Below are 144,179 nucleotides of genomic sequence, written 5' to 3' on the forward strand. Positions count from 1 at the left end.
TGTGAGGTAGCTGGTCATGTTGCTTAGGGCGTTTGGCCAGCTTGGCCCATCACTGGTGTAATTGGTTGCTATGGGTTACGGCACTGGATCAGGTTTGCCTTGTGGTTAGCTTGAACAATTCTATAGGATTTGGGCCTAATGCTCCCTTCCCAAGTTATTATCAAAGCATGTTCATTCCATAAACTCATGTGAATATTGGTGAGTGTAATTAAAAAAAAAAAAAAGTAATTCTCCGCCAGCATCAATGCTGAATAGCTGATCTGAAGGGCTAGGGCATCATGGTAGGGTTAGTCAGACAGTGATGCTGTGGAAATAAGACATATTAACCTTTTGCCATTAGATTTAATGGTGTAAATCCAATTGGACCAATCCTGGGTATAGATATGTCACTCATATTAGCTATTAGACTGTAACAGGAAGTAGTGTGGGAGTTTAAGGCAGAAATTTGTCCATTGATTGGCTGACGGGGCCTAGCATGTATGTGTGCACTGTGAATCCAATGATCCCAGCCCTTAAAGGAACAGTAACACCAAAAAAATGTATATATTTTAAAGAAATTAAACTATACTGTACTGCTGCCCTGCACTGGTAAAAGTTTTGTGTTTGCTTCAGAAACATTATTAGAGTTTATATAAACCCTGGTGTGTAGCCATGGGGGCAGCCATTCTAAAGAAGAAAAGGCACAGGTTATACAGCAGCTAACAGATAAACCCTGTAGAATACACTGGTGTCTTATCTGTTATCTGCTATGTAACCTGTGCCTTTTCTTCTTTTTTCCAGCTTCAATGGCTGCCCCCGTGGCTACACAGCAGCGTATTTATATAAACTATAGTAGTGTTCCTGAAGCAAACACCCCAGTTTTACCAGTGCAGGGCCACAGTACGTTATATTTCAATTACTTTAAAACACTTTCATTTTTTGGTGTTACTGTTCCTTTAAAGGAGAAGGAAAGTCATTTTGGCATTTTACTGCCGATAGATTTGGCACATTAGTGCCACCTAGAACCTATAATTATTCTCCAGAAAGCCTTACCATACCTGAGTAAAGAGCCCTAGAAGCTCCCTTGTTTAAGATAGCAGCTGCCATTTTAGCCTGGTCTTCATAGCTTCCTGCTGCAGCTCTAGCACTAGTAGCTCAGATCACACATTCTGGTGGGAGAGGGGAGCAGGAGAGAGGAGAGAGCTTTGCAGACTCTGGCCCCAGGAATTAAGGATGTTTCTGAGAGAAGTCAGACACCCAAAAAACATGTTTACAAAAAAAAGGAGACAAGAAATCCTGTGTTTCTTCTGACAGAGGACTCAGTGCAGCGTTTCTGTGAGTGCTTATGGCTGTATTTACATAGACCTTTCTGATAAAGCTTACTTAGTTTTTACCTTTCTTTCTCCCTTACTTATTAAAATGGCAGTTTTCTATTTAGGATTACCCAATGGCACATACTACTAAAAAAGTATATTTTTATGAAAATGGTTTATTTAGAAGAAGCAAGATATTTTTATAGAGCCCTACATTGTTTGGGGGGGTTTTCCTTTAAACAAATACCCTGGTATAAAAAGGATAGGTAAAGTCAGTGTACAACATGGGGCCCTTCGTGGCACTTTCTAGCTGAAGTTTTGGTCCTTATGGGGGGGAGCGCCTTTCTCAAGATTCCAAAATAAAACTTTGCAACAGTTGGGATCGATCACGGTATATTCATGTCTGTAGCATGGACTTCATTCACATCCGATGCCAGTGTAGACAATGCAAGCTTAATGCTCCAGCTTAATAGTTCCACTTCTGTCTGTCACATTTGAAATCATGATGGTGGGACCAGTGCCGCTTTCCTGATGAAAAATGACATCCGTATCCATTCAGAAGACCAATACCTGCGCACTCCAACCCTGTACATTTGTAAACAGATGGAGACTGGTCCTAATAACAAGAATCAAATAGATATAAAACGTTTCAACTCCAAACCAGAAGCTGCAAAACTTTTACTAACTTTATATCACGGCTAAAGCGATTAATCCCACCCTGCTCTCCCCATTGGTTTAGTAAAGACTATATTAATTATACACGTGCCATGGAACTGCTTGGCTGTTATCTTAGCAGCAGCTAGAACAGATGCAGTTATTGCTAACCATTTTGTTTGGAATTCCGCCTGCTAGCCATTCCCAGTCCTTGCCTATTGGAATACTTTTACTAACATTTCCTAATTCTCACAGACATCAGTATGTTCAGTTCTTCACTCCAGAAATATTTAGGCCACATTCCAAGCTGTGTAAGCTGCTATAATTCTGCGTTAAGTATGCTTTTAGAAGGCTGGTTTGCCATCCAGCACCCTGGCATTCTCCTGCAAACATCTGGCTGCAGCTCAGGGAACAAGTCTGTGTTGCTAAATAATGAGCTTTAAGCAATGATTCTAGACGAGTCTCACCACTACATGCTAGACTCACAACTGCCTAGTCTGGCCATCTAGACCGGTACTCGCTTACTTTTTCTAGTATTGGATCAGTCTCCCTCTATATTAAATATTTGGAAGCCATAAATAGAGGTCATTTGTGCCCTGACTTCTCACAGTAAGAATAGTGCCAACCAAGAAGAAGCTGCACCTACTGTAAGTCAACTGAGAGTCCGTGGAGAATGTTACTCTGGACTTTAAGTTCCTGATCTGTCTTGAGCCCTAGGAACTTTTATATTTTGGGCAAACCCTAAGTTTCCAGGTATGAATGTAAAGGTTTTCATTCATTCATTCAGGTCATGGTATCATCCAACTGGTTTTCTAAAAATTCAGAATGAACTTTCTGAAATGAGAAAGCCAGACGGATGACTGGCGAAATGTCTTCAAGAAAAACACAGCAAGTCCAGTTGATTTAACTTATTACTACAGACAGTGTTGGGCTGGGGTGCCAAGGGCCCATCAGAAAACCTTAGACCTTAGGCCCACTCTCCCCTTCTCTGTTCACTCACTTTCTTTAGTCTCTTAATTACTTCTTTTTATGTATCATCTATCCTTTCCTCCATTCCTTCTGTTTCTTTACATATAGAATTGAGTAATGACCATGGTATAGGCATACAAGGCAAATGGTGAGCAGGAGGGCCCGCTGACACCTGGATCCTCCGGGAGTTTTCCTGGTATCCTGGTGGGCCAGTCCGACACTGACTACAGATAATTCCAGGTATGAGTTCAATATTATACTACTATACTATATACACTAGGATTATTTTACACAGCACTCGTGTAACACACAACTTGCAATAAGCAGTCATACAATAATGTAGAAAGTTTAGCTTATGCAGAGTTGCCAAAGCCACTGGCATTGAAATTGTATGAAAACCAAACACCACAACTGCATTAAAATAGTATAGTAGAAAAAAAGAGCTATTTAGAGGATGATGGTGTTCTCTTAAAAGGGAGAAAGAATCCACAAAAGAGAATCATTATTTAAAGTTAGATGCCTACCTGCCAACAGAGTGAGATAAAGGCATCCATACATGAGCAGACATTGGCCACGCTTGATACAGTTGGCAGCCTACTGGCCCTGTGTCAGTCACAATTGTACATGAGCAGACATTGGCCACGCTTGATACAGTTGGCAGCCTACTGGCCCTGTGTCAGTCAGCAGTGGTCTTAGGATTGTCATTGGGGCTCTGCCTTCATTAGTCCTCCAAACATTCAGGCCCTGAGCTGCAACTGAAGCCGTTGTCAATTCTAAGATGACACTATGTCACTGACCTACACAAGCTCAGCACAGAAAACCTGAGACTGAGGGCACACTTTAACAACTAATTAGATGGACAACTAAGATATAGTGGTAAATAAATAGGCATATGATGGAAATAAGAAACTGTCTTTGGCTGGGACCCACCATGGGCCAATAGAAGACATACAGGGCAGTGTCACTCTTTGCGTTGCTCGCCAGTAGAGAAAAAACCAAGTTACACTACCCTTAAAGTGATACTGACACTGTCCTATAGTTCATAAGTATCACTTTAATAATAAGTGGTAAGTATAACTTTAATAAAGTTACATAACAGAAATTGTCATCCTTAAAGAAAAGATAAAAGGCAATATTCTCATTACTAACCTAACTAAAGGCACTTAACCTTTAATGCATCCAAGACACAAATCATTGTAAAGGTCTCCTGCATTCATCCCAGCTCAGAGAAACCCAGCAACTCAATAAAGCCATTTCCCTCTGTAGAATCCCTTATTTACAACTGTGTCAAATAAATCAATATATACCCATAATCCCCTGCTCTGCTGATGCACTGCCTGATGTTGAGGGGCACAATATCATAACAAGAGGTTGCAGCGGCCACCATTTCCTCCGATGCTCAGCAATCACGGGGGAGCAAAGGTTTACTGCTGATGGTTATTAAACTGCCTGTTCATAGAGAAATGTCATCGCTCTTTAAACTGATGTTCTTCATAAACCACTTCGGCAAAGACTGGAGCGTAAACTGCCTTGTAATAAAGTCATTCTTGCAGCACTATACAAGCCTCGGTCCCTTGGATCGATTCGGCAGCTTATCGGCCCGTGTAGGGGCAGAAACGACGGTCATATCCTACCGATATCTGGCCTGAAATTGCCCAGATATCGATCGAGCAAGTTAAAAGTTTCAGTCAGGCGGATCTTCACCCGATATCCCCACCTATGGGTGGGCGATATCGGGGAACACGTAGGCTAATTCGATCATTTGGTCCTGGGGCAATGGGGCAGTTGGTTCGGGGACCGCATCAACGAGCCAATGCGGCCCCCGATCCGACTGAATCTTTTAACTTGGCCGATTGATATCTGCCCAATTTCAGGCCAGATATCGGTCGGGTGTGACCGTCGTTTCTGCCCCTACACGGGCCGATAAGCTGCCAAATCGGTCCCGTGTATGGGGACTTTTAGCCTACATGTTCCCCGATATCGCCCACCCGTAGGTGGGGATATCGGGTGAAGATCCGCTCGCTTGGCGACTTTGAGCGAATCTTCACGTGTATGGGCACCTTAACTATGTATATACTTGTCTTCCATTGTTCTGCTTTGTGCTGCTGCTTGATAATCAGGGGTGGGCAAAATAGAAGAAACACCTAACAATTTATTAATGTCAATTGTGCTATAAGGCAGTGATCCCAAACCAGTGGCCCATGATTATCACGTTACTCCCCATCCCAACTGATGTCCCTCACAATGGCCTCAAGCAAGTTTAGGCATAAAGGTTTGCTCCAAAAAGAGCTTCCTGCAGGCTAGCAGTCCACATGGGGCTACCAGTTAACCAATCACAGTACTTATTTTGCATCCCCACGCAATTATTTTTCATGTTTTTGCATCTCCTCAACACTTTTTTTTATCTGAGTGCATCTCATGGGTAGAAATGGTTAAGGACCCCTCTGTAAGGTTTGTGTATAGTAGGAAACTGGGTCATGTTTCAAAAGAAATGTCTGGTTTGGGGAGGCTACCTATTGTCATAACCTGTGTAGCAGGAACCCGGGGACTGCTTGAAAAATCACATTCTGCAGTTTGATCCAAAATGCAGGTTAAACAGAATTGTATGCCAGGCAGGCAAGGGAGTCAGGGCAGGCACACATCTCAGCAGAAAGACCTGGAGACTGTAGCACTGAGAGGTTGTAGGGCCCACCGGTTTCCCCAGGAACCTTACACCTTTCTTTTGGAAAACTTATAAATATATGTATTTATGAATATATAATAACTGATCACTTTTTGGGGAGGCTAAGCTTTTCTCAATCTTCACTATTCTCTGTTTGTGGGAGTATTTGTGCCTAACAGAGAAATTCTTATTTATCTTTAGTTTCCCTTTTTTTAATTCACATATTATTAGATTTGGCATTCACTTACTCTGGTCTTACAGAATCAATTACTGGCCGTGTCAGTTCTTCAGTGGTTTCTGGGTCACCCACACATGTTGACTCACAGCTTTTCACACTCTTTTCTTTATAAATTGCCTTTCACACATCATTAATAGCTTAAAAAGGTGCTAGACCAGGACGGAAACACTAAACAATTGATTGAAAGTATCATGGTATGACTGTGAAGTCCCCTGTGTGTGCTGTTCCATTGAGCAGAATATTTAGAGGTCAGTGCGGGGTTCCTTGTGTCAAGATAAATCAGTTAACCACAGAAAGTCACTTGCACTCTCAGATCTTGTGTGAATGGCCTACAGTCTTATAGGAAATGTTAGGGGTTTTGTAAAGGGCATGTAGACCCTCTCCAGGGATCTATAGATTTGCAGTTTCTGTGCAGCTTGATTTCCTCTCTCCTGCAATAGGACTTTGCCTTATTCTTGAAAAGGGACAACATGTTTGACCACACCCACTTTTGTGACCACGCCCCCAATTACCACACCCCATTAAAAAAATACTCTTTTAAATAGTTAAAATGGCGAGATCAGATGCAAATGTGCTATACCCTCATACTGTACTACCTAAGGAAAACAATATTGCAACTCCTACATATAAAATACAAATATAGAGAGAAGGCAGTCAGTTATAAGAGAGTTATAACTATGTATCAGTTTTGCCCCCCCATACACAGTGCCCCCAATGGCCCAATAGACAGTACCCCCCATACACAGTGCCCCCATACACAGTGCCCCCATACACAGTATCCCCCATAGAAAGTGCCCCCATAGAGAGTACCCCCCATAGACAGTGCCCCCAATTGACCCCATAAACAGTACCCCCCATACACAATGCCCCCATAGTAAATGCCCCCATAGTAAGTGCCTCCATACACAGTAGCCCCCATAGGCGCTCCGGTTTCTTCTGCTGCTCTTTATGCGGCTCCTTGTGCAGCGGTGAGAAGCCCTTTTATAAGGTTGCACCCTGTGCGTATTGACATCACACGTACGCATGGGGCGCAACCTTATAAAAGGGCCTGTTGCCGCCGTACAAGGAGCCGCATAAGAAGCATAGCCGCAGAAGAAGCCGGAGCGCCCGGCTACAGCCAGCGCATCCCGCTGTGCTGGATAGTTCAATGAATGTCCCACATTTCTGTAATCAATCTTGTCACGCAGAAAGCGGGACAGTTGGGGGGTATGTGTAAGGGCAGTAGAAGAGGAATATGCCCAGTCCAGCTTGGCATGTATTTGTCGGGCTGCTATCCCATTTCGCTGGTGCAAGATACTGTATGTCACATGACCCTGCATCTTCCCTCACCCTGGCTGGAGGTTTCAGTTGACCACTTTGCCTTCTTATTGCATCAATAGCCGTACAGGCTGTGCTCCTTGTTTGAAACTTCCTGTTGGACTTATTTACAGTACCAGCTATATGTAACCTTTGGTGTGTTCCAGCACAGATCCTGCCAGTAGGAAGTGGAGGCAGTTTTGCCATCAGGGAGGTATAGTGGGTACTGTAGTCAGGTCCCCATGGCAGAGGGGATGAGTAGGCAGGGTTTATGTTGGATTGTGGGTAGTATAATGGGATGTGGCCATGCATCTGTTGGTCATTCCATTTGGGCCACATTCTACCTGTTGGCAGGGCCCTCCACCCAGGAGTCCTGCTGACCAATGGTTTAAAAATTGGGTCCCTGTAATTCCTGATGGTGGCCCCAAGTCAGGGCTTTTCTTGTCTCTTTATATAAAATTGTTTATAGTAAGGTTACAATATAGGGATGCACTGAATCCACTATTTTGGGAGTCAGCTGAACCCCGAATCCTTCGTGAAAGATTTGGCTGAATCCTGCTGAAAAAGGCCGAATCTCGGCCGAATCCAAAACCAAATCGGTGCATCCCTATTATAAAATCATTAGGACACATCTAAAACAATTCAGCTAGAAGGGAAGGCATTCACGTAAATGCTCTCAGAGCAGACTAGAACCTTCCAACTATTAGACGTGTCTGTGGTTTTTCAAATGATTTGGTAACAATCGATTATGGCCCTGTCTAGTTGCTATTTATTACTCTGCTTAGAAAATGACATTCGTGAATGGAGAAGAGTCATCTGACATTTCTCTGGTCAGTCCTATGCAGAGAAACATCACCAGACTTTCCTTTCCTCAGAAAATGTATTTTCAGCCGACAGCAGCCAAAATGACCAAAATGCTAATATTTATATTAGCAGTGTAAAAATGCTTTTATCTTGAAAACAAGAAAAACAATATTATGTAACTTACAAAAGTGCTTAGATCTGAGCTCTGAGAAATTTTACACAAATTTGTTTTGAGGGTTTATATATTTCCTTTAATAGTTGTGATTAATATGCCAAGCTTTGTGCTGTAAATCTACCATAATCCAGATTGTGTTAGTGCTTGTGATTTATAATGATCTACAAAGCTAGATACGACGGATGAAACTGTGATTATGTTATCACAAGATCTATCCCAAGTCTCACAGAGTTTCGGCCAGAGAATACACTAAATCACAGCTATTCAGCTTAGAAACAAATAATGTTCTTGTCTAAAATGTCTACATGCTACAAACTGTGACAAAATGCAAAATAATTTGTCAAAAAATCCTAATTGTTTAAGGCTGAAGGAAAAGTGTTTGTCTTGCTGCGCTACGGATGAAGAGAAGTATTCGACATACGAGCCAAACTGGCAGCTGGAAGGCAGAGGGTGGGCCTTCATTTTGCCAGGGGCCTGCAGATCCGCTCTTCTAATGTACAGAGCATAGCAGCACCTCGTGCCAGAGATCTTCCCTTCCCTGCCTGGGTCCATGAAAGGTTGTAGGTAAGGGGGTGAGGCAGGATCAAACTGGCATTTCAAGTACATAGAGACCCAAACAGCCCCCACCAGCCCAATAAATAGTGACTGTCTGTGGCAGGGATCCCCAACCAGTGACTCCGGGGCAACATGTTGCTCCCCAACCCCTTGGATGTTGCTCTCAGCGCCCCCAAACCAGGGAGTTATTTTTGAATTCCTGACTTGGGGGCAAGTTTTGGTTGAATAAAAACAAGGTTTCCTACCAAATAAAGCCCCTGTAAGCTGATACTGTGCATAGAGGCCCCTAATAGCCAATCTTAGCCCTTATTTGGCTCCTCCATCAACTTTTATGGTGCTTGTGTTGCTCTACAAGTCTTTTTATATTTGACTGTGGCTCACAAGTAAGAAAGGTTGGGGACCCCTGGTCTATGGCACCTTACAGCAGCCCCTCTCGCATTTGCCAGAACCCACAGATTGCCAGTCCGGGCCTGGGGTGGGGTAGTGGGATGTCCCTGGCACCTGTGTGTTGCAAACTACAAAACATTAGTTAGATACTTAACACTGCACTATGGAACACATATATAAAATACAGGACTAGGGTTATACAGGTTTGGAGTAAATAAAATGTACTGTTTTATTATTACAGAGAAAAGAAAATCACTTTTAAAGATGTAAATTATTTCCTTATAATGGAGTCTATGGGAGACGGCCTTGCCGTAATTTGGAACTTTCTGCATAACGAATTCTTAAACAATTTGCAGAAATGTTTTTTCTGCTCCAGAAATATAAGCCCTTTTTGAAATGGGAAACACTACAAATAACCTTGCTCAGTATGTCTTTCTTTATGACAAATAAGATGCACTTCTCAGCTCTTTTGAAATTTACATTGATTTTTTTTCTAGTGATCAAGATATTTTTACTAGTAATATAATAGATTTAAAAGCACAGTGCCTCCTGCTGGTTATATAACTAAATGAGTTTCAATGGACTGTAGCCAGTCAGCCAAAATGACCAGCAGGTGGTTCTGTTATTTTCAATTAATTGAATTAACAATGTAAATTGCAAACATGCTCCAATGTGTGATCTGACCTATTTAGCATTTGTTTGGAGTTTACATTTCCGTTTTTATAAATTGTGAGTTGCAATGTCGCTCAGAGATCTGGTAACGCTGTCGTCTCAAGGACTCACTGAGCATATTGTTTTCTTTTATTTGGTTTATATCACTGTATGTAAGTACACTGGCAGCCAGACAGACTGCTGATAATGAAGTCTAGTTTACAGGCTGGTTAAAAGGACATTTATGACAGATCCGATCTATATGATATTGTGGGCATCTTGTATTTTACCCGCACTGTAAAGTCAGACTTGAAACCTTTTCTTATTACATTTTATCCCCCATATGTAATAAAAGGCACCAATAAGGCTGATGCCACACCAGGCGTAGGGCTGATTTTTTCGGCAAGCGGAAAAACGCTTGCCGAAAATTCAGCCCTACGCCTGCTACTTGTGCCTGCACCCGAATGAATGGGATACGCTCGGGTGCAGGCACATGTAGCCGATATACGCATGAAAACGCGAGACTTTGCATTCTCTCGCGTTTTCATGCGTATATCGGCTACATGTGCCTGCACCCGAGCGTATCTCATTCATTCGGGTGCAGGCACAAGTAGCAGGCGTAGGGCTGAATTTTCGGCAAGCGTTTTTCCGCTTGCCGAAAAAATCAGCCCTACGCCTGGTGTGGCATCAGCCTAAAATGTTTGCTTATAAACAGGTTATCTGTAAATGCTGCCTGTGGATTGGTTGCTATGGGTTATTGCTCCTGGGCAAATTTATTGCCTACTTGCCGGTAAATTTGTAATGGCCTATAAATTCCTCCATTCCCTGACCCTCTCCGCTGCCACTCACCCTTTATACTATGGGCCCACCTCTGCTCCGCCTATAATCCCGCCCAGTCCTCCTATTTACCTCCAAGTGCTTGGAGATGTCACACCCCAGTGGAGATAGATTGTAAGCCATAGTATACTTCGTATTCTGTATGGACAGCAGCTGAAGAGCACCCCTAGTGTTTATATAGAGCATGTACTGTGGTAAATTTCACATTCACATCAGTCAAGGCAAACATGGCCGCCCCCACCTGTAAGAAAATAAATATGCTGATAATGACGTTCTATATATACAGTAAGCTGTGTGCTCCTACCATTCTGCTTAGTTAACACCGATGCAAACCATCCCCACCCTAAAATAAAATGTTGCCTAAGAAAGAATATGTAGTTCTAAGCAATTTTCTAATATACAGTCATTAAAATGTTCAGTGGTCGATATAATTCCTATTAAAAGTAATGTCTGTCCCTTTCTCCACTGCTGCTTCCGTCTTTTGAAACAATGCATCAGGCAGGCAATGAAAGTATATGGGCAAGTTGCTTAGAATGATGTTCTCTTTATTTTCAGGTTGATATGGGCTGTGACACAATAAGGATCCTGATTGCCAGGTAGTGTTTATTTTATTCCCTAATAAATATGCTCCTGTTTCTCCACGAACTGGAACTCCCAGCGCTGGCGGATTATGATGAATTGTTGTTTTGTGTTTATTTTGATTGCTCAGAAAAAACAAACACATTCCATTGGCAGGGACATATTGTTTGAGCGGCTAATCCTGCTTAGGAAGAGCTTATGGCCAAGGTTAATTGGCAGTGGGCGATTACAGGAGGATGCTGCCGTGGGTAAATGTGATGGCAGCCCGAGGCTTTGGCTCGTTATTCTCTGTGCAACGCAAAGGTGTCATTTAAAGAAAAGATTTTGCTCATCTTTCTAAAACTGCTGGGTTTTATTCAATGGGAATCTGTATATATATAGCAGCTACTGTGCTAATCGGGTTGTTCACCCAGGACATATTGTGTGAAAAACAATATTGTGCCATTGTGCCAATGGATTGTACTCATTCAGGGTCGGACTGGGCCACCGGGACACCAGGAAAAATCCTGGTGGGCGCCGGCGGCCCAGACCCAACCCTTGCTGTCGCTCCCCCGCGTGCTTAGGGGAGGACATCTGGTGGGGGCCCCTGCAGGGGAGGGGTGGGGGGGAGCCCCAGTTGGCCCTGAACCCCCCAGTCCGACCCTGTACTCATCTAACAAAAGTAGTGTTTTGGCCTGATTTAATAAAATTTTTTCCAAAAACCCTACTAGTCCCGCCCATCTGTTCCACTTCCTGCTGCTTCCTTTCCCAGGCTGTGCAGGGGTGCCGGCGGCACTCAGTACACTGCACTGTAGAATAAGAACCAATCAGCAGCTAGGCTGACCTGATAGGGAACTGAAGCCTGCCTTTGCTTGTGTGACTGCAGGGCTGTGATTGGCTATCCCTTCCTACTGTGCTTCTAGCAGGGACCGTTAGGACACGCCCACCCCACATTTGAAACTCAGATGTTTTTTCATGTATGCTATATGTCTCCTTTAATGTTACGTATGTTATAGAATGGTCAATTCTAATACATTTTTAACTGGTCTTCTGAATTATTTTACTTCTTCTGCCTCTTTGCAGCTTTCAAATGGGGGTCACTGACCCCGGCAGCCAAAAACTATCACTCTATGAGGCTACAGTACACTGTTACTTTTTAGTACTTATTTTTCTATTCGGGCCCTCCTCTATTCATATTCCAGCCTTTCATTTAAAGAAATATTAACACTAAAAAAGATGAAAGTGTGTCAAAGTAATGAATATATAATGTACAGTTGAAGTTCAAAACGTAGAAGCTGCTTCATAAAAAGCTAATTTCAAAATGGCAATAGGCCATTCTGTCTTAAGGATGGACACAGTATTGCCTCTAGTAACAACCCTTGTTCAGCTTTCATGTCTCCTCCTCTCTCCTACTGATGAAGAGAACCTGGTGTGCCTCCTACCCACCCCCCAAAAAGGCACAGGTTACACAACAGATAAGCTCTGTAGAATACAATGGTGTTTTATCAGTTATATGCTATGTAACCTGTGCCTTTTTTCCTTTGAATGGCTGCCCCCATGGCTACGCAGCAGCTTATTTATATAAACTATTGTAAGGGTTATGAGGCAAACAGACAACTTTCAACAGTGCCGGGGAAACAGCACATTATATTGTAATTACTTTTAAACACTTTCATTTTTTGGTGTTACTGTTCCTTTAAATTCAGCAGAGTGGTTACAGGTATATCTCAACTAAACACTACAGGATATTGTATATCATGACCAGAATGAATAAAAACCTTAAAAGACATAAAACCGTATGCACATTTCCCTCAGCGGGCCCAGAGCCCATGGGAAGAGAGAAGAAACGAAGTCTTTATTTTCAGCCTAATTTTTCCAAATACTGGAACATTTACTGTGTATGTACATATTACCCTGCGCTTTCAGTTCCATTAACTTCTATCAAGTTACAGAAATGTTTTACATCTGCCGGCAAATGATCTAGAATAATATTTCTCCCCACCAATTACACCATTAGCGATTCTTTAATGCGGTTCAAGGCTGGAGTCGTGGGATCTCCGAGAAGCCAAATTGTTATGTTCTGCAGATAAAGTGGCACTACATGGCCATTAGTACTGGCAGTTAGGGAAATGCATGCTGTCACATAAATTGTATTCTGTTTGGAGTTAACAAACCACCGTGCCGAGACGCACACAGCCCTCGCACTTACTGGGACTCGGAGTAACACATTGGGGAACAACATTGTATGAGCTGTATAACCAATCCCCATGCTCCTCACTAGTCAACAAACTAATCCTTCTTTTGTATTCTGTGTGACAATGGAGAGAATATTAAAAAAAAGAAAATATAGTGGCATTCATTTTTTGCTGAGTTTTTTTTTCTTTATTACAATTTAAAAAAAAAAAATATATATATAACATTTTGCTACCTAAAACCAGATGCGGGTTTTGGAAATTGGGGAGGACCTGCATTCACTTAATCAGCCCCTAGATGTCACTGTTACAGAATAGTTTGTGTAAGTGGTGAGGTGAAACTTGTTGGTGAAGACGGCTTTGCAGCCATCTTGGGTTGTACCAGGGGATCAGTACAGTTGGAGGGAATGTAGTTGGCATGTAGTCCTTGTGCAGAGATAGTAAAAGGTTCCCCTATTTTGAGCGATCAATAAAAGTTGCCATCTGCAGTCATGGGAGTGAGGGGGTGGGGGCGTGGTATGTGCAAGAGCTGGCATATCACAATGCCAGGAGTCAGGACCAGAGTGGGTATAAAATAGGCCCTGGCATTCCAAGTACACAGTGGCCCAAACAGCCCCCACCAACCCAATAAATAGTAACTGTCTATGGCATCTTACAGCAGCCCCTCTGGCATTTGCCAGAACCCACAGATTGCCAGTCTGGGTCTGCCAGAAGTCTGTGCTGAAATGAATGAGCTACAGTTGCCCATACACATACTGATAAAACAGTGCAAACTCAAATTTAATATGCCATCTGTACGTGTATGTAGGGTGGACATTAATATCTAGGATCCATTGATACCCACCAGCCTGGTGATCGCGTTGAAGGCTTAAACATTTCGGTTGGGTTGGCTGAACGGAAATAAATAATATCGGTACATGCATTTTGAATGTACCAATACCAACAATTTAGATGCTCTTTCTGTTAATGTTACCCGCGCTGACTACCAAACAATCTTTCCCACGACTGTTCACTGTGGGAAAGATGAGCGTTTATACGTGCCTGGCCAGCTGAATGGCTGTATGCAGAGGCAAAAGCTTGCAGAAAGGAAATGTATGTCGCCGAATTGGAAGACAAAGCGCTTTGTGCAGCAGATCAAGAGACCACAAAGAGTTCATGGTTCAGTAGCTGCAGTGTGACCTGACTTGTGTTCTGCAGTAGCACAAAATCATACGCAGTCAGCTTGACTCGTTATGTAACAAGTGGGGTAACATTATCACTGCCCAATACCCAATGCCAAACCTAGGGCATTCCAGCTGTTACTCACCACAGAAGTGATCTGCTACTATACTGTGCTTCTACAGTGGGCTCCATGCCGAGCCGTGGTACTGCACTGAATATGTGTCATTGCTTTATGTGAATGGTACTGTATTCAGCATGTTGAAAAAATAAAAATTGTCGGTGAACTTTGTATTAAATACTTCAGCTCCTAGTTGTTGCTCTGTGCTGCAACCAAATACAATCGTAGAAATCCAAAAATAGGGAAAAAGCTTCTGCAGGTTTGCTGCAAAACATTTATTGTAGGTAGTGGTAACACAACTTGTTTCAGGTCAATACCCTTTGGGTCAAGGATTACACTGAGGGTACTGACCCGAAACATGTCGTGTTACCACTACCCACAATAAATGTTTTGCAGAAGCAGCTTTTTCCCTATTTTTGGATTTCTACAATTGTATTCAGCATGTGTAACTCTACAGTACCCAGTTCTACCCCCCTAGACCTAGTTAGGGTTGCCACCTTTCTAAATTGTACTTGCAGCTGGGGGGAAGGAGGGGTGGGCACAAAAGGGGCGTGATGATGACATCAAATGGGAGGGGAGATGGTGCAAAATGGGCAGGGTTGTGACATGGTGACAGCTGGAAGGACAGTTATGAGGCACATCAAGGATGAAATAAGGTAAGTTCTTGGCAGATTGGGGTGGATCAGGGCCAGTCTTAAGGGTATTACATATTTACTGGCAACCACCCTTGGCAATTGTTTCATCTATTAGGCTGGTAAATACCTGCCAGATGGCAACCTTTAACTTAGGCCTGGGCCATACACGCACAATGGTATACATAGCTATTAGAAAAAAAATTCAAAGGCTGAGGTTAGGCGTTCCTCATATCTAGATTTATTTTCCCCCTTTATTGATTCTATCTCGTACCATACAAAAAGGATGATGTATAATGGATAAAGTGCTCACCTAACGGGTCCATAGTTCCACTTACAGGATCCGAGAGCAATTAGAATTCACCGTATCTAATTGGTTATAGTTAACAAACCTTGACCTAATTTTATCAACCTCAAAGCTGGATAAATGGCTTGCATTGATCTGAGATTTAATGAAGAAAGATGGAATACACATGAGTTTGTAAAACAGACATTTATTTTGTAATTGTACATTGCCCTTGATAACAACCCGGAAAAAACCCCAAACAACATATTCAGAGTGTGTGAATACATGAGAGGAAGACGATGTGCAAACGCTGATACAAGTCACTTTGGTGGCTCGGCCCAGAATTTACCCATCCGACGCGGTCTGTGATATTTGGTTGCATTTATTGTCACAAAGGCTACGATCAATGTGAACCTTGGTAATAAATATTTTATATAAACACAAAATCCAACTCATGGGCAAATGGAAAATATTTCATGCAAGGGTTGACGTCCTTATCAACAGGAGGAGACACAATGAGGATGCGGGGTTTTCGCCATTCTCTGACAGAATGGATCCCAAGAACTGAATCATTGTAGGAAGACAGTGTTGCAAGCAGGGAATTAGAGAACAAGTGCCCGTTTGGCTGTTGGTGGAATTCTGAGAGTTGTACTACAACAACAGCTGGAGGGCCAAAGGTTGGGCGTTCCTCATAGGAAACCAACTGTTACACAATAAGTCTTTTTTTTTTACTGTTTTACTACCATGGGAGCATGTCCCTAACAAAAATCAGTAATTTTGAAATGGATCAGGTTACACACAGCAGGTAACGGATATAGAGATTGTTTAAAATTTTGAATTAATTTGGCCGCTGAATCCCATAAAAATGAAGTGAGAAGTTCAGACAATGGTGTTCATCACTGCTGTCCAGTTACTTTCTTTGTAGTGGGTTGAGCGTCCATGATACCACTTACACGGGGGCCGGATTATAATAAAATTAGGATGGAGTGATGATATCACACAAAGACAGAGGAGACCTGGTACAATTTCTTGAAAGGCTGAACCTAATTGGACAGCCTATGTGAAAAAAAACCTTCCTTCCTGGAAGGGCAAGGATCAAATGGCTCATGTGGCTTACATATCAAAGCATTATGTGCTAAAATAAAAAAAAAAAAAAGTGTGATCATCTATTTTAACGGAATCACATAATGGGCCATCTGAGCCAAATGTCTCGATATAGTGTGCTCCATCTGTAATACACAGGTAATATATTATATTAGCCCAGAAATGGGCACCCTGCACTTCCACAAGTTCTAGTTCAACACAAGTGCATGTTATGTTTTGTAGCCTGCGCTTAATCTCCTCCAGCATGGTGGCAAAATGGCCAAAAATATTTTCCTATTGGCCACCAGTAAAACAATGGAACAGCGTATCCACTGGGAAAAGCAGCAGAAGGCAATTTCCAGCGGTTATGTGATTGTTTTATGGTTGTGATTCACACTGACACAGATGGAAAGGGATCTTCAGACATTTTTTAAAAAACAGTTTATGGTGCCATATTTGTTCTTTATCGATGGGAGGCCAAATAATCCAGATGTTGATCATCAGATTGGATTTTCCCATCAGATTAAGGACTGCATTGGCTTGGTAATGTGGTCCTTGCCCTAAAGGCTTGTATCCCCCATTGGTTGTGGTGGGCAAGTTCTGCTCGTATGGGGGCCTTGCCAAAAGAGCAGATCTTTTAATGTACGGCCAGCTTTATTATAACAGCAAACAACATGAATCTGGGCATCTACAAGATCTGGGGGGGGCCTGGAATCACTCGTCCTTGATTTCAATGCCAATTTCAATTCACTTGAAAATCAGAGGATCAGTTTTGAGCAACACCTGCCTGAAAGGCAAGTACACTCATGGGCCCAAAGATTGCACTAAAATCAATAGGGAGTGATTCCAGGCAATAGGTAGTTATTAAGTGCTTGGGCGACAATGTGCCCAGAATCATGGAATGTGCCATTGCTCATATGGCTGCCGATATCACTAACCCCGATGATCACATGACATTTTCAACTTGGAAAAAGCCAGAGCAGGAAGGCTTATTAAACAAAATATAAATCCAATGTCAGCAGGTCCATCTATAACATATTAAATATTAATTTAAAGGTAAACTTCAATTTGATGAGGTCTCCCCTCCACATATTCAAAATCTCTAGTTCCATTGGCCTGAATTCTGTGCATGACAAACTGCATGGACCCACGTCACTCACTTTCAGGGACTGTTACCGCACTTCTACAATATTTGGGGGATTCTGCTGGAATATTTTAAAGCAAAACTAAAATAGAAAACCTCCCAAAAGATGCAAAGAGCATCCAAAGGTTTAAATATGGAGAGGCGGGGCCCCTGGCAATGCAGGAAGCCTAGGGCCCTTCTCTAAGGGGGGGATGCAGAGAGTTGCAGTGCAACAATAGCTGGAGAGTTGCAGGTTGGACATCACTGTTGTATATAAGTAAATATATAGTGAAAATAGCAGAATGCTCGTTACACAATATGATATGCTATCGCAGCTTTAAGCTATGTTTTCCCTTGAGGGGCCCCTTCAATGCTGGGGGGCCAGGGAAAATTAAAAACTCAGTAGATTTAATTTACCTGATGGTTTATTACAAAAACGTATGAAGGAAAAATGATTGTGGGTATTTGTAAAAGCTTGCACACACAAAATAGTTCTTCCATGCATTTACACGAAGGAATGAGAGCTGCCATATTGATTACTTTACTAGAGGTTTTCTCCATAGACTGTTACCAAACAGCACCCCCAGTGGTCATGTACAGAATGTTTGTTATAGTTGTCTTTCAATCCTGCTTTCATCCTGGCAGGGAAAACACAAGCACCCAGCAATAGAAGGTATACAAAGTATATACAAGGGCAAATATGACTCAAAGTAATTCACTATACAAGTTATGTCTCAATTTTTTTCGTTTTGTGTCTGAAGGAAAATGAAAGCCACCCCCAGGCATAACATGGCGTCTTATCCATTTACACAGGATCTATAAAATAGACGTGGGCCCATTGTTATCTATGGAAAGCTGAAGAACTCAGGCAAAATGAGGTGGAAACGTCAGAAATATTCTACCCAGGTAGTTAGAATGCTAACAAGTGTATTTGTGTTACATTTCCACAACAATATAAAGAAATGATAACTTCATTATAGCCTAAATGTGCCAACCAAGAAAAGAGAGAGGCCTTTCAATATTTTTTGTTACATTCAATTCTTGGGTTCCTAACTAAAACCTTTAATGGGCCTATTTATCAAAATTTAAATTTGTAAGTTTTTGAATGTCGATTAAATCCAAATATAAAAAAAACCTGATTGAATAAAATCATTGAAGAAAAACTTGAATACTCTGAATTTTGAAGTTTATAGCTCAACCCCCCCAAAAATATAGAAAATCTTAAATTGAAAAATGGCTTGGATTTTGCTTTAGGACAACTCCAATGGACTTCTACATGAACTTGCGAGTATAATAATGTGCATAATAAAAACCAAACATTGGAGTTTTTTTAAAAACAGAATTTGAATTTGTGAGTGTTTGTGCAAAAAAAATTTGAAAAGAATGTTCATATATCAACCCCTAAGTTCTTGGATCTATAGTGGAACTAAGATGATTTGTTAAAGAAAAACTAAAGCTCAACACAGAGCAAGGTTAGAAATGCTACACATTATGTTTTGGGCTTCTACACCGGTCCAAGGCCACCACAGCTCTCTGTGCCCCCAAAGATGCCCCAGTAGCCCCCCATCTTCTTTTCTGCTGATTCCCTGCACATTCTCTGTGCTGCTGGCACTTACCTGAGCTTAGGGACCCACTCACTATACAGCGTATCCAAAATAATACTTTTACAAAACTTGTGCACTGAGCATGTGCAGTGCCACTGACACAACAGATGGTCTAACAAGATCCAAGGTTAGGAGCAGCTGTGGAAAACTTTAAAGGCCTGGTTCATTACTGTTATAGGGCTCCTGAGCTTCTGAACTGGTACATTAGGCTCAGTACAGATATGGGATGTCTTATCTAAAAACCTGTAACCCAGAAAGCTATGAATTACGGGAACGCCATCGCCCACAGAATCCATTTTATGCAAATAGTTCTTATTTTTAAAAAAAAATCCTTTTGCTCTGCCCCCATCAGTCCTTTGTACTTGAAGTCAACTAAGCAGTATAAATCCATATTGGTGGCAAAAGAGTTGTATTGGGTTTATTTAATATTTGAATGATTTTTAGCAGACTTGGTGATCTAAATTATGAAAAGATCCCTTAGCTTAAAAACCACAGGTTCCAAAATCCCTAGATCCTATACCTGTATGTATATAAATACAGCATGTCTAGCCATATTCATTTTTAGGTTTTCATTTTCAGTGCTGATGGATAGGGAAGGAAAAACACACAACAGAAAGAACCTAGAGGCTGAATTTGTTTAGTGAAATAAATGCAGTATTAAATGGGTTGTATTCATATTACCTGACCTGGGGGGAGGTTACTCCAAGAAATGTAGAAGAATTAAAAGCTCTGTATTACCTTATAACTAATGTTGCTATGTAGCACCCTATCTTGCAGCAGTACTATAGTACAGTCATTATGTCAGTATTTCTGAATTGCCCCCATGGACCCTGAGCTACTGCAGGAGAGCCAAGGAAATAGGCTGTACAACTGCTGCAGGAACACCTTGGCCAGACTCTGCAGTACTACAAGGTACTACAGGTTAGTGTAACACTGGAGCACAACAAGAATAACACTAAATATCTGGGGGAAATGAGGTTGTTATTGTACAGCCAGTGCCCTGCACAAGATTAACAGAATTCACCATTCTTAGTAATCCAGAAAAAAACAAACAAACTGATATCACAAAAGGAAGGTACTTTTGGCCACAAAAGTGGCTACACAACAACAAATGTAATTTTGGCAAAATAAAATAAAATGAGCGAACGCTAATTATAATGCAAACAGTCTCAGAACTGTCCAGCACTGCTCGGATCGCACTGAAGGAGGCGCACGATGGACGGGTCACTTTTTGCCCCTCTGATGAATTCTTCCAAGGAGAGTTTGCCTGTAAGAGAGCAGAGACATGGAGGTTATTACTACAGAGGCCGATATCTGTTCTGCCCTCAGAAAGTTCTACGGTATGTCACATTCCACTTTGGGGGTCATTCATCTCTTATTTTCTACCTCTTGTAGCATTTTATTGTAAACTCTTTACCTCCCATATGAGAATGTATATGCAGTCCATGTATGTATGTATGTATATATGTATGTATGCATGTAGCGTGTATTTACTTTTCTGTTGTACTGCAGTGAGCACCTTAATATTAGTTAAGAGGTAGTGGGAGATAGTTTAACAAGAGCTACAGGTATATCATTTCTATATATGCTTAATGAAATTGCCCACAAGCCACCCAACTTCCACTACTCTCTTCCAATGTCTATTTTCCAGCCATAGGAAAGTGTGCTAGACTATGTGCCTTAATAGAGACACTGATCAGGATCTAAAGGGATTTGGGTACCCCTGGTTCCACATTTGGTCCCTCCCAACCATGCCCCCAGTGCACCCAGTTCATGCCCTACAATTAAACTCCTTGCTCCGGCAGCTTTGGATGATTTTGGGTGCAAAATCCATGATTTTCAATAGTACGCAAAGGATCGGGGCACATGTTACTGGTAGAGATATGGGACCTGTTATCCAAAATGCTTGGGAACAGGGGTTTTCTGGATAAGGGGTCTTTCTGTAATTTGGTACACTTAAAAATTATTTAAATGTTAAATAAACCCTATAGGACTGTTCTGCCTCCAATAAGGATTAATTATATCTTAGTTGGAATCAAGTACAGGTACTGTTTTATTATTACAGAGAAAAGGGAATCATTTAACCATTAAATAAACCCAATAGGGCTGTTCTGCCTCCAATAAGGGGTAATTATATCTTAGTTGGGATCAAGTACAGGTACTGTTTTATTATTACAGAGAAAAGGGAATCATTTAACCATTAAATAAACCCAATAGGGCTGTTCTGCCCCAATAAGGGGTAATTATATCTTAGTTGGGATCAAATACAGGTACTGTTTTATTATTACAGAGAAAAGGGAATCATTTAACCATTAAATAAACCCAATAGGGCTGTTCTGCCCCCAATAAGGGGTAATTATATCTTAGTTGGAATTAAGTACAGGTACTGTTTTATTATTACAGAGAAAAGGGAATCATTAAACCATTAAATAAACCCAATAGGGCTGTTCTGCCCCCAATAAGGGGTAATTATATCTCAGATGGAATCAAGTACTAGCTACTGATTTATTACATAAAAATGAAAAGGTTTAAAAAAATGTGAATTATTCGATTAAAATGGAGTCTGTGAGAGATGCCCTTTCCATAATTTAGACTAGAGCTTTCTGGATAATGGGTTTCCAGATAATGGATCCTATTCCTGTACCCAGTGACTGGGGTATTATTACAGGTGTGCGGAAGAGAGTGGATAAATCAAGGTGACTAATGAAAATACAGTTGAAATGCCTGAGCGGCAAATGCGCAATTAGAGGGGGGCATTTGGTTGCTTATATGGTAAATAGGGCCCTGTGTGTATTTTCTATTTTTTGTCTATTGTTTTAATTTAAAGAAAGCCCATATTTTCTTATTTTATAAAGCACTCGTTTGAAAGTTGGGCCATTCTCACTGAACGTATACCCCCTTCCTTTATAAACAGTGACATTTGTACAGAGCTCCCTATATACCTTTTAACAAACAAACCCCTCCCATCTCTAAGCAGCAGCCTTTGAGCAGCTCATTATCAGGGGGCCCTCAGTAGCCTGGTCATTATTTTTATCAGCGCCTTTAAATTTCTGTGGGATCAAACATTACAGGAAGTGCGAAAAGGAAAATGGTCTCACATATTTGTTTAGTGCCAGAAGTAACAGAAAGCACTGACAATTGTTAATTAAAGCAGCACTAAGTATGTTCAGCACTAGCCCTATTCACTGAGCTCATGTTGAAAGGGGTGTACAGATCTGCACTAGAATGAATTATGGCTGAGCCAAAGCTGAACACTGTGTACTAACATTGTAGAGGAGAACAAATAAAAAGCAGCAGGACAGATATTCAGCCGGTTCTTCCTACTGAAGGAAGTTCTTATATCAAAGTGAATGGGTATCACACATGTTGGCGTGGGCCTAAAGAGCTTTATTTCGGGAATATGAATAACTGACTGTGAGTCTATTTGTATGGTGGCGTTTCCAGACTTCCAGCAAACAACTGCATTTCAGCAGCACTTTCCATCCGAGGTGGAAATCATTAGCGGAAGTACTGGGCGATGACAATGTGGAGAAGTCACCTGTGGTCAGTTTAGAATCTCCATTAAAGGGGGTAGTTCACCTATAAAGTAATGTTATAAAATACCCTATTCTTAGCAAATTTTTAGTTGGTCTTCATTTTCTAATAGTTTTTGAGATCTTCTTCTATCTCTTTCTAGCTGTCGGATGGGGTCACTGACTCCAGCAGCCAAACTGCAGCTACAATTTTGCTTTTATTGTTATTCTTTATTTATCTTTCTAGTTAGACCCTCTCCTATTCATATTCTAGCCTCTCATTTAAATCACTGGTTACAAGGGTAAACTGGACCCTAGCAACCAGCTAGCTGCTGAGATTCAGTACTGGAGAACTGCTAACTGAAAGCTACATCATTCGAAAACTACAACAAATCAAACATGAGAACCAGTTGCTAATGGTCTCAGAATATGAATGTCTACATCATGTTAAATGGAAAAAAAAAAAAAAACCCTAATATCCCTCTTTTGTTTGGTTCCTAATATTGAATTCCTGGAATAAGTATAACTATATAACGCTCTCTCTCTCTCTCTCTCTCACATACATACATATATACATACATATATATAAAACAAATACAAAGAGATGTATTTCACACACATTCTGTTGGGGGTCCCATTGTGTTTGTCAGTTGACTCCATGACCCTTTGAGAAGAGATGAACTGATTGGCAACTATCAAATACTTTGTATTTCAGAAACAGCTCACTTAACAGTAAAACCTATATAAAAATCTTTAGAATCCTTTGATATTGCCAGTCTGTGCATTTATCTAACATACTTGCATTAAAGGCACCAGGCCTCTACAATTTATGGCTAGAGGCACCACATGGGACTCCTCTAATTTAGGCATAGCCCTATGGCATAGTCATTAGGACTCTATGGATTGCAGAGAATCTCTTCCAAATCGGAAGCATAGTAAGTAACCCTAGATCCACAGCTGTCACCCTGTGTATTTCAGGGCACAGTATATGTTTCCCAGGTTTTTACTGGAAGTGAATATGGATGTGAGCGAATGCTTTTCATGTATGCTTGTGGGCCTAGAGCCATTGTTTTCCATCTGAACGTGCCAAGGGATAAAACCATTGGCAGCAGAATATAAGCCAATAGTGGAGTTGCTTCGATAAAAAGGCTCCTTTGATGTGTAGGTGTGTGTTTGCATTTATTGTGGTTATGAACCGGTGTTGATTTTGTGGGTGCTGTGTATTTTAAATGAGCGCCTGAAAGCAGCACGCATGTTTATTTATTGGAGGGTGGCAGCCAACCTGCACTCACATATACAGCTTGGGAATATTCCTCTCGCCCCTATTCCATACTGAACACTGCTGTCAGATACATCCAGCCCCCAAGCTGTTACTCCCAGACACATACCATCTCGGTTGGTATCCATTTGCCGAAATATTTTCTCTGTCCTTTTCTCTGGTGTTGACTCATCCTCTGGCATTTTCATTACCGAAGAAACCATTTTATAGATTGCCTGAGCAGAAAGAAGACAATAAAAGTAAAAATCTGAGAGCAAACCATTGAAGGACGTTCACAGAAATGTCAGCACATAGTAAGGAATGTCTCCCAACATGTCCTACAACTCCCAATGCTGGGGTGCTGGAGTTAGACTGTATACCTGCTGAAGGGAGGGCATGAGTTTTAACACCCATAAAGAGTGGACCTTGGTGCATAAATGCAGTTAATTGATCTATTCAGTGATGCCTACCTAGGAACCTCTAGGAATAATTTTCCTATTAACTCTAATTTAATTGCTGTGCCCTACACATTTAGCTAACCAGTGTAGAGATGAGCATACCCAACCCAACTTAACAAATTTATTGCATTGTCTTATGGTCCAGCACAGACCAAAAACTGTACACGTTTGGTGCATTGCTCACTAACTCTCCCAAATGTCTAAGCCTGGTGGTTGATGTTAAGTAGACCCCCTGCAACAAGCCTTCTTACACTGGACATTATCCAGAAGATGCTCAACCTCAAGCAGCCCATATAATGCCCACCACAAACCCCCACCAGATGCCATGAGCAACTGGTGTCAAAGGTTCCACATCAAATTTGCTACAAATTAACCTACCATAGCATAGGGTGCATACGTTTTACATTCTATGATATAAAGCACACAGCATGCTGGGAAAAACATGGTTGTGCAATGCAAACATTAGCTCCAGTTTTACAACACTGCTGCATAAATAGAGAAACACAAACAACAAACAGGACTTATTGACCCAAGTGACAAACTATTAAACTTAAATGTACTAATTTTGATAATTTTTCAGGTTATAACAGGAAAGGAAAAGTTAACCCGCTTGGTATTTAGGATGCCTGATATAAAGATCCCAGCAGAAACAAAAGGGCCCCTGACAGCAAAGCCTTTTTTTTTTTACCATATTTATACACATATTTTCCCTGCTATGCGGAGGGATACAAGGCCACCACATAAGAGGCCAACCATAATTCACAAGTGACAGCTGATGTACCCTAGAATAGCTGCTCAGCTCACAGGGGAAATAAAAGCATCAATACAAAAAAAAAGGGGGGAAAAAAGAGAAATAACATATAAACAGCAATTAGGCATTGTGTGTGTCCTTTGTTTACTGGTTTCACTAAAAATACTATTTAGGCATAAAAAGCATTATCCTATAGATTTCTTCAACGTCATTTTTTAAAGCTTTTCCATTTCTTTAATTCCGTCCCAGCTGAAACAAAACAAGCCATAAGCCCTAGGCTGCCTTATGCAGCTGATCTATGGGTCGGAGACTAACTTATCTTTCTACGCCCAAACATGGAGATACACCGTAGCAGGCCTCCATGCCACTGAATGCTATCATGTCACAACTTTTGCAAAGGGTTAACCCTTTGCACTGCTCAAAACAACCTCAGAAATCTGAACTGTCAAAATCATGGCCTTTGGCTCCTAGACTGTGAGTCTGGGCCCATTATAATGACTCATAAGAGTGGCTGGGGGTCCAGCCCAATGGTCAGGTAAGATCTGGAGACAATGCTTGGTTCTATAAGGAAGCCCAACCTGAAGGTCAATAAGGATCCTCTGAGGTGACCTAAGGTGCTCTAAATATTCTTGAAACTACTGCTGATACAGAAATGTTTTATTATATATGTAATATATTTATGGGGTCTCAAAACAAATTCTGGACCTCAAAAAGAGGCTTGAAAAAAAAGGGACTGAAATCCATAGCTCTTGATGATGACTTTGTTGAGTTTGACACTACAGCTTCAACTGCAGCAAACCTTGACTACTGACAATAATGTTTTCAATCTAGCTTTATTGCATTACACTTTACTGTTCGTGGTTACAAGCAAGTAAACATACAGTAGATGCCATGATAAAGTAAAGAGACACAAAAAGTGTCTTCAAAGCCAGTAGAACAGCTTTAGAATGGCCTTGGAATTAAGTCTAAACCAATGGCTGAATACTGTGACACTATTATTATGAGGCACCCTATGGTTAAGGGGTGGGCTTTTGTTGGCCAAGGCATTATCTCTGACTTCCTACCAGTGTTCCTGTCTCTTCCACTAGTCACTGTACACAAATATTCTAGAAACTGGGTCTGCTCAGCATTTTTAATTTACAGTATAATGTTCTACTTTACCTTTATACTGTCAAGCATCTATGACGGCATTCATTTGCAATTATTATTTTAGCCCTGCTTAAAATGTGATTGTCTGAAATGTGCTGGCCGCTGTCTTCTTTAGCATCTATCTTCTATAGCCTGTTAGATAATAATCACCCTTCCAGAGATCAGGAAAGGCATGAGGTAGTATTAAAGGGGAATAGTATGAAGTCATTGGGTCCACAGCCCACTGGGAAAAAGCAAAGATGGGTTTTGTCCTGTTTAGTATAAGTACCATCTTCTTACATACGTTCATACATTGTGCTGAGAAATACCATGACAAACTACAAGCAATAATCTCCCACTAATTAAGAAGATCAATGAAGGTGTACTGTGACCCTATAACTAAGTGACACCCCCCCCCCCCCCCCAAAAGAGTGGCAGGACCAACTTTTACTTTATTCCTGAACCTTTTTTTCAAACAAATGTTTGACATTGTTGATACTTCTATTTTGATATATACGCAGATATTTATTATTTTTGTGGATAAAAAAATTGATGTTACAACAACATACTGCCCTAAAATACTGTGCTTCCCCAACAGGCTACTGGGCTTGTGGCCTTAATGATCAATCTTGAAGATGGCCACAATGAGTTTTTTGTAATTAAAAGGATGGTGTTATATTGCGGTCACTTTCTCAAGGAAGCTTTGTGCTGCTAATTAGTATCTGTCTTCCAATGTACTACACATCAAAAACCTGGTCTCTACAGAGACAGCCAACCCAATCACCATTCGGCAGCGAGATAAAAGGCACTTGTGAAGTCATCCCCTTTATAAGGATTTCCTTAGAAGAGCAGTTGAACAGGGACACAGCTATGTATGAATGCCAAGCACTATGTAAACAATACCAAGGTATTCTTTTAGCAGAGATCAAAGAAACAGAGACTTGGTTATACAAGACTAATGTTGAGATGGAAGTTTTATGGTGGCCTAACCCTGGCATCCCTGTTTGAAAGCTTCCGTTCTTTCATGTGCAATGATAATTATGGTGAGATGTGAGAGTAGTTTGCATGGTATATACAGCTATATAATACAGAAGGGGTGGGCGACCTGTGCCTTCTAGATGTTGTAGTTGTAACACGTAGAGAAGCTGCCGTTGTTGCTTGGTATATACACTCAAGCAGGACTCAGATAGCACATTGTTAGCACAGTTAGTAACTGTTTATCAGTGACATGTAATATGGGCATGAGAAGACACCGAAGCCTTTCAAGCACTGGAAAGGACTCCAATAAAATACAGGGATTGGCCAACAAATACACACAAGCTCATTTGGCTTTCTGTTTTGAGCTGGACACCAACTAAATTGTATCAACTTCTTATTAAAGGAAATACAGATTGCTACAGTAAAGGCTTATTTAAACAGTATTCTCCAACACATGGTCATCACTACTTAGCAGAAAGTATTCCAATGAATGTGAGACACTCATTAAGTGTATTGAAGGGATGAATATAAATTAGTAATATCCCTAAATTTAACTCCTGGCCCACCCACCTAAGCCCTTGACCCACCCCAACCGTACCTTTTTCCATCCCCAATCCACTCTCTAGCTTCCTGATGCGCCCTCGCTCCACCCCTGTGATCTCACCACACCCATATTTATATCAAAGTCTGCCCTTTTTTAACTGCCCCCAGCCAGACAGAAACCCTAGGAGAAACAGGTATAGGGGATGGAATGTTTGGAGACACAAACACACTGACAACTGATTTGGAAAAAATCAGACCTGGGTGGGGTGCAGCGGTTGCATATTTGTTCGTGGGAGAAGGTCTTAGGGCGGTGAAGACGAAACAATAAGATTTAAATGAAGAGTCATTTAATGTGGCTTAGAAGTATAATAAGCGTGAGAATAGTACTTTCCGCTATTACAGAGCAGGAAATGGAAAGCTAGTGGTTATAGAGATCCTTAATGGACCCAGAGTTGTGGTTGAGTTCCACAGTACATTCTACACAACTCATTATGGCCACCAAGCTTCCAACTGTCATAAGCAGGGTCTGTTTCTGTTTAAAGTCAATTGCCAGGAAAGAAGTTGTTCTTGTGGTCAACTAAATGTGAGCAATTATGACTTCACACACTCTGAGTTTGCTTGGTGAGCTAGTCATTGTGTGTTTATATCCTTCAGCTCTATCTTATCCCATGATAATGAGTCTTTACTGGGCTGCTAGAAAGGCGCTAGAGTTGGGCTATCTATCTTCTGGTCTCGCTGTGGGTCAAAACAATGTCTTAAAAGGGCTTACAGGACTCCGGCAGGACATACGGAGCAGATTGGAGAGAAAGACTGGCCATGGGTAACAACATACATAGCACTTCTACGCCACATATTTTATCTGGTAGAGAAATACTTGAAACTGCTCTAGGGCACCTGTCTAAGACGTGAATGAAAAGAGGTGGGGACAGGCAGAAGGTTTTTAGGCCAAATAACCAGTCACATGAATGACAAATGGCAAGAGGAAGTACTGGGTGTTTCTCCTAAAGGTTTTTAGGCCAAATGACAAGTCACATGAATGACAAGTGGCAAGAAGAGGTATAGGGCGTTTATCTTGAAGCATTTTAGGCTAAATGACAAGTCAGATGAATGACAAGTGGCATGGAGAGCTATAGGGCCTTTCTTTTGAACACGTCAGCAGAGGAACTTTTCATGTGCCATAGATATATACGCCAACAGTTGTTCCTGAATATAATACAGCCATAGCAGTGTTATATCTCCAAGGACACATTTGGCCTGCTCAGTTAAACTCAAAGCCCTCCAATGGGTTGGTAAGCTTCTACACTGAATCCACTGCAAACACAATCAGTCGCTTGGTTAAATCTCACTGATACATTTCGGTCTTGGAATCATGTGCATTAAGCTCTCTGTTGTATAGCCAAAAGCAATGAAATGCCAAGTGTTTAGCAATAGACAATGTGCAAATACACGGAAAAACATTTTATTTTTAGGAAGCAAACGTTAATGGAAAATAGGAGCGTTAGCAACCACTTCTATATTTGGCCTCTGACGCTTTGAAAATTTTATGTCTGTAAAATTATTGGAAAAGATAATTTGAGCTTCATGCGAATGTGAAATATCGCCGAAAAAAAGCTGTGAGATTTGTGCTTTGTAATTTTCTGCATCCTTAAATATCACTGCTGATGCTGGAATGTGAAAGTATTAACCTTGCCTAAGCTCTGATCCTCCACATCAGCTGCACCATAGCAGGGCTTAAAGGGCTCAGCAAGGTAAATACACTGGGTAGGGGCAAGCTGTTAGGCACCCCCTAGTGGGTCTCACCACTTCTACCCTCTCTCTCATACTCACACCTCTTTAGTGCTTCAGAGCATAGCACCATTGTGCTGACCCCAGGATCAGGGAATTTTTGGAAGAAGAGGAGCCCTGTCCCAAGGTTTGAAGCACCAGGCAGTAATTCTACCTTTACTTGTACTTTAATGCAGGCTAGTATATTACCTATTAATATGATGCTTAATGTAGTCCCATATTATTATCTACACACTGTTATTTGTAAGAAAAAAAGGAAAGAAAAAAAAAACGCAGCACTTTGAAGCTGCAAGAGAGCAATAAGAGAATATATTGTGTAGTATTTCTGTATAAAGAAATCCACTGAAAAAGATAGCTGGCATTTATCATCTTCCTTCTGAGTCCTGAACCGTGGGGAGACTGGTGTTTAAACTGTGTGCCTGTTTTACATGGAAAATCTTGGGAAGCTGAGAGAAGTTAGTGAATACATTCCCATTTTAGAAGTGGTTTGTGAAATGCTGTATTGGAATGGGAGGTCTGTAAGTACCAATCTGCACTAGTGAGTGGTTTAACACTATACCTATGCTATCGCTGACTATTTGGAGATAAAAAAAAGCTTTATATAGTGCATATCTTAAAGAAGAACGCTATATTTATTCTGTATAAAACTTTACCATACCTGAGCAAACAGCCCTAGAAGCTCCCTCCGTTTGTGTAAGATAGCAGCTGCCATTTTAGCTTAGTCTCATTAGAGAGGAGAGGGAGAGACCTGAGATAGGAGGAGGAGAAGGGAGAGGGGGGGAGGAGCAGAGTGAGCAGACTTGTGCTGTTCCCTGAAGGATTTTTCTGAGACCAGGAAGTCTGATACTGAAGAACATATGTACACAAAAGAAGAAAATTAATCACGCTGAAACTGCTCTCTTGCAGTTTCAAAGCGCTAGGTTTTTTTTCTTTTCTTTTATATTTGTTTACAAATGGAGGATTTTCTGGAGAGATCCTACATCCAAACATTTTAAGCTTATATTTTGAGCTTTTATATACACAAAGTTATTTGTACCAATAGCACTCTTACACAGGCCATTGTAGATCATAATATAGGGAGTTAGCATGGCCCATGAAAACTAACAAGGTCCCCAAGATACGGCTGTCCTACCCAATAACCAGCACAGCTATGCAGGGATTGCTATAGGAAAAGAAAACTGCCTTGAGACAGTTATGCTATATCTAAATTAGTTGAAAAGAACACATGTAAAGAGTTGGCACACCTAAGGTGTGCCAACTCTATACATGTGTTCTTTTCAACTAATTTATATTTCCATTACACATTGAGCACCCTATATTTAAGTTGTAGTGCAAGGTTTTTTCTACTGTATATAAGTTATGCTATATCTAGCTATTGCACCTAGGTTATTTGCAGATGTCAGTTTATTTTCATTTGGCCTGATAGAGTGGTTTGTGTGCCTTCAACTTGAAAAAAAAATTAAATTTGTAGAGAGTTTTGGGAAGACTGAACCTGATGTGGATATTTTCAATACAACTTACTATGTAAATTAGTCAGTGATGATACCCAATAGCAGCAGGCCATGATTGGCAATCTGTGGGTTCAGGCAAATGCCAGAGGGGCTGCTGTAAGATGCCACAGACAGTCACTATTTATTGGGCTGATGGGGCCTCTGTGCTTAAATTGCCAGGGCCTATTTTGAAGCCCAGTCCAGACCTGAATAGAAGTATGTTTATAAGAACACCAAATGCCACCATACCCATAAAAACTAGAATGAATGAACATATGTTCTCCAGTATGCCCTTGTTATGCCCAGTTATCTCTAGCTGCAGGCAACAGATCAAAATTTTCATTAATACCAACCGATAATGATCCAGTATGGAACAACAGTGAATCCTAAGGCTGATATCGGCACAATGCACTGCGCATAAAACAAAAATATATAGAGCATATGAAATTGATAGAAATGCATTCACTGATGTGATGCAGTTGAATGAGCTCGGCCTATAGCAAAAAGAGGAAAACCTACCTGTACGATTTCCAGCATTTCTGCTTTGCTGATGTACCCATTTCCATCCAAGTCATACATACTAAATGCCCACTTCAACTTCTGCTCCAGTTTCCCCCTTGAAGTCACGCTCAGAGCAATAATAAATTCTCTAAAATCAATTGTCCCATCGCCGTTCGCATCAAATGTGCGGAATACATGTTCTGCAAACTTAGAAGCGTCCCCGTATGGAAAAAAATTCCCATATATTTTCTTAAACTCCTCCATGGTTAGGTGCCCGCTTGGACAGTCTCTCAAGAAACCCTTGTACCACTCCTGGATCTCGTGCTCGGTAAAGTCTGTGCTTTCTAGTAAGTCCTGCATGACTTCAGGGCGCAACTTGCTGTTCTGCTTCCCCATGCTGATGCAATATATTCACCTGAAAGGGAAAAAAAAAGCTTATCATTCAAGGATTCTCATCAGCTTATGTGGATTTACAAAGTATGGCATGCTAGTGGTGAAATTTTATAAATTTCTGAGCACTGTTGTCATTTAGTTTTCATGATATTATCAGTTTTACACTGCTCATATACATTATGAACAAAAGCACCCCCTGCTTTTTTGTCTGGCCAGCTAAAATTGAGGGTGGTCAGGTCCCAAACAAGCGGATCTTTCCCCCCAAAATGCCCACCTAAGGTGGGTGATATAGTTCTAATTAGAGAGACCATGTAGATGAATCTTTGATGCATGAATAGATCAGAGAGAGTGAGGTTAGGAGTGAGCTAGCATGCACTTTTGGTTTCATATACTGTCATACCATGACCTATTTTACCCAGGCTAGAAAAAAAAGCAGAAAACACAAATACCACAAAGATGAAACAAGGCAAATGTAGAAGGTAGCAGGGTAACAGGACCTTGTTTATAAAAAGGTTGTGACAACATTGTATAGCAACTGACAGCAACAATTACACAGAAATAGTATTTTATCTTTACGCAGTATCATGGTGCAACTCTGACCCACCAGGAAAGCCACGGTAACCAATCAGCAGTGAGTTCAGGTTGGTTTAATGCAATCACGTGGTTGCTAAAGGACACTGTGCTGGGTCATATTTGTTACCACTATACAAAATATCACAAGGTAAGACATCCAAAACTCTATACACTACCATTCATTCAGGACTAAATTAACTGTGGGGCACGGACTCTTACTACAAGCTCTTGGCTAGGCACCAGGCCTCTACCCTTGGGAGGATTAGTTTATTGCATGGCACCCCCACCCCACGAGCATCTCAAATTCCCAGCACACAATTGCTGTGAGGTTGCTTTTTTAAAGGTTACCAAGTCACAGTAAGAGAAGATGTTGGCGTTGAATGATCCCAGAAATTTGGGGCACTCGTTTGAAGTAAAACATTGTGACACTGCCTATATAATAAATACTGTTTATATACAACCTGCACATATCAGCATAAGCTTTCCCATAATTCCCCGAAGGCCTGGGGTAAGAGTTGTAATTCAACAACTGCTGAGAAGCCAGATGTTGCACATCCCTGATGTAGATCCCCAACTCGAACACTGTTTCACCCACTTGGACCTGCTACCTAACCAGACTTGCAACTGCCTTATCCACAACCAGATCCCCCTACTTGCTGGCAGCCATGAAACTGGAAGAGATGCCCACAAACCAGAAGTAAAATCATCACAAACGGAAGTGCCATCATGAGAAGGCAGGGGAAGTGAAAAGTATTAAAATGCAGAAATGTTGGTGGGTATGTTGAATGCTTTGGAAAGGCTGAACGCAGACGTGAGTTCATTCGTAACTACTGTATAACTAACAGATGCGTAAAATGCGATGTGATGGGTATGTATCTGAAAGGCTCCCAGTATACAACTCTCACTACTGGAGAACCCTTCTGGTTCCTAAATAATACATGTGTCTGGCTCCTATTCTATTTATACATAGGCCCCAGCACTAGGTCTGTAAGCTACAAGGGAGCTGCACTGTTTATGACCCAGGGCCATGCTTGCCGCCTGTAAGAAATACAACTTGCTCTTATGTTAAAGAGCCTGTTATAGCAAATGCACTCCCACTGCCATATATCATACACTCAAACTGTCACTGGAACCGCAGCCAGCAAAGAAAAAGATAGTTTCCCACAGACAGCTGCACAGTATTAAAGACAATAGCATAAATCATCTGTTCTATCAGCTTATGGAAACTTTTACATACATCTCCGGATGCCACAACAGATGGGAGATCGATGTAGTTTTAAGTCCTGCATTTTCAATATAAAAGGGTTCTGCATGTGTCTTATGCTCGACATGTGTTCCAGCAATGTCTGAACTGGCGCCTTTAACCTATATATCCCTCATCTATATATCTCACTATCTTCATATATATTATATACATACTAATCTATGAGCTCTGTACATCTCTACGGCCTATCTATGATCTAGCTGTCTATCAAAGATATATGTGGTTTGGAAAAGGAAAAAGAAAAAAAAAAAAGGCTGTTCAGCAAATAGAATATGAAGGTTAATAAAAAAAAACAATTTCCATGGACCAATCAAAACAAGCAATCTTATATTTTATTTCTGCAAGGCCATCTTTAGCTGTGGAGGGCCCTGACCAAATTCCAATTACAGGTATAGGACCCATTATCCAGAATGCTTGGGACCAAGGGTATTCCAGATAAGGGGTCTTTCCATAATTTGGATCTCAATACCATAAGTGTACTAAAAAATCAATAAAACATTAATTAAACCCAATAGGATTGTTTTGCATCCAATAAGGATTATTTATATCTTAGTTGGGATCAATTACAAGGTACTGTTTTATTACTAAAGAGAAAAAGGAAATCAGTTTTAAAATTCTGTACCATTTGATTAAAGTGGAGTCTAATTCGGAGCTTCCTGGATAATGGGTTTCCGGATAAGGGATCCCATACCTGTATTTATATTAAGTAGGACTGTCTAATCCACGGCACGTCAGGTGTGGCAGTTTTTGGAAATAGATTGATGCTAGGAGTTGTACTAGGAAAAGACCCACTGCACAGGTAGGGGTTAACCTTCAAGTTACTGACACTCTCCATATAATTAATACTGTTTATATACAACATGTACATATGAGGATTAGCTGTCTCAGCGTGCCCTGTATGTTATCAAACAACATGATTTATTTTGTAAATGTATGCCTTCCACCTTAGCATGTCTTCCTGCAGTCACATCCTGATAGCGCTACCATTATTCTTTAGGCAGGCTGCAGGCTACACACACAATACATACACTATACACAATTACTGTTACACTAACATATTCCCCAGCATGTACAGTAGAAGGCTGTATATCTGAAACATACAGATTACCTACAAACATTAAAACAAAAACACGAGCAACCTAAAATATACCCTACATTGTAAAATATGGGCACCTAATAGCAAACAGGTAACAAAAAACATTTTTTTGCCTAATGGAAGAAAATATAATTCTATGCAGCTTTTATATATCCACTTATTATGGTTTCTCAGTCATTTGAAGTTCATAAATGGCAATTATTTTTGAAGTAGGATTTCTTTATCCCATTTTGTTCTATGGATCTGGGATCTGACTCATGAAACAATGTAACAGAAGTCAGATTTCATCCAGGTCTGTTAATTAGGCGGATTCTGTCACATATAGATACGGATTTCAGTGGCAATTACTTTTACATATGACTTTAAAATCACTACAAATCTTTAGCTAATGAATAATGGAAAGTTGCTTAGATTTACATTTGCTTTAAATTAGGCGAAATTTCAGTGATATAACCTCACTGTGGAGCGTTTTGTGTTGCACACCCGATGTGTCAATAAATGGATTAACAATGCATTACCCAGAGCCTCTGGACCTTTCTCCATTATTGGAAGCAGAGTAAAACAAATGGGATCCCTTGCAGGGGAAATCAGCAGGATCTCCTGGTAACAAGGCTTTATTGCTCTCTGCTCCTCATCATGATATTTAATTGCCCTCCCGTAACTGCAACACAATAGTCACAGCATTATGCCCTCTGAAATCACATATATAGTTTCTATGCTGCACTCTTTAGGTGCCATTGCTACTTATGTGAAAACACTGGCAGACAAATTTTTAAGCAATCACCTTACCCTAAAGTTAGCCAAAAAGCTATTGGTCTGTGAAGCTATTATTATTAAGATTTATTTATAAAGCACCAACATATCCCGCAGCGCTGTACAATAAGTGGGTTTCATACATTGGACATACAGAGTAACATATAAAGCAATCAATAACTGATACAAGAGGTGAAGAGGGCCCTGCCCAAAAGAGCTTACAATCTACAAGGAGAAAGGGTTGAGACACAAGGTGTGGGAAGCTACAATTCTATTGTTTCTGTTTATTCCTTTTTATGCAAGTCTTCTTCTATTCATCTTCCATTTCCATCTCTCATTCAAACCACTGGCGGGTTGCTAGGTAAATTACACCCAGTGACCAAAAAGCTGCTAAAATTCCAAACTACAAAACCGCTGAACAAAAATGCGAAATCATTCGAAAATCTTGAAAAATAAAAAAAGAAGATCAGTTGCAAATTGTCTCATAACATCACTCTCATTATATATATATATATATATATATATATATATATATATATATATATATATATATATATATATATATATATGTAAGTTAATTTAAAGGTGAACTATTATTTGTTTCTATGGTTGACAGCTCGGGACTAAAATGTCACCAGGTCAGATGTGGCATTGACGTCATCAGTAGAACCTGACCCAAAAAACAGTCATCCCGCAGCATGAAAAATAGTGGGGGTTGTGGTCAGTATTGAAGAACCAAGCTGTAACCCTCAGGGGAGGAGACCCCTTTAACCCTTATATAACATCATCATCAATCACTTTGCCTTTTATATCATTAGAAAACATTTCCAATTCATGGTATTATCAATCACTGACTTTTCTATGCTCATTATATATATATATATATATATATATATATATTCCATTTTTATGGAATACTGTATAAGCTAGTGTGTAAGGATGCACCGAATCCAAGTGCTTGACTGAACCGAATCCTTAAAATGTGACTTTTGGTCACGTGAACACAGAAGTAAAAAAAATTTATACACACGCTTATATTGAAACTGGACTCAGTTTGTTATTCTGCTTGGAGCTGCAGAGTGCCATTGAGCCCTATGGGAGACTTTCCTTGGGCCGGGTTGGAGCTGCAGAGTGCCATTGAGCCCTATGGGAGACTTTCCTTGGGCCAGGTTGGAGCTGCAGAGTGCCATTGAGCCCTATGGGAGACTTTCCTTGGGCCAGGTTGGAGCTGCAGAGTGCCATTGAGCCCTATGGGAGACTTTGCTTGGGCCAGGTTGGAGCTGCAGAGTGCCATTGAGCCCTATGGGAGACTTTCCTTGGGCCGGGTTGGAGCTGCAGAGTGCCATTGAGCCCTATGGGAGACTTTCCTTGGGCCGGGTTGGAGCTGCAGAGTGCCATTGAGCCCTATGGGAGACTTTCCTTGGGCCAGGTTGGAGCTGCAGGGTGCCATTGAGCCCTATGGGAGACTTTCCTTGGGCCAGGTTGGAGCTGCAGAGTGCCATTGAGCCCTATGGGAGACTTTCCTTGGGCCAGGTTGGAGCTACAGAGTGCCATTGAGCCCTATGGGAGACTTTCCTTGGGCCGGGTTGGAGCTGCAGAGTGCCATTGAGCCCTATGGGAGACTTTCCTTGGGCCGGGTTGGAGCTGCAGAGTGCCATTGAGCCCTATGGGAGACTTTCCTTGAGCCAGGTTGGAGCTGCAGAGTGCCATTGAGCCCTATGGGAGATTTCCAAAATCACGCACAGAAGGTTCAAAGTCAGAAAGGTTTACGACAGTTCGGATAGAAAAATTACGTAACATTTGGATCGTACCACAATATTTCCGTATAAGCATGAGGCGACTTTTCTCAAAATGAACGCATCATCAAATTTTCATATTTAATGCGAATTTTCACAAATTGTACTCGTAGTTTGGACTTTAATGAAACGGCCTCTAAAAGTAAATATAAAGGTGAACAACCCCTTTAATAAAATAAAGAGATGGGGATGTTTTTATTATTATAAACGAGCTGGAAATGAGCACGCTTGAAGGACCACTGGATTGACTGCAATCGTTGTGTAGATCATTGCACATTACTGAGGAACCAACAAGATTTCCTTGGGGATTAATCTACCCTCCACTTCTCATAGTGACTAATAATAATCATTAAGCAATAAATGTTTGCAAGCACACGGCAGTGACATTACATGGGGACGGGGCGCATTCCCAGGCTGTACATAAATACATGGTATTAGCCGACTCACAGCACACTGGTGTTAGGCTGACAGCAGGAATGTTGGCACCGAGTCCTAACCTCTTTTATTATTCACTTTGCAGAGACAAGCGGACAATGCAAAGACAAGGGGGGTAGTACTTTTAGACAGAGTATTGTATTTCTTTTGGAGGGGGGATTGGCTTCTACATAAAACAAAAAAATCCATTCGATTTTGTACAAATATGTTTGGTGCACGGCTGGGTACTCATCCAGCTTCAAGGCTGTAGGCATAATGATACTGCAGTGTGATGGGTGCTAGGACACCTTGAATGAAGATGTTACTTGGGTCAAGAAAGAATTCCCTCAACTGGCCTGATTGAAGGGATGGCTTGCTTTGCTCTGTTAACTAACTTCATTGATATCTGTTCTGGAGTGTTGACTTCCTATGCAAGAAGTATGTTAGCCAAATATGTCCTTAACCAGACTACAGGCTTTTTTTCTTTTAATGGTGTGGTAGAACCCTAAGGGCCAAGGCAATGATCCCCATCCAAAGGCTCATGAGCAAAATGTTGTCACATGCTGATGTTGCTCCCAGTGGCCTCAAAATAGGTGCCCAATTCTACATTCCTGGCTTGGAGGCAAGTTTTGGAAGCCCAGAGACACAGCAGCTTTACTCCAAGCAGAGCCTCCTGCAGACTCACAGTGCACACTGGGCTACCAAATAGCCAATCACAGCCCTTATTTGGCACCCCCAAAGAACTTTTTTGATGATGTGATGATGTGCGGCTCACAAGTGTATATATGGTTTTTTCCCTGAGGAAGAGCACAGTTAGTGCTCGAAACGTTGGATCTCTTTGCTTAAATAAACTTACTATATTTTTGCCAAGTCCTGGTGAGTGCAGCTACCATTTTCTAGAAACATTGTCTAAGCAGCTTTTTGTAAGAAACATGGCTGACATGCATGTATGTGGCGCAAAGTAGACCATGGCATTTCAATCTTTCACAGGCCTGCAAAAGCCCAATATTAAAGCAGTGGTCTGTGGTAGCCTACAGCAGCCCTCCTGGACCTTCTCCCAAGAGCCAGACCTAAAATGTCCCAAATTTGAATTACTGTATATACTCGAGAATAAGCCTAGTTTTTCAGCACCCAAAATGTGCTCAAAAAGTCACCCTCGGCTTATACTCGAGTCGGGTGCCATGGGTCCCTCTAGACTAGCACCCTCTCTCCTTTGTGTGCAAATTAGGCCCCCGCAACCAGACCCTCCAGTGCCTGTTGTTTTTGTTGACCCTCTTCTCCACTTACACTTACTTTGAAATAAATATTTAAAAACATATACCCCCCCTCAATTAATGTAATTTTATTGGTATTTATTTGATTACTGAAACTTAGCAGTAGCGGCTGCATTTCCCACCCTAGGCTTATACTCGAGTCAATACGTTTTTCCAGTTTTCTTAGGTAAAATTAGGTACCTCGGCTTAAATTCGGATCGGCTTATACTCGAGTATATACGGTATTTTATGTTGGCAAGTATGCAGATAATACATGATCTCATAACAGGCAGACCGAGTCAGCATTTGACAAAGTGGAAGTTTATCCTATAAGAACACTAAACAAGCGGTACTCTGGTTTCTGTCATGCTCCAAAAACATACAATTACATTAACTGGCTTCTGACAAAATTGTCCACAGTGTCACAGGGAAACTCAATGGTAGGGCAGGGACTGATGTATAACCTCTGCAAAGAGCTGTGGAATATGGTGGCGCCATATAAACACAGGATAATAACAAAGTCTCATCTTGGTATTCACTAAGGCACCCTCTTATAAATGTCATCCTACAGATAGGAAAGTTCCATTCAGACACAAAGCCCCTATATATTTTTTGGAAACTACAAATAAACCCTGCTTAGAGGAGAGTGCAGTTTTAGTGCATCCTAGCAAGCAAATCTGTATAGCTGTTCATTGTATTTGAATGATTTTCCCCTTTGCCTTACAATCCTGTGGAAGCACGGCTGCAAGGCATCATTTAACAGCTAATTATTCCTAAATTAGAAAAACAGCGCTTTTACATCAGTCGTTCCCCCCTCCCCCCCACATCCTGCACTTTCTTTGTCCTCTCGCTCTTTTGGCTCAAATGTGTGCCTGTGCCTATCATTATGGAAAAATAAAAGAGTACTGCAAGCTTTCACATTAACAGCCTCCAAGTCAACTTCCCAGGGCAAAGAATTTCAGCGGAGCACTGCTTATGTGCACGCCAGCACTGACATAATCTCGGTACAACAGCAGAACTGTATGTCGGCCGCACACCCAGAGACTTAGGGTGAAAACACACAGAGCTACTTAGTAGCAGCTACTTGTCACGGCTACTAAATGCCAGAAAATACCATAGACAATACTGAGAATTGCCTCTGGTAAAACACACGTAGAGACAATTATCAGTAAATGATCAACATTATCTTTTTCTGTGGCCATGACAAGTAGCTGCTACTAGTAGCTCCGTCAGTCTTCACCTTAGAGCAATGGCACATTGGATTACTGCCAGCTCACCAGCAGGTGGCAAAACACAGGAAATTGCCCTCCATTCCAGTGGTGTAACTATATGTGGCCCAACCCCTAAGTTTAGCCAAGAGCACACTGAGCATGTGTAGTGTCACAGACACTCAAATCATGGCCTAACAAGATCCAAGATGGGGGCCACAGAGTGCACTCTACGTCTTGAAAAAACAATTCTCTATACTCCTGAAATGTAACAGAGCTGAAACAGAATTGACATTACATTGAGTCAAAGAGCCAGAGAAGAGAAATAGATGAACGAATACTGATTTCCATTGCAATTACACCTACAAATAACTTCAAAACAACCTAAAATGTTTAATGTGTATTGGACAGTTGAACGGAATTACATTTTCTTTCATTATACAAAAACCGCATTGGATGGCCATTCCCTATAAAGCGATTTTAAGGGAAAATACAGCAAAGAGATTACTTTCATTTTTTTTTTAACTCAGCAAAAATTCAAATATGGCTTTTTTATATAATAACGTGAGCAGGAGCTGTCATACTGTTTCTGCATGAGGGAACATTTACCGTAGACTCAGACACAACAGTTCCCTTAATAGGTGTCTGTCACTTATTTTTTTTTTCCCCATCTGTATAATCTTGGAGGGTATTTGAAGCATCTCCTTTATAATGAATAGAGATAAATCGGAATGGTGCTGGATAAACTCTCAGCTGTATAAATATTCAAGTAGGATGAGTCACTGAGTGAGAGCACGGAACGATGTTCCAGCTGAAATGTATAATGAATACTTGCACTTGGGGGCAAAGCATACGATTTAGCACACTGCACCCCCCTTTCAGTAGCTGGAAGCAGGACTTGCACAGATAAGCCTCTTCCTTTGCTTGCCTCTCTCCCCAAAACACAAGAACAGCCTTAATTAGCGACATATGACAGATTTAGGATAAAAATGTGAATACAAAAGATTAACATCCCTCCTGGTTAGTTCTGACTCCTGCTCACCATGTTTTAAATGCCTACTGTGTGGAGGTGCAGCAGTTGCCAATAATAGTGGCTGGTTCCATGAAGCCTGTCATGGGTCTAAGGGAAGCCTGTAAAACCGAGCTGATTCATAAGGAGAAACGCCAGCAGCTTCACATGCAGATCAGGGAGCCATAGCCATGGTGTGCAAGGGATTTTAAAGGAGCTCAGATAAGGGTTTATGGGGTAGCCTCTCCAATGGCATAGGGAGCACAGCAGCACCGGCAGTATATTGAGCCTTAGGCAGTGATCCCCAACCAGTGGCTCGGGGACAACATGTTGCTCACCAACCCATTGGATGTTGCTCTCACTGCCCCCAAACCAGGGAGTTATTTTTGAATTCCTGACTTGGGGGCAAGTTTTGGTTGAATAAAAACAAGATTTCCTACCAAATAAAGCCCCTGTAAGCTGATAGTGTGCATAGAGGCTGCCTAATAGCCAATCTTAGTCCTTATTTGGCACCTCCATGATCATTTATGATGCTTGTGTTGCTCTCCAAGTCTTTGACTGTGGCTCACTAGTAAGAAAGGTTGGGAACCCCTGCTCTTAGTATAACAACACTCAGGATAATAACTGTGTGCTCAAGTATAACTGATAAGATGGTGAGGTCCAAGCACTTGGCCTTCCAGTTGGCCAAGAAGAAGCTTCTGCCATTTGCTGCATGTTGAACTCTGACTCAGACTTTCATTCTAGAGATGCTGATTGTACAATGGTCATTCCAGGCCCCACAGGGGCTCTATGCAAGACCATCTCTTTCCTGGGGTTCTCTTGTACAGCACCTTAGCAGATGTTGGAGCTATATAAATGAAATATAACTATATATTATTACACATATAACATTAAATTGACCTACTGTATGAATTGCTAGCCTGTGGCACTCCAGCTGTTGCAGAACTAGAACACCCAGATTTCTCCAACATCCAGTACCATTGCAATACTTTGTACTAAACAGAGTTGCGCTACAAAGGAACAGAGAGTATACAGGTATAGGTTCAGTTATCCGGAAACCCATTATCCGGAAAGTTTTGAATTTTGGGAGGGCGATCTTCCATAGACTCCATTATAAGTATCTATGGTAATTCTAATATTTAAAAATGATTTCCTTTTTCTCTGCAGTAATAAAACAGTACCTTGTACTTAATGCCAATATACAATTACAGTAATACTTATTGGAGGCAGAACAGTCCTACTGGGTTTTTTTTAATGTTTAAATGATTTCTTAGTAAATTTGAGGTATGGATCTCCAAATTACAGAAAGATCCCTTATCCAAAAAAACCCAGGTCTTGAGCATTCTAGATAACAGGCCCTACACCTGTATATGAAGGATAATCACAAGGATATTAATGAGCACCATCCTCTGATAAACGGCTTGCATTTTGGCTTGATTAGCTGACACTGAGCGCTAGATTCTATTTATCCCAACACATTACAGTGAGGCTGCATAAGAATAATCCTGCATCTGCACAGCAATTAACCCTTGATTATTTAAGTGGATGATTCTGGGAATGTCTTGTTTCTGTTCAAATAAACTGATGAATAAATTAGTTAGAGAATGTGTATATTTTAGAATTTGACAGATCGCCTGTTTGAGAAAACATACAGAGTTGTCCCTACTATGGAGGCAGCCATTTATTTACTGCCTTGCTTGGCGGACACGCCCATGATGACTAACACCTTCACAGAAGCTTGAAAGCATAAAACAAGGGAAATTTTATCCGACATTGCAGGTCTCTATATAAATATACCACATAAATGACCCATATTTAAAACACTGTATGGGTACATACACAGGTGATGTGTATTAGTGATGTGCGGGTCGATAAAACCTTCACCCACATCCGACCCTATTCCGCCCACTCCCCACCCTAACCCTACCCGACCCGGCTTCTCCCCTCTATTGATAGACCTGTGCCTGCCCTGCCATGATATCATAAAAGCGGTGGTGCACCTATAAATACAGAAGTCAGAAGAGGTAGCAGGCAGTATAAGGTTGTGGACGGGGAGGGCGAGTGGAAGAGCTCAAATCTAACCCGTCTGCAACCTGCAAGTGATGCGCCAAGGTCGGCCCGAACCTGCCCAACCCGCAGGTCCCACAGGTATTGGGCCCGCACATCACTAATATGTATGTAAATGGTACTTGTGCAGTTACCCACAGTATCCAATCAGCGATTAGGTTTGAACAAATACTACAAGCTGGAATATAAAGGCAAGAACTTCTGTTCATAAATCAACCCATTGTGTCATACAAATTGTAATCGTAATTTTCGTGTCATAAATTCTGGTAATATGAATGATTGGATAATCCCATATGCCATTTCAAGCACTATAGTCTCTTCCTCTGGCTCTGTGAGGCACTGTGCCCACACACAAACATGCATGATGTCCTTCATTCCCACACAACTTCCTGTTTCAGTTAGAACCTCCATATTTTCCTGTCAGGTGATCAGTGAACAACACAGAACATGACAAATTGGTGGCTCAAAGGAAAAAATGTAAATGGCCAAAATCAATTTATATGTATATGCCAATTTGATCAAGCGGATATAAATGATCTGTTGGTCACTGTAGCCCCATGAAGTCTACATTTTTAGGTTTGTTTTTTTCCTAAGGGCCTGAACCACCTGCCACAGTCTCTCTGCAGTCAGGCATTCTCTCTCCCCATCCCTATGTTCTCAATAAATTCGATCTGCCCAGTTCCGGGACATCATCTGTTTGGATGAGTAACATGGTGCACAGCTGTCCTACAATGTCCATCTAAGGGGGCTATTACCTGGTATTGGCAAACGCTGACAGACTGAATTCTGCTGAAAGAGTTGAATGTCGGAAGGCAATTGGCGCCAACTATGAGGAGCAAGTTGCAAATGTGGTAATGAGGGAACCATCTGAGCTCCGGTCACAGAATCTAGAATTCGACACTACTGAAAAAGCATGACGATAAAATTTGAAATATGATATGAATAATTCTATTTTGGATGACATGGTCAATGGTATCTATGAAACATATATGGGCACAACAGACGCTCCCTGTTGAGGGATTCTGGGAGTTCTAGTACAGCAGATGAAGGGCCAGCATCATCCCTTCTGCAAAAATAATATATGCTTCTTGCCTGCAACAAACTGCAGGACTACAGACACCCCAGTCAGTCACCAGGTGACAGGCTGATAGTTGCTAGGATACCTGTACCATCCCCGGGTATGGCAGCCACTTCAGAAATAGCAGACCATCAGCCACTGTCACAATGCACCGTGCACAAAAGGGAGAACACAAGTAAAGGGAATATCTCTGTTCTGCAAGTCATTTTTTTTTTTTTAATGATTAAATTATAAAACCATGGCAACCCAAGCTCCATGTCTTCTATTTCTTTCTGACATTTACGGTGGGTAATGATCTGCCATAACCACTACACAGATTCTTGTAACATATGTAAGAATTTCAGATGCTCAATTGCAAAAAAAAAAAAAAAATCAGAATAACACCATTTTTCCTCGATAATACAACTGCTACAGATTTCCTCCATGTAAAGATAGAAAAAATGTGGCCAGGAGCATTACTGAGGTCAAAAATATCAAATAAACAGGGTCCCCACCTATAATTACCAGCGACCACTGTCCCATTCACAACAGATTGTAGATTGGGATGGTGCTTTGTTGGCAGCTGATTATAATGCTCAAAAACAACAGAAAGGTCCCTTCACTCTGGTCAATTCACAAAAAATAATAATAATCACAAGGTTTTTGGTACAGTTAAAGGTCAAATCACCACATTAAAAAGTATCAAGCATTTATTAATCCAATTTTTAAAAATCCCTGAATCCTTCATGAATTACATACAAACATATAACTATATTAAAATTGATTTGTGAACGGTCGCCACCAACACCCCCTGCATGAATAAAGGTGAAAGGATCTATATAACTGTTAGAGTCCTGTTCTATAGATGGTTAACATGGTCATGGCAAGTTGGTGCCACTTATGATTCATTCCACTTGTAAAGCAGAGTATATGTTAAAAGTACCATAAGGGAAGGAGCTGCAACCTGTGAAATGTTATTGCTTTATCTGGAGCCTGTGTTCTTAAGCTTAGGAGTCACAATGTCCATCTACGCCACTCACCAATCTTTCTGCAATTAGAGTTCCATGCAGGTGGTGTAACGCGGCCACCACACAGACCAATGCACTCCATTCTCGAAGCCACATGGATCAATTCATGCGCTTCCACATCGATTCAAACCTCCTTTAAAACCATCCTACATCACTTTCCCATTAATGTCGCATACATATGGGAGACAGGCTTTCCGCAATTCGGAGCTTTCTGGATAACGGGTTTCCGGATAAGGGGTCCGATACCTGTACCTATAATATCCAAAGCCTCATATTGACCTCAAATGGGTGAAAAGTGTAAATAATGATTCACTTACAAAAAGTGTATCACATTGTAATAAATTATTTTAGTAACAAGTTAAGTCATTTCAAACATCAGAAACAACATACACATTAATAATGCACACCAGTATTCCCACATGTTAAACTCTACACCATTATGGCATACTTTCAACGTCCAATAAGAGGCTTGAATGACAATTCCTCATTTATTCCCCCGGGGGACAGAGTACCTATAAACTGTAAATCCATCATGTTTCAACCTTTAACAACAGTTTATCGAAATCTCCCCCACCACATTTTGGGCGAAAACACTTTCTGTAATCCCCAACATCTGAGATTTTTAATATTTCCCTGGTCACAGGAATCAAAATGTCTATCCACATTACATTTCTCAGTAAAATATCGCCATGGTGCTACAGAGGTCAATATATCTCTAGGCTTTATGAGGCGTTTTTCTTTAATTAAATATAGCTGGTACAGTCACAAGCATACACTAACTCTGTGCAGCAGATCCCTACTGATGGGACCATTATTTTTTAGGCTCCAGCAGAATTACCGGCTGGTAGATGAAGCATTTTGGACTTAATATAGGAAAGCAGGATGACTCAGTACAATTTAGCCTGACAGTGGTTATGACCCACTTGACCATTATTTAATGCCCCTAGCATCCACACACTGACAGCCGCTGCCTAATATGCTCAGTATTACTCAAATAATCCAATTGAACTATTCCAGAGAGCAGCACAACACGTTAATGTAATATCCAAGGCTGATATTAGATAAGGCTGACACAAGCCCCACTGATTACAAAGTACATTAAGCTTTTAGGTTACTCGAACTAATTTCATTCTTTTTCTCAGTAAAACGTTACATTCAGGGTGACGCTGGGTGGGAAATGCAATCACCAGATTTAAGCTGCGAGGCTTCTAAGGGATTGATTTCATTACTCGTGCAGCTAATGGCTTTGTTTTACGCCATTCCTCTTTTAATCCCACCTTCATAATGGTTTACAGTATATCAGAGGCCAGGAACAAAAAAAAAATAAAATAATTATAGACGAAGGAACATGATAAATGAGCCGAATCATCAAAGTTGTTGTGGTTTTTGAAAGTTTGTTGAGATTTCCGTGCTGGCGCTGAGAATCTGTTATATGGGAAGGCGCATTAGAAAGACAGCTGCTTACGCTGAGCTGCAATTAGCCGCGCAATAACAGTTTGTCATTAATTTAGATGCATAAAAGCAATTCTAATTGCTTGTTTGTTGTGCCGTGGCAAACAGCACAATATTGCACTCATTTTTATAAACACAATTCACTGTAATCAAATTCATAGCAATCTGGGTGCTGTGAGCCCCATTTCCCAGCATTCCCTCAGCTGCAGTTCACAGTAGCACAAAGGCCACAAGCTTCCTGATGAGGCAACGCGGTGCAGCCAGACTCCTTGGGCAGCTGCAGGGGTCTGTGAAAGTGTGACACACACACTAAAAACATGGGTCTTTTGTAAGACTGTTCTCCAATCTCATCCTAACAGTTTTCTATGGGTATAAAACAGCAATATCAGTCCTATTCCTGTCATGGCTATGCCACATAAAAAGCCTCACATGTAAATCCAGAGGGAACAAGTCCTGGGGAACCGAGAGGGTGCACAACTGCATCTCTTAGGACCCATCCACAGTGGGCTTGCTCTCATGTGATTTGTCAAAGGTGTTAAAGGGGACCTATCACCCTAAGACATCAATTCAAATTCTTATTGTGTTTGTCAAGTAGAATAAACTTCACTTACACTATATAAGTAACATAAATCTTGTTTCCTTCAGTCTTGGAATTTACAGTCACAGCAAGCAGGCCGGCGCCATTTTGTGGACATTGTTATTAAGGCAAGCTTTGTATCACCCCAAAATCTTGGTTTATTAACTGAATATTTTTTATTTATTTACTCAAGACCCATGAGTGCAGAACTTTTTTTGCTTATTTTTTATTTTTCTTGCACCCGGGCAGCTGTTTTCTACATTGTTTGGTGTGCGCCTCGGAGTTGTGGAGATATATATATATAATAATGTACCCACTACAGAGACTACAAAGGCTGTTATGAGTCACTTAGGAGTTTGATGGAGAGCCTTAATGGCCAACTCTAAGAGCAAATTTAAGTGGCGTTCTCTTCATGGCAGCCTGTAAGCATTTACATGCACATTAGACTGCGCCCGACTCAGTCCCCATATAAAGGATGAGACTCTTATTTGGCTCTTACTGTATATACATTCACCTGAACCCAACCTCACTCATGCAAAAGCCTTTAGTTTCTAAATTTCATAAACTATTTGAAATAACTAAGCACTGGATACGTTCAAGAGTAGAAAAAAACGACACAGTCTCAAACTCAGTAATGCGTTTTTACTGGACTCACAAGGAAAGGATCATTATATTTTTATAATCCTATTTATGCCTTAGTCCAGCGTCAGCCAGTGCCGTGCGTGTCTCCAAGTGCTGCCAGCTTGTATAAACTCATAAGCCTCTGACTGCTCTATTTTCGCTTGATGTGCTAATCTATCCCATTCTAATTAAACAGCTCCTACTGTGTCCTGGACAAACGAATAGCAAGGGCCAAGGCCAGTACAGGCTGGGGCCCCAAACACGAGTAACAAATACCTTGTATTAGTTATTATGCAATGTAATTGTAACTTTGAATCTGCTATTCCAGGTTACAGGTTAAACTCAGGTTATGCCAGTTGCAGAGGTACATACCCGTAGTGGCATACAGAGAGGCAAGGATTACTGCCGGCCGCTGCTATTATGTCAGTAATTGATGAAAAAGCCCCATGTGCCAGACTGGGACACATAAAATGTGCAATATAGTAGAACAGCCTACTAACAACACAAACACTTGCTGCCAGGGTTAGTTCCCTTGCAATAATGAATCACATTTATACTGAAGTACAGTGATTGGCAATTTTACAGCAGGCACAAAACATGATAAAAACAAGTGCTGACTCAAGCCTCGGCAGTATGGCTTCTTCCATGGACTTGTGGTACAGCAGCATGGCCTCTTCCATGGAGTCATGGTACAGCAGCATGGCCTCTTCCATGGTGTCATGGTACAGCAGAATGATCTCTTTCACAGACTCATGGTACAGCAGTATAATCTCTTCCATGGACCTGTGGTACAGCAGCATGAACCTTTCGACACTTTACTAGAAGGCTGCCCAGGGCAAAATTATCAGACTAGATTTAGTCTAGCACTATTCCCAGAGAGAGACGGGCTGAGTCGGAGATGGATTTTCAGGTTTCACTGAAGGTCAGACATGCTCAGAAATGATGCATGGTACCTTGTGGGTGGGTTGGTGGGGGTCTGATCTAACTGACCGCAAAATGAGTCAGACTGCACCCTCCTTTCCTTGTGGTGACTTCCCCGCCATAGGGTAGTGTATAAGGCACTGTGACTTATCAAACACGTTTTTTGCTGGGCAGATTGGTCGCTGCAACTCTTTAATAAGTCGTTGCAACTAATCACTGCATGTGTCTTCGCCCTTAGTGCACTGCAAGTTGGAGTGATATCCAACCCCCTCAGCAGTCGATCAGCAGAACAATGGGAAGGGAGCAAGATAGCAGCTCCCAGTAGGTATCAAAATAGCACTCAATAGTAAGAAATCCAAGTCCGGCTTGGGACTCCTCCAGTTACATGGGAGTAGGTGAAACAATAGGTTGGCTGAAAGCAGTTCTAATGTGTAGCGATGGCTCCTTCTGAAAGCTCAGACTCAGGCACAACGCACTGAGATGGCGCCTACACACCAATATTACAGCTAAAAATATACATTTGTATATTGAATAAAATTTTGAATGGCAGAGTTTATTATTTTAAATGCTTTATTAGAAAATACCTTGTAAAAACGCTGTATTTGAAATGACTCAACGTTTTTTACAGAATAGATTTTTTACTTAAAAAATGTTAGTCTTATTTTATCAAGGGTCTGAACTGATAAGAATGTGACCAAATTATGTGTAAACTGCAAAAGCTATGACCAAGTCAGCTACATGCAAAGCTGCTAAAGATGGAGGTTTCACACCACGAGCCCAGGACCCTCCCACAGAACCAAAATGAAGGATACCCTGTAAAACAAAAAAATTGGGAAATTGCACCTGTAAGTATACAGGGTGAGGAACTCAAAGGTGACTTCTAATAACATTATTAATGTATGTACGAGGCATGCTATTCATTCTAAAAAATAAGTAGAAGCTTACTCTCGTCCTGCAAAACTCTGATTCTCACCACTGTATGGCCTTTATTATTACTCCTGCTTTGACAGTTCATATGTTTAAAAGTGGCCATACACAAAGCAATTATGATCGGTCACCTCGTCGATCCGCCATACATGCACTGAATATCGTATGAAACGAGGTTTCATAAGATTATAGCGGCGCGTGTATGGCCAGCTTAAAGCTCATGTCGGTGCTCCTCTCACTGCCTTATGCACTTGCTTTTTGTTGGCGCTTATATGTGAGTGCCTAAGTGAGTGTTCCTGTCAGCACTCACTCTCACTCCAGTCTCAGTGCTGCCATAAGTGGTCCTGTCACCACTGCGTTTAGCACACTCAGGACAGAGCAGTGGCAGGAGAAAGTTGCAGTCTTAGGGATGTAAACTGCACACTACAGCAGATGATAAATCTGGCGCATGATGCTGAGGGAAGTTTATATGGGTGCAATGGTGTCCTGATTACCGCTGCCACAGCAATGAGTAAGATTAGAGATGCACTGCCTCTTTCTTTTAACCAGCTCTCACTAGCTTGCATGCTCTGAAGGCCACTCAAGTTATTCCAGGGGATGTCCACTCCTTCTACATGTGCCAAACACATTTACTGCTACACAGTGTGAGAAGCAAATCTAAGAGCACCAAGAGCTAGAGCTCAGGGCACAACTTGCAAACTGGATCAGAGCAAAGTGCAAAAACAGGGAGCTTTGCACTTTCATTTTGCACTTTGTACCTATTCCTATTTTTTTTTTTGTAGTATGTGCTTAATAAAAAGGCTTACTATCTTTTTGGTGCATTATTAGAGAATGGAGAATGTTACAAATAACCTGGCATTACTGGCGGGTAAGCCAGACAAACATGAAGCTGGCATTGTTTTTATTAGGGCTAAATAGAAGCACAGCCAATCTGCCAATGCAACTGTCCCAAGAGTATTGTTTATCCTACTAAAATAGCTATTAGAGTTAAAAGAGAAGGAGAGGTACATTTATTGGGGGTGCATAAATGTTAGGCTCCCCTCAGTGATTGCAATCGCTTACCTTATGGCTGGGGTAGCTGCAATGGCCCGGGGTAGCTGCCAAAGAGCGATCCTCTTCCTTTTCTCGTCTATCTTCGGAATCCCAGGTGAAAAAGACGGCTTTTTTGTTAAAAGTTCAGCTTTTCACTCTACTGCACGTGCACAAGTGGCACGAAAACAGAAGAAGGAAGAGGATCGCTCTCTCACAGTTACCCCGGGCTGGTGTGGTTTTCTCCTAACAGGAGCCTCAGCCCGGGGTAAGCGATTACACTCACTGGGGGGAGCCTAACATCTTGGCACCCCAGTAAATGTACCTTTCCTTCTCCTTTACCTAATATCCAATGTCTTAAAGGCATTTAACATACAGTACCTGTGTTTGCTCACAGCTTGCCAATGATATGTCAATACAAAATGACATAATGGATAGTTTTAAGGTTAAAGGGGATCCCCACACAAAAAAACAGCTGTGGCACCACATTGTTGTCAAAATCGGAGAAAAGACAGGAATAAGCAAACACTGCTTGTGACAGCAAATACATTTACAAATAACAGTAAAACAAAAATACTGTACATAAGGTAAAGTGTAAAAATGTTATAGAATTACATTTTCCTTCTTTTAAAAAAAAAAAAAAAAAATTGGCAATAAACAGGCACAAAAAGACTGCCTTAAAGTTTAAGGAGGATTGAGCCTAAGGAAGACTTATATTTAGTAAGGGCATGTGCCATTCACGGCAGCGATTCCAAAAATACATAGGGCGGGAGAGAAATTCTATTAAAAAGGGATGTGATAGAACGAATGCTAGGGAGACATCAGGAAGGCAACGTGCTGATAAAAAACCCCAGGGGAGGATCACAGATGGACAGATCTGGAGTAGATTATAAAAGCAACTGTGATTGTGTGACCTCCTAAGGGAAGAATGCAGAATGACGAACAAATTCATAAAAATAGAGCAACAGGCAGATTGTGGGATATTAACTGTGATACATCAAAAGTACAAAATAATACTATCATGGAATGAGGGCTGCAAACTTAAACTGCCCCTTAGGGTGAAGGACACATGGAGCTCCTAGTAGCAGCTACTTGTTGTGGCTAGTAAAACAGACTGCTGATCCTTTACTGATAATTGTCTCTACATGCATTTTATCAGAGGCAATTCTCAGTATTGTCTATGGCAGGGGATTTTCTGGAGTTTAGTAGCCATGAAAAATTAGCTGCTACTAGTTGCTCCGTGTGTCTTCACCCTTACAGAACACAACTACAACTGCTTTGGGCTGAATAGTGTACTTACGCACACAGACATACCTGATTTCACAGTCTGAAAGAAGTGATACTCTGAAGAACCATTCCCGAACATGCCTTGGACAATGTAACGCAGTCCTGTGCTCACCTTGTTCCATTGTGAAGTGATGGATTCTGGAACTTGAAGTCACTCTTGCTTTTCATAGTGGGTGGTGCACAGATTCTCTGGAAAGCAGAGGGACTTCAACCTTCCGAATTCATCAAGGGATTGCATTACACTGTGAGCCTAAGGGAAGGGAAGATCCCAGACAGAATATCATAGCTTCCTTTCAGATTGTAGGCACCAGCCTGGGGTACAAGGTAAGCGATTAAAGTCACGTGGGGGTGCCTAACATTTTGGCACCCCCAAGTGACTTAGACTTTCCTTTTCCTTTAAGTTCCTGGCAGATCGCCATGGTCTGCAGATAAAGTAACTGCAAGAAACATTTGAACTGCTCACGACTGATCTGCAATTGACAAATCAGAACAAGGATTGAAAAGATATAAAATATTTAACTCAACAGTAGAACTGTCGATTAAAAGCAAATATGAACAAATACCCCATTCTGGGCATATGTCGCGTGCATAAGTGAGCAAGCAAGGACATATGGCTTTACTCACCACGGATTACACTGCCAGATTGCTCTAACCACGTCACTACATTATTCTTTGATAATTCTTGCATCTTGCCATCAATCAGTATATTTTTCTCTCCCCAGTTCAATTTTCTGGTATTATTGTTCCATAAATTCTGAAGGATTTAGCACTTAAGAACACTCGCTGCCACTCTCTGGCCGCACACTTGCATTATAGGCAATCACTTCAAATTCAATAAACCTCAATCACGTCCCTGCCATGATTCTCCAGACCCTTCAAGCTGAGCTGGAAATGGAAAGGAAATTGCCTCTAGGAGCCTCAGACACATGATTGGAGAGGCAAGGGTCTTTTTATCCGAAGGCTTTTTATATACCTTAAAGGGCCAGGAGCACAAAAATATGTTCAATATTCATATCTTCATATGGCTATCTAGCATATATGTACATTGTGCTATGGTTTGACTAAATATCTTAATCTGAAAATATATTTTCTTTGTAAGGCTCAGATCATCTATAAGTAGGGTGAGAAAACCCTATATATTATTAAAGCCATAGCTGCATGAGTGAGTGTTGCCATATTCGTTTATGGGGATCCCTGCACTAAACTCTAGTGCAGAGATCCCCAACTTTTTATATCTGTGAGCCACATTCAAATGGAAAAAGTTTTGGAGGTGCCAATGAGAACTACAATTACAATTTGATAGCCCTTATGTTGACTTGAAGACTACAGAAGGCTCTTTTTGGTAATTACACTGGGTTTTTATGCAATCATAAAATGCTCCTAATCAGAAATTTAAAAATGAGCACCCGCTTTGAGGGCACTGGGAGCAACATCCAAAAAGTTGGTCGAACAACATGTTGCCCCCGAGCCGCTGGTTGGGGATCATTGTGCTGAAGTATAATCACAAGTATAATCACAATGCACCATGTAAATTTTGACCCCATATAAAGAAACAATCTATTGAAGAAGCCAACATGAAAGACAAAAGCCTCCACTCAACTATGGAAGTTAACATGTCTTTAGTTCTTTAGAAGCATGAAGAAAGTCAAACCATCATTTATGAATCTTGCAAAATCTTCCCACATTAGCAAATCACTCCAGCGAAAGAGTGAAATGACAAGAACAACCACGGTTAATAATCCAAATACCAGAGAGCTTCCCGGTGTGGGTGTTGCACAAGTGGGTGCATAGTGCCAGTTCATAAGGGGCACTCAATTTCAAGTCATTTCGCACTATGCTGATACTGGCAGCAATGTGTTACTGATACAGCAATAGAGGCTGCCATGTAACTTGACCTGACATGAAGCCTCTCTTATTTCATCATCAAGAACAACTTGGCACTACTTGTTGGTCCTACTATTTGACTCCCTTCCATCATGCTCTGACAGGCTATGGAGGAGCCTTTCCACATGTTACTGTGGTTTTTGAGTGTTCCTGAACATGCAAATAGATGTGCCTCCGATATTCTACACATCCGTAGCCTTTACTGTAATGAAGTTGGTGCAAATGCCTCGTCTCTGGAAATTTTTTCTACCATAGAGACAACATCACTTTAACATCATTTAAATACCAGTTCTAAGCATGTGTTAATGAGAGTGCTTAACAGACTGGATGATTTATTGGCTAGGGCCTATGAGAAAATAACAACTGGAGTAGCTGGGAGAATTAAAACGTCTATTTGTGACAATGTAATCCTCAACTAGTGAAATATGGCACTTATCAAAAGTACAGATCAAGAACATGGATAATTGTGGAAGTTATCTAAGTACTTTAGTAGACATCCATTTTATCTACAGATTAGAAGCACAACTTTTGAAATGGGGCCTAGAGTTCAAGGCATTCCAGAAAGATGTCAGCGCTTAACCAGTGAGTACAAAGTAAATGGTCTAAAGATAAATTATATATTTACTATGTTGGTTCCCTTTCACTTAAGGTCCTCATACAAGGGCCGATTCTAGCTGCAGATATTGGTCCCATAGAGCGATTTGGCAGCTAATCAGCCCGTGTATGGGCACTACTGACGGGCCTGCCTGACCGATATCTGGCCTGAAATCGGCCAGATCTCGATCGGGCAGGTTAAAAAATCTAGTCAGATTGGGGACAGCATAGGCTCATTGGCGACATCGCCAAGCGAGCGGATCCAAAGGTGTATGGGCACCTTTAGACATTGCCATATTGACCTCAACAATCAAACCAAGTCACTCGCTATCCAGTATAACTGGGCCTGACTCAGAGCATTTAGTAAAGGTCCACAATCAGGAACTCAAAAACCATCCCCAAGGGAATTAGGAAGCTAATAGAAAAGCTCTTGAGTCTTAAGAGACAAGTGTGGGTGCCCAAGCTAGACTTTATCCACCGCAAATGCCATAGGTGTTATTTGCATTCTAATGGTCCCAGGCCCAAAGTTGGCTTGGTTACTCAAAGATGACCAAACGTTTACAACAGGTGCTCGCACACCAAAATAGAACTTGTTACCAGAGGTGTCGATGCTGAGCTAAAGGCTCAGCACTGCCAACAGTCAGTCAGGTGGGGCATCTTGGAAAAATAAACAGAAGAAAAGACCAAAATGTTCAAAGTGGACTCTTTACTGTTGATCTTCCTCCTGATGAATTTGTAGAGTGTTTCTTTAAAGACTGCACTTGATGAACTTCTATCTCTTTTCAAACTAATTTATTATGTTACTACATATAAATAAATATACATATATTAAACCCCCCCCTTCCCTGTTCTCATTTCCATCTGTTAGATGTATCAGTCTGTATGGTACTATGATGAACATTGCAAGTAAATGATACAGCGCGGCTTTCTAAAAAGTAAAGCAGGTGGCATCATGTAACTCCACTCTCCAAAAGAAAATGTTCCTTTCCTTGTTTACGTAAAAAAACAGAGATATAAAAGGGGAACTTTTGCTATCACAATAAAAAACAAACTGCCCTGCAACAAATGCTTAGCAATTATTTATGACAAATTGATTGTATTATTTCTTTCATTTAGTTTTTGATATATAAGTCATTTCCATTACAAATTAAATGCAAAGTTCGTTCCTTGGCCTGACTTTGGTATTTCTGTTTTTCAGCCTCCCATGCTGAGCCTAAGGCCAGTGGCTGTGGCTCATTTACAAACACTGGGCACATTTGCACCTGGGCAGTAACCCATAGCAACCAATTAGTAATTAATTTTTTTTCAGCCAGCTGCACAGTTTGCCCAGTGTTTATAAATAACAGTAGTATGTTTTTTCCTCTGGTACAGAGATGCCAGAGGAGGAAAGTCTGATCTGTTTCCTTCTGCTCTATGTTGTGTGTGTGTACACCGACGGGTATGGCATCGGCCAGTCAGCATAACCATGGCTACCATCAAACAACTGGGGGTGGACAGACGCAGATGGATTTTTTACAGCCGTTGTTTCTATGCCAGTGCAGAAAATGCTATGTCTGCCATTGGCCTTAAGCTGCTCATTTATTGCCTTAGACATAAGATGGGTAATTTACAAAGATCCTTCCCTGTCCTTACCCCTATGCTATAGGGAGATGGGAGGGGGTTCCTAGGTGCTTCCCCCCACCCTCCTCCTTACGTAGTGCTGTATTCATAAAGGCAGCCACAGTCCATTTGGGAGCACAGAGACTTGCAGCAACTTAATTAGCGTGGAAGACAGGGTGCAAGGTACAAAGAAATGGACTGTGTCTGATTTTTTCACTTGCACCCTGTCGGGATATGTGTGTCCAAGGAACAACTGACAGCTACTTAAAATGGATAATAGTCGACAGATTTGATAATGATATCTGCTATTATACAGGTAAAAGACCTGTTAGCCAGAATGCTCAGGACCCAGGGCTTTCCGGATAAGGGATCTTTCCGTAATTTGGATCTCTTGATTAAGTCTAATAAAAAATAATTTAAACATCATTTAAACCCAATAGGATTGTTTAGCCTCTAGTAAGGATTAATTATATCTTAGTTGGGATCAAGTACAGGTACTGTTTTATTATTACAGAGAAAAGGGAAATCATTTAACCATGAAATAAACCCAATAGGGCTGTTCTGCCCCCAATAAGGGGTAATTATATCTTAGTTGGGATCAAGTACAGGTACTGTTTTATTATTACAGAGAAAAGGGAATCATTTAACCATGAAATAAACCCAATAGGGCTGTTCTGCCCCCAATAAGGGGTAATTATATCTTAGTTGGGATCAAGTACAGGTACTGTTTTATTATTACAGAGAAAAAAAGAATATTTTTTAAAAATTCGAATTATTTTCTTATAATGGAGTCTATGGGTGATGGCCTTTCCATAATTTGGAACTTTCTGGATAATGGGTTTCTGGATAACGTATCCCATACCTGTATAGTCAAAATAACCATAGTGTGAAAAAATTACATTCCTGACTGGTTCCCTATAAGCATATGTACATGCATAGTGAGTCTGCCAACCAATCTCTCCTACAAATGATCATATTTCTGAAATATCACGTTCATGTAAACGCCTAATTGTTTTATTTATTCCGAACAATCAGCCTTACAACAGTTTAATGGTTACAACATAACATTACAGCATGTACGGCCATCAATAGATAATACATGCTTATTCAAGACCACAGGAGCAGAACCAATGATGCCATTTGTCTCGCTGTTTTGTCTCCTAGGAATGTTCATGATCTTTTTTGTTTATATGGAGCTCGTTATAGTAATAGGAGACCTCTCAGTAAACAATGAGCACGGATGGGGGGGGGAATGTAGGCCAAAGCAAGCCAATAAAATCAATGATACAATAAGTGCAAAATGTGTCTTATTTTGGTGTTAATGGAATACAAATAACATTTCTATCACTTGAAGTTAAGAACTGTATATGTGTTTATTTGTAACTATAAACCTATAATGATATGAAACACGTGTGTGGGAAAAGCCACGACTCTCCTTCCAACACAAGCCCTGGTGGAGTGAAGCCCTTTTCTAGATAACAGCACGGAACATTGAGGCCCAGGCTGAAGCAGTCGCTCTGATAAGAGGAAGCGGCTAAATGTTCAGCAGGGAAAGTGACAAGGCTGGGAAAAAGGAACATTTCTCAACTTCCACATTCAGCAAAATGAGGTCAGTGAATTCGCTGGAACAGTAGCCGGATCCAACGGGGCATTAACTATGCATCAGATGGGCCTTCATGTGAACTCATTCTGTCACTGTAGTGAATTTGTGCAACACTGACTGCCCGCACACAGGCATGTTCCCAGGCAGCGTGAAAACGATATATATATATATATATACCTTGCTCGTGTTATTGTGTTAGCGTAAAACTAGCTACGCGTATTCCAGAAGCTCATCAACAGGACACACAAGATGCAGGCAGGTATTCCTCCTGTTAACTGCCACTCGCATATCTATATATTAGGCTTATACTGGCTCCCTGAAGCTGCTCAGAGTAGGTGAGGAATTAAGGATACGCTTAGGCACAGGTGAAATACGCTAATTAGCTGGCAATCTGGAGCTCAGCCATAAAGACGTACTCCACCGGGTTTAATTAGGGATATAAATGTAAATACTCTACTAGTGTAAAAGCTTTCAGAGTTTACATTAAAGTGCACTCTGCTAAATAATCAACTCTGCAGGTTAATATAAGGTTTCGTGGCCACATAAAGGTAGGAGGTCAGAGGCCAAGTGCTTTTATACAAGTCTAAAAACCATGAAACTAAAAGAAGGAATCAGATAGAAGGGTTGCATTATTCCATTCTATAACCAGTAGAGCGACAATACAGAGAGCTGAACCAAGAGATTCGGGGGGGCAGCATACACAGTATATATACTTCTCTTACCTTAGAGGGGGTGAAGGACCCTAAGTCAAACCATTTGTCATGACACAAAACACTGAATGATGTACAGGTATAGGATCCATTATCCGGAAACCCGTTATCCAAAAAGTTCCGAATTACGGAAAGGCCGTCTCCCATAGACTCCATGTTAAACAAATGATTCTAATTTTTAGAAATTATTTCCTTTTTCTCTGTAATAATAAAACAGTACCTGTACTTGATCCCAACTAAGATATAATTGGGGGCAGAACAGCCCTATTGGGTTTATTTAATGGTTAAATGATTCCCTTTTCTCTGTAATAATAAAACAGTACCTGTACTTGATCCCAACTAAGATATAATTACCCCTTATTGGGGGCAGAACAGCCCTATTGGGTTTATTTAATGGTTAAATCATTCCCTTTTCTCTGTAATAATAAAACAGTACCTGTACTTGATCCCAACTAAGATATAATTACCCCTTATTGGGGGCAGAACAGTCCTATTGGGTTTATTTAATGGTTAAATGATTCCCTTTTCTCTGTAATAATAAAACAGTACCTGTACTTGATCCCAACTAAGATATAATTACCCCTTATTGGGGGCAGAACAGCCCTATTGGGTTTATTTAATGGTTAAATGATTCCCTTTTCTCTGTAATAATAAAACAGTACCTGTACTTGATCCCAACTAAGATATAATTACCCCTTATTGGGGCAGAACAGCCCTATTGGGTTTATTTAATGGTTAAATGATTCCCTTTTCTCTGTAATAATAAAACAGTACCTGTATTTGATCCCAACTAAGATATAATTAATCATTATTGGAAGGAAAACAATCCCATTGGGTTTATTCAATGTTTAAATGATTTTTTAGTAAACGTAAAACACGGAGATCCAAACTACAGAAAGATCCCTTATCCAGAAGACCCAAGATCCCGATTCTGGATAACAGATCCCATACCTGTAATATAACAGCATCTCTATTTACAGATTATTAACGAACAGTATCATTAAAGGACATGTCAACCCCAAAAATAATTTTTTGCCTAATAAAAGAAAACATAATTCTAAGCAACTTTTCAATATGGATATATACTGTATACATATATATATATTTACACAAGGGCCATGATTATCCTGTATATTATATCCTTATAAACGGAGCTTAGTGATGTAATTGACTTGATGCCAATCAAAAGTAAACAGAGTAAAATAAGAAGGCAGGACAAAAAAATAGGCTGAGAAATTTTTACAATTTTACATTTTGAGACAACTTGTAATTGGCCTTCATTATTTATTATTTGTGTATTATTAATTATTTAGCTTTTTGTTCAGCAGCTCCCCAATATAGAATTTCACCAGCTGGTTGCTACGGTCCAAATTAGCCTAGAAACCAGGCAGTGGTGTGACTGAGTGACTGACAGATGAATAGCAGAGCCCTGAATAGAAAGATAATGAACAAAAAGTAACAATAACAATAAGACTGTAACAACTGTTTCTTGGCTGCTGGGGTCAGTGACCCCCAAATGAAAGATGGAAAGAGTCAGAAGAAGAAAGCGAATAACTCAAAAACGATAGCAAATAAAAAATGAACACCAACTCAAAAGTTGCTGAGAATTGGTCATTCTATAACACACTAAAAGACTACGTAATGGTGAACTACCCCTTTAAGCAAATCTGCCCCTAATTTAAGTGTGACCTTCTTTACAGATATCTAAGCTTACAGATAAGCAAGGTCCTCAAGTAAGTGAATGAAGGGAAGAAAAGATGGCGGCTAGAAGTAGCAGTGGTGCCTCAGCAGATAGTACACGTGAAGCTAAGATTAGATTCCCAGAAACTGCTCAATCAGTCATTACAGCACCTTAATCCAACATTATCCTGATCAGAAAAGGCAGACTGAGCCTCTTACTCCCAGTGGCACACAGTTACTGGAACATACCACTCCACTTTTACTGAAGGCACATATTGCCCAAAAGTGCGGTTTTACCTGTACCGAAAATGTTCATTATACAGCACTGATATGGGGTCATATCCAATGGGATCTGCATGCAAAATGGAGTACACGGAAACACAATACAGGCAAAAAAGCTGCTACTTGCGCTCATCCAACCTGCTCACAACTGCACCCATGTACACTAGGGATCTCCTGCAATGGCAGCCAGCCTGAAACTGCCAATCATTTGCGATTCCCCCACGGAAGCAGTTGGTTACCGGCAAGCGAATCAAGCACCCATAGCGTTATTACTGGGGTATTAAAAGCAACAGCATCTCAAACCATGCACCCCACTAGTGTAATTATGGCAGTTGTGTTTGATACAGTACATCTTATGTTAAGCTTGAATCACTATAAATCTTAATTTTCACATTATAGGGCTATGGCGAGGGAGGTTTCAAGCATTTCCCCATTGAAGTGAATGGGAGCATCAGGAGATGCGCGGTGACAGTTTTAGTCAGGCAAAATACATGCTTATATACAGCCTATATACAGTACAAAATGAGCTTCTCTTGATTTTTGTAAATAAAGAGTGAAAATTCTGAGGAATACACAATCTTGTACAGGTATGGGACCCCTTATCTGTAAATCCATTATCCAGAAAGCTCTGAATTACGGAAAGCCTATCTCCCATAGACTCCATTTTAATCAAGTACGTCAGATTTTTAAAACTGATTTCCTTTTTCTCTGTAAAAATAAAACTGTACCTTGAATTTGATCCAAATTAAGATATTAATCCTTATTGGATGCAAAACAATCCTATTGGGTTTAATTAATGATTTATTGGTTTTTCAGTAGACTTAAGGTATGAAGATCCAAATTACAGAAAGACCCCTTATCCGGAATACCCTTGGTCCCGAGCATTCTCGATAAGGGGTCCTATACCTGTACTTATTTTCACTGACCCTTTTAATAAATTTACACCTGGTTTCAAAAGCGCACAAAGCTGTGTACTGAGAAAAGTTGCGTCACTCCACAAAAACAGTGCAGCAGAAGAAACCCTATAGCGAACATCTCGAATCTGCCTGCAAACGTTTAGCTTTCTTCATCCCACGCACTTTCAGCATTAATTAAAAAACTCTTGCAGCTTCTCGCTTTTGGCAGAAGCACCTATCTGGTTTATTTTGCCATCATGAAGCCCACTGCGGTGAGTGTGTATATACCCAGCGGCGACGCTAGGCAGCGCATAGGATTGTGGGACGCCACGGCTTTTATGATTCCAGTATTTTTGCGAAGAAATTTGTGAAGATGCGACGTTTGGGAAACATAATCTAAATGATATAGTTCTGATTATGCTTCATTGCTACACAGCCCAGGTTACCACACCCTCAGTGATGGCAAGCACAACCCTTTTTTTCCTTATACAGGTATGGGACCCATTATCCAGAATGCTCGGGACCTGGGGTTTTCCAGATAAGGAATCTTTCCATAATTCACATTTCCTGCCTTAAGTCTACTAAAAAAATCATTTTAACATTAAATAAACCCAATAGGATTGTTTTGCTACCAATAAGGATTCACTATATCTTAGGTGGGATCAAGTACAGGTACTGTTTTATTATTACAGAGAAAAGGGAATCATTTAACCATTAAATAAACCCAATAGGGCTGTTCTGCCCCAATAAGGGGTAATTATATCTTAGTTGGGATCAAGTACAGGTACTGTTTTATTATTACTGAGAAAAGGGAATCATTTAAACATTAAATAAACCCAATAGGACTGCACTGCCCCCAATAAGGGGTAATTATATCTTAGTTGGGATCAAGTACAGGTACTGTTTTATTATTACAGAGAAAAAGAAAATCATTTTTAAAACTGTGAATTATTTGATTAAAATTGAGTCTATGGGAGATGGCCTTTCCGTAATTTTGAACTTTCTGGATAATGGGCTTATCTCACATAAAAACAGCTCATTTGTAAAACCCTACTTCCTCTAAATAAACCATTCTCATAAAAAAAATATTTTTTAGTAATCCTAAATAGAAAATGACAACTTGCAACCAAAACTGCACTTACATTCCATCGGTCAAACCCATAAGGAAAATGAAAGCATTAGTGTATAGTTGCCCTTGAAACCAAGACCCATATTAAATCCACAGCACCAGGCTAAATACTAAATACGTTTATATGCATTTTTTAAAAAAATAATAATATCCTATTGGCAAAACAAGGCAACCCAAGTGGCTCAGATCAATCAGATCACATAAGTAGGCCACTATGGACCACTTCCATGCAATATGTTCCGTGAATAATTTCCATTTACCCAGGTCAATATGCTAGCACTCCTTTAGCCATGCAAGATGTGGCAAGGTACAAGATGGCATAGCGAATACAATTTTACACTAGGAAACATGCAAAGGCACCACATCACATGCTCCTCTGCTGCTGGAACTGTATGCGCCACCACAATGCTCTGGCCACATGGCTGCACTCCTACGTGCCCGTGCATGGCATATACACTGACACTGGCCTGGGGGCACCATTTATTTCCAGCAGCATGCCCCATTCAGCTCACTAATGAGATATTTGTATGCCTCTTTAACAAATGGAGCTGCTCGGCTGTGTTGGTGCGCTGCGATTTTATTGCGGAGTTCAGGCACGAAGGCAGAAATCATGGGACTAAAAAATCGTTAGGGGTGTCCAATTTGCAAGCTTTCATTTGCTGCCTGGGCCACAACTCCCCCCACATCCCTCTGACAGGCCAGATGGCAGACCACAGAAACTAGGGATGTATTTTCCCTTTAATTATGGTGACCCCCATTTCTAGAAATATATCTGCTGGGTGATAATATCCCCCTAGGGCAAACCTGAGAGCCAATTAGATCACTCTGTAAATCACTTCCACCATCCTCACCCCAGCACTTTGTCCCTGGTTTATAGGGTAGAAGAATCCAGAAAACAGCAGCTTTGGTTACAAAGACATACATTTCTCAACGCCGTAATATTAATATTTGCAATACTGGAGCTGCAGAGACGACACCATGTCAGGAGTGGATCTCTGTGTCATTTTTCACTACGATCAGTTTGGGGTTAGGAAGATACTTTGTATACTGTTTAAGTCAGAGAAACAGATTATAGGAAAGGTTGGAGGCACTAAGAAAAGGCAGCTAAAAGGGGCCACATTAATTGTTGATGCAGTCTGTTAGCCACTTTAGCCGCCCAGCAGCCTGTATTTATCAGAAGTGTCTCTGACTTTTCCACTGAGCAGGTACCCTTACCTGGGACAGGGCCAGCTTCTCAGTATAATGTCCAAACTAGCTGCGGAAGTGCTGAACATATCGGTTTAAAAATAAAAACAGGGTCTGCCGAGCCACAGGGGCCAGGCGAAATAGAACATTGTCATGATTCCAACTGAGAAATTTCTAGGAAGAGAACATTCAAGTTGACTTAAAAGTGAACCACCCCTTTAAGAAAGTCTGTAAAAGAGAAAGCCCTGGAAGCAACACTCTAATAAGAGCACAAACCATGCTTGTCTGGACAGGGGAGCCGGTACAGTAAGGAATAAACACCTTGGGGCTATAAAATCTAATTATACCCCAAGCTGTATCTAATGTCTCTCTTGGAAATATAAAGCAAAAAAGTTCCCTGCTATTATGGAGATATGCAATTATACCCCTAATGACAGCCTTTACACCTATTTACCCTTACAGCCATAGGGAGAATTTCCAATATGCTAAACCTGCCTAAATACTAATTTGCAGCAATTAACCTTGTGTGGGGAAATTAGTCGCTGCAATTTTTAAAAAGTGAGTTCCAGTGACAAGTCGTTTGTTTTGTCTCTACATAAAGAACAATATCTCCAGTACCTAAACCGATGATACTACTTCAAATTGCATATCGGTCTGAATCGCTATGAGACCCTTTTTTGAGCGATCTTACAAAGAAAACATTTCCATTCAAAACTTTTGGAATCGCTTAAAGGCAAACCCGTTGGTTCGGGAAGTCGCTGCGATTGTTTGCAAATTTCCCCATTGGAAATGCTGGGGAACATGACACATTGGCTTGTGGGAAATAGAATCGCTCCGTTGCTGAAATCTCTAGCAATTGCTTGCTAGGAGAAGACGAATGACTAATGACTGGAACTCGCTTTTTAAAAATTGCAGCAACTAATCTCCCTGTATAACATTAGCCTTTAGGGCAAGGAGCCCCACGGAGCAACTTACTCGCCCGCGATAGATCGCAAGCACCCGCTTCGAAAAGGGTTTTTCGGTTTTCAAAGTCGTGCTAAGTTTCCTCCTGCAACAACTTTGTGCAACTTCAGAAACCGAAGCGATGCAAAGGGCTTTCCACCGGCGACTTCTACTGTTACAGGTGGAAACCCTTTTCGGAGCAGGTATTTGCTCCTTGATCTGTTGCAAGCGAGTAAGTCACTCTGTGGGGTGTTTCCCTGTCTGTAAGGCTAGTGCCACACGGGGCAGATTCTCGGCCTGCAGATAAACGCAGGCCAAGAATCCTCCCCTACACTTGAAAAAACTGATAGTTGTAGCTGCACCTAGAGCCACTGCAAGCCACTGGGTGCAACCACACAAAGTGGAGTTTGGCACAAAACTGCTCACTTATGCAGTTCATGTGGCTGCAACCGGGCCGACACAACGGTTCTAGGCGCAGCCAAAACTATCAGATATCGCAAGCATAGGGGCAGATTCTCAGCCTGTGGATAAATGCAAAATATTCTCTGTGTGGCACTAGTATAACAAAGAACTTTTTGGTTTCCATTGATTTGCACAGCTTGGGAGGTTTCATCCATCAACGATGCAGAGCAATATTGTTGGTAGGTTAGCTGAGCAATACATCACTGTGTGACAGACATGAGAATGGTTTATAAGAGCCGTACACCTGCTCTGTGCCAGTTTCAGCCTCGACGCGTTCTTAGCTAGGTCTAGTGCAACTCTCACACAGCTATAAACAGAGAGAGGAATGCGCCGGGCTGCCCAAGTGAAAAACTACGGCCCGGATTCAGCCCCCCCAAAAGAGTTTTATATCGCCAAGCCTCAACAAGAGTAGCACAGACATTTGGTATAACACAGACAGGTGATTAGCAATGCTGCCTAAAAGTGGTAGGATTCAATTCCAGCCAGGGCACATCCGCAAGGAGTTTGTATGTTCTCTACATGCACGCATGGGTTTCCTCCCACACTAATTATATCCAACTAAATTGACATTAAGTGCACCTTTCATAGGAAAATTAGATTGTTAGCCTCACTGTGTTGGGATGAATGGAAATGAGAAACTCTCTCTTTAAAGAGCTTTGTTACTAAATATTAGGGATGCACTGAATCCGAATTTCTTCATTCAGCCAAATCCTCCATCAAAAATGCAGAAAAATACCAAACTGATTTCAAACCCAAATTTCCACATTTGAATTTGAGAAAAATGTTAAAAGCTGAATTAAATTGCCAATGAAAAAGTGACACATTAGGTTGTCCAGAGCTGAAAAGTCACATGACTTTGAGGGCTTGGATTTGGTTTGACCCAACACTAAGGGGCTGATTTACTTACCCACGAATGGGTCGAATGGAGTCCGATTGCGTTTTTTTCGTAATGAACGGTACTTTGCGATTTTTTCGTATGTTTTGCGATTTTTTCGGATTCTTTACGAATTTTTCGTTACCAATACGATTTTTGCGTAAAAACGCGAGTTTTCCTATCCATTACGAAAGTTGCGTAAAAAGTTGCGCATTTTTCGTAGCGTTAAAACTTACGCGAAAAGTTGCGCATTTTTCGTATCGTTAAAACTTAACGCTACGAAAAATGCGCAACTTTTCGCGTAAGTTTTAACGCTACGAAAAATGCGCAACTTTTTACGCAACTTTCGTAATGGATACGAAAAACTCGCGTTTTTACGCAAAAATCGTATTGGTAACGAAAAATTCGTACAGAATCCGAAAAAATCGCAAAACATACGAAAAAGTCGCAAAATGTTCGTTTTCAAGTCGGAACTTTTCCAATTCGGGTCGGATTCGTGGGTTAGTAAATCAGGATTCCAGGATTCTGTTCCGGATGTTGGATAGCTCAGTGGTTTTGCATATTTATATTTATTAGCTGCGCCAAGAAGCAGAGAGACCAGAATGAGGATTCTAACATGCAGTACTCCTGATGTAGTAGAACTAGAACTCACACCATCTCCCTAATGGATGCAAGTGGAGGGCAAAATTAATAATCTGGCGAACACGAAGATAACAGATCAAACCACTCAGTAAAAATGTTTGTAAAAGTCAATTTCTGTAATACAGAATTTGGGGCAAAGATCTCATGAAGCCAGGAGATGGAAGAGTTCTTGAATTATTTAACCAGTCTGACGCTGCCTCGGTGCATTTCGACTGTCTGATTCTGCTGCTGCCGTCACTATGGCAACTTCCAATCAGGTACCAAAACTGGACCCAATCAATTCTTGTTAACAATGCCTAATCCTGACACAGCTCAGTGTGAGACCCCTTAAAAAAAAATCTATGGCAATTGTATGTGTTAGAAAAGGCAGGGCTAGCTGGGCCGGCCAGGCTCATCCGTCGGTAGCAGCTCTTGCTCTGCTACTAATGAATGCGCAATCAGCATGCATAGATTTCCTGCGCGCCTGCGACAGATTTAGGGCATGTTATCTGATTACGATGTTATATCTTCCCATGAATGGAAGGCATCACTACTGTGCAATAGTGAAGGGGAGAAAAGCACAAATTGGCAAGAAGAAGAGAAGAGTTTCTTTGGGTCTAGCAACCCATAGCAACCAGTTATCAGTGTGAGGGAATCAGACTGGCTGCTAAAATGTAACAACTTCCTATGAATAAAAGTGCACCAAATAATGCTATGCCCAACAGTAAAAAAGGGACATAAACTGAATGCCAATCCACTAATCCACAAGCCCGTAAGCCATGTAATAAGCACTGGCAAAGCAAAAGCCACAGCCGGAATGACAGAGTACGTTAACGTTACATAATATATGGCTCTTATAAAATGTAACTGTAACATTTGGCTGCTTTACTAACGCTTTTATTCTTCTGTTTCATCAGAGTAAAGCAAATAGACCATTGATACAATGGTGTAACTAAAGGTGGTCATACACTGGCAGATTTCAGCTGCCTATTCGGGTCCTATGCTGTAACTAAAGGTGGCCATACACTGGCAGATTTCAGCTGCCTATTAAGGTCCTTCAGAGCGATTCGATAGCTTATTCGACAGCTTATGGACACCCCCGCTGGGACTGCCCGATCAATATCTGGCCTAACATTGTAACATTGGGCCCTAGGGCCAAACAATCAAATTAGTCTGATATCACCCACCATAGACGATCCGATCATTTGGTGACCTGTATGGCCACCTTAAGGGCTGTGGCACACGGGGAGATTAGTCGCCTGCGACAAATCTACCTTGTCACGGGCGAGTAATCTCCCCGTGATCCACAGCCCTAACACTCACAGATTCTGCCTTACCATTCAAACCATTGTTCTGTTTTTCTTATTAATCATTCTCAGCCCATCAAAGTCTTGCTGCGGGCCTACAGGGATCTGTCGGGCAAGTAAACAGAAAGAAGCAAGCAACTTTAGTTTTGTTTGTAACTTTTTACTATATCAGATTATGAGCAAAACGGAAACCACTGCCCTGCCAAAGACTGAAGCAGAGCTGACATGGTGCTACTGACATACAGCTCACAGAAAGGGAACAAAGCAATTACACATCATTTCTCACAGATGGCGAGTCCCTTTGGGAACAGCCATGTTCCATTTGACGTGAAATTATTTTGTGTTCAGTAGCACGAAGGCAGCTCACAGGACATCCTTCCCTACCAATTCACCCTCTCTCACATTCCGATGGTTAATGAGTAATAAACCATTACTGTATGTGCCTTCAGCCCACTCACCCAAACACAGATATGTGCAGCTGCAATTAACCCATTGAATTTGCAGCTAGATGGCACAAGGCTATTATTCGCAGCATTATTCACAAAGCAGATGCACACATAGCCATATGCCCATGGCTGTCCTCTAATGACTCCATGTACTCCCCACAATGTTACTTGGAGCACAACTATACAACTCTGTGTGAAATGGAAATATACTGTGAAACGCAGGCATCTTTGGGTGAAATCAGTTATGAGAGGAAGAGTAGCATTAAGCTCAGCTAGAGTTTAGATGTAACACCGGGCGATACCTATCCGACCAATCGGCCCATGGGCTGGATAGAGATGTACCATACCAGTAGCCATACAAGTGTATACCACTTTCTGTTGTTCCGGATATCTCCTGACACACTTGCTAACACTGGTGCGCCAGCCAATGAAATTGTCAAACATAACTAATCATCTGTGATCTGATCATAAGGCATATATAGTTGAAATCTGCCAACCTGCCCCACCAGATCTCCTTCTACCCACCAAAAGTGGGTGCTAGATTAACAACCATATAACCAGTACAAGAGTGATCAGAAAATGACTATGCTTTTCTATATGCAATTTTCTACTGGTGATAAAGAGTCCTTTTAGGGCTGTGGCACACGGGGAGCTTAGTCGCCTGCGAAATCGGGGAAATCACACCACACGTATGCCATCCCACCGGCGCTTTACATTCTCGCCGGTGGGATGGCATTTCGGGGAGATTTGCTGCGGGCGACTTAGCTCCCTGTGTGCCACAGCCCTTAAGGTGGCCACACATCGGTCGCACAAAAGATTGTTCAATCCGCCACTAACATTCAGGGCTGAAACGGCAATAGGATTTCTACCTCCTTCTGCCGATTCAGCCCTGAAGGCAGATTTTTTCAAAATCTTTTAACCCGTCCGATCGGCGAGTCGACCGATAACAGCAGCCTCCTGCGATATCGGTCGACTCACCGACATGCCATACACGCACCGAATATCGTACAAAACGAAGTAGCAGCTCCATGTGTCTTCACCCTTAGGGCAGTAGCACATGGGGAGATTAGTCGACTGCAATACATCTTCACTACTGCGGACAACTATTCTCCCCGACGTGCAATTCCACCAGCAAGATTGTAAATCTGTGGTGGGATGGTATACGCATGGCTTTGGTCACCCGAAGTTGCCTTGCAAGTAAACTCCGGGTGACTTTGGACAACTGAAGCAACGCGTGTGCCATACCATGGACTTCTGTGTGGCGGACCAGAGGAAAGCAATAGAAAGGCAAAGGCATCAAAGGCAACATCAACTTTTTTTTCCCCTTTGAATCTGGAAATATAAGAATCTATGATGTTCTTGTTGCAGGGTTTCCCTGGCTTTTATAGAGGATCTGCCAATCCTGCACACTCTCCACAAAGCCCTCCTTCCAGTTTTTGTCATATTTTAAACCTTTCCATGTCTATATCCATATGCATATGTGCAACTGAACCTCCCATGGGGAACGCATTCCATTAATTGTATGCAAAACATCACTGAAAGGAATTCCCATTTTGGGTCACACTAGCACAGCAAATAGCCAAGGGAAAATAAAAGCAGGATAAATACACTGCCTGTAGGATTAAATTGCAGTAATTAAACGGCTAAGAATAGGCACATATAGCCATGATGTATACACTCATTATAAATACATTGACAGTACAGGAAATGCTTTAGATTACATGGGAGATCCTGCTGAAAAGAGAGAGCTGTGTACAAACTCAACCTTTATTCAACTCAGGGCGAGGCCCTTACCCCGTGTTTATAGCAGAACCGACGTGCATTTGCCTTAAAGCACTATTTACCCTATGTTTCTATGCCCCTGCTGTGTGTATATATAGCTGCAATAGATACAGTAGATACAGTGTAACATACAGAAGATTACAAAACAAAGAAAGCACTAAGGCATTTACTAACTCATTTCCTCTTCTCACTATTTGCCTTTCTGTCTGTGCCTATCGGCCTATCTGGCAGAACTTCTACAAAAGTTGTAGATAGAAAAAATGTTAAAAACCTCAGCTTATATAATTAAAGGGCATATAATGTGTTTTTCAAAACACATCAGTTATTAGAGCTTCTCCAGCAGAATCCTACATTGTAATCTGTTTTATTAATATTTAATTTTGAATTTTCACATGGGGCTAGCCATATTCTTCTTTTCCCAGGGTGCCACTGTCATGGACAAATTTGTAAATATTCACTGAAGGGGCATATTTATTACAGTGTGTAAGCCAACATAACCACTGATGCTCCCGATAGCAACAAATCAGCAAATAGATTTGAAGGGTCACCTACAAGTTATAAAACAAAAGCAGAGATCTATGGCCCACATAGCTGAAGATGTTTGATTACACACTATAATAAACATGCTCATATATTAACAATGGGCACAGCAACCAATCAGAGACTGAAGGAAATGACTTTCTGGTTGCTAAGGGTAACTGCACTGGAAAAAAAACCTTTCCATTATGCGCCACTAATGGTCTGCACACTGCCCACCTCACAGAAGCTCCATCCCTTACTCTCTCCTTGGAACCATGTCTGCACAACTTCCCCAAGGTTGGGAGATACCCAAAGTGGAGCTCAGTTTAAACCGATACACAGACCGATATTAGCACACAAAACAATATTTGTACAATATTCGGTGTGCGTATGGTGGATTGACAAGACAACCAATATTGTAAAAGCTTCTGATATCGGTTGTCTCGTCGAACGGGTGGGACAAAAGATTTTAATCTGGCAAAATCTGAATTTAGGGCTGAATCGTTACATAGGGTCGCAGGAAAAATCATAACTGTAAGGTGTATGGCCACCTTAAGTAAGTGGTTGCTGGACCTTTTGAGTTCAAGTCCTCTGTGAAGGTCTAACCCTTTGACCAGGGCTTCCTTTAGCTCATAAAAAGCTTACACATAGTAGTAATATATTGGTGTATCTGCCATTCTGCCATAGTTCTATCAATCAGTCTAACCCCCTGCCACTGCTCCAAGCCCCCACAGTTTGGATCCTTTGGCTTTAGTTGAGCGATGATAGACTTACAGAGATGACCACTCTTATCAACCACAATTCAAACTGTTGCCTCTTTATTAATAAAACTATGGGGTTCTGGCTCAGCAACGGCTGGAGACATGAAGAACGGACATACAGATACTAAAGCTCAATATGTAAAGACACCTAGACCTAGAAACAACAACCGCCTGCCCTGCAAATGCAACATGACAGGTTGCCCATTACTGTCCTGGAGCTCAGTCGCAGCTAAATGTAATTCATTCACTCCATTTTTTTTACGTTCCTATACCAAACTATTAAAGTACCAGGTCCTCTAACCAGTGAAAGAAGTCTCGTTGCTGCGTAAGGATTAAATATTTTGAAACGAGGATAAACCCAAATAAGAGCTGCCAAATGGATTACTTCTATATAATCCGCTAACGGCTGCAAAAGAGAACCCAGAGTGGCAGTGGCCTACAGAACAAGGCAAAGTAAAATAAAACAAGTTCTGCTTTAAAGGACAAGGTAAGGCTATGTGCCTGTGGTGCCCGGTATTTTGAATTAGGCTTTCCTTGTCTATTAAACATGAGCAAAGAATAGATGTGGAAGTTGAATTTTCATATCCCATTATGACTCCGCAGTAACTGATAACAAAAATCCATTAATATATCATATTTAAACAGGTACAGGTATGAGATAATTTATCCAGAAGGCTTGGGACCAGGGGTTTGCCAAAAGACAACTAAAGAATTCAACATTAGACATTGTAGGAATTGGAGTCTTGGCTGAAGGAGAACTAAATACTGTTACATTGTTTCACACGTGCATGTAGTCTGGACCAGCAGTGCAGGAAAACAGCAAGGGATAGCCAGATATTGCTTTTTATTAGCAACTGCGTGTGTAATTATAGTATATGGAAACTTTTGTAGGTTTATATTTACTATAGAATGTATCTTATTACACCAAGACAAACATACAAAAGGACTGGCAGAATGACTCAATAGGGCATTTCATTCCAAATATTAGCTTTTAGGTTCAAGGTCTCTCTGGATCAGCCTTTGTAACAGTATCTCCCTTCCAGCCAGTGTTTGCTAAGTATTAACCCCCCATGAGTAGATGGGATGATATCCTTCCAACAGAGATCTCCAATCAGGTGGAAAAAAAAAATAAAATCTAATGATAAAGGACTTTTATATATTTGAATTAACAAATATATAACGATATCTGAATAAATATTATTTGAAACAAGAGGCACACAGTTTGCAACCTTGAAAGCATGCAACATTTCCTAGAGGATGTATTCTAAATTTATACTTCCTATGTCCATATCTGGCATGTTTACACTATACATATATATACATTCCCCTAGGGCAATGGGAAACATAAAGGGTTTTTTTGTAAGTTATTTCCTATATGTTTTTAGTTTTGCATAGGGCAAAGAAGGGGGCAGAAGTTAAATAAATCAGGGGTGCTTATTAACTGTCTAGCGCAACTCTCCGCATCACATGACAACCAAAGGAATGCAGGGAGTTGTACATTAAGGACAGTTGGTGGGCATCCTTTTGGTTGTCAGGGCATTCTGAGAGATGCAGCAGAACCACAGTAAGAAGGGTATGTTGTATACACTGAAAATGGTCTTACACAATACACATCATTAGGACTTTTAACTATGTTTTTCACAATAAGGGTGAAGACACACAGAGCTATTAGTAGCAGCTACTTTTTCATGGATACGAAACTCCAGAAAATATCCTGCCATAGACAATACTGAGAATTTCCTCTGCTAAAACACATGTAGAGACTGTTATCAGTAAATATTCAGCAGTCTATTTTAGTAGCCATGACAAGTAGCTGCTACTAGTAGCTCCGTGTGTCTTCACCATAAAGCTGAGCATACGAGTTCAGATTTTAGTTGTCTTACAATGAATGTTCGACCTAAAACTAACATTCAGATTTAAATTGTAAGATTAAAGACCTAAAAATAATAAATCTGACGATGTTTTGGTGATTAAGAATTGCCAGACAACAATCATATGAAAGTTATGTCCTGGTAATACATCGTAAGTTCCCCAAGGAAATCATCAGATAGGCAATACATGCACAGATATTGTTTTCCAACAAAAAGCCTAACCTGTCTGATCGATTAAACAACCAATTGCCATTGTACGTAAATTGTCAGTACAATAATTCAGAGCCTACTAACAGTCAGAAAACTGAATGAAACTTTGTTTCGTACCATTAAATCGGTGTGTGTATGGCCAGCTTGGAGCGTACAGGTCAAATTCTCATTCTGCCTAGCTTCCCAGCACCAAACAGCCCTAGAGAGGCAAATCAGCCACATGAAAATGACTAAGTAGCTGCCAGCAAGAGTGCAAAGCATTTCATCAGATCTGTCTGCCCTCATTAGTGCCAACAGGGCTCTAGTGCAAATGGTGTGTGTGTCACAATGCGGAGTTATTGTATGAAGTAAGTTCAATGGGGGGGGGGGGGGGAGACCAAAAGCAATCAACATTATCACTGAAAACAAATGGTATCATCTTAACCCACTGTCTAATTCCGGAAAGCTGTGGGTCACACTACTTCCTATGTGAGCGAAAGCACCCAACCAGGAGAAAGTGACTTCTGTCAGTACAAAAACGATTTTGTAAGACAAAAAATCCCTGGCAGAATTCTGTTTCACAAGACACTCGTATATTGAATTACTACACAAATCACTAGGACCACAGAATTCTGTTCCTGATACACAAGTCACTTGTATCACGACTTGTGCAAAAGTCTATTGTCGCAGTGTCGCACAACGGTGTTGCTGTCAGTGCTTAGGGAGCTGCTATGTCACTTAAATCAATCGTTCCCAGCAACTTGTGGGCGCAGCACTGAGAAACTTTCAAATGCACAAGCCACGATAGTGATAGAAGCATGCGGCAAAGTCGTATAGCGATTGTACTCACTCAAACCGAAAGACTTCTCTCCACTTCCTCCTGCTGATCGCAGCACCGGCCCCAGTGTGGCAGCTCCTACACCGAGTACACACGTTGCGGCGGATCTTATCCCTGCTGCATGGGTGCAAAGTGCTGCCCCGCACACACAAAGTTGCTCGGGAAGAAAGCAGAAGAGACAGGGGAAGAGCCGTGACTTGCGACTGCGGCGGCAGCTCTCATACAGCGCAGCGACAAGGCGAGGAGCGGGGCAGTTTAGCAGACGGGCGATTTAATAGTCCATTCTCCGGCGGAGCGATAGCAGCAGCAACAGGAGGAGTAGGAAGCAGCGCTCTCACACTGTAGGTCCCACCATGCAACACATTCACAAGCCTCTGGGCTGTGTGTGGCTCCCAGCGCTGGCTCTGCCCCCACATGACGTCACGTTCTCTTGTCACATGGCCACATGAAAGGCGAGAGAGAGAGAGAGAGAGCGCTGGTTGTCCTGGCAACAACAGAAGTGTTCTGAAAAGATTTCAATAGGTCAGATTCCTTCTCCTGTACTGTGTGCGCATTGTAGTCATTAGATGCGGCCTGACAGCCCTGGGGGATTGCTGTGGCACACCTGGTGCCCTGCTGCTAGCCAAGGGGCTAACTGTACTGGGGCTGCTAGCCAAGGGGCTAACTGTACTGGGGCTGCTAGCTATATCCTGCATACTGTACTGGGGCTGCTAGCTATATCCTGCATACTGTACTGGGGCTGCTAGCTATATCCTGCATACTGTACTGGGGCTGCTAGCTATATCCTGCATACTGTACTGGGGCTGCTAGCTATATCCTGCATACTGTACTGGGGCTGCTAGCTATATCCTGCATACTGTACTGGGGCTGCTAGCTATATCCCTCATACTGTACTGAGGGGCTGCTAGCTATATCCCTCATACTGTACTGGGGCTGCTAGCTATATCCCTCATACTGTACTGGGGCTGCTAGCTATATCCTGCATACTGTACTGGGGCTGCTAGCTATATCCTGCATACTGTACTGGGGCTGCTAGCTATATCCTGCATAATGTACTGGGGCTGCTAGCTATATCCCTCATACTGTACTGGGGCTGCTAGCTATATCCTGCATAATGTGCTGGGGCTGCTAGGTATATCCCTCATACTGTACTGGGGCTGCTAGCAATATCCCTCATACTGTACTGGGGCTGCTAGCTATATCCTGCATACTGTACTGGGGCTGCTAGCTATATCCCTCATACTGTACTGGGGCTGCTAGCTATATCCTGCATACTGTACTGGGGCTGCTAGCTATATCCCTCATACTGTACTGGGGCTGCTAGCTATATCCCTCATACTGTACTGGGGCTGCTAGCTATATCCCTCATACTGTACTGGGGCTGCTAGCTATATCCTGCATACTGTACTGGGGCTGCTAGCTATATCCTGCATACTGTACTGGGGCTGCTAGCTATATCCCTCATACTGTACTGGGGCTGCTAGCTATATCCCTCATACTGTACTGGGGCTGCTAGCTATATCCTGCATACTGTACTGGGGCTGCTAGCTATATCCTGCATACTGTACTGGGGCTGCTAGCTATATCCTGCATACTGTACTGGGGCTGCTAGCTATATCCCTCATACTGTACTGAGGGGCTGCTAGCTATATCCCTCATACTGTACTGAGGGGCTGCTAGCTATATCCTGCATACTGTACTGGGGCTGCTAGCTATATCCTGCATACTGTACTGGGGCTGCTAGCTATATCCCTCATACTGTACTGGGGCTGCTAGCTATATCCTGCATACTGTACTGGGGCTGCTAGCTATATCCTGCTTACTGTACTGGGGCTGCTATCTATTCCCTCCATACTGTACTGGGGTTGCTAGCTATATCATGCATACTGTACTGGGGCTGCTAGCTATATCCTGCATACTGTACTGGGGCTGCTAGCTATATCCTGCTTACTGTACTGGGGCTGCTAGCTATATCCCTCATACTGTACTGGGGCTGCTAGCTATATCCTGCATACTGTACTGGGGCTGCTAGCTATATCCTGCATACTGTACTGGGGCTGCTAGCTATATCCTGCATACTGTACTATTGCCTTCTAACAATATTAAGGCTGCTAGCTATAGCTGTAACTGTACTGACTCTGCTAGTTGTAGCCCGCTGTACTAAGGCTACTAGCCAAGCCTGCCAATGGCATTAAAGGGGTTGTTCACCTATGAGTTAACTTTTAGTATGATATAGATTAATATCCTGAGACAATTTGCAGTCGTTCTTCATTGTCTATTATTTGTAGTTTTATAATTATTCCAGTTTTTGTTCATAAGCGCTCCAGTTTTTGGTTGCTAGGATGCAAATTACCTTAGCAATGAGGGTGTGGTTTGACTGAAAGACTGATACATGAATAGGAGAGGACCTGAATAGAAAAATAAGTATTAAAAAGTAACAATAACAACGGTAGCTTTACACAGTGTATGAATGAATGAAATATTGTTTAGAAATACTAAAAAAAAACGTGATTACTATTGTAAAGGAAAAGAGAGACAGTCTACAGCACGTGCCTGCTAATTTGTTTCATTATCTATGTTTTATTGTCATGGACCCTCTTAGGGCACGCTCCTCACATACACACATCTGGGCACTTAATAACTGAATGGATTATTGTACCCCGTTGCTACAGTGTATATTCGTGGATCAGGTGTTTGAGTACATGGTTTGAACATTGGCTAATTACTGCAGCATGTAAGAACATCTCATCCTGACCCTCAAGCTGTTTCTCAGCTACAACTTTCTTGTCTTGTAGGTAGAACATCTATAGAGCAACTGCGTAGGTTCAGAGTCAGACCTGTCTTGGCACATTGAGGAGTATACTTTGTCTATTTGAAATGTTATGTTGTAGTACTGGTAAGTGAATACATAAAAATATTTTGGTAGGAGCCTCTATGGTATTTACTTTTTGAGAAACATAAAAAGGCAAAAGAATTTCATATATATAATAGGGCCTCATGTATCATGTGTATCAAGAGACGATTCAGCCCAAAACGCAGCTTTTGTTAAGGCACTTTCAACAGTGGCCAGGGGCGGGCCAAGCTGACTGGGCGCCCTAGGCAACTTGGTCAGCCACTCCCCCCCCAACGCGCCAAAGTACAAGCTAAGGGGGAGAGAGAAGCAAGGGGGGGTATGATCCGAATGGTCATTGTCTCCACCGCTAATGACAAGCGCGGGGGCAATGACAGAGGAAGATGACTAGGGGTAGGCAGGAGAGGCTCCTGTCTGGCGCCCCCCAATCGTTGCGCCCTAGGCAGCTGCCTCTTCTGCCTACCCCTAGTTCCGGCCCTGACAGTGCCCGATTAAAATCTTTTAACCCGCCAGATCAACGCAACGGCCAATATCCTAAGCTTTTGCGATATCGGTTTCATACGATAATATGGTTGTGTGTATGGCCAGCTTTACTTGTGTCCCCTTCACACATTACTAAAACAAGCAGGGATCAGTACAAATAATACTGAGTTTTAACAAATACAGTTTAAATAAGCTGAGGTGCAAACCCTAATCTGTGTCTTGCTTATCATTTAGTTGTTTTATTTGGTTTATCGGTTCAACTTTCTAAAAAATCTCCCAGCAAGGCTGACAGAGTTAGTGAATAATTCATGCAAGTTAAATGCTCGCACATCACAAACACCTTTTGTTCTTGTGCCGTAATAGGCCTTGTTTCTGTGGGAGCAGCAGACCGTGGAGCTACGGTCGGAGTACTCCCTAACCGACATGCAGTTCATACACTGAATCTTGTTACCTGCAAGAAACGCTTGATTTAAAACTTGCACAAGAGAAAATCAGGCTACAGAAACATCCATATTTATTGGCGGGGGCTTGAAATGAAAATGTACAGTGGCAGAGGAACTCATGTCAGCATGAAGTACAGGGCTAAAGAACCTTAGCTGTTTGGTTCTTAAATGTGTTTTTTTTTCTTAAAAACTGTTTTTAAGAGGCAAGAAAAGCTGCCCCTCCCTGCCATAAGCCATGGCCACCATTGTTGGTCACAATACAAGAGCTGCCTTGGCTCTCAGCAGGAATGGGCGGCTTCTATTTGCAGCATCAGCCAACCTCTTCTATTCTTTGCCATACAGTTATATGAACCATGTTCATTATCATGTATATTTGTTGCATTTTCTTTACATAATGTTCCCTTTATCTAGTGCAGTGCCATTGTATCATCATATATTTCTATTTAGTATAGGATCTATTAACCAGAATACTTGTAACCTGCAGTTTTTTTATGGTAACAGGTTTTTCCGAAATTTGGATCACCATTCTTTGTCTTCTAAAAGCATTAAAAAAGATTGTTTTGCCAGCAATAAAGATTAATGCTGCATAGTTACCATCAGATGCAAGGTACTGTTTTACCTCATACCCTGTGGCAAAAATGTAGTACAGGTATAGGACCCGTTATCCAGAATGCTCGGGACCAAGGGTATTCTGGATAAGGGGTCTTTCCATAATTTGGATCGTCATACCTTAAGTCTACTAAAAAATCAATAAACCATTAATTAAACCCAATAAGATTGTTTTACACCCAATAAGGATTATTTATATTAATATATCAATTACATGGTACAGTACTATTTTTTTACTACAGAGAAAAATGAAATCAGTTTTAAAAGTCTGAATTATTTGATTAAAATGGAGTCTATGGGAGACAGGCTTTTCGTAATTCGGAGCTTTCTGGATAATGAGTTTCCGGATAAGGGATCCCATACCTGTATGTGTATACTAATAGTATGTACGTGTATACTAATAGTATGTATGTGTATACTGATAGTATGTGTGTGAATGATTGTCAATTGCACCAAAGATATTTTGTACAGTGCAGTGTACAGCAGGGGTCCCCTTTGCACCCATCCAGCACTCCTTCTATAACCATCGATGGGGCAGAACATAATGGGTTTCTGAAAAAGCAAAGAGAAATAAAATACACTCAAAAGCAGAATTTAAGCAAAGTAAATACCTTGCTCTTATAAAAGGCTCTTTATTTAACTGCAGGTAGTATTACTAAGCAGTCATGGAACATTAATAAATGGTGTGAAAGGCTCCCGAAAGTCTGTATCTTCACTGATTGCACCATTAAAACACTGTGGAGGCAGTTTGCACTGACCATTTATTTATATACTGTCATACAGCACAATAAAGATGCAGAAGAGAAAGAAATTTGCCTTCACTGCCACACTGAGATAGCCTACCCGCATCCCACCTATCCCCCGTGCTTACCTTCTTGCGAGAGGCTGCATCGCTAGTTCAGAGAGCTTTAAAAACCATCACCAATTCAATGAACAGAGAGACCTAGGAAGACCCCACTGCTTACAGAGAAACATAAAAAAACATAAAAAAAGCCCAAACAGATTGGATTACATTTTTTGGTAAAGGACAATTTCACTTGTTTACAGGAAAAATGATGAAACCTTCAGCGCAATGAACAACATCCAAACAGTCAAATATGGAACAGCTTTATTGATTTCGGGGTTGCTTGCTGCCCCTGGAGTGCAATATCAAACTGCAACATTTTCTGCAGTTTTGCAAACTTATGCAGATTGATCTAATGGAAACTAGTGGAAGCTGAAAACTGCAGCTGGGAGAAGGTAGCATTTATATCAGGGAGACCTGGGGAGGTTATCAAACAGGAGTGATAGAGAGATGCTGAGATGTAGACAGTTCATTCCTGGCTATAGGACGTTATTCTCTTCAAAAGGTTCCATGAAATCTAGGGTGTCAGTCATATTGTTAAAGCATTTTTCAAATCTGAGATGATAAGTTTAGTGTGAAATGGAAACAAAGTTCTGTGATCGTAATAAGGAAACAAGGAAATGTGGAGTCCTGGTTTTGTTTATTTCAAACTTATTTTGCAGCAGATCCATTTATTTTACAGTTATGTGTGAGTTAAAGGAGACATATCCTATAAAAATTAAGAATGTACCAGTGAATTATACTCCTCTAGATATAGAAGGATTGTGCTTAAAAATGTTGTGTTTCTGACTGATTTATTGAGAAATTCTACAAAAACCCCACTAGCCCCGCCCATCTGTTCCACTTCCTGCTGGCTGAATTCTCTGGATGAGCTGGGGAGCCGGCGGCCCTCTGTACACTGCACTGTAGGATAGGAACCAATCAGCAGCTAGGCTGACCTGATAGGGAACTGAAGCCTGTCTGTGCTTGTGTGAGTGCAGGGCTGTGATTGGCTCTCCCCCTCCTTCTCTGCTTCTGGCAGGGACCGTTAGGACACGCCCACTCTTCATTTCACACTGGACAGAGAAGTAATAGGATCTATAGGGAGCCCCAATAAAGGGGCCATTGTTACAGATAGGGTTAATGTTTAGCCCACCGTGTACATAAGTTGGGCACATCTCCTCCACCCCAATGGCATAATTTGTATTGCATATATCAATGCAATACATATATCAAAGAGTCTGTTCACTGAATACATTATTTTTGGGGAGTTTACATGTTCTTTAACTGTGCCCCAGTACTTATAGTCTTGCATGTACTTTCCTATAGGGGAGCAGCAAATAGAGGGCTGTGCCTGTCCTCCAGGTTTCATACCATAGGAATGCCATTTAATAGAGATTTATTTTGGGAATTAATTCCACTTTAGGGTGAAGACACACAGAGCTACTAGTAGCAGCTACTTGTCACGGCTACTAAAATAGACAATGCTGATCATTTACTGATAATTGTCTCTACGTGTGTTTTAGCAGTGGCAATTCTCAGTATTGTCTATGGCAGGGGATTTTCTGTCTTTTAGTAGCCCTGACATGTAGCTGCTACTAAAGGTGGCCATACACAGGCCGATTGTAGCTGTCGATATCGGTCCCTTAGACCGATTCGGCAACTTATTGGCCCATGTAGGGGCAGGAACGACAGGCCTGCCCGATATCTGGCAGGTTAAAAGATTAAGTCGGATCGGGGACCACATCGGCTCGTTGATGCGGTCCCCAAACCGACTGCGCCCATTGCCCCCACTGTAATTCGAGCGTCTACACTCGTTGCCCAATATCGCCCACCCATAGGTGGGGATATCGGGAGAAGATCCGCTCGCTTGGCGACCTCGCCTGTGTATGGCCACCTTTAGTAGCTCTGTGTGTCTTCACCCTTAATGATTTCCGGAAGACCTGCATTGCTTAAAACTATCCTTGCATCTATTGCCTGCATCTTGTTGTTTTTTCTATAGCACACCATAATGAGTATCACTCAAAAACTGTGCAAACATAAGCCTATGGCACACTGTTATGGGCACCTCTTGAGAATGCGGAAACAAGTGTTCTATTGGAATTCTAACTACACAGTGCCATAGGCAACACAATTTCCTTTCAATAGAAGCAGAAAAAGGTGGCCAGCCAAGCACTACAGTTGTCCTAGGAGGATCACAGCAATCTCAAGGCTGTTTAGAATTTCATCTTACACTTTCTAACCCTGTATATCTTATTTCTTGTCGCATGGCAACAATACATTGGAGCCTCATATATATATACAATTGTCAAATGGTAACACTTTTATGCAATTGTTATAATTTTTCTACATTAGTTAAAAGATTTATAAGAAAAGGTTGACAGCTAAGAAAAGCCATTGACATGCTCAATAACATCTCGAGGAACATGTTAGACATGTCTAATGCAAATATTAAAAAACATTAACATTAAATATCTGTCATTTTTTATTTTACAAAGACCATCTTCTGACCTCTCAGACTTTTTTGAGAGTGCCACAACCTTCTTAAAAAAGATAATACAGGTTTGATATCCCTTATCCGCAAACCTGTTACCCAGAAAGTTCCAAATCATGGAAAGGCTGTCTCCCGTAGACTCCATTATAAGCAATTAATTCTAGTTTTTAAAACGGTTTCCTTTTTCTCTGTAATAATAAAACAGTACCTTGTACTTGATCCCAACTAAGATATAATTACCCCTTATTGGGGGCAGAACAGTCTTATTGGGTTTATTTAATGGTTAAATGATTCCCTTTTCTCTGTAATAATAAAACAGTACCTGTACTTGATCCCAACTAAGATATAATTACCCCTTATTGGGGGCAGAACAGCCCTATTGGGTTTATTTAATGGTTAAATGATTCCCTTTTCTCTGTAATAATAAAACAGTACCTGTACTTGATCCCAACTAAGATATAATTACCCCTTACTGGGGGCAGAACAGCCCTATTGGGTTTATTTAATGGTTAAATGATTCCCTTTTCTCTGTAATAATAAAACAGTACCTGTACTTGATCCCAACTAAGATATAATTACCCCTTATTGGGGGCAGAACAATCCTATTGGGTTTATTTAATGTTTAAATTAATTGCCTTTTCACTGTAATAATAAAATGATTTTTAGCAAACTTAATTAAGGTATGGAGATCCAAATTACAGAAAGAAAACCCCAGGTCCCGAGCATTCTGGATAACAGGTCCCATACAAGTATAACAAATGTATTTCAATAAAACACTTCTTGAAACAGTCTGTGGCTCTTGGAGACCTAATAAGCAACACTAGAACTTATTAGGGACACAAGAATTAGAAATCTGACTCAGTATGGAGGTGATGTGTTGTACGCAGTGATTGTTCTTGTCCGTGCTCTTTATAAGGCTCATAAGAGTTGAAGACACACATACATGTACAGAAAGGAGTATCACTTTGGATAAATAAATCTGGTTCAGACTTCTATTAGACTTCAAGTTTTATATAATCCTTAGATATCCACTGAGAAATTAAATTTTCTAGGGTCTATAGAGCTGAATCTTCATGGGCAATTTTGTGGTTTTCGGGGAAGCTATTTCCTCCTCAGATCTCAGAATGCTTTCACAGCATAAATTGCTTTGATGGTGGTATTTGTGTTCAGCTGCTACTGCTACTCTTCCAATTACTCTGCCTTTTGTGGGATAAACAGGTGTATGAGCCAAGATTTCACATTTTTAAATTACATATGAAATGTCCAGATAGAGTTTTTTTTATAAACTTCAGAACATTCCCGTGCGTAACAAACAGGCTAATTAGCCATGATTTTGTGTGTCTCTTAGCAGATATAAGGATGGCTGTAACTTGGACTTTATTACTGGTGCCATAAAATATAATGAGCACTCAACAAACTTCCGGTGCTCACTGTTTTCCCAAAAATGGAAGAAAATGATAATGTTAGCATTGAAGAATATTTAGCAAAATGTTACCTTAACATTATTTTGATATCATGAACTGGGTAAGATGGGAATTCAACAATTTAAAGATTATTTTGCTCATGTAGAATAGATCTACAGCTGAAAGTGAAAGCCAACTGGCTGTGTCTGTGCTTATTGTTTATGCCTTTGTGGTTTGATCTCCAGTGCTCATTATTGAATTAGGGAGGGTCCAAAGAAGGGCAACTAGGCTGGTAAAGAGCATGGAAAGTCTCAGTTAAGAAAGAAGACTGGGCAAGTTGGGGTTGTTTATGCTGGAGAAGAGATGCATAAGGGGATCATATGCTTTAAAGCTTTATTTACCAGTAGGCCATTCCAGCAGATACAAGGAATTCCATTCAGATAAGAAGAAAGGAGGTTCCATATAAATATTCGGAAAAGATTTTTTTACACTGATACACTGGCTGATACATTAGGCCAGGGATCCCCAACCAGTGGCTCAGGAGCAACATGTTGCTCACCAACCCCTTGGATGCTGCTCCCAGTGGCCAAAACAGGTGATTATTTTAAGTTCCTAGCTTGGAGGCAACTCTTGGTGGCATAAAAACCATGTGTACTGCCAAACAGAGCCTCAGTTAGACTGCCAGCCCACATAGGGGCTACCAAATAGCCGATAATAGCCCTTATTCGGCACCCCAGAAACATTTTTCATGCCTGTGTTGTTCCCCAACTCTTTTTACATTTGAATGTGGCTCACAAATTAAAAAAAAGGTTGGGGATCCCGGCATTAGATAGTTTCAAGGAGGGGTTGGATGGCTTTTTAGCAAGTGAGGGAATACAGGATGATGGGAGATAGCTCTTAGTACAAGTTGATCCAGGGACCGGTCTAATTGCCATCTTGGAGTCAAGAAGGAACATTTTTTCCCTCTGCGGCAAATTGAGAGGCTTCAGATGACATTTTTGCCTTCCTCAACTAGCAGTTAGGCAAGTTTCATATATACATAAAAGTCTGAACGTGATGGATGTGTGTCTTTTTCAACCTAATTTACTATGTTACCATATATGTGTAACAAGCTATCGTTAGGGTTCTCTACCAAGCGAGAGAATAAAACTAATACTTCAGTCATGCTTATGTCAATGCCAGCAACCTATTTGATGTTCTTTTGCATAAAGAGGAAATTTGATGCACATCCCATCTAGAAGTGTTCAGAGCACATTGTGGTTACCAGGCAGTAAATTGCATTTCAGTTTTTTTCATTCAGTTGTGTTCGACTTTTCCTGCAGGCAATAGATCAAAGGGTGGTCAGTACTCTGAGGGGTTTTGGAACCTAAGCCGTAATGAATCACTTCTGATGAAAGTGTAATGATCCTGTCGACATTCGTCTAATTTACATGATAAAGTTGAACCCAGAGAGTATTGCACCTTCCTGTGAGATGCTGAGGGTGTCCGGCTTCTCTTGCGCTCCAAGAAAGAGTCTCCCAAATTATTATCTGGAACTCTTTATAAATAGATTTGCCTTTGCATATAGGTGGCCATAAACGTTCTTCTGATGAACATTCGGATATCGGTCATACATTTTAATGCAACGATCTAAAACTAACATTCAGACTGACATTGTAGGATAAAGACCTAAAAACAACAAATGAGAGGATGTTCTGAAGATGAAATACTAGGCAGGCACCAATCGTATGAAAGTCACTTCCATTGTAGGTTCCCCAAGGATATTGTCAGTTACACAATACATGTGCAGATTTTATCATTATCCGACTGACAACTGATCGTCATGGTGCAACAATTATCAGGCCGATAATTCTGAGCCCACAAACAGTCCAAAAAAATTATATGAAACTAGGTTTCATACGATTTTATTGGCATGTGTTCAGCCAGCTTTAGGCATAAAATGGGAGATGTGATAAGACTGGTACCTTGTGTATTTTTTTTTGCTAATTTGCGCAACTTTTTCGTACTGTGCGGCAAAAATTATGAAAGTTTCGGATTCATTCAAGCTTCGGTATCGTGACTTTCCTTGAGCCAGGTTGGAGCTGCAGAGTGCCATTGAGCCCTATGGGAGACTTTCCTTGGGCAGGGTTGGAGCTGCAGAGTGCCATTGAGCCCTATGGGAGACTTTCCTTGGGCAGGGTTGGAGCTGCAGAGTGCCATTGAGCCCTATGGGAGACTTTCCTTGGGCCGGGTGTGAGCTGCAGAGTGCCATTGAGCCCTATAGGAGACTTTCCTTGGGCCGGGTTGGAGCTGCAGAGTGCCATTGAGCCCTATGGGAGACTTTCCTTGGGCCGGGTTGGAGCTGCAGAGTGCCATTGAGCCCTATGGGAGACTTTCCTTGGGCCGGGTTGGAGCTGCAGAGTGCCATTGAGTCCTATGGGAGACTTTCCTTTGGCCGGGTTGTAGCTGCAGAGTGCCATTGAGTCCTATGGGAGACTTTCCTTGGGCCGGGTTGGAGCTGCAGAGTGCCATTGAGCCCTATGGGAGACTTTCCTTGGGCCAGGTTGGAGCTGCAGAGTGCCATTGAGCCCTATGGGAGACTTTCCTTGGGCCGGGTTGGAGCTGCAGAGTGCCATTGAGCCCTATGGGAGGCTTTCCTTGGGCCGGGTTGGAGCTGCAGAGTGCCATTGAGCCCTATGGGAGACTTTCCTTGGGCCAGGTTGGAGCTGCAGAGTGCCATTGAGCCCTATGGGAGACTTTCCTTGGGCCGGGTTGGAGCTGCAGAGTGCCATTGAGCCCTATGGGAGACTTTCCTTGGGCCGGGTTGGAGCTGCAAAGTGCCATTGAGCCCTATGGGAGACTTTCCTTGGGCCTGGTTGGAGCTGCAGAGTGCCATTGAGCCCTATGGGAGGCGTCCAAAATCATGCACAGAAGGTTCAAAGTCAGAAAGGTTTTCCTGCTGTTTACTGGCTACATGAATGTACTATTCTAACAGTGGCAGATTATAATAGTTGGGCAGCAGCTTATGCGCTTGTCTCTGCTACTGTAGTTTGGGTGATGCTGTTGATTATTTGCTTTTAATTTATAAATTCATTAATAAAAGCAATGCACCATTTCCTTTGACAAGCTCTTTACATTAACAGAATATTATGGATAATGGCACATTAAAAGTGTTACAGGATCATGGCTGGATGGCGTCCCCATTGTGCTCCATTACACAGCTTTCAATTCAGGCTTTGGTCATTAGCTGAAATTCTGCCATGACGCCATTAGTATCCTTTCCTATGGATAATTTGTACATGAGCAATTTTGTAGCAGCTAATAGCAACATGTAATTGTTCTGGAGTGGCTATGAACAATGCATTGAGTTTAATAACAGAATAATGTTTATACAATGGTTTGAACTGAATATGCTGAAGGCTTGGCTGGAACAGTCTTATTTAATAAAATGTTCAAATTACATAGTATTGATTTGCAATGCTATGTACTGTAGGGATGCTATGGCTAATTATAACTGTGGGTGTGGCTCATAATTGTAGGTGGAACTATAAGGGCCAAAAAAGCCACTCTTACAATTATAGACCACACTTACTGTTATAAAAATCCCCATCCACCAACCCAGCCATTTTGCTATTTCAGTTTCATAGCAGTTTGTTAGCCAATATGCAGAGATTTGCCAAAGTATGTGGCCTGTATGGACCCCAAAATGAATATAGTGTAAATGCATATAACATTTCTCCATCTCTTCTCTACCTCTCTTCCTTTTACCTTCTATATGCTCTTTTTCCTTGCACTTTTTAACTCTCCATTTTATTTGCATGCAAAAGCGGAGAGGACCAAAAGAAAGTTCCGGGATGGTATTTCACATAGCTTGATTGATTGATATTTGGCTTGAATACTTGTTTGTTGCCTTAACTATAGCTTTGCCCTAACAGGTAACATTTTCTGTGATGTTGATTTGAAAAGGAACAGGGCCCTAACCACTGATTGCTGCCCTGCAAAGAATCCTGAGATTAACAGTGATCACAAAGCTAAATATATATACATGTGCATGGCCCAGCTGCCTCGCTGACAGTTGGCTGATGCACATACTGGTGAGAAGGGAGACCACATTATCTGATGACACTTGACTGAATCTTGAAATCCCATGCTCAGCTGGAAATCTTTACAAGTTCACACTGTGTGAAGAGGAAGGTTTTGCCAACATGTCTGTTATCCTGTGAAATAAAAAGGTCTCTTGAAACAGCATTGCCTGCTGGATACTTTCATGTCTTTGCTGTGGATGTTGCAGTCCTTAGTATATATCTATGGGTTCTATACTTATGGATTCTGCTTATTGAAGTTTCAAACTTTGGCCTTCCAGATGTCAGGGGGTGCTGAGAGTTTTAGTTATGAAACTTCTAAAAGGAGCCTCCAGCTAGCATCTTCTCCTCTTTCCAGCGTTGGACTGGGGCATCAATAACCCACACGGACTGCAACTTGAAGGGCTCCTCCTAACATCCCTCTCACATCCTGACCTCTCCCCGGGGCCCCCCCCCCCTGCGAATGTGCAAGTGGGCAATTGCATACCTCTTAAATATTTTATATTTTGATGGAGTGGCCTAGGCAAGGGAGGGGCACAAGGGCCTAGGCTTTCCCCATAAATGCAGTGCTGTTGAATGCAGGGGAGAGCAAGGAAGGCACCTTGGAGTCACACCTGTCACACCCTACCCATCCATACAGGATCCATGCACAGCAATACCTGATACAAAAGTGCTTGCTGAATGAGCACTAGGGGGCAATTCTTTGCATCTTTTAGCACTCAAGCTCTAAGAGGTAAATGACCCCTAAATTATTTTACTATCACCCTACTGCACACACTGATGAAAAGTAATAGGACCCTCACTTGTTCAGTTGACTGGAGCAATACCTTTTTTGTCGAATTCATTATTACACAACATAAGACAATCCCCCAGAAATCACCTCTAAAAAATCACAATTTTAGACTGTCAACCTTCTTTTCTAGTTTAATTTAGTTTGTGCACTGCTGTCCAACATTTTCCATGCAGTGGGATGCTTATTCAGCGTACAACATTAGTGATGTGCGGTATCACAGCTTGGGTACGGGTCAGACTGGGGACGAACACTCCTCCTCTGCTTCCTATCTTGGAACCAAAGGCATGTGCAGAAGTAGCTTACAGATTGGAAAGATACAGGTACAAGTTGGGTGCCGGTCCTCCAAAGGCAAAATTTTGCAAGTTAAGATAGGGTTCAGGTTAAGGTGTGGTGGGTAAAGGCTGGGTACAGAGTTTTATCTAACCTGCATATCACTATAACACATGTTAGTGGGCTGACTATATTATAAAAAATAACTTGGGATGAACTGTTCTTGGGTAACAAGAAAGAAAAGAAAAAGCAGCTAACATAAGCCCAAAATCACCCATTTTATTGTCCTTTGTGACAATCACCTGAAAGCATCAGTACAAGGCTGGTTAGGTGATTCTCCTCTGCAGAACACCCCATTGTACCTGTCAGAAAAGGAAATGAGGGTCAGAGATCAGAGTTTTTATTAGTGAGCAGATGTAGGGGAGGGATCCATGCTCCCTGAGACATAAGGAGCCCAAAGAAGGTAAGATTTGTACCAGCAAACAACCAATTTTAGGAAAATCCAATACAATTATGTAATTATTATAAAATAGGTGATGTAAACATGATCATAGATTTTAAGACCAACCTGAAAATATTCTCCTGAAATCAAATAGGTCTGAACATTTTTAGTCAGGAATAGTGATGAGCGAATCTGTCCCATTCCATAAATTTATGAAACTGAGGACAAATTAGCAAAACACATTGAAAACTATGAGGAGTTTTTTTCTCACACCAAATGCAAAAGTGTTATTCTGCAGTGTTTTTTGTGGTGAACATTTTCACACTGAATTTTTGCGGCAGTTTCACAAAAAATGTTACTGATGGCAAAACTCAGAATTTCTCCACAAATCCATTCATGCTGAAAAAAATTTACCCATTACTAGCCATGAAACAAATCTGTCTATGGATGGGGTGGAATTGCAATTAAAGAACGTTTCCTCGTGCATGTAGGTGGTAGTGTAGTGGCCCTAAGGTTTTGGGTGATTTGATTCCAATGAAGTTGAGTCTAGCAACCTTTTATGGGAACCCTGCAGCACAGGGAGGTTCTGGGTGCGCACCCCTAATTGGAGACGGCAGGATGAATGCATTGGCAACACAGCGGCTTGTTTGGACACATGTAACTTAGTGAATTGCATCAGTATGCTCTCTCCATTGCACCTATTCTAAAGCCCCCACACCAGCTGGTATGCTCATAAATAAGCCCTTATAAGTGTTCTACCTACTCTGCTGAGTGGACCTAATTGCCATATTGTTGGGTTTAATTGCTGTTGAAAATAAAGAGGTTCTATTGTGGAAAACAAGTGCTTTCATCTGGGTCTGGTTACCTCCTTGTCAGACTTTTCTCATTCTGGGGGAGAAGACAAAAATAAACAGCACCGGATCTACTGCCTTTTTCTGAATACTGTGTATCAGCATTCTACAGTAGCCAACCAGAACCTGTGTCTCACTGACTGAGCAGGCGCTTTGCTGTCTCTGATTTTTAACTGCAACTGACTGTTCAAGGCTTCCATAGAGTAGTGCAGAGTAGTGATTATATGTATTTGTGCTGGGGAGAGATGTGAAATGAGTTGGTATGTGGACTCATGAGGTGTGCAGCCTACAATCATTTTTATTGCATTCTGTCTGAGGCAAAGCAAAGTGCAATTCTCCACATACAAAATGACATATTTATTTTTTGCTATTTCAAATTTAATTTAACGTTCCACCCACGTTATCCTTGACCCAATATTGCTTCTGGTAAAGAGCGCGGCTCGCGGTGACTAAGCCAGTCCTTCTGTGACCTGCAAATGTTCTGCTAGTATAATATTTATAGGCTGGAGAGGAGGTGAGCTCCTTCATCTCCTGCTTCTTATTCCCTCTCATTTCTATTTCATTTCTCCATGTATGTGGAACAATGTTCCGTACCTTTCATGGTAAGAACCAAGGATTAAAGGCTAAAGAACCAGAAAGAGAGCCCCAGTACAATTGGATATAGAGGCCTTATCTCTCTCACACAATGTCTTTGCTTTTCTTGCTTCTCCTTGTTAACAATTCTCTTTGCCCTTCACAGTCTCTCTGTGCAGTCTGTTCCAATATTTTTCTGAACCTTTATAAGAAATATCTAAGTTTCTAAACTTACTAAATTTCTAAATATCTAAATTTACACATTGCACATTCTACTGTGTCACAAAATGTTTTTAGAGTTTATTAAACTCCCCTCCTGTCTTCCTGGTAGAGTAGATTTATTATTTATTTATTTATTTATTTTAATATGGCAATTTGGTCAATCCCCTTTAAATGAATGCTAATCTTGTTCTTTTTGGGAATAACTGTTATAAAATGAGAAGAGCTGAGAATCCATGAGGACTCAATCCTGCCACTTAGGGTAAGAATTAAAAAATATGTATATATATTTCTTCTTTTTATTTCCTTTCCTGAAAATAAAAAAAATGCAGTTTCTTCTCTGGTATGTATAATATGTGGTTCAAATTTTCTTTTGTTGTTAAACAAGTTGCACAAGGTTGCCGTAGGCTTTAATGGTAAAGCAAATTGAGAATTCTCGAGTAAAAGTGGCAGCTAAAAGCTGCAGACTTAGTCCGGAAGTTAGCAGCTTATTGGCCCATGTATGGGGCCTACCAATGGACGACTGCATGTCGGGGAGAGAGACCCTCATTTGACAAAACTTCACCAAGTGAGCAGATCTTTAGGTGTATGGTGTATGGCCAGCGTAGGAGGAGTCACTAAAAAATTTCCATTGAAACAAGCAATGATGTCCCTACTGTTGAATGGATCTTGGCAGCTTTGACCACCTATAAGTCAACAAGGAGATAAATAGAAGAACCATAGAGAAAAACAATTTTTTGGGTTGAAAATAAAATAATCAGTCTTGACATTTGATAAATTGGCTACTTGTTTATGTTACCTTCATTCTATTTATTAGAATTAGTATTTGATATCATACATACCTGTAAAATATCAGGCAATCCTAAATTCATGGTACTCTGAGCTACTGATGAACTACAGTTGGACTGGCAGAAGGGCTTTGGGGGAGGAAACAATGACTGAGACGAGACAAGGCAGAATATAAATTGGTGATTTGTGGTGGTTAGCACTGCTGTCTTTAAGCACTCAGGACTTTTTGTGCATATGTGCTGCCACTACAAAAATGAAATGAAATTATTAGTTGATTAGAAACACTGCTATCTGTGCTGAGCCTGATGGGGGGTCAGTACGGATCTACCAAGGACTCAATGTGGACAAGCTTTTGTGGATCTGTGAAAAACACATTATACAAATATATAATGACAAATTAAGAGCTAAATCCCCACAGGATAGTGACACAAACACTTATGTAGAATGAAGCTTATTACCATCTTCTAGAAAATCCATCTGAGAAAGTAGAAACTTGCTGCATATTAGGAAGAGAGAACCAGAAACCATTTGGGTAATGGAAATTGCATTGTATGTGGGCTTATTTCCATCTACACAGCTTATCTCGTGAGCACCTTAGAGCCACTCACATTAGGTCAAATAATGAACAGTTGTGGTTTTGCTCATGACTAGGAGGTGTAATGAGGTGCTCCTCAAATGTCACATACAGTGGTGTGAAAAACTATTTGCCCCCTTCCTGATTTCTTATTCTTTTGCATGTTTGTCACACAAAATGTTTCTGCTCATCAAAAACCGTTAACTATTAGTCAAAGATAACATAATTGAACACAAAATGCAGTTTTTAAATGAAGGTTTACGTTATTAAGGGAGAAAAAAAACTCCAAATCTACATGGCCCTGTGTGAAAAAGTGATTGCCCCCCTTGTTAAAAAATAACTTAACTGTGGTTTATCAATTTCAATTTTCAATTTCAATATCAATTTCTGTAGTCACCCCCAGGCCTGATTACTGCCACACCTGTTTCAATCAAGAAATCACTTAAATAGGAGCTACCTGACACAGAGAAGTAGACCAAAAGCACCTCAAAAGCTACACATCATGCCAAGATCCAAAGAAATTCAGGAACAAATGAGAACAAAAGTAATTGAGATCTATCAGTCTGGTAAAGGTTATAAAGCCATTTCTAAAGCTTTGGGACTCCAGCGAACCACAGTGAGAGCCATTATCTACAAATGGCAAAAACATGGATCAGTGGTGAACCTTCCCAGGAGTGGCCGGCCGACCAAAATTACCCCAAGAGCGCAGAGACAACTCATCCGAGAGACCACAAAAGACCCCAGGACAACATCTAAAGAACTGCAGGCCTCACTTGCCTCAATTAAGGTCAGTGTTCACGACTCCACCATAAGAAAGAGACTGGGCAAAAACGGCCTGCATGGCAGATTTCCAAGGCGCAAACCACTTTTAAGCAAAAAGAACATTAAGGCTCGTCTCAATTTTGCTAAAAAACATCTCAATGATTGCCAAGACTTTTGGGAAAATACCTTGTGGACCGACGAGACAAAAGTTGAACTTTTTGGAAGGTGCGTGTCCAGTTACATCTGGCGTAAAAGTAACACAGCATTTCAGAAAAAGAACATCATACCAACAGTAAAATATGGTGGTGGTAGTGTGATGGTCTGGGGTTGTTTTGCTGCTTCAGGACCTGGAAGGCTTGCTGTGATAGATGGAACCATGAATTCTACTGTCTACCAAAAAATCCTGAAGGAGAATGTCCGGCCATCTGTTTGTCAACTCAAGCTGAAGCGATCTTGGGTGCTGCAGCAGGACAATGACCCAAAACACACCAGCAAATCCACCTCTGAATGGCTGAAGAAAAACAAAATGAAGACTTTGGAGTGGCCTAGTCAAAGTCCTGACCTGAATCCTATTGAGATGTTGTGGCATGACCTTAAAAAGGCGGTTCATGCTAGAAAACCCTCAAATAAAGCTGAATTACAACAATTCTGCAAAGATGAGTGGGCCAAAATTCCTCCAGAGCGCTGTAAAAGACTCGTTGCAAGTTATCGCAAACGCTTGATTGCAGTTATTGCTGCTAAGGGTGGCCCAACCAGTTATTAGGTTCAGGGGGCAATTACTTTTTCACACAGGGCCATGTAGGTTTGGATTTTTTTTCTCCCTAAATAATAAAAACCCTCATTTAAAAACTGCATTTTGTGTTTACTTGTGTTATCTTTGACTAATAGTTAAATGTGTTTGATTATCAGAAACATTTAAGTGTGACAAACATGCAAAAGAATAAGAAATCAGGAAGGGGGCAAATAGTTTTTCACACCACTGTATAAGTGGGTGGAGCCTGTTTTTTCTAAGAGTACCAATGGCAAAAAGCAATGAGTGAATGCAGTAAGTTGTTCATACATTTGACAAAACACATGATGTATTGACATCTCCTAGCAACTCTTTCCATTAGAACACACCAATATCTGTTTAATACATCTTAGGCCATATATATAGATTTCTAACATATCCCATGCTTCTTCAGATTATTATTTTCTAGGAATATAATAACCTACACATGAATACAGTAGTGAAATTGCTGAAGTCCCATTCCATTTCAAAGCTCAAATCATCTTGCATCTCCCTATGTCATTCATAAAGACTGCTAATCCAGTAATCCACAAGCCATCTGGAAAGAAAACGTACAAGATTACTTTCAAAGCTCTCCTCGTGGAAGATACAGACGCTTGTTAGCCAGCTTAAAGCAATAGTGCTTTTCAAAGATGTTACACCATTTGTCCAGAGATAGAAATGACCCATAGTAGCCAGATTTATAGTGTTACTGCTTGAACAAGCTCTGGCTGATGGGCTAAGCAATGTAGGAAAGCTGGGCCCTATGTAAAGATGGATAATTCCATAAATTGGGATATCAATCCTGCAACACTCAAGCTTTTGTTATACTCCAACTCTCAGCTTGTGGCTGTGGGATTCTGGGGACAGCAGTCATATGTTTAGGGCCACTGTGATTCTGAGGGCTCGGGTAATGCCCTCTCTCCCCTAGCTTAAAATTGACCCTAATTGCAACATTGTTTTTTAGCAAATATGTTTCTTCTCCCAATGGTGTAACATGAGATTAATGGGTCCCACTGCACATTTTTAGGCGCCCCCTGTTTGTTTTGGGAAATGAACATTTTATGTATGTAGACAAGACAACAGATAAGAGGTAAAAGGTAATTATCACCTTCTGGGCAGGGTGGAAAGTGAAAAAAATTGGCACAATGCGCCCAGTGTCAGACTGGGGTGTGTGAGGCCCAACAGGACTGCCACCTCCTTAATATGAATTTCTGCAGGGATCAGTGCTAACGGCAACCGCGCCACACACACAAAAGCCTGCCGGCCTCTTAATGGACACAATGGGGGTGAAGGGGGGAGCACCCAAAAGGGGACGGGGTCACTGGCTCAGTCCCTCCCTTAATGTGCCTGGTTTTTTCACTTTGCACATTACCTGTTGCAGAATAACCGCCGACCTCTGTGCTCCATTACAGACAGCAGAGAACAATGTACAGAAGTGATTTCTTCTAAGAGCCACATCATTCATTTTATTAAGCCCAAAATGCATATACAATCCTAGGATTAAATAATGCAAATATAAAACAAACAGTAGTGAGAGCTATTAAAAACAAGCCATAAATGAGATGATAGGTGTTTGACTACACGGTGCCCTACTGAGAACCCTCCTTTAATAAACATAATAACAAAATCAATAAAGGTGTATCAAGTCCAAGAGACACACAGTTTAGTAAGTGGAAATGATTCTGGTCACACACCGAGACCAGTGAAATGATATATTTCACTGGAAGCCATCGAAGATAAAGTCAGGGGTGACGGCAATCAACAAATGCTTAAAATCATTTATTCATTAGTGACGTTATATCTCAATAGAGAGAGACTATGTTGGTATCTGGGTTTAGTGATCATTACTTGGAAATCTATAAGATGACAAGAAATCAATGTTATCATGTATTCTGCTCTAGTCAGGGTATTAGTGTCGGTATCACTTGCAAATTTGTTTAGTTTGTAATACTATTCGGATATGTGTCTAATAAAATCATGGATTCAGGAGTCGTTGGCGTCCCATGGCAGGGGAGGGTGGAGGACTGCAGGTTAAACATCCCATATATATATTAAAAATATACAACAATATGTGCTTTGCTTGCGAATTCTAATAAGCATAACAAATGCTGGCAACCTATTATCAGGACAGAGTCTCCTACCTACACAGGATGGCTTTGTCCCATTCTGATATCCAAAGAGAAATTTGTACCTTCTATTCCAGGTTGGCCAATAAACTCCAAGACAAGCCAATGGGACTGGTAGTCCTGCCATAAAGCATAGGAACACTAGGTCCATCCACAGAGAAAGTTATATGCATTCCAATTTGAGTGCCTAAAGGTCAGGGGCAACGGGCGAAACAACAAGCTATCCATTGTGTTTTATTCCACAATGCAGCAACATGGTCAGTGGTAACTATTGTCACGTGTCCTTCAAATATGGCAATAGCTTGCATTACTTGGCATTACAACATACTTGTTACTACTATACTCATTAGTCAATTTAAAAAAATGTATGCAACATTAATATTTTCAGATACATTTAGGGGAGGCCTGAAAGTTCCTAGATTTAGGAAGCCCAAGTGCCGGAAAAGTGCTGATGCCAGTTGGAGTAATGTAGAAATGAAGTGATGAAGCAGATAGTAATAGCTGGGGTAAGCCATTGTTCCAGTAGTTCTTCAGTCTTTGATAAATAATAATAGCTCCGGTGAAATCTCCTTGGGGTGGGGTTATTGGGCTATTCAGGGCTGAGCAACCTGTCACAGTGTGTTAGATACATTCATTGCAAATTGTATGGCAGGATAAACTCATGCCCCAGGGGTTTTTGGGGTCAAGATACTTTGTTTAGGATGAAATGCGGCTGAAAGGCACAAAACCTGGATTATAATCCATTAGACAATAATTTGTTGACAGCATTTTGTTGCTCGTGACTGGAACTCTTCCTGTTGGGAGAAGCAAAGGACTGAAATAGAAAACTTTTTCCACTCGGTCCCATAAGGAACACTCACAGAATTCTCTTGAAAAAACTAAAGTGCACCAAACATAACAACATACTGATGCAAATCTATTGTGTAACTTCACTAAAAATAAGAGCTTATTCCTAAAACCCAGGCAATACACTGGGCTTCTGTAGTCTACTGGTAGCCAATCACGGGCAAACCTTCTAGTTGTATGACTTCCCCTGGGCCACAAAGAAACAAGCATTGTTCTTTTTAGCTGAGCCAACAGACCGGCTATAATATTATTGTTACTGGCCGGGCAACAGCTGAAGGGCTATCTTGCTACTGGATATTGTTTGTAATAAAGGTGGCCATACACGCACCGATATTATCGTACGAAACCTCGTTTCGTACGATAATCGGTGCGTTTATGGCATGTCGGCGAGTCGACCGATATCGCAGGAAGCTGCCGATATCGGACGACTCGCCGATCGGACAAGTTTGAAAATTTTGATCGGGCGCCATAGAAGGCGCCTGACCAAAATTCTCCCTTCAGAGCTGAATCGGCAGAAGGAGGTAGAAATCCTATTGTTTCTACCTCCTTACCTGCCGATTCAGCCCTGAATGGTGTGTGGCGGATCTTACGATGTTTCGTGCGACCGATGGTCGTACGAAACATCGTCAGATCGCCACGTGTATGGTCACCTTAAGTCTGCAGGTTATGTGGGTAATTGAAGGCTAAACTGCATTATCATCACACGAAAGACTTGCAGCTTGTGATTCTCCAGCTAAATTGCAACTTCTAGAATGGAAAATGATACTGGCCGTTGATTTTGAGGAACAACAGGTTGGTGATGTAGTTGGTGAGAAGAATTTGAATTGAATTGAATTGGACTTGGATTGTTAAGTCCACCTGAGACCACAACTGTGTTCACAAAACCCAGGAGAAGAACTCTGTGGTCTGGTATTCCTTGAAAATTATAGGTGTGGGAAAATTCTTAAACCAGTATTAAAAATTAAGCAGTATATATCCATCTTTTGACCCTAATCAATGGTCAGTCAAAGGTCGAAGACACACAGGGCGATTAGAAACTGCAACTTTTTTAAAGAGTCACGGTGACAAATTGGCATACTGAAAACGGCGCCTGGTTAGTTGCAGCGACTCATATATTAGCTTATGGCAGCTAAATTGCCGCGATTAGACGCCACAGGCTGCAGGGTTTTTATAGGAGTTGTGATTAGATTATCGAGTATTGCCTGGAAACCACACTCTCTGCATTTTTACATCTAGGCCATGTGGTTACTGGGCACTAACTGTCTATGAAATTAATATACAGTAGTATTAACTCAATTAAGTAAAAGCAGACAGTTACAATGTTCAGAACTAAGCAATCACCACTTTATTCCAATAACCTGGTTGCATAAGCCTGAATCCTCAATTAAAAAGTGGAAATGCAACTCTCCAATATAAGGTCAATCCATCTAACTTGTATATGACAAACACTGACCAAACCAGAAGTAGATAGAAGCCCTGGTAACCAATTGTCTGCAGTTTAAAAAGGAATTTATTACATATTGCCTGGTATATTTCATAGTACAAAACACATCAGGCAAGTGTAATAATGAAAAACAAATTCATATTGGAAAGTTGTTTAGCATTATGTTTGCTTTTATGAGGCCCTCTCTCTATGGGAGAGCATGCAACTCCCCAGTGATTGGCTACTTGCCTCGCCGCAGTGACACCCTTGGGCAGTGCTGTTTTTTAGGCACGATCCATAATCATTCTTATCACTAACCTGCTACCCTTGGTTGGCACTCGTCTTTTTCAAATAATACACCGACTTGGGATGCTTTCCTCTGAGGGACATATTTTCTGCTGTTCCTAGGTATCTCCTGTGCCTATTAAAGCTGTGCCCATGAGCAGTACAAGCAATGAGCTTGCTCAGGATAGGGCAGGTAATGCCTGGTAAAGCAGAAAAAATGGCAGTGCCTGGACTGGCAGGTGATTTTACCTTTAGTATAGTGTTTTTAACCATAGGTGTTAGACTTGGCAGTTTCAGTTTTGCATAATCCTCCATTTTTCTTAGACCAAGCTCACGATTTTATAGTTAGAGATGTAGCGAACCTCACAAAAAAAAAAACCCGTTCGCGAACTTCCGCCAAAAAGTGCGAACTTTTGCGAACTTTGCGAACCCCATAGACTTCAATGGGAAGGCGAACTTTAAAACCTAGAAAAGCCATTTCTGGCCAGAAAACTGATTTTAAAGTTGTTTAAAGGGTGCCACGACCTGGACAGTGGCATGCAGGAGGGGGATCAAGGGCAAAAATTTATCTGAAAAATACATTGTTGACACTGCGTTGCGTTTTGTGCTGTAAAAGGCAGAAATCACACTACATTTCTAAACTTGTGTAATAAACTGCTTTAAAACGTCCGGCGCCTACATGCCAATCAAGTCGTGTAAAGTTTACAGCCGGTTCACACGCAAAGACAAAACGCAGCAATAGTGGATATGGAATATATTTTTGCTGGTGGAATCGCTCAGGTGATTTTATTGCAATGCAATGTCACTACTATGTGTAACGTGTTTGGTGCACTACTATGAATAACAGCAAACAGCACTGGACACGTTAAAGAACAGTAACTTAAATTAAAAAAAAAAAAAAAAAAATTAATAAAAATAAAAGTGATCTCTGGTTGGTGCTGGGGGTGAACTACTAGGAGCAGCACACCAGTCCCCAACACAGCTACACTAATAGCACTGGGCTCTATAAATTACAGTAGCAAAGTAAAAAAACACAAATAAAAAAAAATGATGTGAATGTGTGGTTGGTGCTGGTGCACTACTATGAGCAGCACACCTGTCTCCAACACACACAGACGGAGCTGCAGTACACAATGAAAAGAAGAGTAACAGTAATCAGAAAATAAAAGCAGTCCTTACAAGGACTATTGGGTTACAGCAGATGAGATCAGCAGGACAGCTGCCCACAGCAGCTACATACAGAGCAGTAGAAAGTAGATTACTAGTCAGCAAAGCTACCTAAACTGTCCCTCAAACCCCTGCACAGCTCTCTCCCTATGCTAACTCATCAAGCACACACAGGCAGAATGTAAAATGGCTGCTGGGCTTCGGTTTATATATGGAAGGGAGTGGTCCGGGGGTGGTCCAGGAGGGAGAGCTGCCTGATTGGCTGCCATGTATCTGCTGGCTCTGGGGTGAGAGGTCAAAATTTGGCTTCAGCTAAGGCGAACCCAAAATTGCGAACTTCGCTAAAAGTTCGCGAACTTGCGAATTTGCGAACACCCGATTTTCGTGCGAATTAGTTCTCCAGAGAACAGTTCGCTACATCTCTATTTATAGTAACATTAATCTTCTCCCAGTCCCAACCCATAACCTTGCTCACCCACTGAGTTAAACGGGGGTCTTGGTCTGCCATTAAAGAGGCATATTCATATTCATCGTCCTCAGTATGTCATTTAAACAACTGCCCAGTTCTTAGGGCAAGTGGCACCCTAGCAACCAGATAACAGCCCAAGTTCCTTATATCACTCGTAATAGGGATGGGGCATTGTGAACCTTACTAGTAATAGACAAGTGCATTCAACAGCATTAGCACAATCCTTTATCTTTGCTCATTGCCCGTACAGAGGAATATTGTACAGCATAGATTCTTTCCTTTGTATATTAGGAAACAAAAATAATATTTACACGTCTCTTATTAGGCACTTTGCATAGCAGACAATGAGGATGTCTCCTCAGAAAGTGATGGTTTATATCAGGAATACTATTTTTAACCTGCATCCTGCGTAGAATAACTTACAAGGCAGAAACAAAAGGAGTCAAAAGGGGAGAGCGCTGGGTGAATCACTGGTGTGATTGGAGCAACTCACAAAGATAAATAATCCAATGTCTTTTATAAACATTTATAGGTCTGACTGACGATGGGGAGCAGGAGCAGGATATCTGCTGTATGTATTGTTATGCATAAGGGATGAAGTGGGGTTGCAAAGTGGTTACAAGGTGCCAGCACTATTTGTCCCAGCTCTGTTCCTCCCACACTACAAACACATACAGGAAGGAGGCTAACTGGCTCCCGAGCAAACTGACCATAGCAAATGTTACTAATATTGTAAGTAATATTTGTATGGCAGCCCACCAATCTGAGTTGCTAGGGACAAGAGACACATATGGGATAGTACACGAAGGTGTCCCCAGTGCATATACCCCCATTAACATCCCCTAGTCTGAATTCCTTGCAATATATACATCCAACCTTCTGTTCTTTATGTTTTTGCTTTCTATCTTTCTGTTCTCATTTGATTCACCCATTAATCCTAATGGGTGATTAATGTGCTTCTCTTTCCTCACATTAAATTCTTGTCATTTGCCCTTGTATCTTACTGTTTTAACATTTTTCTCCTCCTTTTACAAAGACATTCCCTTCCCAGCTCTTTCCTATTCCTGTCCTACCTTCTTTTTTTTCAATGTTCCTTTGCTACGTTCCCCCCCTCAACCTCTTCTCTTCCTTTTCTGTCTCCCTTTCTTAGTTCTTTGCTCTTTTTTTCACTTTTTCTCCTCCCTTCCCCATTCTTTTGTCCAGTTAGCAGCTCCCATTCTTCTTCTCTCCCCTTTTTCAAGCCCCATTTCATTTATTCATGTCCTTTCTATTTTGCCTCCTTCTTGTCATCTGCTTCCTTTTCACCCATTGTTATGTGTTGTCTGTTGTCTACTTTCCCCCTTACTCATCTGCTCTCATGCTTTTTTTTTATTTCTCTCCTTTCCCCTTATGCCCACCTTCTACCACCACATTCTTAGTACTCTCCTCTCCATTCTCTGCCTTACCTTTTGCTCTACTCCAACGTCCTTTCCATTTATTGTCTACTGCCCTTCTTTTTTAGTTATGGGTTTCCCTTAATGTTTTCTTGCTTGTTTTCCTTGCTTATATTTTTCCTTTTTCCCCTCGACCCCATTACCCTTTCTACTCTACCCTTCCTACTTCAAGTTGATTTCAGGTTGAGAGCTGAATCTCTTTCTTCTTTTATAATTAGAGAGCAGCTCTCTCCTGCACCAAGGGAGGTGCTCCACCAAGTTCTTTGTGGCACAAGATCACCCTATAAAACCAAACGACACACCTAAGCATATGGTGTTGGTTGGTGAACTCCTCATTTATGCGATGTCTTGGTTGTAGCTAAAATTGCAGTTGTGTTCACTACACTAGAAGAGCCAAATTTCCAGTTCAAAAAATAGAACTTTGGCTCATAAACTTACCAGGGGGTAGCTAACTGTCACCCCTAATAATAGTGCCATGAAAAAGTGCCACCTGATGTCTCATGGCAGAAGCATCCTGATACTGGGAATTCCCGATCACTGACTTATGCCGCAATCAATTTGTTAAATCACTGAAACATATTCCCTCAAACTCCTACTTGTTTGTGGATGTGAGGTGTAAGGCACTTCTCCCCGTGCACTGGAAGGATAGTGTACTGGTGATGCTGGTCTATCTCAGTATTTACCTGTGTCCTATCCTGCTGTGCACACTCAACTGAAGCTTGATTGCTGCCAATGGTCGTTTAAAGGCAATTCCCCCTATTGCCCAATCTGGGGGTCTGTTGCCTGCAGAACCTGCTAAAGCCCTCTGATCATCCTCCTAGTCATTTGCCTGGTTTTACCGCTGCCTGTTATTCATATTATTCTCTCTGCTGCACATCTGAGCCTTGCCCATAACTCTGGTTTATGCTTTTTATGCTTTTTTTTATTTCTACTACTTTTGCCTGGTAAATGTAATGTTTCCTGCTGCTATAAATAAATATAATTGAAAGTTTGTGCATTTTTTATTACACCATTTTTAAACATTTCTCTTTACATTTGTGTATGTATTATAGACCGTATGTAAGTAATACAACATGATTAAATGCCAGTTTGTGGCACAAAAGATTTTTTTTTTTAAGTTTTCAGCTGTTATTGCTGTGGATAAACTTTCAATTCACACTTCATGAAGCTGGTGGTGCAATTCGAGTGGTGATGTGGATTATCTATTGGTTTGGAATAAGATCCCTCCCTGAGAGTTAGATACCAAAGCCTAGAATGGTATAGAATAGATTCATCTTGTCTGAGAAGTAACAGTTTTGCTATTACAGTTTTGGTCAAGAAGGGAACAAGGGACATGGGGAACAGGTCAGACCAAGGCATTATGGGTGATGGTGATGGAAAGGTGCAGAGAATTACAAAACACAATAAGGAGCTTTAATTTGTTCAGTATAGAGTTACGGGCACATAGAGTATCTGCCAAGCAGGATGCTATTTAGTGAGAAGGTGTGAGGTCTGGCACAGGGATACAGTTTGGGGATATGTGTATAGCTGGAAGCTTAGGCCGGCGGATCACCCAGGGAGTCTGTAGAACAAGAATAACAGAGGTGGCAGGTAACACTCAGCACTGACATTAAGCTTGATAAGCAGAGACAAAGAAGTACAGAGCACTGAGAGCTAACTACACAAAATTTTTTATTATGTTTTTAATTTAATTCCTTAGTATAATGTTAGGAAGATAAAATCCACAAATAGAGCAAGTTAAATCTTAGGATACCGTTAGCGTAATGGGATGGGCACAGAATATTCATGCAGCTGATTATTAACTCCAGGGCCACCGCTCCCTATAAGCAGAGTACTCAGTCTGCATACGGCACCAACTCCCAGGGGGGCACCATCCCAGCTGCTCAAAAAAATAGTTTTTATATATTATAACATACCCCCCAACACTGTCCCGCCAGTTTTTATAGCGCATCCCGCTGTCCCGGATAGTTCAATCAATGTCCCGCTTTTCGGGGACATTCATTGAACTATCAAGCACAGCGAGATGCGCTGGCTGTACCCTACCATCGGCTTCTTCTGCTGCTCTGCAACTTGTGCAGTGGTGACAGGCCCTTTTATAAGGTTGCGCCCCGTGGTACGTGTGACATCATATGCATGGGGCGCAACCTTATAAAAGGGCCTGTGCCTGTCGCTGCCGCAAAAGGAGAAGACCCGCAGGAGAAGGAGCGGCTGTGTACAGCGGGGGTCACTGTGTAAGGGGGGGGGCTACTGTGTATGGGGGGATACTGTTTATGGGGCTACTGTCTATGGGGGCAATTGGGGGCACTTACTATGGGGGCATTGTCTATGGGGGCTATTGGGGGCATTTACTATGGGGGTCTATAGTAGGTGTTTTTTTTATTATTTTATTTTTACTTCCGTAATATTTGGGGGAGGGGGCACAAAAGTAAATTTCTGCTTAGGGCACCCATTTGGCCAGCAGCGGCCCTGATTAACTCATGTGGTTCCCTTTTTGCTAGTACATTTGCAGTGTATATTTCAAAGGGAAACTAAAGCCTCACTCATTTTTTTCAAATGTAGTACTATTACACTGGTCGCCAGCCTCCCACTCAAACTGCATGATAAATATGTTAACTGTGCTCTTATAAGACAGAGAGAAATACAGAGCTGAGACGCTGTATTGGCTGCCATTGGACAATTCCTTGGCTTTTTATGAGAAGGTGCCTGGTTGCTGATTATGGAGATGGAAGCGCGTGTCAGGGTAGCGCACAGCACAGTTACATTCTGAAAGTGATGCAGTTTGGGGAGGGGGCCTTGGGGCCAGGGCAATGTGGCATCATGTGACGCCAATACCATAAAAATCATGACAGAATCCCTTTAAGACTTAAAAGGACTGGAATGATTTGCTCTGATGCTTTTACAGAATTCCCCCTATTCCTGAGCCTGACTACTTGAGTCCCTACATTGGAGGGTGACACCTACCAACCCTTTCTGCTCTCCTTGTTGAAGCCTTGGGCTCTACTAATTAACTTAAGCTTTCACTAGAGTGAGATCTACAATGAAGCTAGCTTCTCCTACTGTGGATGAGATCTGTTATGACAGTAACTTCTCCTACTGAGGCTCTCTATCCACTTCAGCAAGCAGAGTACAAAGAGACTGAATACATGGGGACTCCTCTTTTTAAAGATGAGGGACACCTGACACCATGGACCAATAAGGATCTACCAGGAAAACCTCTGACTGGGAAAGGAGAGCCACTCTCCCTGCCCAGTCCTAGCTGGACCCTTATGGACACTAATTAAATGTGTACAAAACCATTACCCTCCTACACATTGGTTTGCCATCTTCCCCAGCAAAATATAATGGTACTGATGCCTTTTTGCCCTTTCCTTTTGTCCTGTACCAGCAAACAGAATAAAGATCATTTGCAGTTTACATGATGCAAACGATATGCAATTGGGATCATTAATATCTTGACTGGATGATAAAGTATTCCCCGATACTGGGGGTATGTCCCATTACGAATGTATCAGGCAAGCAGGCACCAGAGATTACAGGGTTTTCTGCACGTGAATTTCAACAGCGCCGGCAGCATTTGCAAGAGCAGGGATAATCCAATTGAACTGTACTTTTCTCTAATGTATTCATTTCTCAATATAAACAAGATTCACTCCACTTAATTCTCAAACCTACCTCAATTTTTCCCAATTATGGTTCAATTATGCAGATTGGTTTTACATTCTCTTTCCAAACCAATCATCCCATCCTGATTACTCCATTGATTTACCACTTTTTCTCATCAGTCTACTAGTACTAAAGAAGTATAGATCATCAGAAGGGTAAGGGAGGGCAATGCTATGCTAATAATACAGATACCATTCAGTGTTTTTAGATTGCATTTGCTTTCAGAAGTATTTGAGGCATTTTCTCTTATCAGTTCATTTCAGATCTCACAAGGAAACCAAAAATTTCATAGCAAAGCAAAAAAAATAAAATCCTCTGCTGCTTTTGGTAGCAATGACCACTGCAAATGCACCTATTTGGGATTTTGCTTTTGCTATGTAGATTAGTGAGGAGCCACCTCCTATGGCTCTACTCTTCAAAAGCAGTGTTAGAGAATAGGGCCAGTATTATCTAAGTATGTATGTATGGGAGTGTTACTGTAGCCCCCAACCAGGTATTGACTTGCACTGTGGGTAGAATGCTGTCTGACTAATATAGTGCCAGGTGTGTGTAAAGGAAAAGGATTGTAGCCATGTTCTTTCCCTTTAATCATTCTAATGGAGAAGGTAGGATATGTGTCCAGAGCCTTGGCCAAAAACGCCACAGCAAAGGGTTAGCACTGGAGTAAGAGAAGATTTGGAAGCACTCTAGAAATTTTCACCAGTCTGGGGACTTGGGTGTGTAGTCCTAGAATGGAGAATAATCCCTTGCTAGTTTACCTTTGAAGGCCTTGATATGCTCAAGCCTTAAATCTTTAGACCTGAGGAACCAAATTTGCAACTGAAGCAGTGTATGGGTTCTTCACAGTGAGGACAGTGAGGTAGGGGCAGGCCAAGCCAATACATAGTTATTTATGAGAGTGTATGGGTAGGTCAGTATGTGTATATAAGTGCACTAGGGGTCATTTGATGGGGTTGAATTGATGGGCTTTTGCCTTTTTTTAACCCAAATTAACATGTAGTTATGTAACTATTGCCTGTGTTGCTGGCATTAAATCAAGTTGATTAGTTACCATGGGACAGATCCTATAGTGCTGACTAATTGTGACCCTTTGTCTCTACGTATAGGAACACAGGAAAATGATACTTAGGACCCATGCTATCTGCAGTATGCAGCTATTTGAATGCAAATGTATATTGAATTGTTTTGCAATAATCAGTATTATGGATTAGTGGCCCACAGGAGACCTATATACTATATTGTCCTTTCTGGTTTTAATTTAAAGGGGCAGTGAACCTTCATATGTATCTTTACCATTATATAGACAGTGGTATCCTAAGACAATTTTTAGTCTGTTTTTTTTTTATTCCCTGAACTTTTTATTCTTTTTTTGTTTGGAATTTAAGCTTTTGTCTATGTGCTAGGGCAGGCAGTGGGGGTGGAGGAGAGTCTGGAAGATGTATAGGAGAGGCTCTTAGCTGTCGCTACTTTTCACTCCAGCCTGGGGTAGAATCAGGCCCGGACTGGCAATCTGTGGGTTCTGGCAAATGCCAGAGGGGCTGCTGTAAGATGCCACAGAAAGTCATTATTTAGTGGGGGGCTTGTTTGGAATGCAGGGCCTATTTTGAATCCCTGTCCAGGCCTGGGTAGGACCCTAGTAAATGCCACTCCGTCATCTTCTTTCCTGTCTCAGGACAAAAGATTCAGATTTTTTACTCTGTTCTGATTTTATCAGCTCAGAGCAGTATCAATGGATCAATGAGAAAGGAAAAAGATGGTATAGGGGCTGAGCAGAATAGTACCCCATACCATTGTATATTCCAGTAAAGAGGAGAGCAGACTGGGGTCTAGGCAACCTATTATTATATTTACTGGGGTAATTCAGCCTTCTTTAATCTACTGTTTCATTGCCACAATCAGGGACCCCAGCAACCACACAGCTTTTAGAATTTGAGGCTGGAGGAATAGAGGCAGGCAGACCATAAAGACCAACTGCAAATTGTCTCAGCACATCACTGAATCACACTGAAAGTTAGTTGACAGCTAAAATGCTTCTATAATTAGCATTTGGGTTTTGGTGCAGAAAAGGCATAAATAAGGAGTTACGGTGGAACTGATGCAGAAACAACTATTATTTATTTTTTCCCAGCAAACCCAGAGTCAGAAATTCCTATCATTTTTCTGACATGCTGACAAATGAAAGTATAAAGCTAATGAAGCGTGCCCAGCGTGTACACGGAAGCTGAGTTCACATGCCAGGGTGTGAAATGAACAGGGGGGAATCACCGCAGAGGAGCAATTCTCATATTGACCTGAGCACAGCTTGATCTGCATTGTGCATTGTGTGTGACAGCCATGGCAGCAGGAGCGAGACAACACGTTAACCAGTGACACTTTCTGCATTAGGTGTGACAGCTACAAATTATCCATCCAGCACTTGTCAGGTAAATATATAATTCTGTGGAACATCGCCGGGCGATGAGGAAATAGAACAATCTCACCGTGCAAAAGGGTTTCAGGTGAAAGACACTTGTCAGCATCTGTTTATATTTATTATACTGTGAGGGCTTCCAGGCCGTTGCCAGCAAGTACTGTGTGAGTGCCCACAATTAGTATATTAATAGATAGTTTACCTGGAAATACTTTCTCATTTTCAAAGGATTTTTCTTTCTTTTCTTCTCTTTCTTTCCACCTTTCCAGGGTCATAATATTGGGAACCCATGTGGCTAAAGGCCCCCATACACGGGCCGATTATAGCTGCCGATATTGGTCCCTTGGACCGATTCGGCAGCTTATCGGCCCGTGTAGGGGCAGATCCGAGGGGCCTGGCCGACCAATATCTGGCCTGAAACTGGCCAAATATCAATCGGCCAGGTTAGAAAATCCAGTCGGATCGGGGACCGCATCGGCTCGTTGATGTGGTCCCCGAACCGACTGCCCCATTTCTGCGTGTAGAATTCGATCGTTTGGCCCTCCTACATGCCTCCCCGATATCGCCCACCCATAGTTGGGGATATTGGGTCAGTGTGACGACTTTGCCAAGCGAGCGGATCTGCCCGTGTATGGCCAGCTTAATGGGGGGGTGAGATTTTGTACGATATTCAGTGCATGTATGGTGGGTTGACGAGACGACAGATATCGGCAAAAGCCTTGGATATTGGTCATCGAGTCGATCTGCCAGGGTGGAAAATTTTGAATAGGCGGCTTTGAAGGCACCCAAACATCAGCAGTAGGTTAATGCTGAATCGTCAGATATGAATAGAATTCTATTGTTTCTACCTGCATTCTTACCATCAGTGGAGTGGATGAACAATCTTTCCTGTAAGCAGTGGTTGCAGGAAAGATAGTTATTGTAAGGTGTATGGCCACCTTAAGGCCTGATCTGCCAGCCCCATCCCAATCTGCCCAAACTTTGTTCCACCAATCCCCATTGTTGTTAAGTTTTATCCATTATGTGGCAGCCTCTCCATACTGACTGGATTCCTGAAATAGGTCCTGCCCATCCCCAGTGATGAAAGCCCTGACTATTCCCCCTATAGACAGCAGTGCAGGAAACACCAACCCAGCTGAGCTAGATGGTGAATAAGAATGAAGTATGGGGTTCATATTAATGCTATTCCTTGAGTTGCCAGATAATGACTGGACAGAAGAAAGAAACATTTCTTTCAAAAAGTGACCTAAAAAGGATTAGCATGTATCTCCATAGCGTCAGCACATTTGAGGATGAGTACAACCGATGTTCTCTGAGGCTTTTCTATCCCAAAGTGACTTTGTGTTTCATAATGATAATGATCTTTGAGAAAAACTACATGTAGAATGCACAGAATATCTCATCAAGATGACTATAATATGTTGATTATATTTTAGCTTTCCATATAGGACTTCTAAAGCCACAAGCCCCAGACATTGACCTCTCTGCTCCACCCCAAAGTCAGTCTTTGCTTTTCCCATGAAATCCATGTCTGCTGATTCCCCATCCACACGCAGTAAGGTACAGATTTCAGTTTGGGCAGACTGCTAGGATCGAATCTCTGATTGTTTTTCCCCTTGAAGTGGCCTTTCATGCCCAGATGCATCAGGTATGAATATAAAAATAAAACAAAGAATTTATATGAATCTTCTTCCCCACTATTAGTTTGCAGCTTCTGCTCCCCTCTGTTATAAGCAGTACCCAGCAAGAAAATGATTATTTTGGTAACAAAATAAGCAGTATTTTCAATGAACTCACATTCATTTAAGTTCAACCATGAAATGCTCCTACATTTGCCCCAGTAACATTATTTATACATCACCAACACTCTATGAAAACTCATTAAATCCTCACACTTCTTTCTTTTAAATGCATTAACAATGTTAATCCCTGAAATCCGGCACCTCTCAAGGCTCCCTAATTATGCACATATTGTTATCACAAGGAATAGGCAGTCCTTTGATCCCTCTTAACTTTTCAAAGGGTTGTCTCTCCCTACTCATCAAAATGGATGGAATTTAGAGAAAACACTCAGTCTTGTTAATTCCTGACACAGACCCAATAATCATCATCTAAAAGACACATATTACAAAAACAGTAGGAGTACAAACCCACAGTAGGAGTACAAACCCACAGTAGGAGTACAAACCCACAGTAGGAGTACAAACCCACAGTAGGAGTACAAGCCCACAGTAGGAGTACAAACCCACAGTAGGAGTACAAACCCACAGTAGGAGTACAAGCCCACAGTAGGAGTACAAACCCACAGTAGGAGTACAAACCCACAGTAGGAGTACAAACCCACAGTAGGAGTACAAACCCACAGTAGGAGTACAAGCCCACAGTAGGAGTACAAACCCACAGTAGGAGTACAAGCCCACAGTAGGAGTACAAACCCACAGTAGGAGTACAAACCCACAGTAGGAGTACAAGCCCACAGTAGGAGTACAAACCCACAGTAGGAGTACAAACCCACAGTAGCAGTACAAACCCACAGTAGGAGTACAAACCCACAGTAGGAGTACAAACCAACAGTAGGAGTACAAACCCACAGTAGGAGTACAAACCCACAGTAGCAGTACAAACCCACAGTAGGAGTACAAACCCACAGTAGGAGTACAAACCCACAGTAGCAGTACAAACCCACAGTAGGAGTACAAACCCACAGTAGGAGTACAAACCCACAGTAGGAGTACAAACCAACAGTAGGAGTACAAACCCACAGTAGGAGTACAAACCCACAGTAGCAGTACAAACCCACAGTAGGAGTACAAACCCACAGTAGCAGTACAAACCCACAGTAGGAGTACAAACCCACAGTAGGAGTACAAACCCACAGTAGCAGTACAAACCCACAGTAGGAGTACAAACCCACAGTAGGAGTACAAACCCACAGTAGCAGTACAAACCCACAGTAGGAGTACAAACCCACAGTAGCAGTACAAACCCACAGTAGGAGTACAAACCCACAGTAGGAGTACAAACCCACAGTAGGAGTACAAACCCACAGTAGGAGTACAAACCCACAGTAGAAGTACAAACCCACAGTAGGAGTACAAACCCACAGTAGGAGTACAAACCCACAGTAGGAGTACAAGCCCACAGTAGGAGTACAAACCCACAGTAAGAGTACAAACCCACAGTAGGAGTACAAACCCACAGTAGGAGTACAAACCCACAGTAGAAGTACAAACCCACAGTAGGAGTACAAACCCACAGTAGGAGTACAAACCCACAGTAGAAGTACAAACCCACAGTAGGAGTACAAACCCACAGTAGAAGTACAAACCCACAGTAGGAGTACAAACCCACAGTAAGAGTACAAACCCACAGTAGGAGTACAAGCCCACAGTAGGAGTACAAACCCACAGTAGGAGTACAAACCCACAGTAGGAGTACAAACCCACAGTAGGAGTACAAACCCACAGTAGGAGTACAAACCCACACTTCACTCCAAAGCCAGTTATAAAATTTCTCCCCAAACTCCCTACTTGTGTTTAGGAGGAAACCAGCATTTACATGCTTATCTGTTATTATTATCATTATTGTTTGATTTTTTCCACACATTATAGCATTCCAATTTGTTATTGTTTAACTACAATTCTCACCTTCTGAGCACCTTCTGACCTTAGGGACCATTTAATGGCTATTTCCAACTGCTAACAAACTCCCAGAACAAACCCCTGATCTACAGCATTACTGTCATGATTTTTATGGGGTACTTTTTATTTCTAAATTACACAGAAAATAATTCACTCTACCATTCAAAATGTTATTCTTAAACCAACAAATGTATTTTTAGCTGTAATATTGGTGTGTAGGCACCATCTCAGTGCATTGTGCCTGAGTCTGAGCTTTCAGAAGGAGCCATCGCTACACATTAGAACTGCTTTCAGCTAACCTATTGTTTCTCCTACTCCCATGTAACTGGAGGAGTCCCAAGCCGGACTTGGATTTCTTACTATTGAGTGCTATTCTGATACCTACTGGGAGCTGCTATCTTGCTCCCTTCCCATTGTTCTGCTGATCGGCTGCTGGGAGGGGGAGATATCACTCCAACTTGCAGCGCAGCAGTAAAGTGTGACTGAAGTTTATCAGAGCACAGTTCACATGGCTGTGGAACCCTGGGAAACGAAGAATATGGCTAGCCCTATGTGAACATGTCAAAATTAAATATGAAAGAACATGATACAGAGAGCAGTTGAGCAAGAGAATAAAGTGCTCAGTACAAGGGTCTCTTTCCTTTTTTGTCTTTTAAGTAATTACTCATTTCAAATAAAGAGATTGACTGCTCTATAGAGAGACCTAGAGACCCATCAATGGGTGGTTCTTTTTCCTAGGCAACTCCACCAGGCATCATTAGATGGACTGGACCATCTAGCAGGTTGCCTCAAAGATCAACAAATAGGATTAGCTGTACTCATAACCCTTTAAACCATCCCTCAATCCATACTCTCTGGAGAAGGAGACAAATGACCTCCTTAAAACTGTTGCTTACAATATCAATCAAACGTTACAACAAACTTTACTTATAGCTGGCATATTGGAACCACCACATGTTTCTTTCTTAGAAGAGAATTGGATTATTTTTAAAAAATGTAGTGGTTCAGAAACATCAGCTATCAATGCTATTTGGTTAAATCTGGTGTGCCCTGGGAAATACTCATATTGTGTACTACAGAATGCCTCCTCATCTCACAAGCCATTAACAGAACAGATAGAGTGCACTGAGAGCAATGGAAACAAATATCTGATGGGTTGGTATGGGTTACTGTTCAGGGACAAACACTAATATTATCAAAAAGACACAGTGAAGCATAGGAACCTACTTCCCAGTCTCTGCCCATATTTCTCCATGTACGCAGCAGGGCTCAAGGTGTAGACAATGGGGGCAAAGCCAGGTTTGCACTTCAGAAAAGTTTTACTTTTCTTTAATGCTAAAGGATTGTATCTGGAAACTTAAGGTGGCCATACACGCACCGATAATATCGTACGAAACCTCGTTTCGTACGATATTCGGTGCGTGTATGGTATGTCGGTGAGCCGACTCACCGATCGGACCGGTTTGAAAATTTTGATCGGGCGCCATAGAAGGCGCCTGACCAAAATCTCCCTTCAGCGCTGAATCAGCAGAAGGAGGTAGAAATTCTATTGTTTCTACCTCCTTACCTGCCGATTCAGCCCTGAATGGTGTGTGGCGGATCTGACGATGTCAGATCGCCACGTGTATGGCCAGCTTTATTTGCTTACAAGTGGGCCTAACAATTGGTAATTTCTGCTTCCAGGGCTCCTAAGACAAGTAAGTCAGGTACAGACAATTAAAAGGAAAGGCAACAAGTGAAGTATTAATAGTTGGGGAAAGAACTTAGAAGGCCAATAAGGGGCAAGAACCATGCGGTGTACAACCACAGCGGAGAAGATCTTACTAAACTGCGTACAGTAGGTTAGGGCCCCTGCTTATTCCTGCAGTACAAAAGGCTGTGTTGCCCATCAGCATTTAGCTAAAGGTGGAGCTCTGTTACCACTGGGAGTTCTTCTATTAACAGTAACAGACACACTAAGCTACTTAGTAGCAGCTACTTGTCACGGCTGGCAAGCCCCAGAAAATCCCCTGCCATAGACAATACTGAGAATTGCCTTTGCTAAATCACACGTAGACAATTATCAGTAAATGATCAGCATTCACCTTAATAGAGTTGCCCCTATCAAAAGGACCAGAAACAAAATGCTAGCCTTAGTAATACTAGTAAACCATAGTGTCAGCCTTGTTGTACCTGCTCCACCTAAGCCTAAAGGCCCCCATACATGGGCCGACAGAAGCTGCCGATATCGGTCCCTTGGACCGATTCGGCAGCTAATCGGCCTGTGAATGGGCAGAAACGAGCAGCCTGGCCGACCGATATCTGGCCTGAAATTAGCCAGATATCGATCGGCCAGGTTAGAAAATCCAGTCGGATCGGGGACCGCATCGGCTCGTTGATGCGGTCCCCGATCCGACTGCCCCATGGCCGCAACTGTAATCCGATCGTTTGGCCCCAGGGCCAAACGATCGGATTATTTTTTTTTAAAGCAGCTTGCTACCCGATATCGCCCACCTGTAGGTGGGGATATCGGGTAAAGATCCGCTCGCTTGGCGACATCGCCAAGCGAGCGGATCTTATAGTGTATGGGCACCTTTAGCAGCAGTACTGTGAATAGGGACCAAGAAGCCCAAGAAATTCAGTCCAGAATTCTCTAAATGCTGTGCATTGCACGCGAATGAGCTCTGAAACAACTGAATAGTGCACAAAAGACATGACAGAACACACATACAATGTCCACATCATTCCCACATTAATGCCCACGTGATTTTCATGCGATTTCATGCAAACAGGAGGCAGATTTTGTGCCAGCATTGATACATAGCTTGCGTATTGATGCTGGAATGCATTTTGGGTAAAATATTCCAACAAGCACTGATTTTTTTAACTTTTCCTTTAGCTAGTAAATAAAGCCCAGTGGTTTCAATAACTCTACTTCAAATCCATCATAATAACTTAAGTTCAGATACTGTGATTTATTTCCTATTACTGACCGATTCTTGGAAATTCTTTACCTTATGCAAAATATTTATTGTTGCAAAATTGCCTACACTTGATACATAATACTTCTTTGATTTCTTTTAATACCACTCTGGAATATAGTATTTTAGGTTACCTGCACTTTATATGTGGCCACCAGGGGTGCTGTGGCTGCCTAGCTGGCAAGATATCCAAGCTGCCATATAGGGAATCCAAATGGAAGGCAATTATATTGGGTATAGGTTCGTTTATGGTGCTTATCAGCTACGCAGCTTGATCTCCTAGGGATACATGAGATTATGTATTTATTTTCTTAAACAATATGTAGTATGCCAGAGCGTCAGTGGAATTCTGCCAGTTAATGTATCAGGCAAGAAAAAAACATTAAATCATACCTTTCCTCTGAAAAATCTGAAATCTGAGCGCAAATAATGCTATAAATTTCTTGCATTCTGTTCCAAGGCTCCTTTTATCCCTACATTATAAAGCAGCAACAGCCCAGAAAGCACACTCCTCACATTTTTCTGTGAAAGGACAGTAATTTATTTTTGCAGCTCACTTATCCGTTTGTGAATGGCGAAGCATCAGTACTGGGAAAAGAAAGAGTCACTATTACTTTATTTAAATATATAGAATTGCATTCAAGATTAAATACTAAGGGGCACATTTACTAAGACACGAATTCGAATCCGAATTGGAAAAATCCGATTGGAAAACGAACATTTTGCGACTTTTTTGTATCTGTTGCGATTTTTTCGGCGCCTTTACGACTTTTTCGGAAATTGTCGCGACTTTTTCGTTACCAATACGAATTGCACGACAAAACGCGAGTTTTTCATAGCCATTACGATTCGCTCGTATCTTGTCGCGACTTTTTCGTATTGAGCGCTCGTAAGCGGTGCCCGAAACTTTCAGACTTAGCATGATTTTGGAAGCCTCCCATAGGGCTCAATGGCACTCTGCAGCTCCAACCCGGCCCAAGGAAAGTCTCCCATAGGGCTCAATGGCACTCTGCAGCTCCAACCCGGCCCAAGGAAAGTCTCCCATAGGGCTCAATGGCACTCTGCAGCTCCAACCCGGCCCAAGGAAAGTCTCCCATAGGGCTCAATGGCACTCTGCAGCTCCAACCCGGCCCAAGGAAAGTCTCCCATAGGGCTCAATGGCACTCTGCAGCTCCAACCCGGCCCAAGGAAAGTCTCCCATAGGGCTCAATGGCACTCTGCAGCTCCAACCTGGCCCAAGGAAAGTCTCCCATAGGGCTCAATGTCACCCTGCAGCTCCAACCCGGCCCAAGGAAAGTCTCCCATAGGGCTCAATGGCACTCTGCAGCTCCAACCCGGCCCAAAGAAAGTCTCCCATAGGGCTCAATGGCACTCTGCAGCTCCAACCCGGCCCAAGGAAAGTCTCCCATAGGGCTCAATGGCACTCTGCAGCTCCAACCCGGCCCAAGGAAAGTCTCCCATAGGGCTCAATGGCACTCTGCAGCTCCAACCCGGCCCAAGGAAAGTCTCCCATAGGGCTCAATGGCACTCTGCAGCTCCAACCCGGCCCAAGGAAAGTCTCCCATAGGGCTCAATGGCACTCTGCAGCTCCAACCCGGCCCAAGGAAAGTCTCCCATAGGGCTCAATGTCACCCTGCAGCTCCAACCCGGCCCAAGGAAAGTCTCCCATAGGGCTCAATGGCACTCTGCAGCTCCAACCCGGCCCAAAGAAAGTCTCCCATAGGGCTCAATGGCACTCTGCAGCTCCAACCCGGCCCAAGGAAAGTCTCCCATAGGGCTCAATGGCACTCTGCAGCTCCAACCTGGCCCAAGGAAAGTCTCCCATAGGGCTCAATGGCACTCTGCAGCTCCAACCCGGCCCAAGGAAAGTCTCCCATAGGGCTCAATGGCACTCTGCAGCTCCAACCCGGCCCAAGGAAAGTCTCCCATAGGGCTCAATGGCACTCTGCAGCTCCAACCCGGCCCAAGGAAAGTCTCCCATAGGGCTCAATGGCACTCTGCAGCTCCAACCCGGCCCAAGGAAAGTCTCCCATACGGCTCAATGGCACTCTGCAGCTCCAACCCGGCCCAAGGAAAGTCTCCCATGGGGCTCAATGGCACTCTGCAGCTCCAACCCGGCCCAAGGAAAGTCTCCCATAGGGCTCAATGGCACTCTGCAGCTCCAACCCGGCCCAAGGAAAGTCTCCCATAGGGCTCAATGGCACTCTGCAGCTCCAACCCGGCCCAAGGAAAGTCTCCCATAGGGCTCAATGTCACCCTGCAGCTCCAACCCGGCCCAAGGAAAGTCTCCCATAGGGCTCAATGGCACTCTGCAGCTCCAACCCGGCCCAAAGAAAGTCTCCCATAGGGCTCAATGGCACTCTGCAGCTCCAACCCGGCCCAAGGAAAGTCTCCCATAGGGCTCAATGGCACTCTGCAGCTCCAACCCGGCCCAAGGAAAGTCTCCCATAGGGCTCAATGGCACTCTGCAGCTCCAACCCGGCCCAAGGAAAGTCTCCCATAGGGCTCAATAGCACTCTGCAGCTCCAACCCGGCCCAAGGAAAGTCTCCCATAGGGCTCAATGGCACTCTGCAGCTCCAACCCGGCCCAAGGAAAGTCTCCCATAGGGCTCAATGTCACCCTGCAGCTCCAACCCGGCCCAAGGAAAGTCTCCCATAGGGCTCAATGGCACTCTGCAGCTCCAACCCGGCCCAAAGAAAGTCTCCCATAGGGCTCAATGGCACTCTGCAGCTCCAACCCGGCCCAAGGAAAGTCTCCCATAGGGCTCAATGGCACTCTGCAGCTCCAACCCGGCCCAAGGAAAGTCTCCCATACGGCTCAATGGCACTCTGCAGCTCCAACCCGGCCCAAGGAAAGTCTCCCATGGGGCTCAATGGCACTCTGCAGCTCCAACCCGGCCCAAGGAAAGTCTCCCATAGGGCTCAATGGCACTCTGCAGCTCCAACCCGGCCCAAGGAAAGTCTCCCATAGGGCTCAATGGCACTCTGCAGCTCCAACCCGGCCCAAGGAAAGTCTCCCATAGGACTCAATGGCACTCTGCAGCTCCAACCCGGCCCAAGGAAAGTCTCCCATAGGACTCAATGGCACTCTGCAGCTCCAACCTGGCCCAAGGAAAGTCTCCCATAGGACTCAATGGCACTCTGCAGCTCCAACCTGGCCCAAGGAAAGTCTCCCATAGGACTCAATGGCACTCTGCAGCTCCAACCCGGCCCAAGGAAAGTCTCCCATAGGGCTCAATGGCACTCTGCAGCTCCAACCCGGCCCAAGGAAAGTCTCCCATAGGGCTCAGTGGCACTCTGCAGCTCCAACCCGGCCCAAGGAAAGTCTCCCATAGGGCTCAATGGCACTCTGCAGCTCCAACCCGGCCCAAGGAAAGTCTCCCATAGGGCTCAATGGCACTCTGCAGCTCCAACTTGGCCCAAGTAAAGTCACCATACTGAAGCTTGAATGAATCCGAATCTTTCGTACTCGGCACGAAGACTACGAAAAAGTCGCGACAAAATACGAGCGCATCGTAACGGCTACGAAAAACTCGTGTTTTTTCGTGCAAATCGTATTGGTAATGAAAAAGTCGCGTCAATTTCTGAAAAAGTCGTAAAGGCGCCGGAAAAATCGCAAAATACCGAACATTACGAAAAAAACGCAATCGGCCGCATTCGCCCGGATCGTGAGTAAGTAAATGGGCCCCTAAGAGTTTGCAGTCTAAATTAACTTTTATTATGACGTAGACTTTCTTATTTTAAGACTATTTGCAATTTTTATTTTACTCTATGGTTTTTACTCTCTATTTAGCTTTTTGTCAGCAACTCTCCAGCTTGGGTTTTTAGCATCTATCTGGTCACTAGGGTCAGGTTTACCCTAGCAACCAGGCAGTGGTTTCAGTGAAAGAGTGGAAGATGAATCAGACAGGTCCTCAATAGAAAGAAAAGCAATAAAAAGTAACAATAACAATAAAATTGTAGCCTCCCAAAGAAATAGTTATTTGGCTGCTCGGGTCAGGGACTCCCATCGAACAGCTGGAAAGAGGAATACATTTTTTTTTAAAACCATAAAAAGTTAAAAATGAAGACCAATTGGAAAGCTGATAAGAATAAGACATTCTATAACATACTAACAATTAATTTAAGGGTGAACAACCTCTTTAAATGTTGCCATTCTCATTGGACGAGGCATTGGGCACAGATGCCAAGACTGAATGAGATATAGTGCTACAAAAGGTAAGTAGTGATAAGTAATATTTTTATTCAGGTTTTGGCAAAAAAAATGCCCATAGACTCCAATGGGTGGAAAAAAAGTTGTGCAGTATATAAAGTTACCATGAAAAAAACACCCATTGACTTCAACGCATTTGGCAAATTTTTTTCATTTCGCAAATTTTTCAGTGAAACAGAACAGATTCGCTCATCACTGGAGGTAAGATTTAGGTTTGAAAAGGCTGATGGACCATTCCTTATAGAGAGATTCATGGATAGGATTCTAAAGGTAAGGAGGAGCAAGAGAGAGAGGTTTAAGGCAGGAGACAGTGTTGGATGTTGGTGGCCAACATGGGAGGAACATGGGAGATGTCCAGGGACATATGGTGACACAACATAGGAGGAAAGCTATAATGTGCGGAGTAGTGACAGGCTTGGAACATTAAGAGAAGGATTTTGTTATTCTTTATTGACTGAGTAGCCATAATGAAGATTTCTGTAGTGTGGTGTTGGGTTGTGGAAGGGATGGGTGGAAGGTTAAGGGGAATGGATAAGTGGTTTAGCAGGTGCTTGAGAGAAGACAGAACAGATCTTGGCAATACTGTGTTGGAAATAGCAAAAGATTTTGACTGTGGTGTTAATTAGAGATTGAAATAGAAGGGTCAGAGAGCAATGAACATGCCATTACCCAAGGGAAGAGCTAAGAAAGCAAAGTGATTCTGCTCGAGAGGGAAGCAGGGTAAGGGTATTAAATATGGAAGACAAGCACAGAGCATTTGATGTATTTATTATGAGTAATTTAGTGATATTTCTGACACTAAGAAGGGGATTGAAGCACAAGAGGAGAAGTTTATAGTCGAGAAAGTCATGAGATTTTCTCCACAAATGCTCTGAAGATCACATTCAGGAGCCTTAGAATTAAGTATTGGCAAGATTTTCAAAGGGCTAGAAAATTCTTTGTAAAGCTGCAGCAACTGGCTTCCGGTTTAAGGGGGTGATGTCAGGGGCTGCCGGGGAGCACGCACATAGGGGCTGGTACTGTTGGTCGCCCTATCGCCTTGTTTGGAGAACAGTAACAGAACATTTTTAATGGTAATTTATGTAAAGTACTTGAAATAAAAACCATTGTGCAGGGTATATGCATTGTTAGAGGGGTATAGAATAGATTTTTAACTTAATAATATTTAGGGATATATTTATCATGCTGTGTAAAAAGTGGAGTGAAGCATTACCGGTGATGTTGCCCTTGGCAACCAATCAGCAATTAGATTTCAACAGTTAGAAAACCAGAGCAAAGCATCTGATTGACTGCTATGAGCAACATCACCAGTAATGCTTTACTCCACTTTTTACACAGCATGATAAATATACCCCTTAGTGTTACTGTTCCTTAGAGATCACAGGATCACAATAATATCCATTATAAGCACAATTACCAATAAAGGTTCAAAAGCACATACTTCATTGCTGCAAGGGATATAATGGTAATTTTAGGTTTGAGCCAGGTGACCAGGTCCTTCATGTGCATTACCCCAGCCACAGCATGAGCTTCTTCACTGCCCCCTTTTGGTGGAAGCAAGAACTGAGCCTTTATTTATTGCATGTAGAGCCACAGACTGGGCCAGATACCAGATTCCGCCAGGCATAGTAGTCAATATTTGCTTAAGAGCATGTTCCTCAGATCCTCACCAGTCTCTCAGACATAGTAAATATTACATTGTTACTTTTCACATTCCCATGTATACAGGCTACTGTGTGTAGATGAATACAACCTTGCATTTGCTTTGATCCCAAGCGTACCTTATGAGGATCCATATGAAAGGGGCGCCGTCGTAAACAAACTGCCACAGGGTCGGACTGGATGAGCTCTTAATGACACGTTGTCATGACCACGGCGACTTTCACTGAACAAGAAAAGAAAATGAATTCTCCCGGGGGAAATATTTCCTAATTAAAACTCTAAATTTGATGTATTTGCCTTGCAGCTACTGACATTGCGACCCAGAAACCTAAACATAATTTTACATTTCATTATTTGAGGCTTAAGGGAAATAAATTGGTCTCTGGTCCGCAGCTTCCATTCTTTATTAGTGATGTAGCTGTGGAAGCAAGTGATATAGTGGCTAAAACTGCCTAAACAAGATATAATAGAGATTTATTATCATAAATTCATTAAAATGCTAAGTGACTTGACTTTGTTCCTTTCCGGAAGAATTCTCAATAGGAGTAAAAGATGTGAGAAACCCAGGTACAGTGTCAAGGCTTAGGGCCCGAACTTGGTGGGAAAATGTAAGCAGTTCAAGGGTGTCCAAATTGTATTTCCACAGTTGCAGTTGAAATACAGCTCCCAGCATTGTCCTGCAAACGTTTACTGCTGGTGGAATGCTGAGAGTGGAGCTGCCATTGGTCCACAAGTTGGACTGGTGTATATACTGACGGGGGGCTGAAAGACTGAGAGAAAATGCCCTGAGGATTCTGTATTTTTCTATTTAATTTTATATATTCATAAATCCTAATTTTTAATTAATAAAACATTTGTTTGTCTTGTCTTCCCAATACATAGGGGCTCTCTTAAAGGAGAAGATTAGCCACATTAGTGCCACCTAGAACACTATTTATTATGCAGAAAGCTTTACCATACCTGAGTAAACAGCCCTAGGAGCTCCCTCTGTTTGTTTACGATAGAAGCTGCCATTTTAGCTTGGTCTCAGCAGCTTCTGTGCTGCAGCTCCAGCCGTTGATAGCACAGATCACACAATTTGATGGTAGGGGGATCAAAAAAAGGGAGGGAGAGAGGAGAGAGCTGCACAGACTCATGCCCCAAACCTGAAGGAGCTCTAAAGTAGAGGATGTCTGATACCAAAGAACATGTTTACACAAAAGAAGGCTAGAAGAGATAGAGAGCAGCGTTTCTGTGAGTGCTTATGGCTGTACATAGACCTTTCTGATAAAGCTTTCTTAGTTTTTACCTTTACTTCTCCTTTAACATTGCTCCTATGTCTGGGCCATGCAGCTTCCCCCCTCCATAATTCCAGGGTTTTTGCACCCACTACAGGCTATCTCAAATGTCTGTGCCAGCTGATAGGTGCAAGCTACACTAGGACACCAGAACTAATGGCGCACAAGTTACGTTCTCATCATTTTGGGTGCCATTCTCGCTATGTTTTACCCTAGATATGTGCTGAGCGGTAGTTTCTGTTTAATTACAGTTGAGCCACACTCATGAGTTTAATAAGCCACAAACATTGTCAGATGTTTTCTAGACTACGCTGGTTAGACAGACCAATACAATAATCGGGGTGTTGAAAGCAAATTACTCTAACTGGGTTTTCACAGCTTTCTCATTTCTAATACCCCCATCCATCTTCTCTATGCAGAGTGCAGGAAAAGTGAGTAAATGCTACTGAGTTTTATAGGACCCTGCTCTATGGATTCCTAAAAGGCTCGGCTTGGAAACATTATCCTATTTCTATTATGAAATAACCCAATAATTACAACATATTTTTTATTGGTATACGTGCTGCTCGACTTCTGTCAGCCATATTGCTTTAGTTATAAAGCGCATTACTTTGTATTGATCGGGTCAATGCTGGCCAATAATTAAGAGACTGCTGTTATTGTCTGTATTTAACTATGAAAATAAAGGAAAATATATTATAAGAACAGACGTCTCTTTACCTTGCATGCATTGTTGTGATGAAATGAGAACTAAAATGTGAAAAATGTTCTATATTTAATACAGAGTAGTGAGCCTTGTTTACCTCTATGCTTTAGCATTGCACTGCTTATAAGTTAGTATGGGTTACACTCCCTATCACTTCCCCAGCCTACTCTGACTCATGTTACGAGCCTTTGTTCTTATAAGATTTGCCATTCAACCATATATTAAGGTGAAATCGTACACATGTTGACATATATGCTCTCTGATAATCCATTGTTTCTCCCTAGAGATTGCTGTTCTGTGACCCAGGGCTCAGTCAATCCATCAGCACTGACTTCTCGGTCCTGCCTTGGTTTAACTCCACTAGTTGTGCTTCCATGTGGAGAATGCATGAGGGTGGGTACTACATGAGCCTGGAGGCAGTCAGATGGTTAAGGATTTGCCCTATCTCATTGAGTAATAGATTTATAGCAGTCTTTTCAACTGATCAGAATGATGGATTATACCGTAAGACAGGGATCCCCAACCTTTTATATCTGTGAGCCACAGTCAAATAGAAAAAGTGTTGGTGAGCAACACAAGCATGAAAATTGTTCCTGATGGTGCCAATTGCATTGATGGACCCAGTGTAATAAAGGGGCTGGTGGGTTCCTCCCTGGATAAGAATTAGTGGTCAAATTTGCACATGGACAGTATCCCATAGCAACCAATCAGTAATTGCTTTTTTCAGCTAGTTGCAGGTTGAACACCGAACACAAACATTTTATTGGTTGCCATGGGTTACTGCCCAGGGACACATTTGCCCTTTGTTTATAAATTATCCCCAGTACTTCTGCTTGTTGGGCACACCATGTTGACAAGGTGCAGGGTAGAAAATAGTTTAACTAGAGTGTAACCTAAACAGGGAAGGGGTTTGGGTGCACCAGCTTTGTGTATGGCATAACTGTCCAATTAAAAAGAATTCCTTCAAATATTAATGTTATATACGTTTTACATTGCATGTACAGGACAAAAACATGATAGTAGGAGCAAATGGGACAGAGTTCCCTCACTTTAGGCTCTATGAATTTGTAGAGTAAAAAGTCATAAAAGGTCCCAACCTGTCACTCAACTACTGTAGATCTAACAAAAACATATCCTGGGCAGTGTGAGCGACTTCTACTTTCCAAGAAAACAGCCTATTGAATAAGTGAGGTTGTGCTGATAAGTTCAGTGGTTTAACTAAAGGTTTGTGGGACCCACCACAACATCTTGGTTTAGACCCATGCACCCCCACATATACAGGTATGGGATCTGTTATCCAAAATGCTAGAGACCTGGGGTTTTCCAGATAAGGGATCCTTCCGTAATTGGACCTCCATACCTTAAGTCTGATAAAAATCATTTAAATATTAAATAAACCCAATAAGGATTAATTATATCTTAGTTGGGATTAAGAACAAGGTACAGTTTTATAATTACAGAGAAAAGGGAATCATTTAACCATTAAATAAACCCAATAGGGCTGTTCTGCCCCAATAAGGGGTAATTATATCTTAGTTGGGATCAAGTACAGGTACAGTTTTATAATTACAGAGAAAAGGGAATCATTTAACCATTAAATAAACCCAATAAGGGGTAATTATATCTTAGTTGGGATTAAGAACAAGGTACAGTTTTATAATTACAAAGAAAAAGGGAGTCATTTTTAAAAATTAGAATTATTTGCTTATAATGGAGTCTATGGGAGATGGCCTTTCCGTAATTCGGAACTTTCTGGATAACGGGTTTCCAGATAAGAGATCCCATACCTGTACAGCAATTGCAAGACAGTTGAGGCCCATGAAAAGCCCCCAATTTTTTGGATCTGCTACATCTATTCCTATGACTCTGGATATTTATAGTTGAGATTATAATCCTTCTATTTAACTCAACTTCTCACAAACTAATACATGTGACAGGGAGGGCGTCTGCAAATTTCTGATCTTTAAAGTGATCATAGGATAAAATGTGATGTGTGGCTTTACCATCTCTCTCTCTATGCGGCAAAAGGCTATTCGTAGAGACACCCTGCAGCATTACATTATTTATTTATTTACCCATACTTCCAGCTTCCACCCTGCTCCAGCTTGTTTTTTCTCTCTCCACAAGCGCAGTAGCAAGATTCTGCAAAAAAAAAAGAGAAACAAAATCACCCAAGCATGAAATCCTTTAAACAGAACACGTGGGGGTGCAACGGCTCAGAGAGAAGGCAGAGCAGGGCATCGAGGAGAGAGAAGTGTTACCCATAGAAAAAGAGAGGACTAATAAACGTAATACCTTTTTAAGTGTAAGAAGGATATGAGTATTTGTGAGGTTTTGTGGACCTGTGACAAGAGCTTTAGGGGCCGTGATCCCTAATTTTATCACATAGTTCTCCTGCTGTAGTTCGGTTATAACAATTAGACCCATGGGAATTGCTTAAGTACAGAATGTGGCTAATCCTTTATATATTTATTCATTGTTTAACATTGTGTTTATTATTTCTGGTGCCTATGGTTTTCTGTTTGTCTCATGGAAATATTAGGAGGTGACTGTCAACTATAGATAAATTAGAACCTGTCACTGCTGAGGTTGCTAGGATCGTAGGGGGGCCTGACTCATGAGCAATATTGTTTTGATAACCCTCCTATTGTGTAATAATTCCATTGCTGTAAGTAAACAGGGATTATTGCTAGCTGTACACAGCAGTAATTGGAATTGTCGGTGCGGGGACAATACCTTATGATTTATTATTGCTTGCACATAGACATACCTTAACATTGTCCCACCATACCTGTTCCACTGCACTAAGCACATTTCTGAAGGATAATTTGAGCATATACAATGGTTCAGTTAAACAAACAGAACAAATATTTGGGGAATATGTAATAACCTGTTAAACAATTCACAAACCATTTAGAAATAGTAGAAGTGTTAACATAAATGTTGCTTTTATTAATATGTTACATGGATGAGTGTCTAAATGAACATTTATCAGTCTCCTGTGTGCATCCAGTTGGGTTCCATACTGCTGTATTTGTTACCATTGGGACTAGGTTAGGCAATTAATTAAACAAGCATGCAGGAAGATGCAGCTACATAAACAAGACCCCAAAAAGCTGCCAGATATTTACTTTTGACAACATCATACATAAAGGATGGCCTGCACTTTATAAAAACTCTTTATTCTTTTTATAAATACTTCAACAAAAGACCTAGATTGTTCTCATGATTAAATAGAAGGTTTGGGTGCTTCAAGAGATTCTTTTGACTGATTTAACCGTTGTCTGTTGAGGGAAGGCTAGCAAGGGGTATTCTCCTGCTGAACTGTGGCACAAAGGGACAAAGGCCGCTGCCATAGCAGTTAAATACCATGAGAGAATCCCACTCAGTGAGTGTCTGCCTGTGAAGGCTGGACAAACGAAACCTCAATGGACATTAAAAGAATAGTTCAGTTGAAGACAAAAGGAGCAGAGAGACACATGGGAGAATGTTAGACATACGTGAGATAACAATTCATAGCATTAAGAACATTAATAACGCACAGACCTTTATAAAAACTTCTTGAAGGTGAAGTTGCAAAGCCTACACTAAATAAGTGCCAATTGCCAGTAACTGTGTCCCATCCAGTAATTGGCATATAAGAATTATGTTTGTGTGTGATTCGTTGGATATGTGCAGAAGTTTGTTACATCTATGCACACAACCCTGTGTAGGAAGCCTGGAATTCATGGTGGTGGTAGCTCCAGGGGTACCATCAATAGGTACACATGCTCATAAATCAGCATGAAGGACACAATGGCCACTGGCTCAGTTATGGAAATGCAAGGATCGTGTTTCGACATAAGTATGGCTGTGACTGCATTAATAAATGACTCCTATTGTTTCTTATTTATTCCTAATTGTATTCATACTGTAAAAATTCACAGTTATGCAAGTGGATATGCCGCACACTGTTGATTGTGCATTCATCTTTATAATCTATTCAGTATCTATTCAGTCATTTGGATCCGTGCTGTTGCATATTTGCAATATGCATCCATCTTTAAAGCTGCCCATACTTGGCAAGATCTAAGGCCACCAAACAAGCACAGTCATTTGGATCATAGGTCAGTGACTGGATCATATGGTGGGCCTGTGCTTATGTGTCAAAAGAGGACCACATTTACAGCCAAAGGTAACTATGGCCCAATATGATGATCCAGTCTACCTGGTCAATATGCGATCAAGTTCCAATCTGATATCCGTTATATACATTTACCAATAAGCTGCCAATTCTGTCAAGAGTGGTCGAATCAGAGGCCTTTTTGTTCCCTCGTATATGATTTACAGTAATTACAATTAATCCGCTTACATCGCAGCAGTAACTGAATTGTTAACATTAAACCAGTTTAAAATAAGCAAATGAGCAGTAGCTCGAATGTTGCTTGTGACATCACTACTCAGGCAAGCGCACATTCTTGGTTAATGAGCCCCCAAGAGACCCTGTGGCACATTGGGTTTATCCTTGGAATCTGTAATGCGCACAATTTAGAACTGACAGAACTGTAAGGCTCATAGCATTCTTACTGGATCTTTGTTTAATAAACCTAACATACTTCAACTTATAATTAAGCTATTTCTCTGAAATCTCTGAAAATGCCAACGTTTTTTGACGGAGTGTAATTAGAAAATATAATTTCTTTCTCAGTGACATTTCTACGTGGGTATGGAAGAATGAGAAAATATGAGAATACTCAGGCATTGGTGAGTCACAAGCACCACTGGGGAAAGTTCACTTTAATTAAATTCCAGGACTCCCTTGTGCTGCGCTATAAGTACACACAGGCAGCCGCACAATCCAACTACAACAATGATATCTCTCAACATCGTACAAAGTCTCAGAGCACTGGTCAATATTTATCTTGCTGTTCAACATGGACTGAGCCACCCTGCTACCTTTTACCAAAGTCACAGAAGAGCATTGGTGCCAAACAGGTTGCCAAATGAGCAATTGCTTGTCCATTTTGTCTACTCAAACTGTGAGCTGAACTGGGCTGATTTGGTTGCTTTACCTTCAGGCTTATGATATGATCACATGGGGAACCTGTCTATAACCATAAGGAGAGGACTATATTTACAGCAGGATCTTTACCATATGGTATTTTTTATGGTGTTTTAGTTATATATGTGAACCAATAAACTGCCAGTTCTGTCAAGAGTGAGCTGGTCAATAGTGATGAGCGACCCGTTTCACTGAAAAATTTGCAAATCTTTTAGTGATGCACCGAATCCAGGATTCGGTTTGGGATTCGGCCAAGATTCGGTCTCTTTCAGCAGGATTTGGATTCAGCCAAACCAAATCTAAAAAATCATGTGACTTTTTCTCTCGTGAACCCAGAAGTTGAAAATTTTCTACAGCATGAAGCAACTTTTGACCCTTCCAAACCGCTATTTAGGATTCGGATTCAGTTTGGTATTTGCCCGAAGGATTTACGAAGGATTCGGGGGTTCGGCCAAATCCAAACAAGTGGATTCGATGCACCCGTACTTTTAAATGATTTGTGAAACGGTGAAAATGATGTGCGCATCAAAAAAATTGTTGCACAAGTCATTTTTTTCACTGCACAATACATTTTTTTTTTGACACACGTGACAATTTTTGGTCTCATGGCAAATTTTTCCGTGCATTTCGCAAAAGAAAAAAAAGCACAGTAACATATGATTCATTAATTTGATTGGCCTTGATGTTTTATTCTCAGTTTTTGTTGCATGTATATTAGACCCCGTACTATTCACTTTCACTGCTGCTGCTTGGTTTCTAGGGTAAATCATAAAATCCCCAGCCTGAGATCTGTAAAACAGAAAACTGTAAATAATTCAAAAACCACAAAACAGGTTGTCCTAGAACAGTGTTCCCCAACCAGTGGCTTGGGTATAACATGTTGCTCCCCAACCCCTTGGATGTTGCTTCCAGTGGCCTCAAAGCAGGTGCTTATTTTTGAATTCTTGATTTGGAGGCAAGTTTAAATTGTATAAAAACCCAGTATAATGCCAAACAGAGCCTTCTGTAGGCTGCCAGTTCACATAGGGGCAATTACGTAGTCAATAATAGCTCTTATTTGCACCTCCAGGAACCTTTTCCATGTTTGTGTTGCTCCCCAACACTTTTTCAATTTAAATGTGGCTCACAGGTATAGAAGGTTGGGGACCCCTGTCCTAGAATAACACCATCTACAGATTCCTTTCACTCCAGTTTAACACTGATTTAAGGAGGGACCTGTTAAACAGGAATAAAATTGCAGGCCACTTAAAATAAATGCAGGTCTTGTCTTGAATCTCCTTTTAAATTGCCATTTTTTATTCCTAATTAGATTACATTTGATACTCGCGCCCGAGGAACTCACCGTCTCATTATTCTGTGGGGATAAGGCCTTTTGCATGGCTCATTGATTGCGGAAGCACTACAGCTAACAATACAGAAGCAGGACATTAGGAGAATGCTACGAAGCTAATGGAAGATGTTAATTGAAATACTTTACATGCCAGATATTCTGCTAAATGTCTGATTGCGACTCAACCAGCTGAACTCTATAAAGCACCTGTGCATTAAATCATGTGCATAAATGGATTTCATGTTGTGTTAGACCTGCCGGGCAACACACTGTGCCAAATAAAAATTTCTCTCGTATCACTACATAGGTAATTTGCCATAACCCCTCCATCTCCTTCTTTGCAAACTGCCGTGACCTGCTCTTGGCAGAGGTAGATCCCAGATCGAACCACATCACATCATATGTGTGGGGTTTACATTTTGACCTGATAATTTCAGAGTAATAAATTCATTTTTACAATGATGTTGTATCTTCCGCTGGCATGGCAGACAGGCAGCCAGAACTTCTTTGGTAGAATTATCTGATACCAAGCAGAATTAATTGATGGCAAGCTAACCATGCCCTAAGGCAGAAAACCTGGCCCACACCATGAAACCCCCATCCCCTTGCTGATTTCAGTTTCTTATTTAGGCAGAAGTCAATTCAGTTGCTTTAGCAAACTAGATATAAGCATCGGTGTCTTCTAAAGCTATGTTTTCTACCTTAGAGTGAAGACACACTGGGCTACTAGTAGCAGCTACTTTTTCATGGCTACTAAACACCAGAAAATACCCTGCCATAGACAATATTGAGAATTGCCTCTGCTAAAACACACATAGAGACAAGTATCAGTAAATGATGAGTATTGTCTATTTTAGTAGCCGTTTGGAGAGTAGTAGTCAGCACCAAGCCTTGTGATTAGTTAGAAGTAGTGCAGGTTCCCCAATGGCCACTTTCCATCGGCACATCCAGGTACAGAAGAACAGGAACAGCACCTCTTGTCTTTGTAGATTAAAATGCCTTTATTGCAAATGTAGCCCACTTTATCAACGGTTGTGGCACTACCTGCTGATATGTCACTGGTTGGCGCTTCCAGGAGTCCTGAGCCCCCGCTTAATATGGGGGAAGCAGGGATTTCTTTGATAAATGGCGTGCCTCCACCCAGGGCTCTGCTATGGGAGAACTACAACTCCCACCCTGGGAACTGATGTAGTGTATTAACCCCTCAATAGGATCCACTGGCTGCAGGCTGATTTGCCCCTCCCTGGGGTAACTCCTTACCAGTTGTAGTGGTCCTGGGTACACACACACGGAATACAGCAGATTGCAAATGAACAGATTGATCTTTATTGGGCAGACCTCTCCAGGAGTGTATCATCAGACAGTCAGGGCACATCCACAGGTTACATCAAAGCACAAGACCCTCGCTCAAAGGTACCCAGGGTACTCACGCCAGAATGATCTCCTCTAGGAGGTCCCTCCGGTACTACACGCCAAGAGACCCTCTCTTAGGGCTCTCCCCGGTACTCTCGCCAGGCAGACCCTCCACAGAGACTCACCCCCGGTACTACACCCAGGCTACTCTTTAGCAGGGTCCTCTTTCTCTTGGAGACTACCTCCACCTACACACTGTGTGCCCTAAACTTCCAGCTGATGTAATGCTGGTAGGATCTTAATACTCTACACTCCTGGAGGGGCAATGGCGGCCCATTCTTACCTACCACTCCCTACATGGCACTCCTAGAGTGTCCTAACACAGGGAAACTACTATCTACTCACAGGGGAGCTCCTCTCTCTAGAGGCTCCCAAACTAATATGGCTCCCAGCACATGGCTGTTTCCCTTATATGGGCCTATGCACCACCCTGTGACCATAACCCGAACTACAGGGGTCCTCCCCATTAACCACAGATGTACCAGGCTATACCCATTGTACCTTAACCATTACCCTCCCAGGGACCTATCCTAGGGGTATACATCCTGAGGGGCCCATTTTAGCAAACCCCTACACAAAGTTTTTTGGGGGAAACAACAACAGCAGCAATGTTTCAGGTCACAAAAGACCATTTATCAGCTATTTTAGTAGCCATGACAAGTAGCTGCTACTAGTAGCTCTGTGTGTCTTCACCTGGACAATGTAATTATGTAAGGCTTATGTAGGCCCATTATAGAAATCCAGAAAGGAAAGTAGGCAGCTCACATAGGGTAATAACTAACCATTGCAGAGGAACAACAGCGTAAACACTGTAAGAGTCCAGACTATACCCCATGTGTTATACGCTTGTGTGAGTGAACCTTCGTTTATGAGTGGGAAGAGACCGGACAGTGATTTGTGATGCACACACTCCCCGTGGGCATCTTGTGAGTTACCACTGAAAAAGGGACAAATCTGTATGCTCACTTCGGCTTTACTAAATGTAATATTCCTTTGTTACACTCTATTTGTTGGTATCTTCGGGTCCATTCTGTATTTGTGTTTAAGAAGTTATTTCCCTATGTGCACTCCCTACTTTCCTTTCTAGATTTCACAAGTGAGGACTGTATTTAAGGGAGCAGCAGGGGCATTTAATAAGTGGAGTGGCGGGATACCAATAGTACACAAAAACCCAAACAGCCCTTCAAAGGCCCAACATAAAGCTCTGGTCATGTCAGCGGGGGCCTCCGGCACCCACGGGAGAGGTGAAGTCAGGATCAAGGAGGAAGGCCGCTTCCAGCGAGTCCGAGCGAAGTACAGATGCAGGATAATCCAATAGAGAGGTCAGGTTCAGGCAAAGGTCACTAAAGGCAGGCAGCAAGGTTCAAGGTCAGAAACAGGCAAATAAACAGCAACAGGAAGCAGATAAGAATATTAGAGACCCAGGAACACAATAGGTATGTTGAGCTATACTCGGGCATTGAACCTGGGTCACTGGCGTCTTTTTGAGTTTGAATTTGGCGCCATAGCGCGTGACGTCATCGCGCCGGCGTCCTTGCGCCCACGTGGAGTCCTGGGCGCCGCCATCTTGGATTCGCCGCGCTGAGAAGGAAGACGCCGCCGCACACCAGGAGCAGGTAGGGAGCGGGAGCGGCGACGGTTCCTGACAGTACCCCCCCCCCCACGGGGGGCCACTGGACCACCAGGCCGAGGCTTCTGAGGAAATTGACCATGGAACGCCTTCACAAGACGAGGAGCATGTACATCAGAGTCTTTCTCCCAGGAGCATTCCTCAGGGCCGAATCCCTTCCATTGGACGAGGTATTGGAGTGATCCCCTGGAGAGCCTAGAATCTAGAATTTTCTCAACCTCGTACTCTTGCTGATCATCCACGAGGACGGCAGAAGGAGGGGACTGAGCAGAGGAGAAGTGATTGAACACTACTGGCTTCAATAAGGAAACGTGGAACACGTTAGGAATCCGCATCTCTGGGGGAAGTTGTAGACGGACAGCCACTGGATTGATCACCTCAGAGATGGAGAAGGGACCCAGGAACTTGGGACCCAGTTTCGGAGATGGTACCTTCAAGCGGATGTTCTTGGAAGAAAGCCAGACTTTTTCACCAACCTTGTATGGAGGGGAAGGCTTTCTCCGACGATCAGCGAAGGTTTTGTGTACCAGGGAACTTTTCTCCAAATTAGACTTGGTGGCAGCCCAGATAACAGACATGTGAGCCGCCAGGTCATCTGCAGCGGGAACTTCGGAGAAGAGAAAATCTTGAGGGAAGGCCAAAGGATGTTGACCATACACTGACAAGAAAGGAGATCTTCCAGTGGAGGAATGACTGGCATTGTTGTGAGCGAATTCTGCCCACGGGAGTAAATCTGACCAGTCGTCTTGGCAAAGGGAAACATGGTTTCGCAGAAATTGTTCAAGAGCTTGGTTGACACGCTCTGCTGCCCCATTGGTCTGAGGGTGATAGGCCGAGGAGAACTGAAGAGATACTCCCAGAGACTTGCACAAGGAGCGCCAAAATCTGGACACAAACTGAGACCCCCTATCGGAGACAATTTCCACAGGGAAACCATGCAAACGAAAGATATGCTGTATGAAGAGTTGAGCCAGTTCTACAGCCGAGGGGAGTTTCCTCAAGGGTACGAAGTGTGCCATCTTGCTGAAGCGGTCTATCACTACCCAAATGACAGTGTTACCACAGGAGGGCGGTAACTCCACAATAAAGTCCATACCCAAATGCGTCCATGGGCGAGAGGGTACTGGTAAAGGATGCAGAAGACCGCAGGGTCGAGAGTGGCTGGCTTTAGTGGTGGCACATACAGTACAAGCTGCGACAAAGTCTCGGACATCCTTGCGGATGGTCGGCCACCAAACTAGGCGTCGAAGAAGTTCAAGAGTTTTTTCAGAACCAGGGTGGCCGGCTTGTTTGGAGCTATGAGTCTGCTGGAGAATGGGAAGGCGTAACTCAGGAGGTACAAATGCCATCCCTATGGGAGTATCTGGAGGAGCGGCAGACTGGCTTAGCAGTATTTGTTCAGCGAATTGGGGCAATACAGAGGCAATGATCCTGGATGGAGGAATGATAGGCTCTTGCTCTATAGGTAGACGATCCTCTGGAGAGAAACTCCGGGACAGGGCGTCTGCCTTCCGATTCTTGGTCCCAGGACGATACGTCAGGACAAAATTGAAACGGGAGAAGAAAAGCGACCACCTCGCCTGACGGGGATTCTGTCTCTTTAGAGACTGTAGAAATTCTAGGTTCTTATGATCGGTATAGATCGTGACCGGATGAGATGCTCCCTCTAAGAGGTGTCGCCATTCCTCGAGGGCGAGTTTGACAGCCAGGAGTTCACGATTCCCAATGTCGTAATTCTGCTCGGCGGAGGAAAACTTCTTGGAGAAGTATGCACATGGATGGAGCTTACCATCTGCAGAATGTCTCTGGGAAAGAATAGCACCTGCTCCTACATCAGAGGCGTCGACTTCAATAAAGAAGGGTAGATGGGGCTCCGGGTGTCGAAGAACAGAGGCTGAAATGAAGGCATCCTTCAGGGACTGGAAGGCTTCAAGGGCCACAGGGGGCCAACAATTGGGTCTCCCTCCTTTGCGGATGAGGGAAAGGATAGGAGCAATGCGTGAAGAAAAGCCTTCAATGAACTGGCGGTAATAGTTCGCAAATCCTATAAACCTCTGGATTGCTTTAGTACTCTGGGGGAGTGGCCACTTCTGGATAGCAGATACCTTGGCAGGATCCATTTCGAAGCCCCTAGACGAGATAATGTAGCCCAGGAAGGAGATCTTTGGTACTTCAAAAGTGCATTTCTCCAACTTGGCGAAAAGAGAATTTTCTCTAAGGCGAGAAAGGGCCTCTTTGACTTGGGAGCGATGGGTCTCCAAATCTTGAGAGAAGATAAGGATGTCATCCAGGTACACGACAACAGACCTCCCCAGGAGGTCCCGAAAAATATCGTTTACGAACTCTTGGAAGACGGCTGGAGCGTTGCAGAGGCCGAAGGGCATCACGAGGTACTCGTAATGCCCATCACGGGTATTGAAAGCCGTCTTCCACTCATCGCCCTCTCGGATCCTGATGAGATTATAGGCCCCACGGAGATCTAACTTAGAGAAAATCTTGGCCCCTTTTAGTTGGTCAAAAAGTTCTGAAATAAGGGGTAAAGGGTATCTGTTCTTAACAGTTATTTTATTGAGACCCCGGTAGTCAATACAGGGGCGGAGTCCACCGTCCTTCTTTTCGACAAAAAAGAAGCCAGCTCCTGCTGGAGAGGTAGAAGGACGGATAAATCCACGCTGGAGATTCTCAGAGACATACTCCTTCATGGCAGCCGTCTCCGCAGGGGATAAGGGATAGGTCCGCCCACGGGGTGGCATGATTCCAGGAAGGAGATCAATAGGGCAGTCATACCGTCGATGCGGGGGAAGAAACTCTGCTGACTTTTTACAAAAAACATCAGAGAAGTCCCTGTAGACGGAGGGCAGAGCTGAAAGACTCGTAGAGGAGACTGTAACCCGCTGGAGTGGCTGAGGAATTAAACAATGTCTTTGGCAGTACTGACTCCAACGGGAGATTTGACCCGATGACCAGTCAATGGAGGGGTTATGGAGTCGTAGCCATGGCAACCCCAGCACAACAGGAGACGAAGGACATGGGATGATCAGAAATGACATCTTTTCCAGATGTAGTGCTCCAATCTGCACAGATAGTTCACCGGTGGTTAAAGTGATGGTGTCCGTGGAGAGAGGTCTGTCATCGATGGCGAGGACCCGAATAGGAGGAGTCACTGGAAAGAGGGAAATGCCAACTTTTCTTGCGAATGCCAAGTCCATAAAGTTTCCTGCAGCTCCGGAATCAAGGAAGGCTGAGACTGGAATTGCCTGGGAGGGCAACCGGATCTGCACAGGAACATGAAATTGGTGAGATTGTTCCGCTGACTTAGGAACAATACTACCAGCAAAAGAAACAATAGTCTTACTTGAAGCAGGAGAATTCCCCAGCTTGACAGGGCAGGAAACCGCTAAGTGGGATTGTCCGCCGCAGTATAGACATAGGCCGGAAAGGCGTCTCCGAAGCTTCTCTTGTGCAGATAGTCGAGCCTTCCCAAGTTGCATGGGTTCCTCCGAAGGGGAAGAGGTAAACTGCGGGGAAGACGGTGGTATCATAGGGTTCTGGAAGCGCGGAGCCAGGACTGGATGAGACTTTTTACTCCGCTCTTTGTCAGCCTGATGTTCCTTAAGGCGAGTGTCTACCTTAATAGCGAGAGCAATCAAATCTTCAAGGGAGTCAGGTAGATCTCTGGATACCAGGTCATCCTTCAGACGGGACGATAGGCCTTGATAGAAGACTGCCTTATAAGCCTCCTCATTCCAGGAAGTTTCCGCCATGAGGGTTCTAAAGTCTATGGCATACTCACTGGCACCGAGACTGCCCTGGCGGATTTGCAGCAGGCGTGAAGAGGCAGTAGCGACCCGACCAGGGGCATCGAAGATGGTTCTGAACATCTGTAGAAATTCCTTCGCATCAAATGTCAGGGGTGACTGACTCTCCCAGAGAGAAGTTGCCCATTCCAGTGGTTTGCCCTCCAGACGAGACATAACGTAGCCCACCTTCGCTCGTTCACAGGAGAATTGGGAAGGTTGGAACTCAAACTGAATCTGGCATTGAGTCACGAATCCCCTGCAGGACTGCGGATTGCCACTGTAGCGCGGAGGAGGAGGTATTCGTGGCTCACGAGCTGGCGGCATCGCTGGCAGAGGAACCACCACAGCAGGAGGAATTTCCGCGACAGCGGGAGTAACGGGCAAACGGGACAAAATGGAATCAAGTACTTGCCCAATTCTGACTTGCTGGGATTCATACGCCTCCATACGGGACGCCAGCCCGCGAAGGGCTCTTCCGACGTCCGGTACCGCTTCCTCGGGATCCATGGCCCGAGTATAATGTCAGCGGGGGCCTCCGGCACCCACGGGAGAGGTGAAGTCAGGATCAAGGAGGAAGGCCGCTTCCAGCGAGTCCGAGCGAAGTACAGATGCAGGATAATCCAATAGAGAGGTCAGGTTCAGGCAAAGGTCACTAAAGGCAGGCAGCAAGGTTCAAGGTCAGAAACAGGCAAATAAACAGCAACAGGAAGCAGATAAGAATATTAGAGACCCAGGAACACAATAGGTATGTTGAGCTATACTCGGGCATTGAACCTGGGTCACTGGCGTCTTTTTGAGTTTGAATTTGGCGCCATAGCGCGTGACGTCATCGCGCCGGCGTCCTTGCGCCCACGTGGAGTCCTGGGCGCCGCCATCTTGGATTCGCCGCGCTGAGAAGGAAGACGCCGCCGCACACCAGGAGCAGGTAGGGAGCGGGAGCGGCGACGGTTCCTGACAGGTCAATGGCAGATTTTAGCTCCTCTAGCATTTGCAATGGTTTCCATATTGCTATATTACCAGGATCTGCCCTTCCCTGTGCAGAGGAATCTGCTTGTATTCTCCATAGCTTTTGTACATTTCTTATTACAGGTAATATATTCTTTGCACTGATAGTTTTATTCCTTGGGAACAGAATGTGTGGAGATGGAGTAGCTTTGTAAGAAAGTCATGACTCCATATATAAGGCCATACCAGTATTTAATATGAAAGTTGTTTCTTTCTAACACTTTGATTCAGATTGAGGCCCCTTTTATAGACCTCGCCCACTCTTTTTCCGTGAGGCATCTTTCTTATCCGCAGGCTTATGCAAATGCCTATTTAGTTGTGATTGTCTGGGAAGGCTTAGAATAAATTTATTAAAAAGGAAAAGATTATATTGAGTAAACCATTTGAGAAGGTACAGCACTACTCATGTGCTCTTTTGAAATTGTTATAGGAACAGTTATTTTATCATTATTTTTTTTTCTGTTTCTGTTATATTAATTAGAGATGCCTTTCCTGCAGTCCCACCCAGCTGGGGCCCCAGCTTTCCTGCATTGCCTCCACCCCTGTTTTTTGTCTTTCATGCCTTTCCAATGATGCATAATATTGTGGTCTTTCAAAGAAAGTGTAACGACCATTGCTATGGTACCTACTATATTTCTAAACTCATAGCACACTTGTCTCTGTTTCTATAAATACATCCATGAACCATTTCTGGCATACAAAATCCTTCTGCTGACATTCAAAGCCCTTCACTCCTCTGCTCCTCACTACATTTCTTCACTGGTCTCCCTACATGTTCCTGGTCGTCTCCTCCGCTCCTCTCAGAGCCTCCGTCTCTTTACACCATCCACACCCACTGCGCTCTCTCGCCTTAAACCTTTCTATCTCGCTGCTCCTTACCTCTGGAACTCTATCCCTGAATCCCTCCGTAGGGAACACTCACCCACTCTCTTTAAGAAAAAACTCAGCTGTTACCTTCTGGAGCACTAAAACATTATTTTGCCCAGTCCTGCGCTTAAGGGCAAATACCCATACCTGATGCACTCTTACCTTCCAGTTTGTGCCTGTATGTTACCCAACCACTCAGATTGTAAGCTCTACGGGGCAGGGACCTCCTTTCTACTGTGTCTCATACCACATGGCACTTATATATATATATACATATATGTATTTATTGTATTTATTTATTATATCACTTGTCCTCCCTGTGTGTAATTCTGTATTCTGTAAGACTGTACATCGCTGCGTACCCTTGTGGCGCTTTATAAATAAAGTTATACATACATACATACATACATACATACATATGATCCTCAACTTTTCTAATGTGTTTACCAGAAGAAGGGAGCTGCATGCAGAATGTGGGTATAACGTCCTCCTGGCTTGGAAAGCAACAACATTTTCTGGTTCTCATATACTGTAAGTATTAGTATTGAATGCTGGCATTAGAAGTAAACTAAATTTTCCAGTATAGTCCTTGCCTATCCTGCTGTTCTTTTCTCTCTCTACAAGCTGCCTTTGCCAGAGATTTTGATTAAAACAATAGAATGTTCATTGCACGTGTGTTGAACAAGGTACACCGGACCTTACATTTTCAGACACTTTCAGAATAACAGTAATAGAAAACAGAAAACAATTTTAAAAAATCATTATTTATGTTCTGTTGGAAAACAATAAGTTCTGTGAAGGTAAACTGCCCCTTTAGGCATTGATACTCCTTGCTTTAAAGGTACATGCACAAAAAAACATCTTGTGAGATTAATATAAGGGTGCAGGGAAGTTCTGTGCTGTATGGAAGGACAGTGTGGCTATGCAGATACATATTGTGAATGCCTGTCCATAGATATCTGATTTTATTATATTGCTCTGACACAGTATTCAGTAGATTATATGTCATTGGTGTGGGGGGATACATACTGAACAAATAAAGAAAAATGAAGAAAAAATAAAAAAGAGGGGAAGAAAACCCCCAAAGAGGTTCAACTCTCAGCGCATAACCTTATGACCCATGAAATATATGGAATAATTGTTGATCTCGCAGTCATCTCAAACGCAGGTTCTCAGGTACTCAAATAACAGCACATTCAATCCAAGTTGTGTTGACAAGTGTATCAAAAAGTAAATAAGTCAATAAATAAATCAATAAATATAATAAAGTCAGTAAATAAGTCACAAGTTTGAGACAAATCTCGGAGGCGGCTTGCTGCAGTCCTATTCTGGGGGTGGTTGGGGGACATTGATTGCTATATTATGATTTTCTGGTTGCTTGCTCGCTGCTGGTATTATACATTCTACTTCTCTCCCCTCCTTGATTGATTTTTAACCGGGGTTATGATTGTAATATTTTTTCTAATCAATAAACGTGTGGTTTTTAAATGGCTTATGAGCTGAGAGTTGAACCTTTTTTGGTGGGGTTCTTTTTTGTTTTGTGATTGTTTTAACCCTGGGAATTAACGCGCCCAATGAGGAGGGGTAATTTAGTTCTCCTAAAATGATTAGTACCTGTGCGTGGCAGCTCAGAAACCAGTGCAATTAGCATCATACTTTGCTTATATGCTGAGCTAGCCTTCATTCCCTGCTTGATCATTTGAGACAACCCCTACGCTCAGCTTCTAAACAGCTTCTCAAAGCAAACTGAGCACGTACCCGTTACTGATACTTCTAACAGAATGCAAGATGGGGAGCTCCTGTGACAGATTTGAAGGACTAGATTGAAAATCTGAACCTTTAGGCTGATGCAAGAAGTACAGTATATAAAATATGGCATTTCTAGCCATACTTATTTTATGGTATAGTTCTCCTTTAATGGAAACTGTGCAGTTTTTGGAGCATCTGGTCATATCTTGGTATAACATAACCTTGCCATGGAGAATCAGGGGAATTCACTTAATTTTGATTTGTACTTGGGATCAGATTATGGGGGGCAGTCTGGGATCCCTGTAGCCTTTGTGTGTAATTTTTATTGATAGTATTATGAAACACGAGGTGGGCATAGAGAGTACTGTATCTATTTTTGCTGGCGACACTAAATTGTGCAAAACTATAAGTTTCATGCAGGATACTGCTGCTTTACAGAGCAATTTGAAAAAATTGGGCAGCAAACTGGAAAATGAGGTTCAATGTGGACAAGTGCAAAGTTATGCATTTTGGTAGAAATAATATAAACGCGAACTATCTACTGAATGGTAGTGTGTTGGGGGTTTCCTTAATGGAGAAGGATCTGGGGGGTTTTGTAGATAACAAGTTGTCTAATTCCAGGCAGTGTCATTCTGTGGCTACTACAGCAAATAAAGTGCTGTCTTGTATAAAAAAGGGCATTGACTCAAGGGATGAGAACATAATTTTGCCGCTTTATAGGTCCCTGGTAAGGCCTCACCTTGAGTATGCAGTGCAGTTTTGGGCTCCAGTCCTTAAGAAGGATATGAATGAGCTGGAGAGAGTGCAGAGACTGCAACTTAACTGGTAAAGGGGATGGAAGATTTAAGTTATTGGGTTAGACTGTCAGGGTTGGAGTTGTTTCCTCGCTTGCGAGGGGACATGATTACTCTGTACAAGTACATTAGAGGGGATTATAGGCAGATGGGGGATGTTCTTTTTCCCATTAAAACAATCAGCGCACCAGAGGCCCCCCCTTTAGATTAGAGGAACGGAGCTTCCATTTGAAGCAACGTAGGGGGTTCCTCACGGTGAGGGCAGTGAGGTTGGGGAATGCCCTTCCTAGTGATGTGGTAATGGCAGATTCTGTTAATGCCTTTAAGAGGGGCCTGGATGAGTTCTTGAACAAGCAGAATATCCAAGGCTATTGTGATACTAATATCTACAGTTAGTACTAGTGGTTGTATATATAGTTTATGTATGTGAGTGTATAGATTGGTTAGTATAGGCTGTGGGTGCTGGGTTTACTCGGATGGGTTGAACTTGATGAACTCTGGTCTTTTTTAAACCCTATGTAACTATGAAACTACTTGATGTTTACAACTTGTACTTTACAAAAGTTTTTTTTTTATCAGAATGACAGTTACCCATTAACTTTGTTCTTGAATTGTACCTGGTTGCTACACAGCTCAGTTATCACCTGCTAGAGAAAGCCCAGTGTAATCATAACAGCCTGTAGGCCTCACTGCTAAAGTATGTTATGACAACAGGCAGCTATTGTTAGGAAGCGAATGTACTCAGTAATTTCCTGGCTTAGAGGCACTGGGGAGATTTATGTTCTGTTCTAGTGGTAAACACAGTTGTTCTTTCCTGAGGGCAGCCTGCAATATGCTGCATCATAAGAGCCGGTCCCAGTGGAGCACAACTGTATTTCAGGAAAGTCTCTCATACAGTAGCGAGAGTGAAGCTCTCTGTTGGACATAACTCAATCTTTGTCAGCTCAAGAACCTTTAGGGCTTTGGTACATGGCACAATTTCCAGTAAAAGGCTCAAATGTGCCTTCTCTTATGTAGTTATGTAATATAAGGCACTAAGTTTGCCCAATAACTGTAACCCATAGTAGCCAATCAGCCGGTAGAATTTATTGGCCACCTGTTTTAAAGCAAACATTGCTTTCATTGCTATGGGTTACTGCTCCTGGGCAAACCTAGTGCCTTTTATTCTATATAGGGGTTATAGAGCCTTATGGTAATCATTCTGCCAGTGCAGGGTAACGGAAACATTTCCAAGTGATAAGCACATTACCAGTGGGTCAGAGGGATTACCATGCATTTTGCAGCTCAGCCTGCAGGTTGCACTGTGCTCTACCGACCTTAGAGCATGTCTCCAGGGCGCACAAGGAAAACTAGATTATTATTATTAACATGTATTTATAAAGCGCCGACATATCCCGCAGCGCTGTACAATAAGTGGGTTTCATACATTGGACATACAGAGTAACATATAAAGCAATCAATAACCGATACAAGAGGTGAAGAGAAGAAAACCCTGCCCAAAAGAGCTTACAATCTACAAGATTTTGAAAACTTTGCTTCTTAGTAAGTTTAGGTGACTTTTAGGAGCAAACTTTTTTCAAGACAAAGTAAACACATAAGGCTCAAAAATAAAAAATGATTGGTGAACTTTGTATAAAGTACTTACGAAAAAAGCTTCAGCTCCTAGTTGTTGCTCTGTGCTGCAACCAAATACAACTGCAAAAATCCAAAAAGTAGGAAAAAAGCTTCAGCAGATTTACTGCAAACCATTTATTGTGGGTGGTGGTAACACCCACTACCCACAATAAATGGTTTGCAGTAAATCTGCTGAAGCTTTTTTTCCTACTTTTTGGATTTAAACACATAAGGCATACCTCCCGACATTTGAAAAATGTTAAGAGGGAAAAAAGAAATGCGCTTGTAGTGTGGTGAAAATTGTTTGACCACGCTCATTTTTTGCAGCCACACTCCCTAAATACAACATTTGGCTGATTATCTAAAGTTTGGACACATTTCTGGGGGTTTTGTTTAATGTGTTATTACAGTTTTGCCAAAAAAGGTGAAATTGCCCTTTAAGCTGCGAGACTCAGTTCCCTCAAGAGACCTATTTAGCTTATTAGTTACAATTGTATCTCAGTGCAGGGTGGGCTTTTTACCTTTCTGGGCTCTCTGCCAAAAGCCACTTATTTAATTAAGTCTGAGAAACAGTGTGTCTAAGTGCAGGTGTTGCTTGTTAAGTTTTCTGGACTCTCTGTCAAAAGCCTACTTATTTAATTAATTTTTAATTAACTTTGTATCTTTTTAGTGTTCAGTGCAGGAGATCAAAGATAAATAAAGGACTTTTCAATAAGAATCAATGACTGGGGGCTGAGCTGTTAAAATCGGGACTGTCCCACAAAAAATCGTGACACTTGGGAGGTATGTATAAGGGGTAATTTACTACCTGCAAAAAACTACCTGGTTACTACCTGGTTAAAAATGCAAAAATCAGGTGCAGTCTGCCATGTTTCAAGCACTTTGCACCCTGTCCGGCCGCAAGGTGGCCATATCGGGGAAACTTCTGTCGCCAAACGAGCAGATCTATCAATGTTTAGCCACCTTTAGGGAACGCCAGTAGGTACAGGCTGCAATGGAGCACAGTACTTGCTGCACAGACAGGGTTGCCTTGTACCCACCGGAGCTGTGGTCTACTCTTCTCACTAGATTTTTTATCCAATGGCTGGTACAAAGTGTGATCAGACTCCGGATACAAGTCATTTTTTAATGAGCACCAAGGTGTCCTCCCTTAAGCCCTGGTGTAAATAAACAGATAAAAAAACTACTTTAAGCTGAAATAGCATTGATCAAATATGTCCTCAAATTTCAACTAAACCAAAGGAAAACTGTAAAAAATGCATTCAAGCAAAACTGGGCCACACAGGAGCAAATTAAGCGATAATTAGATTTCCCAGAAGTGAATAATCCCCCGATCCCCGAAGCAGCCACCTTGGGCACATACAGTAACTGAAAATGGAATGATATCTCACTATTGCTAATTTACTGCTCGTTAGTATTGCAAATCAGTTCTAGGAAGCGCATTTGTCTCTTACAAAATGCAGTTATCAAAAGGTTCTGCCTCCCATTGTAAACGTAGCAGCGGCACATTTATTTGTGTATATAACACATTTTGTATCAAACCGCAGCACTTTCAGAATAAGAAAAGTCTCTTGTATTATTGCATATATTATACACAAGCAGCAAGCCCCATTGAGGAACAAAAGCTCATTGTGCCCTGCCTGTCACGTACAATGTAACTAAAATGATTCATTAAATATTCTTTGTCATAAAGCACATAGAGCTATAGGTTATTTTGCAGGGAAAGAATTAGGTTACAAAGATAGCATTATGTGTGTTTTGAGGTGGGGGGAGCATATTAATGATATATCACATTTGAAAAGGTAATACAGGTATGGGACCTGTTACCCAGAATGCTCGGGACCTGGGGTTTTCCAGATAAGGGATCTTTCCATAATTTGGATCTACATAACTAAGGTCTGCTAAAAATCATTTAAATATTGAATAAACCCAATAGGACTGTTCTGCCTCCAATAAGGAATAATTATATCTTAGTTGGGATCATGTACAAAGAAATGTTTTATTATTATAGGGAAAAAGGAAATCATTTTTAAAAATGAGATCTATTTGCTTATAATGGAGTCTATGGGAGATGGCCTTTCTGTAATTCGGAACTTTTTGAATAATGGGTTTCCGGATAAGGGATCCCATACCTGTATAAAAAAGGTTTTTGTGTGTAAAATTTACCACAATGTAGGTCTCTATAAACATACATGGCATTAAGAGCTTTTATGTAAAACCCTGCTTCATCTAAATAAACCATTTTTATAAAAATATACTTTTTTAGTAGTATGTGCCATTGGGTAATCCTAAATAGAAAACTTTTTAAGTACTAAGGGCTGAGCCCTAGGATCATGTGATTCTCACAAGCCAAGGCACACATACATGATATGGAAGTTATGGCAACTGATTGTATAAGTGCATGGATAATGATCATGATGATGACTATTATTAATGTAATTATAAAGTGCCAGCATTTTCCTCAGAGCTGTATATAAGGAGGGTAAATGTATCAAGTATATAGATTACATACAAGTACTGACCCATACACATACTTTCCCATACACGTACTGACCCATACACGTACTGACCCATACATGTACTGACCCATACACATACTTTCCCATACACGTACTGACCCATACACGTACTGACCCATACACCTACTGACCCATACACGTACTGACCCATACACGTACTGACCCATACACGTACTGACCCATACAGGCCCCATCAGCCAATCAATGGACAGAGTTCTGCCTTTTGCTCCCACACTACTTCCTGTTACAGTTAGAGCTGCATTATTTCCTGTCAGGTGATCTCTGAGGGAGCACACAGCCCATCACTAAATAAGCAATATTCACTGATATATATATATGTATGT

General features: G+C 41.9%; 1 protein-coding gene across 1 annotated transcript; it reads right to left on the reverse strand.

Moving 5' to 3' along the window:
* Nucleotides 1-15,659: 15,659 nt before the first annotated feature.
* Nucleotides 15,660-74,861, reverse strand: ncald (neurocalcin delta). The gene is given in 4 exon segments (NM_001129941.1): nt 15,660-20,544; nt 24,178-24,283; nt 31,700-32,096; nt 74,593-74,861. Coding segments are annotated over 3 exon segments (582 nt in total). The 5' UTR covers nt 32,078-32,096; nt 74,593-74,861; the 3' UTR covers nt 15,660-20,446.
* Between the last annotated feature and the right edge of the window lie 69,318 nt (nt 74,862-144,179).

The sequence above is a fragment of the Xenopus tropicalis genome, chromosome 6, assembly GCF_000004195.4.
Source record: "Xenopus tropicalis strain Nigerian chromosome 6, UCB_Xtro_10.0, whole genome shotgun sequence".
NCBI classification, from domain to species: Eukaryota; Metazoa; Chordata; class Amphibia; order Anura; family Pipidae; genus Xenopus; species Xenopus tropicalis.